Below are 144,179 nucleotides of genomic sequence, written 5' to 3'. Positions count from 1 at the left end.
TGGTCTTCCATCTTTTTGTGTCTTCTTCAATTTCTTTTGTGAGTGTTCTGTAGTTCCTCAAGTACAGATCCTTTACCTCTTTGGTTAGATTTATTCCCAGGTATCTTATGGTTCTTGGTGCTATAGTAAATGGAATCGATTCTCTAATTTCCCTTTCTGTATTTTCATTAGTAGTGTATAAGAAAGCCACTGATTTCTGCCCATTGACTTTGTATCCTGCCACATTTCTGAATTGCTGCATGAGTTCTAGTAGTTTGGGGGTGGAGTCTTTTGGGTTTCCCATATAAAGCATCATGTCATCTGCGAAGAGAGAGAGTTTGACTTCTTCATTGCCAATTTGGATACCTTTTATTTATCTTTGTTGTCTGATTGCTTTTGCTAGGACTTCTAATACCATGTTGAACAAGAGTGGTGAGAGTGGCCATCCTTGTCATGTTCCAACAGGATGGCTGTGAGCTTTTTACCATTGAGGATGATATTTGCTGTGGGTTTTTCATAGATAGATTTGATGAAGTTCAGGAATGTTCTTTCTATCCCTATACTTTGAAGCGTTTTAATCAGAACGGATGCTAGATTTTGTCAAATGCTTTTTCTACATCAATTAAGAGCACCATCTCTTCTCATATTGATTTGTTCTATCACATTGATTGATTTGCGAATGTTGACCCATCCTTGTAACCCAGGGATGAATCCCACCTGGTCATGGTGGATAATCTTTGTAATGTGCTGTTGGATCCTGTTTGCTAGGATATTGTTGAGAATCTTAGCATCCATATTCATCAAGGATATTGGTCTGAAATTCTCCTTTTTGGTGGGGTCTTTGCCTGGTTTGGGGATCAGGGTAATGCTGGCTTCATAGAAAGAGTCTGGAAGTTTTTCTTCTGCTTTAATTTTTTGAAACAGGAAAATAGGTGTTATTTCTTTTTTGAATCTTTGGTAGAATTCCCCAGGAAATCTGTCAGGTCCTGGGCTCTTGTTTTTTGGGAGGTTTTTGATCACTGCTTCAATCTTGCTACTAGGTATCAGTCTATTCAGGTTGTCAATTCCTTCCTGGTTCAATTTTAGAAGTTTATAGTTTTCCAGGAATGCATCCATTTCATCTAGGTTGCTTAACTTATTGGCATATAACTGTTGATAATAACTTCTTTTGATTGTTTCTATTTCCTTGGTGTTAGTTGTGACCTCTCCCCTTTCATTCATAATTTTATTAATTTGGGCCTTCTCATTTCTTTTGGATTAGTGTGGCCAATGGTTTATTGATCTTATTGATTCTTTAAAAAAAAAAACAGCTTCTAGTTTCATTGATGCATTCTACTGTATCTTTATTTTCTATCCCATTGATCTCAGCTCTAATCTTGATTATTTTCCTTATTGTGTGTGGAGTTGGCTTAATTTGTTGTTGATTCTCCAGTTCCTTAAGGTGTAGATACAGCTGGTGTATTCTAGATTTTTCAATTTTTTTCAGGGAGGCTTAGATGGCTATGTATTTCCCCCTCAGGACTGCCTTTGCCATATCGCATAGGTTTTGGGCTGAAGTGTCTTCATTCTCATTGATTTCCATGAATTGTTTAAGTTCTTCTTTAATTTATTGGTTGATCCAAGAATTCTTAAGCAAGGTGGTCTTTAGCTTCCAGGTTCCTTCCAAACCTTTCCTTGTGATTGACCTCCAAAGCATTGTGATCTGAGAATATGCAGGGAATAATCTCAATCTTTTGGTATCAGTTGAGCCTTGATTTGTGACCCAGTATGTGGTCTGTTCTGGAGAAGGTTCCATGTGCACTTGAGAAGAAATGAGTATTCTGTTGTTTTAGGGTGGAATGATCTGTATATATCTATGAGGTCCATGTGGTCCAATGTGTCATGTCATTCAATACTCTTGTTTCTTTATTGATTTTCTGCTTGGAAGATCTGTATATTCCTGAAGTGGCATGTTAAGATCTCCTACTATTAATGTATTCATATCAATATGACTCTTTATCTTGATTAACAGTTTTCTTATGTAATTGGCTGCTCCCATACTGGGGGCATAAATATTTACAATTGTTAAATCTTCTTGGTGGATAGTACCTTTAAGAATTATGTAGTGTGCTTCTGTATCTCTGACTATAATCTTTAGTTTAAAATCTAGTTTATCTGATATGAGAATCGCTGTCAGGAGCCAGTACAGGAGGCCTACTATAAGAGCTGTAAGGGACTGAATATGATTGGCTGTTCATTTAGGTCCACTCACGCGGGAGGTGCATGAGCACTGCATGAACACAGCATGGCCATGTATGGTTATGTTTGGTGATCATGCTCTGATTGGTTAACACTGCCTGCATAAAAACCCATGCGCCCGGGGTTAGAGGAGGAGGAAGAAAAAAGCGATTAATAAAAAAGGTTTGCCGCTACGTGAGTCTCCGAGTCGTTCTTGCTGGCAAGAGCAACAAGTGGTGCCGAAACCCGGGAATCTCATCGTGAGAGACGCATGGAGTCGGCGACGATCAGGTAAAGAGTGCACCTATTTCTGTCTAGTGACAGGGAAAGTTCCTCAAGTCGAGGACGAGCGTAGAAAGCTTTCCAGTATGGGAAACGAGATGGCCACATATAAAATGCTGGGGCCGCTTTCTGATATCCTTAAAGCAATTGGTACTCCTTTAAAAAATAAAACAGCTCGTTTGTTTTTGAGAGAAGTGGGACAAACGGCTCCCTGGTTTTTGGAGGAAGGGATATTAAACATCCCTCAGTGGGAGCATTTAGGAGAAGACCTTAGATGCGATCCGCGCACTACGCCGGGAACCCTGGCCGTTTGGTCTTTAGTGAAAGTTTGTTTGCAATCCCTGCGAGAGGCCATACACTGGGCAGTGCAACTGGGAGGGGAGATCTTAGAACAAGTGAAAGAGGAATCTTGTAAAGGCTCCTTGAAGGACACTAGCTCTGAGAGTGAAAGCTCAAACAGACACTCAGATAGTGAGGGATCTAGCTCGAGCGACGATGAAAGGAGCAGAGGAGGGAAATCGCCCAAAAGCCAAAAGGTGAGCAAGATGCAAAAGGAGCTTGCAAAAAAGGAGAAAGAGCTAAAGAAGGCTATGGCGCAGCTCAAAATGCAGGGGGAAGTTATGGCGCAGCTGAAATTAAAAGCGGAAGAAGGAGCTATGGCGCAGTTACAAACAAAGATGGAAGTGGTAGATAACTTAGATCTTATGCCCACGCGCCCAGCCCCAATAGCGCCACCTTACGAGGGGCCTCCTCCGTATAAACCTTGCTGCACCAAGGCCTGCTATTGTGTGAGCTGCACCGCACAGAATTGGAGAGAAGTATTAGGGCCAGAAAAAGGGTTTTTTCCTGTCATGGAAGATCAACATCAGCAAAGATATCATCAGCCCCTAGACTTTAAACTCGTAAAGCAGCTGAAGGAAGCAGTTATGTCCTATGGGCCTCAGGCTGCTTTTACGGTTTCTTTGGTTGAAACACTAGGTAGCCTTTACCTCACTCCTGAAGACTGGAGTAACTTGGCTAGAGCAGTTTTATCTGGTGGGCAATATTTAGAATGGAAGATTCAGAATCAGGATAATTGCCAGGACACGGCGCGAAGAAATGCAGCAGCAGGTAACCCACAGTGGAACCTAGACATGTTAACAGGTGCAGGACAATATTTTGGGTCACAGGCACAAAGTAATTATCCACCGGGGGTATATCATCAGATAGCAACCGCAGCTTTGAGGGCCTGGAAGACGTTAAGGGGTGCTGGAGATTTGCAAGGACAGTTATCCAAAGTGCTACAAGGGCCGAATGAGCCCTAAGCAGATTTTGTGGACAGGTTGATGCAAACAGCTGGTAGGATGTTTGGGGACGTAGACCAGGCTATGCCCCTAGTTAAACAATTGGCTTTTGAAAATGCCAATAAATGGTGCCGAGAAGCCATTAGACCCTGGAAAGCGAAAGACTTGTCAGCGTATATCAAGGTCTGCAGGGATATCACAGGACCTCTAGTTCAGGGCCAGGTCATGGCTGCTGCTTTTGCACAAGCGTTGCAAGGTACAAATGGGGCTAGGACCAAAGGGTGTTTCTTATGTGGGCAAGAAGGTCATATGAAAAAGGACTGCCCACAGCGCAACAGCCAGGCGCGAGGAGGAAGACAGAGTCACCCAGTCCAATTTGTGAAGGCGGAAGAGGCACATCCAAATAAAGGTTATGGAGGACCGAAACCACAGCTATGCCCCAGATGTAGAAAGGGGAATCACTGGGCTAGCGATTGCCGCTCAGTCACTGATATGGACGGAAATCGTCTGCCACCAAATAATTGGGGGAATTCAAAAAACGGGAAGCAGGGCCTTTCCCCCCGGGCCCGAACCAAATGTACGGGGCGGTCATGACGCTGCCGCAGAAGGCGAGACAGATGTTTTCCCCTACGGACCCAGAAGAGCCACCACAGGCTCAGCAGGACTTGACCTGCGTGCCACCACCCGAATGGTCTTAACCCCCGAAATGGGTGTGCAGGCGGTGCCCTCGGATTTCCATGGGGGCCCACCAGAGGGCACTGTGGGATTACTTCTGGGTAGAAGTTCCACCACTTAGAGGTCTCGTTATCCACCCAGGGGTTATTGACCCAGATTTTTCAGGGGAAGTAAAAATTTTAGTTTCCTCTCCAAGAGGCATCACCATTATCAACCCTGGGGATAGAATTGCTCAACTCCTAATCCTGCCCAGCCACCATGATAGATATAGGTCTACAGGAAGGTTGCGAGATGGAGGGCTTGGATCAACAGGAAATGATTTGATGTGTCTGACTATGGATATGAGCAACAGGCCCATGACAGTCTTAAAAATAAGAGGAAAATCCTTCTGGGGGCTGTAGATACAGGGGCAAACAAAAGTATTATAAATTTAGCTGATTGGCCAAAACAATGGCCCCTTGTCAAGGCCAATCAAACATTAAGAGGACTAGGAGTTGCTCACAGCCCAGATGTCAGCGCAGCATCTTTAGATTGGGAAGATGATGAGGGTCATAAAGGAGTCTTTCAGCCATATGTTTGTTCTCTCCCTGTAACCCTTTGGGGACGAGATGTGTTAGAGCAAATGAATATAGTATTAACTACTGAGAATTATTATAGTGAAAATGCAAGAAACATGATGAAAGCCATGGGATATGTTCCAGGCCGAGGTCTCGGGCCCAAGGGACAAGGGACCCCTAACCCAACACCCATGGGAGGTCAGGGTTTTTCCCAGCGGCCACTGAGGCAATAAAAATAGATTGGAAGGAAAGTACTCCACGGTGGGTGCCTCAGTGGCCGTTAACTACAGAAAAACTGATGGCTGCTAGACAATTAGTTAGAGAGCAAGTTGAGGCAGGGCATTTACGTGAATCAAGATCCCCATGGAACACCCCTATATTTGTGATAAAAAGTCAGGCAAATGGAGATTATTACATGATCTGAGACAGATAAATGATCAGATGCAAATAATGGGGCCTGTTCAGCTAGGCCTCCCCGTTGTTACTGCCCTGCCCAGAGATTGGCCTTCTATTGTTATAGATATTAAAGATTGCTTTTTCTCTATCCCGATCCATTCGGACGACATGAAGAGGTTTGCTTTTACCTTGCCAGCTGTTAATCATTCCGAGCCTGACCAACAGTATGAATGGACAGTGCTCCCTCAGGGTATGGCTAATAGTCCCACTATGTGTCAGCTCTATGTGGGCAAGGCTCTTTTGCCAGTACGGAATAAGTTCCCAGATGTTTGCTGCTACCATTATATGGATGATATTCTAACCTGTCATAGCAATACATCGGTTCTCACCTCAGCATTCACCTTTCTACAGCAACAGTTAGCGATGTGGGGGCTAATTGTTGCTCCTGAGAAAATACAAACAGCAAATTTAAAGGACTATCTGGGCCTACAACTCACTGACTCCACAGTAAAGCCTCAAAAGGTTCAAATTCGCAGAGATCATTTAAAGACCTTAAATGATTTCCAAAAACTCCTAGGGGATATCAATTGGATTCGTCCCTATCTGAAACTGACAAATGCAGAATTAAAACCATTATTTGATATTTTGCCAGGAGACTCCAAATTAGACTCTCCATGGGCGTTCACGCCCGAGGCTATAAAGGCACTACAATTGGTTGAGGAAAGATTGGCTTCGACTACAGCAGATAGGTGCGATCTAGACAAACCAATTTATGCAGTTGTTGTACTATCCCCAGGTTCGCCCACAGGAGTACTATGGCAAGGTGGGCCTCTTCAGTGGGTGTATTTACATAATAGTCTTGCCCGAATCATCACCCCTTATCCCGTTGCTGTGGCAATAACGGCAGGCAAAGTTATCAAGACTGGCATACGAGTTCTCGGGAAGCTACCCAACTCATGCATAGTCCCCTATGACAAGAGCCAGCTATCCACCCTTGTGAACACTATAGATGAATGGTCCATCCTGGTGACATCCTATCCTATACCATTTGACAATCATTATCCATCACATCCATTGATTGAGTTCTGTAAAGATACACATCTTATCTGGCCAAAAATTTGCAAATCAGAGCCCTTGGCCAATGCCATCACTATATTCACTGATGCCAGTAAGAAAGGAACAGGCGCTTATGTGGTTGAGGGAAAAGTCATAACAGCGGTAGTACCAGGTGAATCGGCAAAGCGAACGGAACTATTAATCATTATGCTGGTTCTACAAAGGTCTCACAATCAAAACATCAATATATATTCAGATAGTATGTATGCAGTACTAGCCGTTAGGCAGATAGAGACAGCAATTTTTTCAACAAGCCAATCACCTATCGCCTCCCTACTAAAAATCCTCCAAGAAACGGTGCTGGCAAGGCCAGCCCCCTTTTATATTGGGCATGTAAGGGCTCATTCTGAGCTACCTGGACCAGTAGCATCTGGAAATAGAATAGCTGATAATAATGCAAGGTTTGAATTCTGTGGAGCAATAGAAGAAGCAAAAGATTATCACAGGAAATGGCATGTGAATTCATTAACGCTAAAAACAAGATTCAATATATCAAGAGCAGTGGCCCGTGACATTGTAAAAAGCTGTGGCAACTGTTGTGTTCATCTTCCGACGCCTTCCTTGGGTGTAAACCCTAAAGGCCTTATGCCCAACCATCTTTGGCAAATGGATGTAACTCATGTGCCCTCGTTTGGTCAACAACAATACTTACACCTTACCATCGATACTTGCTCCAGAATCATCATGGCTACCCCTTTAAGGGGTGAAAATGCAAAAAATGTAATGAGCCACTGCCTACGCAGCTTTGCGTGCTGGGGAATACCTAAAAGTCTAAAAACAGATAATGCCCCGGCCTATACCTCAAATACCTTTAAAAATTTTCTAGCATGCTATAATATCCAACACAGCACTGGCATACCATATAATCCCCAAGGTCAAGGAATTGTAGAACGAGCACACCTAACATGGAAAACTACCCTACAAAAAACAAAAAAAGGGGAAATAGGGGAGAGCTACTCAACACCTAATGACCTCACAAAGCTTGTAAATTTTATTTTAAATTTTTTAACGCTAGATCAAGATGGTCTCTCTGCAGCAGAGCGACACTGGGGGCAACAAAAGCAAACGCAAGCAATGGTAAAATGGAAAGATATACTTACGGGCCTATGGGAAGGCCCAGACCCGGTGCTTCGATGGCACCGAGGATCTCTTTGTGTTTTCCCACAGGATGCGCCATCACCCATCTGGGTGCCAGAGAGGCTCACGAGATTGGTGGCCATGGAGCCCATGGATCCTGTGGATGACGTCATCTAGTCTCTCTTGTGAGTCCCAGAATTGTCTGCTATCGGAATGTTAGAACGCCACGGTGGGAGACTCGGCAGTAATAGCCAAGATACCGACATACATCCCTATGCCGGTGCAAGTGAACTCCGATAACTTGCCTGTGTTGCTACGGCATAAGAGAGATTTTGGGATAACAGCGGCCATCATTGCGGCTATTGCAGCATCTGCCGCCGCCGCCACTGCTGCTGCAGTAGCATTGACAATGTCAGTACAGACAGCAGCTGCGCTCAACAACGTCACAGGAATGGTCGCTGAAGCATTGGCTACACAAGAACAAATTAACGGACATTTGCATGCTGGGATCCTTATTGTAAATCAAAGAGTTGATCTAGTACAGGAACAAATAGATATCTTAGAATCTATAATCTCAACAGGATGTATACTTAATATGGCGGGACTTTGTGTTACTCCCGTAGCTTACAATAACTTGTCAGTAGCGGCCAATCTGTCTCGACAATTGGGAAGAATGCTTAATGGTACCTGGAACCGTCAATTTCAAAATTTAACTAGGCAATTACGAGCTCAAATTATATCCATAAATTCTACCAAAGTAACTATTGCACCTGTTAGTGAGTGGAAAAAAATGTTACAGCAACCTGTTTCGTTCCTCAAACAGTGGGCCGGACTTGGTGCCATGGCTGTTCTCTTAATCACAGCTAACGTACTAATGTTACGTTGGGTGTGTGGCCATGTCCGTCGCAATCAACGACAACAACACCTCATGGTTCAAGCCATGATGGCTCTTGAAGCTGGTACCTCCCCCTAGATATGGCTAAGTATGCTAGATCGGTAGTCAAAGATGGGTAAGACTGATCCCACACCATAGCAACCTAAGACAGGGGCTCTTCGACCAGGGAGAGTACCCGATGACGGGTAAGCATGTGTGCTGAGGATTGGCAACCTAAGACAGGCACGATCTCAGCCATTATAAATAAATAAAAAAGGGGGAGATGTCGGGAGCCAGTACAGGAGGCCTACTATAAGAGCTGTAAGGGACTGAATATGATTGGCTGTTCATTTAGGTCCTCTCATGCGGGAGGTGCATGAGCACTGCATGAACACAGCATGGCCATGTATGGTTATGTTTGGTGATCATGCTCTGATTGGTTAACACTGCCTGCATAAAAACCCATGCGCCCGGAGTTAGAAATCGCTACCCGGGTCTTCTTTTGAGGCCCATTGGTATGAACGATGCTTCTCCATCCCTTCACTTTCAGTCTGGGTGTATCTTTAGGTTCAAAATGGGTCTCTTGTACACAACATATGGATGGGTCCTGTTGTTTTATCCAATCTGCAACCCTATGTCATTTTATGGGTGCATTTAGACCATTCACATTGAGAGTGATTATTGAGAGAGACATTTTTATTAATGTTGTGTTACCTTTGAAGTCTTTCTTTCTGTAGATTGTCTCCATCTATTTTTGTTCAATGATATTCTAAGGATTTTTCCTCTTTTATAGAACCCCACTTAATATTTCCTGCAGTGTTGGCTTGGTGGTTACATATTCTTTTAAAGCTTGCCAGTTTTGGAAACTCTTTATCTCTCCATCCATTTTGAATGTCAGTCTTACTGGATAAAGTATTCTTGGCTGCATGTTCTTCTCATTTAGTGTCCTGAATCCATCTTGTTATCCCTTTCTGGCTTACCAAGTTTCTGTGGACAGGTTACTCTGATGGGCTTTCCTCTGTACGTAAGGAAATTCTTTGTTCTAGCTGCTTTCAAGAGGTCCTGTCTACAATTATGATTGATCATTCTCACTAACAGGTGTCTTGAGGTCTTTCTAGATTTTATAATCTTGTGGGGAGACTGTTCTGACTCTAGTACATGAATGCTGGTTCCATTCACGAGATTGGGAAAATTTTCATAGAGAAATTGTTCAACTATATTTTCTAGTCTTCTTTCTTTCTCTTCCCCCCCAGGGATTCCAATAATTATGATGTTGGAATGTTTTATGGCATTGTTTATTTCCCTAATTCTGTTTTCGTGACTTCTAAGCTGTTTGTTCTGGGCTTCCTCCTGATCCTTTCTATCTGTTTGTCCTCCAGATCACTAATTCTATCTTCTGTCTCAGTTACCCTATCTTTGAGAGAATTTAGATTAGATTGGAACTCATTTAGAACATTGTGAACATCATCCCTGGTGGCTTTCAGTTTTGTCCTAATCAATTCCATTTGTCATCCTTGGCTTTCTCCAACCTAACTATTGCCTGGATAATTGTTAGCCTGAATTTCCTTTCTGACATATTGTCTATGTCCATAGCCATTAGCTCTGATGCAGAAGGCCCCGTCTCTGAATTTTTCTTCTGTCAGGCATTCCTCCTCCAAGTCATTTTGGTAAGAGATGGCTGAACGGACGTAGCTGAATGTATCGACAGTGGTGCAGGCAAGGTGCACCCTGGAACTCTTCTGAGCAATCAAGAGTCCCCACCCAAATGAAAGAAAAAAGAATGAAAGAGAGAGAGAGGGAAAAAAGAAAGATAAAATAAAAGAGAAGGCCCATCCCAAAGGGGCTCCAAGGTAAGATTTATGAAGTATACAAACAAAAACAGGCAAACAAAAAGACTGATAAAAGTAGATGACAGGAGAAAAAACATAAGTATATAAAAATAAAACAAAACAAAAAAGAACCTCGTCAGAAAGAACCCCAAATATAAGATTTATATACTACCAGGACAAAAACAAATACACAGAAACACTGGTGGGAGAAAAAGATGGGAGAGTGGTTATAAATTCTCAGTGTGGGTGAGAAAGGTTATTTTGATTCTTCCTGGATGTATCTTGATATCTTTGTTAAAAGATTCAACTTTCCTAAGAGAAATGGGGTTTAAAAACTGGTTTACCTATAGGGGTAGCATTGATTGGGGAAAGGGGATTACCTTGAAGTTTAGCTCTATATGAATATTTAAAAATAAAAATAAAAAAAATAAAATAAAATAAAATAAAATTTTAAAAATTAAAAAATAGGAAAGCAAAAGAAAAACATAGGTGTATTTATCAAAAAGTTCAGGTTAAATAGTTATTATGGAACTTGATGTACTGATGTACTGATGGTAAATAGGTTAAAGAATTATCTATTTAAAAAAATGAACCAGAATAGTGGGAACGAATTAAAAATAGAAGTTGTATCTATGAAGTAGTGGTGGTTGTTCTCTTGTCTTTTTTTTTTTTTTTCCTGGTTGGCTTTCTGGGGGAGGGGCCTGCCTCAAGGTTTTTCAGGCAGTGTTTCCTGAGTTAAGTCTTCCTGCCCCCATCAAGGGTGTGGGCTCTGAGGAAACTGGTTTTTCAGGCTTTTGTTCTCGGGAAGTTTTTTTGTTTGTTCTTTTGTTTTCTCCTGCCTTGGCAGCTTATGATGGTTTTTGGAGGTTTAGAGGAAAGCAAACTGCCCCCAGACCTCCCTCTCAGGCAGACCCCTCCGTCTGTTCTCCTCTGGGCGCTCCAGAGCACATAAATTCCCCTTGGCCACTGGCAGAACATGTTCCCAGTCACGGTCTCTGGGGACACAGGAACCCCTGCTTGTACCCAAAACCATGATAGCCGCCACTGTCTGGGCAGCTCTGGACCCCCAGAGAGGTTCCAAGTCACTATAGCGCACTGAGATTTTCCCACTGGCCCGGGCTCTAGGAGTGCTCAGACTCTCCAGGTCTGAGAGATCGCCAGCTGGACCCTGCCTGCACCTCTCTCAGGGAGGGGTGAGGGGCACCACTCAGACTCTGGTAGCATGGCACACGTGCAGAGAGTGCAAAAGGCTGCGGTTCTGCCAGATGGTGAGGCTCCCTGACCCTCACGGAAGCTGCCACCCAGTTGCTCTCAGGTGGGCTGGCGGCTTTGGGACCAAGACCTGGTTTCTTCGCTGCACTCTCTGACTCAGTGCCAGGAGCAGCTGTCCTGGGTCTGGGGACTTAAGCCCCTGTCCCTAACTGCCCTGATTCCCACAATTTCCTGCCACAATCCTTTGCTCTTTTTGAGTACTTTGAACCAGACTCGAAGTTAATGCTGGTCCCCAGTTGCAGGGCACTCTCCTATTGGGGTATTACTTTCCAATGGGTTGCTTCTGGTGGCTCCCTCCCCCATTTGTTTATCTTCCAATATCAGTCCGCCATTCCCACTCTGCTTTACCTGCCCACTGGCGTCTTCTGCTCTGGTAGAGATCCAGACGAGTATAATTCTAATCTCAGGCTGATTTCATGGGTGATCGGAGTTCTTTGTTAGGTAATCAACTCACTTTAGGGTGCAGGTTGAAACGGCGCCTCCTCCTACTTCACCACCATCTTCATGTAATTTTTTAATGTCTTCTTTGACTTTTTGGTTGAACCATTCTTTGTTTAGTAGCATGTTATTTAACCTACATGTATTTGTAGTCTTTCCAGATTTTTTTTTTTTTTTTTTGTAGTTGGTATCTAGTTTTATAGTGTTGTGGTCAGAAAAGATGCATGATTTGATTTTTTTGTTGTTGTTGTTGACATTGTCAAGAATGTTTTGTGGCCTAATATGTGATTTATTCTGGAGAATTTTCCATGTGCACCTGAAAAGAATGTGTATTCTGTTTTAGGATGGAATGTTCTGAATTTATCTTTCAAATCCATCTGGTCCAAAGTGTCATTCAAAGTCATTGTTTCCTTGCTGATTTTTCTGTTTGGCTGTCCCTTGATATGAGTGCAATGTTGAAGTCCCCGACTAGAATAGTATTAATAAGTATTTTCTCTTTTCCTTTGGATAAGTCTAGCTGAAGTTTTATCAATTTTATTAATTTTTTCAAAGAACAAGCTCCTAGTTTTATTGATCTGATCTTTTGTTGTTTTTATTTCTGTATCATTTATTTGTGCTCTAATCTTAATTAATTTCTTTCTTCTTCTGGCTTTGGGCTTTGTTTATTATTCTTTTTCAACCTCCTTTAGGTGTAAGATCAGGTTGTTTGAGACTCTTCTTCTTCTCCTTCTCTTTCTATTTCTTCTTGTTCTTCTTGTTCTTGTTCTTGTTCTTGTTCTTGTTCTTGTTCTTGTTCTTGTTCTTGTTCTCCTCCTCCTCCTCCTCCTCCTCCTCCTCCTCCTCCTCCTCCTCCTCCTCCTCCTCCTCCTCCTTCTTCTTCTTCTTCTTCTTCTTCTTCTTCTTCTTCTTCTTCTTCTTCTTCTTCTTCTTCTTTTTCTTCTTCTTCTTCAGGTTGGCTTGTATTGCTATAAACTTCTGTGTTAGAATTACTTTTGCTGCATCCTAAGATTCTGGACCATTGTGTTCTCCTTTTCATTTGTTTTCATGTAATGTTTTTTTTTTTTTTAAGTTTTTGGTTGGCCCATTCATTGTTTAATAACATGATTTTTAACCAACATGTATTTGTAGTCTTTCCAGATTTTTTTTCTTGTGGTTGATTTAATGTCGTTATGTTGTGGTCAGAAAAGATGTATGGTATGACTTTGATCTTTTTGAATTTTTTAAGATTTGTCTTGTGGTATAATATGTGATTTATTGTGGAGAACATTCCATGTGTACTTGAAAAGATGTGGATTCTGCTGTTTCTATTTTTTTTTTTATTTGACAGACAGAGATCACAAGTAAACAGAGAGGCAGGTGGGGGTAGGGGTAGGGCAGGCAGCAGACTCCCCACCAATCAGATAGCCCAATGTGGGGCTTGATACCAGGACCCGGAGACCACGATCTGAGCTGAAGGCAGAGGCCTAACCCACCCAGGTGCCCCGATTCTGCTGTTCCTGATGGAATATCCTGAATATATCTGTTAAGTCCACTTGGTCCACTGTGTCATTCAAAGGCATTGTTTACTTATTTTCTGTTTAGATGAATTATCTATCAATGTAAGTGGGATGTTAAAGTCCCCTACTATTATTGTTATTATCAGTTAGTTCCTGTATGTTGATTATTGTTTAATATATCTGGATGCTCCCATGTGGGGTGCATAAATATTTACAATTGTTATATCTTCTTGTTGAATTTTCCCCTTTATTATTCAATAATGCCCTTCTTTGTCTCTCTTTACAGTTTCCGTGTGGTTTGGATATTTTAATAATGCTAATTATTCTGATACTTGAATATAGAATTTCCATTTGTTTGTGTTTTTTTAATTTCTCTCATCAGAGTCTTATAGTTTAATGGGTACAGATTTTTCACCTCCTTAATAAAATTTATTCATAAGCATTTTATTGTGTTTGGTGCTGTTCTAAATGGGAATGTTTTCCTGCTGTTTTAGATATTTCATTGTTAGCATCTTGAAACACATCTGATTTTTTATGATTTTATATACTTAAACTACTGGATTCATTGATTAATTCTCACTGGCAAAATATATCCAGCTCCTTATTTCTGGACTTTTCCCAATTTCTATACTTTACTTCCATAAATAATCCTGGATTCAACTTTCATTTGTAAAAAAAGGAAGTAGATAATAGTCTTAATCAATTGTCTTAGACTAGTCTTCTAGAACTAAAATTACTTTCTCAAAGAATGAGTACCCATTTTACATATCACTCTCTAGAAATGTTGCATTGCATTCTTTACCTAATTATAGAAAGCACTATTTCACTATATCCATGTCAAAATAAACGGTTCCCTTTCAAATATTTTTACTTTTATTAGCAAAAATACAAGAAGATATATTAATTTGTATTTCTTTCATAATTTGAGGAAAACATATTTCAGTATACATTAGCTAGTTGAATTTCTTCTCTCATGATGTTCTGGATGTGTTGACTAATAGGTTACCTTGAAATCTTAGTTGTCCAAGTTTTGGATGTTTTTACTTAATTTTCTATATAAGGAGAAATGAGAGAGACTACACAGGTGATGGCAGGAGACACAAGTTTTAAAACTTACTTATTTAACTAGAAATAAAGGTGAATATTCCTGATGTAAATATTAAGTACTAGATGCATATGGTACGATCATCTTTATGTAGTGTGTTTTTTTTTTTTAAGTCAGCTTTTCAGTGTCTCAGAGTCTTTTTTTTTTTAAGTATTTTATTTATTTATTTGACAGACAGCGATCACAAGCAGGCACAGAGGCAGGAAGAAAGAGAGGAAGGGAAGCCAGCTCCCCACCAAGCAGAGAGCCCAATGCAGGGCTCGATTCCAGGACCCTGGGATCAAGACCTGAGCAGAAAGCAGAAGCTTTAACCCACTGAGCCATCAGGTGTCCCTGGAGTGTTTTTTAAAATAGGAAAGAGTTAAGTGATTTTTGACAAGGAGTCAAAAAAATGAACATTCTGGCATTTTCTAGCTTCAGGTGTTATCAGTCTATGCAAACACAAAGGCAGTTTGGCATAGTTCCTGGTAATATAAGCAATCTAGGAATAAAGTTAAAAGTAAATAAAAAGTTATCTCATACCATTCCCTTAGTACAATGATATGGAATTAAATCCATAAAATATTTAAGGATAATAGAGAAATTAACTTATTTGGATGTTTCTCTGTTCTTTCACTCTTCTAGATTTATTTAATTTAATTATAATTTCACAGGCTATACCTCGTGACAGGTACTATTTTTTTTAAATGATTTCTAAAACACACTGGCTTCTCCATTGTCCTGTCCTTAATATTCATCCATCAGAGTATGTATTTTCATCATTCATTATATTTGTTTGCTGCTTATTAAGTAAATGTATTCTTGGGAGCCTTTTAAATATATAATATATGACCTTCAACTGATATTACATGTACCCCAAAACCAACTTCTTAGTGACAGATTCCTCCCGTGCCACCTGGCCCAAGTGGAAATATGAGAAATGAATGTTAGAGGGGAAAAAGAGAACAGCCTTTATCAAACAGTTAAAAACAAAATTTATTTTTTAAAAATGGCCATGTATCACATGCTAGGTTCTCTCAGGACCTTGGCTGTCTGATGAAGTGAGGGGAACTGGATAATTGAATGAGATTTTCCCCCTCTAACTTATCTAGCCTCTGCTAGCACATATTACATTAAGCTTTTTCTTCATAATGGCTCCATATTATTTATGTGGCTTTAAAAACTATCTTCATACTATAAGCAATCTTCAAACATTCAGTGCAATGCACTTTGGAGAAATCCTTTTATTAAAAGGCATTCTTATTCATTTGTTTGTGACTTGAATTAATTTATTTCCTTTCCTTAGAACTCTCTTTTCCCCATTCGCCCTACACAGCCCAGCTGAGAAGCCACCTCTTCTCTGTAGATATCTATGACCTACTCATATCTAAAGCAGAATAAATTATCCTCTCATTTGTGCTCCCACAGGTTTTTTACCTCTCTCTCTCACAGTATTTATTTCATCCACTATGATTTATATCTTTTTCTCCAACCAGGGTCAATAGAAACATTAAGGAGAAACTGTTCAGTAACATCAAAAGATACCAGGGAATGTTTCACCAAGAAGATAACATCCTGCAAATGCAGAGACCCTGAATTCTTTTATCCTATAGACATTTTTTTGAGTATTTACCAAGTACCCTGGGAATGTGCAGTTGAAAGAAGATATTGCTCCCATCCTTTTAAGGCACTAGGTAGTGCTTTATGTAACACTGGTTATCAACACACATTTGTTTAAAAGCCATATTCAACACAAGAGTAACATGAAAGAAAATGAATAGCAATGCATATCTTATTTCTTCCTTCCTTCCTTCCTTTCTTTTCTTTCTTTCTTTCCTTCCTTGTGCAAACAGGTGGGGTTTTTTTGTTTGTTTGTTTTTTTAAATCACAGGTAGGACCCATGGGCAGAAAGAGCTGCCACATACCTTATTTTCTTGAGTGGTGAGTAGAGTGCTGAATAATTTTAGCTCGCCACCCACCCCTTTTAAAGTAATCTCTACACTCATTGATCCAAAGACCAAGAGTTCCATACTCTACAGACTGAGCCAGCCAGGTGCCCTAGTTGCCCTTATAATGCAACTTGTCTTGGTTAGGTAGATTAGATGATTGTGCAGGCACAATTCTTTCCTGTTCAGTGTTTTCCTTACTCTGGAGTATGTAGATAGCTAAAGAGTAATGGTTTCTGACAGTACTGCTTTGGCAGCATTTTATACTCTGTTTATATCCATTAACTTTTTTTTTTAATATCATGGGAAGACATGTAACAAGTAGTATGATCTAATCAGGAGCCATGTACTGTCTGATGTTAGGAGGGACTGAAAAGCTAAAGATCTAATGAAGACAGATTTAAATCCTCTGTAATTTTTCTACAAATTTTCCTTTTTGGTGGCTTTTGTACTCAATAGGAAAAGGGTAGGGGGGAAACAACTTTCAGTGATTTAATGATCCAACCAACAATCATTTCTTTTATTTTTTATTTTTTATTTTTTTATTTCTTTTCAGCGTAACAGTATTCATTGTTTTTGCACCACACCCAATGTTCCATGCAATCTGTGCCCTCTCCAATACCCACCACCTGGTTCCCCTAACCTCCCACCCCCCGCCCCTTCAAAACCCTCAGATTGTTTTTCAGAGTCCATAGTCTCTCAGGGTTCACCTCCCCTTCCAATTTCCCTCAACTCCCTTCTCCTTTACATCTCTCCTTGTCCTCCATGCTATTTGTTATGCTCCACAAATAAGTGAAACCATACGATAATTGACTCTCTCTGCTTGACTTATTTCACTCAGAATAATCTCTTCCAGTCCCATCCATGTTGCTACAAAAGTTGGGTATTCATCCTTTCTGATGGAGGCATAATACTCCATAGTGTATGTGGACCACACTTTCCTTATCCATTCGTCCGTTGAAGGGCAACTTGGCTCTTTCCACAGTTTGGCGACCGTGGCCATTGCTGCTATAAACATTGGGGTACAGATGGCCCTTCTTTTCACTACATCTGTATCTTTGGGTTAAATACCCAGGAGTGCAATTGCAGGGTCATAGGGAAGCTCCATTTTTAATTTCTTGAGGAATCTCCACACTGTTCTCCAAAGAGGCTGAACCAACTTGCATTCCCAACAACAGTGGAAGAGGGTTCCCCTTTCTCCACATCCCCTCCAACACATGTTGTTTACTGTCTTGCTAATTTTGGCCATTCTAACTGATGTAAGGTGATATCTCAATGTGGTTTTAATTTGAATCTCCCTGATGGCTAGTGATGATGAACATTTTTTCATGTGTCTGATAGCCATTTGAATGTCTTCATTGGAGAAGTGTCTGTCCATATCTTCTGCCCATTTTTTAATATGATTGTCTGTTTTGTGTGTGTTGAGTTTGAGGAGTTTTTTATAGATCCTGCATATCAACCTTTTGTCTGTGCTGTCATTTGCAAATATCTTCTCCCATTCTGTGGGTTGCCTCTTCCAAAAATTATTTCTTGAAGACTGACAATGTGCTCAACACTGTTAAGTAGGGTGACATTTATCAGAGTGAGTCATCAGTAAACATTTACTGAACATAGCTTTTCTCTGTCCCTTTATGAAATATCACAGAATGAATAGACACTAAACTGTGTGACCCTGACAAGTATAAAAGCTCCTTGAGGAAGATCAAGATTAGAGTAAGGATTTGAGTGCTAGAGGAAGTTTGTTTGTTCAAATAACTTTATGAGGCACCTTCTGGATTTCAGGCACCATAGCTGGGGCATAAGGTTAAAATTCTCTAGTCTTCACCCTCAAGGAATTCACAACCTAGGTAAATCATACACATTCAATTACATTGGATGTAATAAATAATAGTGATATAACTATGAATGATGTGCCACAAGAGCCCAGAGGAAAGAGTCTCTGCCTAGAGATTAGATTTCTCAGGACACATGACATTTGACCTGGATCTTGAAGAATGAGTTACAGAAGAGAGAATAAGTATTCCAAAAAGAAAATAATAAAAAGCATACAAAACCCTTTTTATAAGGATGGAGACAACCTTTTTCCTGGTTTTCTTCTGGGCACATTACATTTTAAATGGTCATGGGGCACCTAGGTGTCTCGGTTGGTTAAGCCTCTGCCTTTGGCTCAGGTCATGATCCCAGGGTCATAGGATCGAGTCCCACATCAGGCTCTCTTCTCAGCAGGGAGCCTGCTTCTCTCTCCCTATGTACCTCCTCCAACTTGTACTCTCTCTATCACTTTCTGTCTCTCAAATAGATAAAGTCTTAAAAATAAATAAATAAATAGTCATGATAGTTCACATGTATTCAAAATCAAATGCTTCCCAGCTGCCACAGAGAGGAGCAGAGTCCAGCCTAGATCTGCTGATCTACACACCCATGAGAAATCATAAATGACTACATTTGTTCCACAATTGTTCTAAACTGTAGAATTTGGGGTGGTTTATTATGCAGAAATCATTGACCAACACAGAGATATTATCATCCACTGATGTGTGGGGTTAGTGAAATGACATAAGAAGAGAGGAATGGAGTCAGCTGTCTTTTTTTTTTTTTTTTTTTTTTTTTTTTTTTTAAATCCCAAGAGAGTTGTCATAGGCAAGAAATCAAAAGCTGCATCAGGAAAGGTTTTCCAGAGAAACAGAACCAAATGTGTGTGTGTGTGTGTGTGTGTGTGTGTGTGTGTGTGTTTACATATGTATGTATGTATATATATTTATTTTAAGGAATTTGCTTATGTGACTGGGGAGGGAGGTAGATCCAAAATCTCCAGGGTCGGCCGCAGGTGGAGACAGAGGGTAAAGTTGCATTTAGAGTCCAAAGGCAGTTAGCTGGCAGAATTCCTCCTTGCTAGGAGATTAGTCTGTATTCTCTCAAAACCTTCAACAGATTGGAGTAAGCCCACCCACATTAAAAAGGGTCATCTGCCTTACTCCAAGTCTACCAATTTAAATGTTAATCTCAGATGAAAAAGCACCTTCATAGAAACACCCAGAATAATGTTTAACCAAATTGATGGGCACTATGACCCAGCCAAGCTGACATGGAAATTTTACTATGGCTAGGAGACAAGATGGCGGGGAAGTAGGAGGAGGCGCCCTTTCAACCTGTACCCTAAAGTGAGCTGATTACCTTCCAAAGAACTCCGATCACCCACGAAATCAGCCTGAGATCAGAATTATACACGTCTGGATCTCTACCAGAGCAGAAGACGCCAGTGGGCAGGTAAAGCGGAGTGGGAAAGTCGGACTGATATCTGAAGATAAACAAAAGGGGGAGGGAGCCACCAGAGTTGACCCGTTGGAAAGTAATATCCCAATAGGAGAGTGCCCTGTGCCTGGGGACCAGCATTAACTCGGGAGTCTGGTAGAAAGCACTCAAAAAGAGCAAAGGATAACCGGGGGAAAATTGCAGGAATTGGGGTGTTAGGGTCAGGAGCTTAAGTCCCCAGACTCAGGACAGCCACCCCTGGTGCAGAGCCAGAGAGAGTGCAGCAGAGAAACCAGGTCTAGATCCCTGAACCACCAGCTCGCCTGAGAGTGCCTGGCTCCCACGAGGGGCTGGGAGCCTCACCAGCCAAAAGAAGCACAGCCTTTTTGCAGTCCCCACACGAGTGCCCTGCCTCGCCATCAGAGTCCAGGTTGTGCCCCACGCCCTCCCCTGAGAGAGGTGCACACAGGCGCCAGAGGGGTGCTCTTGGACTGGAAAGACCAGGCACTCCCAGCCCGGGCCAGCGGGAAAATCTCAGTGTGTGATCGCTGCTTGGAACTTCTCTGGCAGTCTGGAGCTGCCCAGACAGCCGCCGCTGCCGTGGTTTTGGGTACAAGCAAAAAATCCCGAGTCCCCGGGGACCGCGACTGGGAACCTGCTCTGCCAGCGGCCAAGGGGGGATTTATTTGGGCTCTGCAGTCAGACTGAGGCTTCTGAGAGGGAGGTCAGGGTGCAGTTTGCTTTCCTCTAAACCTACAAAAACCATCAAAAGCGGTCAAGGCGAAAGAGAAAAACAAAAGTGAACAAATATAAAAACCTCCAGAGAACAAAAGCCTGAATAAACCAGTTTCCTCAGAGCCCATGCCCTTGAGGGGGGCAGGAGGACTTAACTCAGAGAACATCATTGACTGAAAACCCACGTGGCAGGCCCCTCCCCCAGAAAACCAACCAGGAAAGGAAAAAAAAAAAAAAAAAAGACACAAGAGAACAACCACCACTACTTCATAGGACAATTTTTATTATTAATTCGATCCCACTATTCTGGCTCATTTTTCTTATATAGATAATTATTATATAGATAATTTTTAACCTATTTACCATCACAGTGAGATGTCCAATACATCAAATTCCATAATAACCTTCTAATCTGAACTTTTTGATACATACACCTGTGTTTTCCTTTTGCATTTCTGGAAACTCCCAAAATTGAAGCAGGAAGAAATTGACAACCTAAATAGACCAATATCTAGTAACGAGATTGAAGCAGTGATCAAAAATCTCCCAAAAAACAAGAGCCCAAGACCTGATGGATTCCCTGGGGAATTCTACCAAACTTTCAAAGAAGAAATAACACCTATTCTCCTGAAGCTGTTTCAAAAAATTGAAGCATAAGGAAAACTTCCTGACTCTTTCTATGAAGCCAGCATTACCCTGATCCCCAAACCAGGTAAAGACCCTACCAAAAAGGAGAATTTCAGACCAATATCACTGATGAGTATGCATGCTAAGATTCTAAAGACCCTAGCAAACAGAATCCAACAGCACATTAAAAAGATTATCCACCATGACCAGGTGGGATTCATCCCTGGGCTACAAGGATGGTTCAACATTCGCAAATCAATCAATGTGATAGAACAAATTAATAAGAGAAGAGAGAATAACCACATGGTCCTCTCAATTGATGCAGAAAAAGCATTTGACAAAATCCAGCATCCGTTCCTAATTAAAACACTTCAAAGTATAGGGATAGAGGGAACATTCCTGAACTTCATCAAATCTATCTATGAAAGACCCACAGCAAATATCATCCTCAATGGGAAAAAGCTTGCAGCCTTCCCGTTGAGATCAGGAACACGACAAGTATGCCCACTCTCACCACTCTTGTTCAACATAGTATTAGTAGTTCTAGCAACAGCAATCAGACAACAAAGAGAAATAAAAGGTATCCAAATTGGTAATGAAGAAGTCATACTCTCTCTCTTTGCAAACGACATGATTCTTTATATGGAAAACCCAAAAGACTCTACCGCCAAACTACTAGAACTCATACAACAATCAGCAACGTGGCAGGATACAAAGTCAATGTACAGAAATCAGTGGCTTTCTTATACTCTAACAATGAAAACACGGAAAGGGAAATTAGAGAATCGATTCCATTTACTATAGCACCAAGAACCATAAGATACCTGGAATAAACCTAATCAAAGAGGTAAAGGATCTGTACTCGAGGAACTACAGAACACTCATGAAAGAAACTGAAGAAGACACAAAAAGATGGAAGACCATTCCATGCTCTTAGATCAGAAAAATAAACATTGTTAAAATTTCTATACTGCCTAGAGCAATCTATACTTTTAATGCTATTCCGATTAAAATTCCACCGGTATTCTTCAAAGAGCTGGAGTAAATAATTCTAAAATTTGTATGGAATCAGAAGAGACCCCAAATCGCTAAGGAAATGTTGAGAAACAAAAATAACATGGGGGTCATCACGTTACCTGATTTCAAGCTTTACTACAAAGCTGAGATCACCAAGACAGCATGGTACTGGCATAAAAACAGACACATAGACCAGTGGAACAGAGTAGAGAGCCCAGATATGGACCCTCAACTCTATGGTCAAATAATCTTCCACAAAATAGGAAAAAATATACAGTGGAAAAAAGACAGTCTCTTCAATAAGTGGTGCTGGGAAAACTGGGCAGCTATATGTAGAAGAATGAAACTCGACCATTCTCTTACACCATACACAAAGATAAAACGGATAAAAAACCCTCAATGTGAGACAGGAATCCATCAGAATCCTAGAGGAGAACATAGGCATGTATCTCTTCGATATCAGCCACAGAAAATTCTTTCAAGACAGGTCTCCAAAGGCAAAGGAAACAAAAGCAAAGATGAACTTTTAGGACTTCATCAAAATCAAAAGCTTCTGCACAGCAAAGGAAACAGTCAAGAAAACAAAGAGGCAACCCACAAAATAGGAGAAGATATTTGCAAATGACAGTACAGACCAAAGGTGGATATCCAGGATCTATAATGAACTCCTCAAACTCAACACACACAAAACAGACAATCATATCAAAAAATAGGCAAAAGGTATGGACAGACACTTCTCCAATGAAGACATACAAATGGCTATCAGACACATGAAAAAATGTTCATCATCACTAGCCATCAGGGAGATTCAAATTAAAACCACATTGAGATATCACCTTACACCAGTTAGAATGGCCAAAATTAGCAAGACAGGAAACAACATGTGTTGGAGGGGATGTGGAGAAAGGGGAACCCTCTTCCACTTTTGGTGGGAATGCAAGTTGGTGCAGCCTCTTTGGAGAACAGTGTGGAGATTCCTCAAGAAATTAAAAATAGAACTTCCCTATGACCCTGCAATTGCACTCCTGGGTATTTACCCCAAAGATACAGATGTAGTGAAAAGAAGGGCCATCTGTACCCCAATGTTTATAGCAGCAATGGTCACTGTCGCCAAACTGTGGAAAGAACCAAGATGCCCTTCAATGGACAAATGGATAAGGAAGATGTGGTCCATATACACTATGGAGTATTATGCCTCCATCAGAAAGAACAAATACCCAACTTTTGTAGCAACATGGATGGGACTGGAAGAGATTATTCTGAGTGAAATAAGTCAAGCAGAGAGAGTCAATTATCGTATGGTTTCACTTATTTGTAGAGCATAACAAATAGCATGCAGGACATGGGGAAAAAGAGAGGAGAAGGGAGTTGGGGGAAATTGGAAGGGGAGGTGAACCATGAGAGACTATGGACTCTGAAAAACAATCTGAGGGTTTTGAAGGGGAGGGGGCTGGGAGGTCGGGGTACCAGGTGGTGGGTATTATAGAGGGTACAGATTGCATGGAGCACTGGGTGTGGTGCAAAAGTAATGAATTCTGTTATGCTGAAAATAAAAAAGAAATTAAAAAAATTTTTTACTATGGTGCTAGTTGAAAAGGACTATGCAAAATCGGGATCCCTCTAGGAAAGCTTTGAATAAGTTCATCATGTCCTGTGGCCACAGGGCACATATGGCTGAGGGCAATGTACATATACTCAGAAATGTTCCTGAGATTAATGGTTTGCTAGAAAAACTAATGGCTCAAATTTTAGTTTCCTAGGATATGCTTATCAAGTTTTAATTTTAGGGGTGCCTGGTTGGCTTTGGATCGTGGGGTTGAGAGTTTGAGCCTCATGTTAAGTGTAGGGATTACTTAAAATTAAAAACTTTTTTTTAAAAAGTTGATTTCAAGGGCGCCTGGGTGGCTCGTGGGTTAACGCCTCTGCCTTCAGCTCAGGTCATGATCCTGGGGTCCTGGGATCGAGCCCCGCATCAGGTTATCTGCTCAGCAGGGAGCCTGCTTCCCCTCACCCCCTGCCTGCCTCTCTGCCTACTTGTGATCTCTGTCTGTCAAATAAATAAATATATATATATATTTTTAAAAAGTTGGTTTCAACTAGCTAAGAAGTGAGATGTCACCTTGCACTTTTACCCATTTAACTTTCTAATCTCTACTTGATGCCTTTTAGGCATCTCAAAGTTGACATAGCTCAGATTGAATGCTTGATTTTCAGTCCTTTCCAAACTTCTTCCTCCACAGTCTTTTGCATCTAGTAATGGTACCTCTATCCTCCCAATTGATCATACCAGGAAACTGGTAAATTTGCGGGGGCTGCCACAATTTATACCAAATATTCCGCATCTGCAACCCTCCCTATTCAGAAGTTCTTTGAGATGGTGCTGTCAGCCTTGGCCAGATAAGTTATCCAACTCAACAGTCCAGAGAATGGCTCTGCAGATAGCACAGATTTTAAATTGTCCGTTGACCTGCCCATCACCTTGCCAACCTGACCCAGATTCATCTGGTTGGATGCGATGATGCAGTTGCCAGCCGACTGTTTCTGCGGCATGTCCAGGCCCAGGAGCTTACCTATGTCATTCCGCAGGTCGAGGCCACACCTGGTGCCACCACCACATGTAACGTGCACGAGGCTGGGAAATAGTCCTGAGTCCTCCTTTTTTCCACTTACAGTCAGCTGTATCTTTACGAAATTTGTCTGGACTCTGTGCACATCACTGTACCTCCACTGCTATCACAAAATCCAGGCCACTTTCCTACCTCTTCTTTTTTTTTTTTTTTTTTTTTAAAGATTTTATTTATTTATTTGACAGAGAGAAATCACAAGTAGGCAGAGAGGCAGGCAGAGAGAGAGAGAGGAGGAAGCAGGCTCCCCGCTGAGCAGAGAGCCCGATGCGGGACTCGATCCCAGGACCCTGAGATCATGACCTGAGCCGAAGGCAGCGGCTCAACCACTGAGCCACCCAGGCGCCCCCTACCTCTTCTGATTTACCAAAATGGCCTTCTAAGTGAGCAGCCTCTTCCACTCTTCCTGGCATCCAGTTAATTCTCCACAAAACAGCCTGAGGGGGATGCCTGGGTGGCTCATTCAGTTAAGCATCTGCCTTCTGCTCAGGTCTTGGTCCCAGGGTCTTCCATTGTGCTCCTTGCTCAGTGGGGAGCCCGCTTCTCCCTCTGCCTGCCCTCTCTCTCATTCTCTCTGGAAAATAATTAAGTAAAATCGTAAAAGCAAAACTAAACAAACCCAGCTAGGTCCGGTTCCCCCAGGCAGATTATGAGATATGAAGATTTAGGTGCAAGTGATCTTCCCAGGAGAAGCTAGTAAGGAAGAGGGGAAACAGGACTGGGAGGAAAACAGGCAATAGTGCAATTTCAGGTCAAGTCCTGTGGATAATAGCCTGATACCTCAGAGGAACTCTGGAGTATAAATTATACCCCATTTGCTCTCCTATCTATAAGTGGGTACAAAAGAGGTGGTTTTATTCAAGCACTGGGACAGGCCCTGTGGACATAAACTGTGGATCTTAGCACACCTTAAACTGTCATAATTATCCTTCTGGCCACAAACTGTTTATACATTCCTTTTACATGTAAAATACAATAATCTTCCCCCAAGACCCCTAATTATTTCATCCTATTTGAGCGTGAGGCTCAATGTAACATTCAGGATAACTTTCAGTGACCTATTTTATGGCAAACATGTGAAAGAGGACCTCAACTGTCCCCATTTTTTTGATCTGTCTGTACTTTCTAATTTAGTTCTCCCTTTCCAGCTCACCTCTTAACTCAGGCAAAAGATCCTGTGTGCAAAGCATCCGTTGGTGGGTGCTGAAACTACCTCTCAAGTAGTTGAGAGATAGTTTCTATCCCACATTTTCCTTAAATAAATGTTGACATATTTTCAGCACTTTGGAGATAGACTTTGAGAAGTTAGTCCACTGTCTTCCTTGTATTGACCTCACTAAAATAAATTCCTTTCTTGTTTTACTGCCACTTGTCTCTCTGCCTCTGGATTCGGGCAGTGGCCAGCAGCTGAACCTGATTTGTTTACGACCCTCGGAGCCAGGAGCTCTCACACCCCTGCACCCGTTACACATCTACAACTCCTGGACTGAAAAAGCCATCAGAAGGATTTTTATCTGTCTTTATCTCTCAAACCAGTACTTGGTCCATAATAGGTACACTGTACACAGTTATTGAGTGGGTAATCTTTTTTTTTTTTTTTTTTTAAGATTTTAAGTAACCTCTACACACAGTATGCGGCTCAAACTTACAGCCCTAAGAACAATGCAGAGTCACATGCTCCACCAACTGAGCCAACCAGGGTTCCCTTGAATGAGTAATCTCTCTCTCCCTCTCTCTCTCTTTTTTTAACATTTTGTTTATTTATTTGAGAGAGAGCACAAGCAAGGGGTAGGGGCAAAGAGAGGGGGAGAAGCAGACTCTCCACTGAGCAGGGAGCCTGATGCCAGGCTTGATCCCAGGACCCTGGGATCATGACCTGAGCTGAAGACAGACACCATGTTCTACCACCTGAGTCACCCAGGCATCCCTTGAATAGGTAATCTTATTTCTCTCTTTGCAACTGAAAAAACTGACACTCAGAGAGGGTAAGTAAATCTCCAAAGGTTCGAGAGTAATAAGTCAATATTGATTTTACTATAAAGAAAATCAGTATAATCATGTAGAAAGTTGAGAACATAACCTGTTACATTTGTTTATCTTTTTTTCTGTCATATAAATAAAAGCACACACACACAAATTTGTTTAGAAATTATCATGGAAATCCTTGTTATAAATGTGCATGAATCTAACTAGAGACCTCCTCTTAGTTGGCCAAAGTCCAAGATTTCATTTTACAATAATAAATAGCAACAGACAAAAGGTATCCAATATAATAATTCTTTAACTTATCCAAGAAAAATTTAGTGAGGGCCTGCAATACACCAGGCAAGCAGTGTTCTGGACTCTGGAGCTATAATAGCTAACAAAACTGAGTCCCTTATAGCTAATATTTTAGGGGAAGGAGATAGACAATAAGCAAATGAACAAATATGTAGGTTGTCAAATGACAGTAAATGCTAAGGCAAAAATAATGCAGGTAGGGGTGCCTGGGTGACACTGCCTTTGGCATCTGGCTCTGCCTTTGGCTCAGATCGTAATCCCAGGGTCCTGGAATCAAGTCCCATATTGGGCTTCCCTACTCAATGGGAAGTCTGCTTCTCTCTCTTGTCCTACCACCCCGCCCCTCCATGCTCTCTTTCTCTAATAAATAAATAAAATCTTTAAACAATGCAGAGTAAAGAGAAAAGAAAGTGTGGTGGGTAGGGACAGGTCTATTTGACTTAAACTCATTTGGAAAGTGTAGCACATGGTCTCAGTGGGACTTAGAATCTAGGGGCAGAAGGTAAGATTAGGTGTGATGAGGAAACAAGATGACAAAGGGTAAGCAAGGGTACTAGCCACTGGAAGGAATAGATGCAAATGACAGTTTGAAGAGGTCGAGATTTGGTGATTGTCCAAATCTGAGAAGGGTGGAAATAGATAGAGCCAAGGATGATCTTCACACTGAAAGAGTAGGAAACCAAGGAAAATGATGAAATAGGCACATTTGGAGAGGGAGCTGGACATGAGAATTCAAGTTCATAAATGAGCCAGCTAACAGCTTAAGGCAAAAACTCTAAATCCAGGAATTCTGCACAGATGATTTATTAACTTTTTAAAAAAGATTTTATTTATTAAGTCGAAAGAGAGAGCGTGAGCAAGCATGAGCAGGGGAAGGGCAGAGGGAGAGGGAGAAGCCGACTCCTTGCTGAGCAGGGAGCCCAACTAGGGGCTCAATCATGACCTGAGCTGAAGGGAGATGGTTAAGGAACTGAGACAGCTAGGTGCCCCCATTTATTAACCCCTAAAAAATCTCTTTATTTTTAAATTGTGGTAAAATATACATAACACTTGATTTTTCTTCCAGGTGTGTGTATAAGGTACTGATTCAACAAGTCTATATTTTGTGCTAAAACTTCCCATTTTAAGTGTGTAGTTCAGTGGCATTCAGTACGTCCACACTGTCGGGCAACCATCACCACCGCCGATCTATGGCCCTCTTCCGTCACCCCAAACCGAGTTCTGCACTCCTTAGCCGCCAACACTCAATTCCTTCCCTCCACCCCAAGCCCCTCCCTGGCAACCACCATTCTTCTTTGTCTCGGTCACTTTGACTACTTGAGGTACCTCATATAAATGGAATCATCCTCGAGAGGAGGAAAAATTATTTTCTCTCTACCCTTCTGAGCTTTTGGCTGAGACCCCTGTGTTAGAAGACCTATTAACAAGAGGGCACCGTTGTTTATTAACTTGTATACCTCACGTTCACTGGGAAGGTACTTGGGGAAGAATGAGGAAACTCCAGAGGAAGCCCAAGCCACCACTTTAAATACCGTCTTCAGTATAAAGAAAGATGTCGGGGCGGGGGTGTTGGGGGAGGCCAGTTAGGCCTGGTGCGGCGCCGCCGCGGTCCAACAGTCTCGACTCTCAGCGGGCCGGGCCGGGTCGCGGCCACGCGCCGGTGGGGGACGCGGCGGGGACAGCGGTCTCCTCCGCGGTTCAGAGGGGCTCCTCGAAAATGGCTTCGGGGCATGCGCCACCGCGGCCGTTAAAGTGACGCAAAACCGACGCCTAGCAGCAGCCCGGAGCCCGGTGGCACAGGACTGGGCGTCTGCCCGCGAGCGACGCCTCGGGCCACAGGCCAAGACTGCGGCGGGAAAGGCGGCGGCGCCGGGGTGGGCGCTTCAGGTGCGGCTGCGGGCGGGGAGCGTCGCGCTGCGAGGCGGCGCCGGCGGGGCTCAGGGGCGGGGCCTGAAGTTAAATACAGCGGCGGCTGCGGGCCGGCAGGGGGAGTTCGCAGGGCTTTGCTTTCCCGCTGGTGCTTCCCTTGGGAGGTAAGACGTGCGGAGACCAGGCATTCCTGCTCTGGGAGGACTCGAGGACTCTGACATTACGTCACTTGGGGGGGAGCGGGGCGAGATACGACTTAGTAACTCAAAGGTCGGTAATTGACACGTAGCTTACATTTTAGGCTGAGAACCCAAATTGAAATTCAAGTCCATCAGTGAATTGGGTTTGGGAAGCTTCTCAGTGACTTCGGGCATTTTTTTTTTCTCCCCGAAATTTCATTTGTGGATTATGTGTGAGAAAGTGATTGAAGGCAATTTGAAGGTACCTGCTGGTCTCATGGGGTAGAGCATGAGATTCTTGATCGCAGGGTCGTGACTTAAATGCTGGAGCCTGATTAAAAGATGATGAAGCGGATAATAAACTTGAGGGCTTTTAAGAAATAGTCATTAATTCATAGGATTGTTCAGATTGTATCGAATCTAACAGGGAAAAGGGAAGAAGAGTTGTTAACTGCATTTAGCTGCGTTTGTCCTGATGAAAGATGGCTTGGGCTTTCTGAGTTTGTTTTGTCTGAAGCCATACTTATTAAGCAAATTCAGTCAATTAAATGGTAACATGTAAAGAGGGGAGAAAACTTGCTCTGACCCTGGTTGATCTAGGCGCCTCTTGTGCTCAGGCTCCTTTGCAAAACTGCTGTTTTGTATTTACAGCTGAGCCATGGCTGGTTCATAGAGCTTGAAGGATACATTGTTTTCTTGTTTTAACAAAATTGAAAAAAAACAAACAGGTAATGCTGCTCCTAAACCTGTTTGTATGACTCTCAAGAGGTATCCCTGAGATGGATTGTGAGGTAGTTAAAAGTAAAATCCCATCAAATTTAGCTCCTGGCATCTCTTGGGATGTTGGATGAGATCGAACAAGGATATACAAAAGGTAAAATTCCACATTTGGTGTACATGAAGTGAAAAGGGTATCAGTTATTTATTTATTTATTTTAAAGAATTTATTTATTTACTTGACAGACAGAGATCACAAGTAGGCAGAGAGGCAGGCAGAGAGAGGAGAAAGCAGGCTCCCCGCTGAGCAGAGAGCCCAATATGGGGCTGGATCCCAGGATCCTGGGATCACGACCGGAGCCAAAGGCAGAGGCCTCAACCCACTGAGCCGGCCAGGCGCCCCAGTATCAGTTATTTTAAGTAGCAAAATCTACTTTAAAAATACTCTTTAAGTGATAATGTGATTTTGGATCCACCAAAGATCTTGTTCACTGAAGATGGTGATTGAGGAGGTGTGGGGTAAGGCCTAAGAGTCTGCATTTCTAGGAAATCTCCAGGAAAAAAGAATCACTGAGAACAACATTAGGAGTCTGTGCTGTCCAGTAGGTAGCCACATACCACATGTGGTTACTGAACACTTGAAAAATGCCTTAGTAAGACTTAATTGAAAGTCTTTATTCAGGACTACAGCAACAAGAGCATTGCAATAGAGGAGAGATGGTGAAAACTCCCATTTTCAGCTGCCGGGGATTTGTAGCCATCAGCAGATGGCTACAGCATCCGCAGAGGGGCTGAGTGCATGGAAGAGACCACCAGAGTTTTGGGTATTAAGCAGCATTTAACAGGATTCTTGATAGGGTATCTCTGGGGGATCCGATTATTAAGGGGTGGTGGTAAGGAATTTGATCAGACTGTGAGATTAAGGGTGGGGAATTCTCTAAGCTGACTTGGTAGGGTTCTTGCAAGAAACTGGCCTAAGCAGGCCCAAGACAAGATGGTATCTAGGTCAAGGCCTAATGAGAAGACCGTTTACAGGAGCCTTTCTTTAGTTTGGTCAACAAGTCTGTCTCCAGCCGACCTGTATTCCAGGCTTTGGCAGTTCATTAAAGGTCCCTTGTGGCTAGGAGACTTAGAATTGTTAAAAGTGTTAGTTTTCCCTCCAGCTGACTCTAATAAGCCCTCAGAAGCTTAAAGCCATATTATCACTTAATAAAAGATAAGACTGGAGGCTTGGATGAACCATGGAGGAAATGCAGTACCACTGAGTGATTTTTGGACAGGTTGAAAGGCCAATGTATTGTACCAAGTAACTGGGAAATGAGGCTGGTTTTTCCTTAATTTCTGAAGCTGTGCATGATTTAGAACACCTCCCTTCTGCTTCAGGGCAACAGTAGCAACAGTATGGATCATTGTGAAGTTCTCAGCAAGAAAGTGATTGAGTTCAAACCACCAGTGTATGAACAGAGATACTACTTTGTTAAAAACTTGGTGAATCAACATGGACACAAGAAGGTAGGTATTTTCTTTCCAAACACTTAGAAGCCTGTCTTATCAACTTATAGTCAAAATACAAGAAAATTCTACTTAAAGCATTTGGCAGGTCAGCAGAGACTATTTTAAGATGCGTTGCAGTCTACTGCCATACCACCCTGAATGCGCCGGTCTCATCTGAAGATGTATTGCAAGGAAGGAAAGGGATTAGTGCAGTAGGAGAACACTGACCATAAGATCTGCATACATCAGTAGTTGGGGGGGAAAACGTTTTTCTCTAGAGTAAATAGAACTGATTTGTGGGGGAGTGGGACAAAAGGGTGGTATGATTGGATAGTATAATGTATTAACCTAAGTCTATCCTGTAAATACAGTTACTTCTATCTTCAGAGAGGGCAGGGTAAAGTTCAGGGGTCTGTGGGAAGGAGAAGCTTGAGCTAAATTTAGGTTAACAAGAAATTGAGTGCACTATGTAAACAGCAGTTTAAAGCTTCCTAAGGCTGTAGTTTGCTTTTGGATTAGGTTTTTAGAAAAGATTTTAGAGAATGAGAGAGCACAAGCCTGAAGGGAGAGGCAAAGGGAGAAGAAGACTCCTGGCTGACCGGGGAACCCAATGTGGGGTTCTGTCCCAGGACCTTGGGATCATCACCTGAGCTGAAGACAGACTCTTAAACAATGGAGTCCCCAGGCACTCCTAGACTAGGGTTTTTTTTTTTTTTTTCTTTTTTTTAATGCCATGTAACCCTTCTCCTACTGTCCATAAATGTGCCAGCTTCAGAAAGGAAACTGCTTATGGCTAAGAGTGCAATATTGTAGTAAATTGTGAGGTTTACCTAAAATATTAAAGGTAAAAAATGAAACACATCTGAGGAAAAATTGGATTGAATATAGGTTGAATGGGCCTATTGCTAAGGTATAATTATAATTCCATTTTCCAGGAGGGAATTTTTATTTTTTTGGAAGCAGTTTAGTAAATGCTATAATTGGTTTTCTGATAGAATGAATTTTGAGGTAAACTTTAGTCTGTTCCAGAATTAGCACTTTGTGCATCTTAAGATAATATGGTATCTTGGGACGCCTGGGTGGCTCAGTTGGTTGAGCAGCTGCCTTCGGCTCAGGTCATGATCCCAGCGTCCTGGGATTGAGTCCCACATCGGGCTCCTTGCTCGGCAGGGAGTCTGCTTCTCCCTCTGCCTCTGCCTGCCATTCTGTCTGCCTGTGTTCATGCGCTCTCTCTCTGACAAATAAATAAAAAAATCTTAAAAAAAAAAAGATAATATGGTATCTTTCATGTCTTAGTATCCAAAAATACCCACTTAAGGCTGAAGGCAGCTGCCCCCTTAAGGCTGGATTAGAGCCAGTCAGCTACCCTAGAAGCTGATTTGGGATATTTTTGGGATTGGGTGCCCTTAAACTTTATAAGTATTAATTTCCTAAGGTGGAATCAGAAATTTAGGTGATAGTGCTTAGTGATTAATGAAGACTTTAGTGCATAATTAAGAAGTCCATTTAAGAATACATACAAATGTTCATTAAGGGGATTAGGTTAACACTGGACCTAAATCCCTAAAACATTGGTCAAGATTAGGCACTTAAGTTAGAAGCTGCTCAGACGTTCAAAGTTGTGTTTTATAGGGTAACTGCCTACCATGTGGGGTGTTCTGGGTGCCTGGTACTCATCTGAAGTCGTTACAGTCCAAACACTAACACAGCTTATTCCCTGCCCACTCATCTCTTAACATTTCAGGTTAACTTCCTTTTTGTGTACCTTTTTCTACCAAAAAGATCTTGACATAATTATATGGTTAATTCTGATAGCCACTTACTCTCTAAAGTTTTTGGTCCTATTTAACTTCTGGCAATAATGTCTCCAATGCTCTGTTTCATCTGTAGATTGCAGACTTGGGCTTCGGGGACGCCACACTTCTATGGATGCTGAAATACCACCACTGCGTTCAGTATCTTGTTGGAGTAGATATTGCTGCCAAACCCTTTGAATGGGGAGGGTAATACCAAGTTTCTGAAAGTATGGTGCATTAATCTAAAACTAGTGGCACTATGAGGAAGTGTCAGTTTTATACAGCTTATTTTGAAAGATTGGCCCTAGGAGCCTCAAGGTCACCGATTGACTGTGCCATAACATCATGAATGATACAGTAGTTTTTCCTGCCAATGTAGAAAGTAAAGCCTGTCAAGAAATTATAGTAGACAAAGTATTGTAGATTCAATTTTCAAATGGCAAAGTCTTAATGCTGGACACCAAAAGAACTCAATTAGAGGATTGACATTGTCCCAGACCTCTTTCAATTTAAGCCTGAGCAGCTCTCCAGTCTCCTATATATATTGACAGCAGATTTTTTTCAGGACATTTTTTCTTCTAAAGAAAGTTAATCACTGATCCACAGGGAGCTGGAAGACCAAAAGTATTAAATGGCGAGAGCATCAGCACTATTCAGTCTTGTTCTCATTGGCCAGTAATCTATGAGGAAGTTAACCCTGAGACCTCCTTCTGAATACCTCAAGTCTTGGAAAATTCATTTCGGTAGATAATGATCAGAGGATCAGATAATCAGAATTCTACTGCTGGTGAGATTCTGAAAGATTACAGTGTTAATATCCCTTCTGTTTTTACAGGGGTAGGTTGTCTCCAGGAGTGGGGAGTTACATCATTCCTCGGGAACTAGATTTGACTATAACCTTGTACCGTGGTTCTGCTGTACACAAAGACTCCCGTTTGTGTGGATTTGACTTGATAACATGTATTGAATTGTAAGTATTAAACCTATTCTTACTGTATAAGTTTACTACAAATCAGAATTCTCTGGGTGCCTGGGTGGCTCAGTGGGTTAAGTCTCTGCCTTCAGCTCAGGTCATGATCTCAGGGTCCTGAGATCGAGTCCTACCTACATCAGGCTCTCTGCTCGGCAGGGAGCCTGCTTCCCTTCCTCTCTCTCTGCCTGCCTTGCTGCCTACTTGTGATCTCTCTCTCTATCAAATAAATAAATAAAATCTAAAAAAAAAAAAAAAAAAAAGGAAATCAGAATTCTCAGTAAATTTGGTCTCCTAACAAGATTTAAATTGTAATCTTCAAATTTATTTGTAAAGCAGATTACTTGACAGGATTGGCTTTAGTTTCAGATTTACAGATGGAGGAGCTGCAAAAATAGTATCAGGAATACCTTTTATTCAGGTTCACCTATTCAAGTTCTCCTCATTTTTTAAAGGATTTTGAGATCAAGAGTGCAAGAGTGCTAGGAAGAAAGCATGAGTCAGGGGGAGGGGCAGAGGGAAAGGAAGAAGCAGACTGTCCCCTGAGCAGGCTCCCTTACTTAATTTTTAAACACAGTAAAATATTTTTGAGTGGGGACACCTAGGTGGCTCAGTTAAGCGTCTGCTTTCAACCCAGGTCATAATCCCAGGGTTTTGGGATTGAGTCCCGCTTTGGACTTCTTGCTAGGCTTGCTAGGTGGGTAGCCTGCTTCTCCCTCTGCCTTCTTCTCCCTCTGCTTCTCCCCCTGCCTGAAGCTCCCCCTGCTTGTGCTCATGTGCTTTCTCTGACAAATAAAAATCTTTAAAAATACATTTGAGCACAGGTATATTTCTGTGGATTTTAACACATATAGTTTAGTGTAACTTACGAGTCAAGGCACAGAACAGTTCCATTACCCAAACAACTTAGGCTGTCCTTTTGTGGCCACACCTTTTCCTCACCCCTGGCAAGCACTCACCCATTTTGCAGCATAGATTTTAGAAACACTATAGTAATCATACAGTATGTAATTTTCTGAAACTTTTTTTTTTCCAGTGAATGCCTTTTGAGATTTATCTAATCTCTTGGCAGTTTTTTCTTTATTTCTGAGTATTCCTTTTGTGATGTACCACCTTTTCAAGCACTTAAGGGTATTTGGGTTTCCAGTATGGAGATGAGATACCATTCACAGAACAGGTTTTGCATGAACACAAGTTTTCATTTCACCCGGGAGTGGGATTATTGGGTCATATGATTTTCTGAGTTTTGCTGAGTTTTCTGAGTTCAGAGTTTTGCTCTATTTTTTTCCATTGTCTTTACACTTTTATGCATTGACTTTTTTTTTGTCTTCTAATGTGTGAATTTAAAGCAATAAATTTCACTAAGTGCACTGTAGCTCTAACTACACATTTTGATGTGTAGTATTTGCATTGATATTGCAAAGAAGCTAAACTGAAGACTTGAGTTTGAGTCCTTTACCTATGTGTCTTCTCTTACTGGTCTGAATGGTTGTTTCCTTCCCATCACCATCCTGCCGAGTGGTTATGGGGAGATATATGGGCACATTTGCCCTAAAAATCACATCAGTTTGTTGTCTTTGGAAACTTAACATTTTTCAGGCATACACTCAGTGTTAAATTGCCTCTCCTGTTCCTCTTTAAGGCAAAGATAGAAGTGGGTTAGATTAACATACAACATCAGGATAGAAATGGCTCCCTCGTGGCTGCCTGTACTGGGACAGTTGATCTGGTCCTTGGGTGCGGGTGAGAATCTGCTGGGATCTGATGCTGAAACCCACAGCTTTTGTGAGGCATTTATTCTGGTCTCCTAGCACTGCAGGCCTCCTGGGGAGCTAACACTTAATGCTCATACTTCTGGTTACTGACAGTGAGGTCCAGACCCCCGAAAGAGAGGGCGACGTGGTCCAAGGGCAGGGTGAGGATATAGGAATAGTTGGTTTCAAGTCCAATAAATACTGTTACATAAATTCAAATGGGATAAAGGATTTCTAGAGATAGAAATTGCTTTTGCTAAATCAGCTAGGAAAATAATTGCATTGTTTTTCCCATTGACCATTTCAGGATAGAACACTTAGATTCTGAAGATCTGGCCAAGTTTCCTGAGGTCGTGTTTGGGTACTTTTCTCCGGGTATGGTTGTCATCAGCACACCAAACTCTGAATTCAATCCCCTGTTTCCAGCATCAACCTTTAGAGATCCAGATCACAGATTTGAGTGGAACAGAAAGCAGTTTCAGATGTGGTGAGTTCATAAATGTTATGAATTTTGTGTGTGTGGGGAGTTTACCCCACAGGAGTTTAAAATGCTATAAAGTCAGTCTTGATGCAGACATTATGAAAGTTTTATTATCCTAATAAAATTTCCCAAAATTCAGCTTGACATATAAAAAGGACCATGATATTTGGGCAAAATAAATGGAAGTTTTTGATTTCGTAGGTCTCAGGCGGCCACACAAAGTCTGGGGTACCAGGTGACTTCTGATAACGAAGGCATGAGGAGTAGGAGTGTTGGTGTGGAGATAGGGAAACAAAATAGGGAGGGGGTTGTAGGGCAGTGAGGGTGAGCCCCCATGCCCTGCCCAAGTGTTCCCTGCCAGGGTCTTGACAGATGGACAGATGGTCACGTCTCTGGCATGACTGCAAACCCAAATTTGAGTTGGGATTGTAGCCATTTAGTCTCCTTTTTCATGCCTACACCCTGCTCCTTAACTCTCCCTTTCTCCATATTTTTGAGATTACGTGGAAATAGACTTAGGACCCCAAAGTCTCCTCAGAAGTAAGAAAACCCAGTGGCATTATGTGTTGCTGTAATAATTTGCAACTTGGGAAGTATTTTAGCTCATTGTATTTTTCTATCTACTGGTGATTTTTAATCTAACCATACCTTTCAGAAATGCATTTCTTTTAATTTCAGGGCTTTGGATGTAGCAAAGCTCTACAATTACTCTGTAGAGTTTTCTGGTGTGGGGGATCCACCAGCAGGAGCTGAGCATGTTGGATACTGTACCCAAATTGGGGTCTTCCAGAAAAACAGCACAAAGCCAACTGAATTGAGCATTTCAGAGCCAGAGGAACACGTTTATGAAGTTGTGAGTTTTCTTTGGGAGGTAACGGCCAGGGTAAGAAGCACATGGATTAGGATGTGAACTTTGTAAGGGTCCCCACTGTAGAGATAAATGTAAATGTGCTTAGAATCCTTCATGCCCACAACTGCCTTCAGGGTTGGTCTACTTCGCCCTAGAGACGGTCCGGCCTCTTGCCATGTCTCAAAGCACATTACAGGGAAAGAGCAGAAGTCCTGGAAAGTTTTCAAGCTAATATTCCAGCAACCCCATCCCCGGCCCCCCAGTAATCCATTAGGATCAGCAGCACTCCTCCACGGCATGGCCCAGGAACTGAGTAAAACACCTAAACCTCCAACCTTCTCAGGCCCTTTTGGTTTCAGGAGATATGTTGAAGAATAAGCATATTGCCCTCCTAAGAATCTTTTTACCCATTTCCCTCTAATATCAAAAGGAACATTGCATTGGTGTGAGTTGGTGGAAAGCTGGCTTTGGGAGACTTCGATCATTAGAATTTTTTTTTCTATTTTTTTTTTTTTTAATTTATTTGGCAGACAGAGATCACAAGTAGGCAGAGAGGCAGGCAGAGAGAGAGGGGGAGGCAGGCTCCCTGCTGAGCAGAGAGCCTGATGTGGGGCTCGATCCCAGGACTCCAGGATCATGACCCAAGTGGAAGGCAGAGGCTTCAACCCACTGAGCCACCCAGGCAACCCCATCATTAGAATTTTTAAAGCAGCTCAGATGTTAATGTCTGTACCTCTGGTTTGATTCCCATGATATCGTGGCATGCGTGGCTAGTAGGATTCGATACATGTGTATGGTTAATACCCAGCTCATAATGTGGTTAACAAGTTCCTAAGGAAATGAAACCTCTTGGTAATTTTTCCTTCAGGTTTATACCACCTCATACCCGAGTTTACAGCAAAGCAAATACTTCCGGTTTACTCTGAGTATTGAGGCGGTGAAAGCCATCGACTTGATGAAAAGCCGGTTTCTCCGGGGTCCAAGGAGAAAGGAGGGCGACCGGGTGGTACCGCTCGGCAGCTGCACCCCGCAGCACGGGTTAACAGAAGCTCAAAGGGCCGAAATAGAGCAGTCCCCCAAGCCGTACAGTGTGGGAGAGAAGTTCTACGTGCCGCTGGAAAGACTCCTCGCTTACCCGAAGGTGAACCGCTTGGTGGCGGGCAGCACGGAGAAGCTGCGCACGGTGCTCGCGGAGGGGCTGCGGCTGAACGGAGATCAGACCGCGGTGCAGGTGGAGTTGGTTGACTACCGCACACAGCGCCTCTTCGATGAGCATTTAGTCAGCCCTGCGCTGGAGTCCTAAGTGAGGCAGCCTAGTCTGCAATTTTCTCTAACCGTGTGTTTTTTCATAGGCTTTTTGTAGGGCGGTGGGGGGCCCATAATGTGCTTGTTCATGTTTGTTAGACCCATGTTGAATAGGACTTTAAAAAAAATTTTTTTTTAAGCAAATTGGATTATCAAATAAAACCTTTCCCCAGGGAATAAGTAGTTTTAAATTCATAGGATTCTGTATACTTCCTTTGGGCTAAATTCTAACCTGTACTATAATACTTGCCTAAAACATCATATAGGAAGTGTTTGAAGAGCAGCCTCCTCCCTGGTAGTTTACTGCATAGAACCAGGGTGGTCAGAGCAGTGGAGAATTAGAGCTTCACATTGGGGGGAAAACTGGTTTAAATCACAGACCTGAGTATAGAGGTTAGCTGACCAGGCTCTGCCACCAAAAGGACCTATTCATCTGCCTTCCTGTTGTGACTATCTCAGGGAGGACTTTTTGTTACCACTTGAATATTCCAAGTCCTATTCCAAAGAGAGAGCAAAGAAAGGGACCGGCCATGAGCTGGCTTTCTGGTAAGGCTGGTTCTATACCACTCTTTTGCTCCTTGTCCGAGCAGATAGAAGGATCACCTTACCACTCAGGAAAGCTGGGAGCTGTAGTTTCTTGTTCTGGGCTGGTATGTGCTCTCAGTTCATGTCTAATGTTCTCTGGGAAGGAACCCGGAGTATAGGACCTTTGGCCACTTGCCAGTCTGCCACGAGTGGCATATCCTCATTAACCAGGGGCCAGCTGGTTGTGGAGTGTGGGTGCCTAGGAAAGGCCTCCTGAGGCCATAGTTCTCAGCTTGATTCTTTGAAGTGTTGATAAGTAGAAAGTGGATTTGAGGGGGAAGGGCAGGGAAAGAAGGGACTTAAGAATCTGATCACACAACCGCTTGTTAATCAGCTCTTCATAGTCCCTGCACCCCCCACCTTTCTAGACTTATTTTTCCCTCTTGAATACATAGGACCTGAGGACGCACTCTTGGTATACTCCATGCCCCCTTCCCTAACAAAAGGCCCTGTCGGTCTGTCTAGGCCTCTGCATGACTTCTAACACATATGGCTTCCTTTTCATATGTTAGAACCTAGGTTTCAAGCTTAGGCCAGCACTTTGTCCTGTTGTCCTCACCTTCTCATTTTGATGCAGGTATGGAAAGATTCATCAATGTCTAAAACCTGGTGTCAGGTGTTCTTGTAGAGAGCCAACTACTGAGCTCTAGAAATTGAGGTGGAAAAGTGACCAGAGAGAAAGTGGATGTGTGTTCCACTAACATACAGACTAAAGGCAGCTGTTTTGTCCATAGTTTGCAGTTTTAAAAAGCTATGTACACTTACTAACTCTTTAGCAGCATGGAAATGTAGATCATTTTAAAGGGACAAAAGCAATTAGACTTTCTTCTTTCATATTGTTGTAAACCCAGTCAAAGTTGGGTTTATTAGGGGAAGTTTTAACTCACTTGTGTGCATCCTGGGGACAGTAACTGCATAGAGTTACAGCACTGAGACCACCTGGCCCAGAGGAATGTTCCCTATAAGGTTGCCGTGTTAATATTAGAGAAATGTTAGATATGGGCATGTCCTTACCCAGGCAGCCAGTCCTCATAGCAAGGCATGCTGCAGGTCTAGAAAGTGAAGAGCAGTCCTTCAAGGCTGAGACTAAACCATCCAATACCTGATTAAGAAAAGTGGCAACTCTAGGGGCGCCTGGGTGGCTGTTGGTTAAGTGTCTGCCTTCAGCTCAGGTCATGGTTTAGGTTCCTGGGATCCATCTAGTCAGCCATCAGTCTCCTTGCTCAGTGGGGAGCCTGCTTTGCCTGCCTCTCCCCGTGCTTATGCTGACATCTGTCTCTGATGAAATCTTTACAAAGTAGCCTTGCTACTTAAGAGTATCTTTGCTTTATATACAAAAAGTGTAAAGTTCTACCCAGATTTCAGGTATCTCAGTGGAGGGACCTGCTGAAATAGACTAGTTCTCTCCAGCCACTCTTTTTGAGGGGCCCCTGCGTGGCTCAATGGTTAAACGTCTCAGTTAAACGTCTGCCGTTGGCTCAGGTCATGATCCCAGGGTCTTGGAATGGAGTCCTGCATCAGGCTCTTGCTCTCTGCACACCACCCCCGCCCCAGCTTATGTTCTCAGTATCTCAAATTTTAAAATATTTTCAGAGATAATGAAAGTAAAGGGGGGAGAGGAGAGGGAGAAGCAGGCTCCTCACTGAGCAGGGAGTCTGACATGGAGCTTGATCAATCCCAGGACTGTGGGATCATGACTTGAGCTAAAGGCAGCCAATTCACACACTCAGCCACCCAGGGACCCCCGTCACTGTTCAGACTGTTAGCTGCTCTCCCTTTTACTTCACCTCCCAGTGCATTCCCGGCTCAAGTAAAACTATCCCCCCGGGGGCAGTGTTGGATGGCTACCTCCCCTTCATCCTTACTCTATTTTCCAGCAGCTTCCTGTGAAAGGGGACATGAGGGAATTTTAAAATTTTGAATCCTGCTTTGTTATCAATACATTCTTTTCCTCCATGTAGGCTGCCCTTTCTGGGGGAGATGTTTAAAAGTCCTTAAGAAGCTCCCCTTTGCTTTCCTATAGAGGAACTCCTGCCTGTGTATGTGTCCCTTGTTATGTATGTTAGGTAAAACAAATTTTCTGTTAAATAAACAGTGCTAAATACTGGTTTGAGAAGCCTTTGGTTTCAGAGACCGGTGAGCAACAGGAAGCAGAATAAGAAAGAAGTTGAAAGCTCTGGCTAAAACTTATTAAGGGGCTTGAAATCTTCATGAGGAAGGTGGTTTCTACCTTACCTCTAGTCTCCCTCCAGAACCCAAAAGAACAGCCCTGCCAATTAAAAACTGTAAACTCACTTATATAATCTTCAAAAACTGTTGAAGTAATACTGTAAAAATGAAGATAATGCAGAACTACATAGACCTTAAAGTAAGCTTTATAATCTTTATTATGCTTTTTCCTTAGACCTGCCCCCAACACCATCTTCGTGAAACTCCCTGCCCCTCATTCAATACTTTCTTGACGAGAACAGCCCTACCCACCATTCCTCATAGAATTCCAGTGGACTATAATTTATTTTCTGATACTATTTTACATACATGATCGACAATTTTTTTGATGAGCTTCCTTTATCACTAGCAGTATATTTTATAAATTCATTTTCATCGATTGTATTCATTTTAATGATCACTTTTCTTGGAGCACCTGGGTAGCTCCGTTGGTTAAGCATCTGCCTTCAGCTCAGGTCATGATCTCAGGGTGCTGGAATCAAGCCCCGGATTGGGCTCCCTGCTCAGCAGAGAGCCTGCTTCTTCTCCCTCTCCCTCTGCCCCTACCCCTTGTTTATGCACTCTCAAGTAGAATCTTTAAAAAAATTAAAATGTTTAATCAATTGTTTCTTGTTATGCTAAAAAAAAAAAAGTCCAGACTGCTAAGGACAACACAAGTGTCCCTAACTGTCTGTACCCCGTCCCATCGCACTCCTTGGAGACACCAAAAGTTCTTTGGTTCACAATAACTGGAACTACAAGTAGATTCCAGTTTTGTGAGAACCAGTGCATTTTTTAGGTGGTGGATTGTTTCTTTTTCTAGGAAAACCCTTGGAATGGACCACAGACTTTGTAAACAAAGGCCTCAAAACACTTAAGATGTCATTGCTCCAAGGAACTTCACTGCACTGAATGTTAATGAAATAGTTACACAGAGTCTTGTGGGTTCAGCTGCTGACAGGAGGTCGGGGAGGAGCATCATGCAAGCTAGAATCTTGAGCCGTACCTTCAAGGATGCAGAGCGTTCACTATGGCTAACATACTTTCTCCCAGTATAAGATGCCCATCTTTGGGAATATCCCGAAATAGGGAAAAACTACAGGTTTTCCCAAAGTCTAGCAAAACAAGCTAGAGGAGCCAGAGTTCATAAATAGGTACAGTAAACGTTTCACCTCTTTTGCAATTAGTTTTTGAAGACCACAGCATGCAGTGCTTTTTATACAGATCATTTGAAAATCACCCATCAACACTCTGTCCATTTACCTGTCGGGCCCTTTAAGTGCTGGTCACGTGTAGGTGGACTCTCCTTCGCCTGCACTGCTGCCATTCATCTCTACTCCTTTTCATCCTCCTGTGACTCCTGCTGGAATTAGTCAAATTAAGCTCTGAGCATTTTATGGTCTTTCCCTGAAACATCACATTGCTCTCTACTCCTGTACCTTAGCCTTGACCCAGTCAGATTCTTTGTGTTTGCTGAAAAGGCCCTGTTACTCCGCTGCTATCTTTGTCTAACCTCCTCCCTCTGGAAGCCATTTATTACGCTGACCACCCAGTCCTTTCTAGCAGGAATCCACGCAGAAGGGAGCTGACAATCTTATTAATTCCACATTAAAGGAAAAACAGTTTACTTAAGTAGGGTAAAAGTCTGATGCTTCAAAATCTTTTTTTCCAAGTATTTCAAATTACGTAATTACGTAAAATTAGTATTGAAAAGGGGTACCTGGCAGGAACAGTCGTTGGAGCGTTGGACTCTTGCTCTGGGGGTTATAAGCTTGAGCCCCATGGTCGGCAGAGAGTTTACGTAAAAGAATTAGTAATGAAAAAAAAGTATTTTTCCTTTGTCTTCATTCTATAGATTACTGGGAAAGAAGGGTCACTTGGGAGAAAGTCGAACCAAATTACTTGAAGTTAAATACCACAAGGTGGCACACTTTCCCCACTTACCAGGAATTGCACGCCTAGAACTCCCCAGTACAAATAAGTGGCAAAATAACTTGAAGCTTTGTACAATTACACTTGGCAATCTCTAAATGGTTTAAAGATCTAGTGCTGAAGTCAGGTTAAGGGAAATGGTTAAGGAGAAATCAAGTGCATAGGAATGGGGTCTAAGTTCAGGCAGGAAATGCTCTGACATTTCCTTGTCACGTGGGCCATATGGAATAGATGTCATGGACTCAGGGAATGTTCAAATGTAAGCCTTTTCTGTTTGCTTCCTAAGTTCTTGGTACACTTTGTAATGTGGATGGATTAATTAAGTCCACCAAATATTTCTTATCATACAGATGAAAAGAAAGATTTGTCCATACACCAGGTATGTGATATATAGGTACAGGAATGAAGGAGCAAAACGTGGTGAGGGAAGTAGGAGAGAGGGAGGGTGGGAGAGAAAACACTGGGTGTTGAGGAAGGGTAAGTCACAAGGCTGAGCCTGGGAACTCCATGCTTGAGATGTGGGGAAGGGAGCATAACGGTAGATCTGAGGGCCCTACTGGCTTCTGCTGTGATCTGGCACAACAGTATCCCCATCCTACAGGGTCCTTCTGCTTAGTGCACACCATCTTTCATTATCTGCACTGTCCAGGAAAGCTGTGACAATTTGCAGAGAGGTGTGGGCTCAAACCCATACTGAACCATGTTTCTTTATATTGCTATTGTAATTGTAGTTACTAGCGGAAGGAATGTGCCAGCACTGTTGTTCCTCTGTGAGGACCCAGTCAAAGGAAGGAAGAGCCTGGACAGCGGTGGCACTGAGCATCAGTTACATGAGGATCTTACCCTCTAATAGTGGCATATTTGTTGACCATCTTCTCTGTGACTAACACTAGAACGAAGGTATTATGTATGCAGATGCTGCACAAAGGCAAATTCTGGCTCGACAGAGGAGTGCTTACCATGCTATATTCCTAATAGTTCATGGGTGCTTGCGCTTAACCCAGAAGAGTTAGTAGTATCTCCATCCTCAATTAGAAACAGGTTCAGAAGGGAGCCTGAATTCAGACTCAGGTCTGTCTGACTCTAGAACCCATGTTCCCCCCACCACTGGAGGGTGAAACTCAGAGTTCAAAAGAGGGGTCTTTCACTGGAGGATTTAAGACTGTGTTACACCATCCAGTAATGAGGGGAAACTGTGAGGAAGAAGTTACAGGGATCCTTTCACTTCTCTTTTCTTACCTTGGAGAGAATCTGACCGATTTCTGACAGAACCTTAAACTGACCTTTTAAAGTATACACATTATAAAGTTTAATGTCTGCCTTTTTTTTTCACATTATAAAGTTTAAGATGATTTTTATTGAACAGGTATAAGATTCACTTTTACATTATTACAAATACAATAAATTTTTTTGTAAAAAAAATTTCTGGGATTTATAATTGTACAGTAAAACAAATATATAAATATGAAGATCATTTTCCAAGTATTAGAACAATACTAATGGAATCACTTCCATAACAATTTTTTTTCATAAACATTTACATGATTACCCACAAGTTGTATCAACTTCCAAAATAAGATGTATTTCCAAAAAACAATCAAACAAAATATCCTAAGTATTCCTCTGCAAGGGATTTGGTCAATGAATATCAGAGAATTTTGTTATATATATATAACGAACGTAAACATTTGTAAATGCAGACTACATTGTCGTAAATAATAAAAATTTGCCAGCTTGTCATATAAGGAGTAGCTACATACCACTCACATCACTATTTAAAATACACTGTGTATATATTCTCTTAGGAAAGATCACGTATATAAGGTAATAAGGCCTTAATTTCCAGAGCAGTCTTTAAACTTACTTCATCCTTTATATTTTTAGACTTTATATTTTTAAACATCTCAGCTATTAAAGTTATGCATAGTACCTAAGCCAACACAGACACGGGCATTAATAATTTCAATTACAGTACTTGAATATATTCACATGACGTACCATTAAGAGAAATGACTGAGTATAATTTCTGAAGAGTCCCAGTTAGACCTGTTAAAATAAAATGCAACCCCATCATATAAGCCTTTTAAGCATTATTAAAGTCTTAACGTAGCCTGACACTTCAGAGTACTTAAATACTTAATACTGTTAACTTGAGTTTGCAAAGTGGTCTAGTTGACCCGTGGCAATCTCAGTCTAAAATTACTAAACTCACTTCTGGATGTCTTATGCTTTGGTTGGAGGTTAGCTGAAGATTTGTTTTCCTTTTAGTAACAAATGGGCTAAGTGGTGGACCTTGGGATTCTTCGTCAAGACTTTCTCAGGTAAATACTAATCCACTACAGTTGCTGAATATGGAAGCCTTCCACCCCACAAAGGGGAGACAACCATCAAAATGCAAACTGATGGCCCAAGGCTGCTTTGCCCATGCTACCCCTGACATCCTCTGGTCTCAGTTACCAGCTCCAGCCACAGGAAGTGGGCTTCTGACCGGCCTCTGTATTTCCCCCAAACAGAATATTTGAGGCTTCCTTATCTGACCACAAATAAATAGCTTTAATATACCATTAATCCTTCTCTAGGATAGGATTAGACAAAAACAATGTTATAGATTTGCAAATTCTCCAAGACTGGGTGATCTGAAATTTGAAATTAATATTTAAAGACCAATATTAAGATCTAATTTTTCGAATCCAAAATTTTCTCAACTCCAAATGGAACTAAAAGTGCACTTGGTATTTAAAAAGCAATTTTTAAAAATAGCTACATTGTTCAAATATAGCTCCACAGTACATGCTCTAAGAAAAAAATGGAGAAGTAAGGCAGATATTTAAGCAAACTTTAACAAATATTTCCAGAGGGCTGCAAATAAATGTGATTGCAAAGTATGCCCACCAATGCCACACAAAAAATGAATCCACACTTGTGCTGACTTTTCCCTCATCAATGTTTCTATTAAAATTTTATTTCCTACTACATAAATCAAGATGTATCTGGTGGCTGCTAAAATTACAGAGGCGAGATTTTTATGCTTTTCAAGATCTCCACATTTTATTTTTAAAAAATAATTCTATATCGTTTTAAATACTGAGAGCCAGTCTTGTATAAAGGTATCAGGCCGAGGGCAGGCAAGGATAAGATGAGCAATGTCTGAATTACAGGACCTTTTACATATTGAAGACTGTCCTCACTGAACCTCACTTACAGCCAATAGTTTTTATCATTTTTCAAAATGGCAAAAATCATTTGCATAAGTGCCAATAAAAAATATAGCCTAGAAGTAATATTTTTAAAATAGAAAAATATGTTCTTAAAACATGTCATAAATATCTGTAAACACTAGTTTCATATCTCTATTAAAAACTTTGAGTTCCCCCCAATAATATATATGGATGGATCAGCTCATTTGTTAATCACAGAGAACCAGCAAGTCTTTACCACTTAAGCCAACGGTTTCCTTGGTTAGACTAAAATGGTCAGGTCAATTTTCTTCCTGCCAAAATAACAAAAGTATTACTAATGACTCAAGCTCTCTCTCAACATTCAAAAGATTCCAACATGGGGTTTCACCTTTTAAAAAACATCTGTTTGTATTAGAACCGGATTAATGTAGAATACCTAATCCTTGAAATGTTAAAAAACCTAAAACCCTAACAGAACTACTCAAAATTTTCCAAAGCTCTACGTTTGGACATTGAAATAATTTTCTCAATATATTTTCCCTTTACATTGCCAACACAAAAATGGTTCACCTAGGCCAAAGTTATTCTAACGTATCGTGTTTTTTTCTGGACACAGTTTTGAAAGGAAGGACTGGGAATTAGTGGTTCTAGAGAATCTGCATTTTTCTTCAGTGACTGAGTGACTCCAAGAACATTAAAACTTGTTATTTAAGACCAGAAAAACTTCCCATCTGATAAAAAGATGATCTGTCTGCTGAGCTTGTTAAACTGCATCCAGAGCAGATATTCTTACTTTTAAAGCTATATTGAATTATGTCATATCCCACTGTCTCAAAACAACTACTGTTACAGTAAAGAAAAAAAAAGTAGTATCCCACTGCGGGGAGTTTAAAATAGGAAACCACGAGTCCATGTCAGTAATGTCAAGCAGCTGTCCCCGGTTTTATCTGCCACCTCCTTGGAATAATTTTCAGTTTCAGATAGAAGTCTGAACTTAACACAGAAAAGGCTACTGTTTCTGACCATGCTACAATTTTCCTCCTGTCCTGAATTCTGACTCCTGAAACCAGCAGATAGTATTCAGTTAGAACAGCTCTTAAGGTGCCTTATGGGAGCCTAACCTATTAAATATGAAACTTACCTTGAATCTCAACTATAGTTCTGCAGCTCATCTAACATTAACTAGTAACAATACGTGTTGCATAATAATGGCATTACACTCATTCACATATCTCAGACTTAAACACACTTACTCCATTTGTGACGGATACAGTGAGAATTAAGCACTCTACACGTTTAAGTTGTAGTATAACATTTTCCCCCAAGCACGAACACCCAAACTTTATATCAATGACTCAATCAAGAAGAGTTAATAAGCAGTACAATACTGTAGGTAGGATAGAACATGGAAGATTTCCTTAAGAGATTATAACTATTTTGACAGAATTTATAGGATTCAGATGATTCACTTATTACCTCCTGGAACATTAAAATGATATAATTAGAGCCCAAACCTGTTGAACACCTCTACTGCAGGTTTTATACGTCATACAGAACTATACTTGGGTGTATAGCGCTGCTTTCCCCACCTGGCTGTTCTGAAAGGAAAATCAGGCTTTTCATGATCCTGTGCAGTGACCGCAGAAGCCGTGTGCCACTAGCGACACGTGGCCCAGCCTGTGGGTGCTCCAGTTCTGATGTTCTTTTTCGGTGGGTGGGACAGGATGGTAGTGGGCGCTTTCCAAGAAGAAATCGGTGATGGCTTTCATCTTAACAGAGGAACGTGCTTGAATGAGGTGCCTCAACAGCTTGACTGCCCATTTCTCAGAGCCCCAGGGAAGCTCCAGTTCAGGAGTTTGACTGCTAGCGTTTGATCACGACTTGCTCATAAGCTCCAGACCCGACTCTACGACAGGAGGGGAGAAAAAAACCACTTCAAGGTCTTGAGTTATGATGCTTAAAACTGTTCTAGTGAGCCTTGCCCTCATAAAGACAGTGCACTAGGCATTTTCTACTAGATTTTATTTCCACACAGTTTAAAGAGATCAGTTAGAGAGTACTTGAAATAGTAAATGTTTATCATCAGTACATTGGAATGGTCTAGTCACGCTTATTCCTGTGGTAATCTAGTATTGTTCCTAAATCTTTTTTTTTTTTTAAGATTTCATTTATTTATTTGACAGATAGAGATCACAAGTAGGCAGAGAAGCAGGCAGAGAGAGAGGAGGAAGCAGGCTCCCTGCTGAGCAGAGAGCCCGATGCGGGACTCGATCCCAGAACCCTGAGATCATGACCCAAGCCAAAGGCCGAGGCCTAACCCACTGAGCCACACAGGTGCCCCTATTGTTCCTAAATCTTAACCTGTGCCAAGAAATCTCTTAAAAAATGTTTACACACACACACACACACACACACACACACACACCTATATAATATATATATATAAAAATCAGTCTCATCCAAAAGTATATACTGACTGGCAATTTACCCAGGCCTTGCAGTTAACAGGTGAATGTTTCTAGTGTGTGTGGTGTCTTAATGTACTTTTCTAGAAAATGCAAGAATTCTTTTATTTAACATGCTAATGTTTTTATTTCCCCCCCTCCTTTTTTTCTTTTTCTTTTCTTTTTTTTTTTTTTATAAAGATTTCATTTATTTGAGAGAAAGCAAGCACAAGCAGGGGGAGAGGCAGAGGCAGAGGGAGACACAGGCTCCCCACTGAGCAGGGAGCCCAATGTGAGCCTTGATCCCAGGACCCTGACATCATGACCCGAGCTGAAGGCAGACACTTAAGCTAATGAGTCCTCCAGGTGCCCCATGCTGATGTCTTTCTATGTGGTCAGTGACGTAGACTGTACCAGTGTAATACGGATTTAGAGTGAAATGATTTTTTTTAAAAGAATTATTTATTTATTTATTAGAGTGCAGGAGAGCAGGGGGAGGGGCAGAGGGAAAAGGGTGGGGAGAGAAAGAGAGACAAAGAAACAGACTTCCTCTTGAGCTCAGAGGTTTGAGTCCACAACTTTGAGATCATAACCCAAGACAAAATCAAAAGTAGGATGTTCAGCCGACTGAGCCACCCAGGTGCCCCTAAAATGAAGTGATCTGGAAGAGGGGTTTATTTCTTCATTACCTTGGCTTGGCATACTGCTTGTTGTCCCCCTAAATCTATCATTTCCTTCTTCATGGTTCTAGCTACAGGCTGTATAGACATCTCAGCTAGAGGCCACATCTCCTAAACCTCCTTGACAGGTACTGGCATGACACTCAGTTCCTCCCTCCATGGAACATGAGTGGGGATGTGTCAACTTCTGTCTCATAAAGAGAAATTGCTTGCTCTGGACTGGTTTGACAACAGGTAGGGATGATGATGAAGGGCAAAACGGAGGGGCCTTGGGTCCCTGAATCACTTTTTGAGGCCAAGCAGTCTCATCACCTGGCCATTGTATTTCTGGTTATCTTTGCTATAGCAGCTTAGCCTTTGCCCTGATCTTCCAGGTACTGACTGACCTCTATGAATGAAATGTGGAGAATGCTAAAAACTTAAAACTTGCAAGCTTTGTGACTAAAACAAGTATTTAAATGAAATAATGGCCTCATCAACAGAACGTTTTTTATTGCTGATGCACCTAGTATCTTGGCCCTGTGTTATAATGGAATGAACACACATGCTCCTTCTATTCTTTCTTCATCTGGGAGGATAAAGGTTTTTCTACAAGCCCATAAAAGCAGGGTCTTTTTGATGGCAGCTCGGTTTATTTTTAGGTGAGGATCTTTGAGCCCTCCTGAGTAAACAGGAGGGGAGCTGAAGAGGTGCTGTTCCATGGAGGGGATGGTATTATTGCTTAAAGTTATCACCAGTACCCATCTCCTGCGTCATGATGCCAGGAACTATACTACCTGACCATTTCACTCTGAGTATGCCTGAGATCAGTAAGACCAGAAGCAACCACCATGACTGGTCTCTTCCCATATGGAATTTTAAGAGGAAATTCTAAACAATGGGGGAGAAGTACTGGTTACCAGCCCACTGTGGACTGAATTGGACTTTCCAGTTGACTGCTCAGAGGTCTTGTTCTTAAGGATTCATTCTGCAGAAGAAACAGGAACATTCTCAGTGGAACACCAGTGAACACTCATTCACAGCTAAAGAAATTCAGAATTTGAAGGGACCTTGCTGAGTGCTGCCCCTGCACACTGGCTTTCAGTACTGGTTGTACTCTGGAAATGATGGAGTAACAGGAATCAGACTTTCCCCTCCTGATTTAAATAACTAGAAAATTTTTTACAGCACATGTAAAACAATAGTTTCACACACTGGACAACAGGCAGTACAGGACTGTTCCTAAGAGAATGGAACTCAGTGAAGAAAGCCCAAAGCGGCTTCACTTCAGGGTCCTTCCAGCATGCAGTGCAGGGAGAACCCAAACACAAGCAGGTGGTCTTTCTGAGAGCAGGGGTCAGGGGTCAGAGCTCAGGGAGGCTGGGGGCTAGAATCTGTAGGTGAGGATAACAGAAGGAGGGGCAGGTAAAAATAATGTCTGGAGACTTCCAAGCTTGAGGAAAACTGTAAACCACAGATGCATAAGCTCAATGAACCCCAAGCAGAATAAACACAAGAGAAACGCACCAAGGGGCATCATAACCAAACTGCTAAGAACCAGTGATAAAAATCTTTAAAATGGCCAGAGATGAAAGATAAATCACATCGAGGAACAGAACCAACTGAAAGCAGACTTTTCGTCAGCAACTAAATGTCTCAGAGGCAAGCAAGGAGATGCAACCCTGCAATGTCTGTAGGTATCCCTGAGCTGCTCAGGCTGCATCCACAGGCTTCAAGGTAGTACTGGGGACATTCCTCCCCAAGTCTCTATTGTTTATTGCTCTGTTCTCTTCATTCTCAAGGGCTCACTTTCCTAACAAGGTATGCATGGTTCTCATACCTCTTCAGTGACTTGAGTAAATGATTCTAGTTCCATCTTGTGCTGCCAGTTTCTCTCTCAGAACAGACTGAATGCCAGCACATTCATTGCTCTGATACACACCAGCTAGTGATGGACAGCCTACCTATACAAGTATTGTGCTGGGCATCTCCCAGCAACTCTGCAAGAGAGAACTTTAATTGTGCATAATAGTACTTGAGTGTTTACTGCATGCCAGTTTTTTTTTTAGTCATTTACATGTTTTACCTCACTTCATTTAGCCTTATAACTCTTATGAGGTAGGTTCTGTTACTGGCACTATTTTGTAGGTGAGGAGACAGGTGAGGCAGGGAGAAGTGGGGTAACTTACTGAATATGCATGGCTGATCCTCGGTGGAGCTTGGGACTGAACCCAGGAAACCCAACTCCAGACCCTGTGTCATTAACCCCAACGATATGTCTTTTTGGTGGCAAGTAAGAGATGTAATTTGTCAGGATTATAGCCAAGCTGGGTCATGACAGCTAAACCAGGAATGAAACCTATGTCTGACTGCATGGCCCATTCTCTTTTCACCGTAATACACTGTCTCCAACATTCCTCAGTCTTTCTGTGGCATGTGATATTAATTGTCTATTTCAACCCCTAATTATCATCTTAGGCTTTCAGGCACTGGGTGATGATTCTACTAACATTAATTTGGAAAGGGGTGGGACCCAGAATTATGAATGCCTTTATAGCCTAGGTCCTAGATTATCTCTCATAGAAATTGTTTTTCTTTCCTCTGAATAAGAATAACACACACAACTAGCATATACTGAGAGCTGTCCATGTGTTACGCACTGTGTTAAATACTTTACATAAGCTATCTAATTGAATCCTCAGCAAAATCCTGTGAGTTAGGTAATATTTATCACTCCCATTTTTCAGGTGAGGAAAATAAGCCTTGCAGAGGTTAATAACATCAGTAAAGCAGATAGGGGTGGAAGTCTGACTGGGACTCTGAGCAGTCAGAAATGAGAGAAGAGATCTATCTGGGCATTTATTATTTTGGTTCCTTTTGGTTGGAGTTGTATTATTTGCTATTCTTCTACCTAAATTAATAATTGCTAGAGCTTACTGAGTATATTATGTCATTTACTCTTTAAATCAATCTCATGATTATCCCCACTTTTCAACAGGGGTAACTAAAATTCCATTGAAGTTCAAAGATTTACTGAGGCCCCAAAAGTGGTCTGGCTAGGATATGAACCCAAACTCTTTAACTCAAAAACACATGTTTCTCTACAGTACTTATCACTGTCCTCATAAATGTTATTTTTTGACCTGGTCTTTGCTACTAGTGTCTCCTTGCTCCAGTCTCCCTTCCCCACCACCTCTCCCATGACAAATTATGGCTAGTTTTCTAAAACGCCCATCTGAGAGATCACTTTTCTGCAAAGAATGATCAAACTATTTATTATCCTAAAAAAGGATAATAAACTCTTTGTGATGATGACAGAGGCCATTTACAACCTGGCTTTGAGACTGTTGCCAGCCCCATGTTCCACAGCTCCCTTCACATGCCCCCTCCTCCGAAGTACCTGTTCCCTGGCAAGTCCCTGAGTAGGTTACATTAGTCACAAGCCCGCGAGGAATACGGTGAGCTACCATGAATGTGTCTGGACTCAAAGAGACAGGAGTCTGAATCTTGGTTTTATCTATTATTAGTTTTAAGGCTTTGGGAAAATTCCTTTAACTTAACCTCTTTGTTTTCTCTTTTTAAAAACTAATAATAGTACTTTGTGAGTACTAAAAGAAATAATGCAAGAACTGAATGAAACATATATATGTGCCTGGCATAAAACAAATAAATGCTCCATAAGTGACATTGATAATTATTACATATTTACTATTATGTAATTAGATATTGTGATTATTATGCCTATTAGTTCCTTCTATTTGAACCTATTACCAGGAAAATTTGTCTTCCTCATATCCACCTGTTTATCCCCCACTTACTTTTTAATTCTTACTTTTAATTCTCCCCAAGACTCTCTAGAAAGTGTCAACTTTCTAGGAAGTTTTCTCTGTGTGAGTCCGGTCCCATCTCTGTTCTCTCTGTTTCCTCTACTTCTCTCTATTATAGTACTTATTATACTGCTATAAATTTTAGTTTGTCTATCTCACCTGCTAGAAAGAGTCAGATAATAAATATTTTAGGCTTCGAGGGCCATTGTGATCTCTCCATACTACTCAGTTCTGCTACTGGAGCATCAAAGCAGCCATAGATAATACATAATAAGTGTTGCTGTATTCCAATAAAACTATTTCTGCAAAAACAGGGAGTGAACCAACTTGGCTCTCATAGACTGTAATTTGCCAGCCCCATGTGCTCAGAACATAAGCTAGATGAGGGTGAGCTGGGTCTTTCTGCTTTTGCATCCTTACCCATGACTTGGCCTAATAAGTAGTTACTAAATTTTAATGAATAGTAAGTCAGCGAGAGGGAATGAAAACTATAAATTGTGCTTACATCCTCTAAAAACCCCAGTTCAAATGAACTATTCTCTCATAGTCTCCTTCTTACCTAACTGTCACATCTGATTATAGGTATTTACTGTATCCTTCATATCTTTTGGACCCTGCAAGATGCTGGACACGTAGGAGGTACTGAACAAGACAAGTACTGGTGGAACAAATGAGACATTCCTTCAGGTTTTGAGCATTAGAGAATAAAACAACTGTCTCTGACCAAGGGGGCTCCCTAACCCAATGCTGACTTATTCTGGAACTCTCCATACATATTATGTGGAAATATAGAGTACCGGGCTGCACATCAGGGCAGAGATCAGAGTTCCTCAAGTGTTCTGAGCATCGGTGCTCACAACTATTTGCTGCAGGGCTAGGTATCAGAATCGGAAGTCTGGCAGATGCCTTTTCTTCATTTGAATCTGATTAACTCCCAAAATGATGTTTGGTCTTTCACAACTGTTTTTAGAATGTATGTTGACTCTGGTACAGTGGAGAAGAGGGGAGTACAAAAAAGGTTAATACCAAGTGTATGCTGCTGAGTGGCCATGTAACTGCTCACGATAGAGAAGATCACTGACTGGAATGTAATTCTGCTTTGCTCTTTCTAAAATATCAGATTAAGAACTCTCCTTTTTTTAAAATTTTTTCCAAAGGACTGATTTGTCAGAAAGAGCAAGAGAGAGCGAGTGCACAAGTAGAGGGAGCAGCAGTGCACAAGCAGAGGGAGCAGCAGACTCTCCACTGAGTAGGGAGCCTGATATAGGGCTCTATTCCAAGTCTCTGAGATCATGACTTGAGCTGAAGGCAGGCAGATGCTTAACCAACTGAGCTACCCACCCATGCCCTAAGAACTCTTACCTAAACATCCTTTTTTTTTTAAAAAAAAAATATATTTTATTTATTCATTTAACAGAGAGAGAGAGATCACAAGCAGGCAGAGAGAAAGGCAGAGAGAGGTGGAAGCAGGCTTCCCGCCGAGCGGAGAGCCTGATGTGGGGCTTGATCCCAGGACCCTGAGATCATGACCTGAGCTGAAGGCAGAGGCTTAACCCACTGAGGCACCCAGGTGCCCCGAGATTTTATTTATTTATTTGAGAGAGAGCACACAATGCACACAAGCAGTGGGAGAGGCAGAAACAGATTCCCTGCTGAGCAGAGAGCCCAAAACAGGACTTGATCTCAGAACCCTGGGATCATGACCTGAGCTGAAGGAAGACACTTAACAACTGAGCCATTCAGGGGTTCCTAAACATCCCTTTTCATTGCATCGTGCCCCATGTTCTTCTGGTCCTCTACTAATACATTCTAAAAACACATTTAAGAAAATCAACAAACTTATAATTTCAAGTTTGAAGTCTGAAGATGAGGAAAACTCAGAGGTGTAATTCTTCACATGGAAACACTGTATGTGTTTTCTAGCTTCAGTCTCACACAAACTTTGTACCCTTCATCTTCCACTCAAGAACATTTAAAAGAAAAAGGCAGACTACATACCTATTTGGAAGATGATGGCTGCCAAAGGTCGTACTTCCCCCAGGTCCCACAAATAACCTCAGGCCTTCTTCTGCAATTCATATTTAAATATTTGTTATAGGGACACTTATCAGATTATTGTCAAACAATATTCCTCTTGTACTCAATTCATATTTTACATTTCAATTTTATTAAAGAAATAAAAAACTTAGCTACATGCATGTTTTCACATAGGCAATCTAGAAGATATCCTTGGAGTTATTTCTCATCAACTTCCCTAAAGCTGTTTTTCTTTAAAACTGAGTAAAGAAGACATCTCTTCCTCTAAATTTCTACAAGTAAGGTTTAATTATTTCTCTTTACAACCAGTTACACGGTGAAACTAAGTCCATTGTTAACTGCTCTCTATTCACACCAGCATGAACAATTACACTTTTCAAACTGATGGCATGTAAATTTTCAGCCTCAGTGAACATGCTGAGGAAGGAATAAAAGATTCTCTTATTCACTCTCATCTCAAGATCACCACCCAACTCTCCAAATTACAGTGATGTGAAGTACCTGTGTCCAGTTATGTCAAAACAGGTGAGACATCTGTCATAACGTATGTAAATATGGTGGACGTTGAGGCATACACAATAAAACCTTTCTGTAAAATTGGTGTTTTTAAACTAAAGTTCATTCTTTTCCCAATTTAATATCCATTCCTGGAAATACATGAGCTACAATGTTATCTTCGGATTTTCATGGGCAATGAAATTTACTTTACCAACATGCAACAGTGTGATGTAGGGTCCCTTTCCTTTTGGGCACACGGACCACAAAAACCTGGGTTGCAGACATCTATGCACATTTAATGTTATCCACCCACCTTCCGCACTGGAATCTAGGCTGAAGTCTTGACTCTGGAGTATTTTCTCCACAATATCATCTGCATCCACTCTGGTGTCATCAACTCGCTTCAGTTGAGATTCTACAGAATCTTGCTTCACTGGGCATCTAGAAAAATTAAAAAAAAAATTTTCTCCTCCTTCTTCTTATGTTATGAAAATAAAGTTGTTTTTTCTCTCCATTTAAACACAAACTGAAAGCATACCTTGTGAGCAGGTCTGAAGCCGTATCTTCTTTGCCGGCTAGATCAAGGTTTGGTTCGGCTGTTTTTGGCTCAATTTCATCACAGGGCTCTAGAATGCTTTCAATGCCTGTTGACGTGCTTCCCACTGAGGTGTTTCTCCTGTGGCAGAGCTCCGAGAAACTGGATGACCGGGAGTGGCAGGAGCTATACCCTGTCAGAGAAAAGCACTCTGGATAAAATATGAGTATCAAATACACTGCAATCAGGCATTCTTCTCCCATACCCCAACAATTCCAAGTAATCCCTTAGAGCAATAAATGTCTAAGGGAATTCAGCCTCACTGTTAGGCTCTACCTGATACTTTTGACTGTTGGCTTGCATAGCTTGATGTTCTAGAATGTCCACAGGCACCAAGTTCATCTGGAACAGAGGCACTCTTTGCTGAAAGATCTGCAATATGTCATAACACGATGTTACTAAGACTGCCAACAAATCAATGGTCAATTTGTATTCTCATCTGCAGATTTGATAAACTGCCAAGTTCATTGACAAAAAATTAGTTACAAAGTGAAAGAGACCGTTTTAAAAACTGGTACAATGTCAACTCTGTTGCAAGAAATTAAAAAAATGTAAATACCTGAGTTTATTGAAGAAATACAGCTTGTTTTTTTTCCCGTAAGATTTAACAGCATTCTATCTTAAACCATTTTGGCTTTTATGTTCAATATTTATCTAATAAAAATGAGTTGGATGTATTCTTATACTTACAAAATAGTCAAGTTTTTGTGTGCTTTTTGAGGAAATCTTGCTCTCAAAAAATCCATCACAGCAGTAAACTAAAGAGCACTCTGTTATTTTAATGTTAGTGTTGCTAGTGCTAGGCTGTAATTTGGGCAAATGTCTGTGGTTTAAATCAAAACAGCATGGAATGCAGCAGTGAGAATAAAAGTTTTCAGGAATTAATTATAGTATTCAGTTTCAAAGTAAATGTACAAAAAAACAACAAAAAAAACCACCCCAAACCAAAAAACCAACTGTCATTTCTAGCAGTTCCTGATAATATGCACGTTCCAGATGCCAATTATGTATTTACAGAAGGAAGCTCCTCAGAATGCAAAACTGTGGCCATTTTCATTAGCGTGAAATATTTGGAAACTAGAACTGTTTTTCACTTAGAGGCAAAAGGAAACCAACCAAGTAATACAGCAATTACACAGCAGTTCTATAAATGGTACTGGATGCAGCCGGATTAAGAAATGCTGCCCACCAAGGAAGCTCCTGGAGCGACCTGGCCCTTCTGCAAAGGTTTCTCAATTCTGGACAGGCCATAAGATAAGAATCCAAATCAACATCCCTGGGCCTACTCTACAGTGGTCCTAAACACAAAAGTGAACTCTAGCAAGATCGAAACCCGAAGTGTTGGTTCATGAATCAGGAATGATACAGGACTAAACTTTTACAGCGAGGGCTGTCTCAGATTCTAATTCATCCATTTACTGGTTTTCAAAATGTATTCATTCAATAATTATTAAACTCTTACCAAGTCAGGTGCCCAGTAGTATATAAGATATAGGGGATAAAAAAATAAATGCTCAGAGTTTATTTATTCATTTTTAAAAAGATTTTATTTATTTATTTGATAGAGGTGGTGAGAGAGCACAAGCAGGGGGAGCAGCAGAGGGAGAGGGCGAAGCAGGCTCTCTGCTGAGTAGGGACCCTGATGTGGGCCTCAATCCCAGGACCCTGGGATCATGACCTGAGCCGAAGGCAGATGCTTAACCATCTGAGCCACCCACGTGCCCCCATTCATTTATTCTTTATAAAGATTTAAGAAACAATTTTATCCATTTATTTGAAAGAAAGAGAATGTGCAGGAGGTGGGGAGAGAGAAAAGCAGGCAGGGAGCCTGATGCAGGACTTGATCCCAGGACCCTGAAATCATGACCTGAGCCAAAGGCAGACACTTAACTGACTGAGCCACCCAGGCGCCCCAAATGCTCAGAGTTTAGAGGGATAAGTGGTTACGACACAATGTGGCAAGAACTGAGAAAGCATTATTAAGAGCTTCACAGGACAAGTACATCAGGTAGTTGGGGCAAGACCTCATAGAGGAAGCTAACTCAAGATCTTTAATCTCATATAGGAACTCCTTGGCAAGACTTGGGGGGAAAAAGCATGCCTCATGTGCAGAGAACAGACTGTTTGGTACAGTCAGAACACTGGGTAGTTGGGCAGATATGACTGAAGGGAAAAGAGAGATGAACAGATGCCTGGTAGTGAGGGACTTTCTATGCGTTTAAAGAAGGAAATAATTCGATGGCTCTAAACACAGGTGTGATGTGACCAAATCTACATCCCTGCCACAGGATGGACAGGGCGTGGAGGAGTGAAGGCTTTCACAATCACCCAGCTGAGAGTGAGGGGTGGTTAGCAGGGCTTGATTGCCAAGTACATGAGTGTGCACGGGTAAGTGAGACAAAATATGCAGGAGGAAGAGCTGGGAAGACTCGTGCCAGGTGTGGGGAGCCTGAGGTGCCAGAGGACGCCTGGTCACCGCGCAGTGGACTGCTCTTGTGCCCCTGGCCTTATGCTGGAGATACAAAGACAAGACCTGATTTGGAAGAACTTGGAGTCTAGCTGAGGAGAAACGAACAGATGGATTTCAGTAGAACAGGGAACATGGAAAGTGGACCTTCCCAGAAATGTGTACCTGGAGCTTAGTGGGGAGGTCTGGACGCAAAACAGATTTGTAAACTGAAGTGTTCACTTCATATTTACATGATCACATTTACATGAATGACAGCTAAATCCCCGGGTGTAGAGGGTATTGCCCAGGGACGGTGAGAAGAGGAAGGTGGAAGAAGATGAAAAGGCCTCCAAGAAGCTGGAGAAGGAAAGGTCAGGGAGGTGGGAACCAAGGGAAAAGAAGACTTCAAGAAAGAGTAATGGCCAAGTCATGTGAGAGCAGAAACAATGCCCACAGGAATAGACAGTCATGTTACTAGAGTCATCATCAGGACAGGGTGGAAGACAGAAGCCAGGTGGCACATGTATTTAGGAATAAATGTACACAGTATATTCTTTCTAGAAATTTGGCTCTAAAAGGTGTGAAAGAGGGAAGGAAAAGAGCAGAAAGCAGAGGAGGGGAAGCTGCACAAAGAAGAGCAGTAGACAAAGGATGTAGGGCCAGTGAGGGTATTTTTTTTTCTTTTTAAAATAAAGAATTCAGTTTAAATCCTGAAGAGAAGGAGCTAATAGAAAGGTTAAAAGTATGCAAAGGAGGGGCGCCTGGGTGGCTCAGTGGGTTAAAGCCTCTGCCTTTAGCTCGGGTCATGATCCCAGGGTATTGGGATGGAGCCCCACATCGGGCTCTCTGCTCAGCGGGGAGCCTGCTTCCTTCTCTCTCTCTCTCTCTCTCTCTCTCTGTCTACTTGTGATCTCTGTCAAATAAACAAATAAAATCTTTAAAAAAAAAAAGTATGCAAAGGATTCATTGATCCTAAATCAGGAGATCAGAAACCTTCTCTTTGCATATCTACGAAGGTGGTGAAAATGTTAATCTCATCACTACACCTTTCTTTGCATTCTTTCAAATAATAACCTCGCTCAAAAGGAAGAGAAGAAAGGAATCTCTTAAATCCTTTTTTCTTCCACCAGCTTAACATTTTCCCCACCCTGCTTTTCACTCCTGGAGCAGATTCTGAGGACAGCTGGGAGTCTTCCTGGAGAAGCATGGGGAAGGCAGTAGCGCAATTTTTAGCCTGCAGCCCTGGTCAAAACCTCTGGCAGAAGGTTTAACAAGCCCACCAGGTGATTCTGATGTACACTCCTGTTTGGGAACCATTGACAGAGGAAAGCGATCCAGGGAGGAGGAGCAACACCTGACAGGTGGCTAGCAGATTGCTGGGCACGTGGAATGGGCAAACTCCCAGGGTTCCAGGTTGTACCTGCAGGGAGCAGAAGTACATGGCGGGGGGGGTTGGGGGGCTGGGAGTGGGTGTCACTGCAACGTTTAACTCTTAATCTGTCAGTGCCTAAAGTTTTAGACAAATGAAGCATTGGCTTAACCCAAAACTCCATAATTAAAACTCTGCTGATAATTACTGGCCCATTTCAAGCTATCTACCCATAGAATTTTTTTGTGTTTGTTTGTTTGTTTTAAAGATTTTATTTATTTATTTGACAGAGAAATCCCAAGTAGGCAGAGAGGCACGAAGGCGGGGGGGGGGGGTCTCCCCACGGAGCAGAGAGCCCGATGCAGGGATCGATCCCAAGACCTTGAGACCACGACCTGAGCCAAAGGCAGAGGCTTAACCCACTGAGCCACCCAGGTGCCCCTATCCACAGAATTTTAATTCTGGGTGGGACGTGGGATTTAGGGAATCTTTCAGGATGTCAAGTAGCAAAAATGAAAAAACCAATACGCCACACACCCATACCTGCTATTCCAAGATGGATTTTGAGAGTCTCTCCACCTTTTCTGTCTTCTTCCAGAGATTCAGATTCACCAGCAATTGGTATAGACATCGACGTAGAAGGAGGCCTATAAAAAAATATTCCTAAGGATCAGAACTTGATTGATGGGTGAATCAGAAAACTTGCTAGTGGTAATGATTGGCTGTGGAGTCAAAATCAGTCTTAGTAAGGTGCCTGCATAATGCTACCTCGTTGAGTGTGAGCGTAATAAAAATCAACAAATACTGGATGAGCTTCCTCAAAACTGGAAAAAGATTCATGGGGGGATAAAAAGGATTTTTAATCAACAGAGAATGTGAGACCAGAAAGGGCACTGCCTTCACTGAGTCCGGGAAAGAGAGGCGCTCTGTCCACGTGTCCCCAGCACCATCAGTGCATGATGCTTCAGGTGTCAACTCTGAGACAACATGGGGACCTGTGGCGCATCGAGCACCTCTGCATCTGAGGTTGGGATCTTCTTTTCCCAAATCTGCTTTCTTCTTGTATTCCCCTACTCCGAATGCCATCATGGTCCATGAAGTAACCAAAACCAGAATCCTAGATGCTGCCTCTGGGTCCTCCCACTCGCATTTCTCCACAGCCAATCAATTTCCAAATCACACAGACTCTCTCATATTTCTCCTATTTATCATCTCTTGTCAGCCTCCACTAATTACTTCAGTTTGGTCTTCTTTATACATTATGACCACGAGAGTCTCCGCACAGGTCAGCCTCCCTCTATCCATGCTTTGGTCACTGGGGTCCTTCTGAAGTGTGCCTGTGAACATGTCTCCATCCCTCCACCTCTTAGACCCATTCTCCAGCTTTCAAGGGGCTCAGCCTGTAGCCTCTTCCCTTTCTCGCCCTCTCTCATCTCTGCCATTTCCAGTCCAGCCTGACTTCAGGGCCACAATACCTTCAGTATGGCACCCCTTGTTCTGCAGTCTTAAGCACCTTGAAGAGCCCCAAGCCTTTTCTTCATTTACTGCTCAAATACTGGGGCAAATAAGCACTATGTATAAAATTCATTAACCATGGGAAATAAATGATATTAAGGCAAATATAAAATCTTAGCCAGGCCCTGGCAGCTCTCCTAAGTCTCCCTAGACAACTCAGTCAATGTTGAATAAATAATCACTGACTGTTTAATTTGTGTCAGTTTTTATTCTGTTACCCCTTTTTGTTCTGAAAATGGTTTTGTATCCCTTTATCAGAAATTGTGTAATATAGCTCAATTACAGAATGAAAGAGATGAGATTTTAATTTCACAGTAATGTTTACAGCATATGAAAAATAACCTAAAATGACAATGTTACCTACTTAATTCCTGCCCTGTAACAGCACCATAAACTTGTGCAAGCCATTTTCTTTTCCTAGAGCATCTTTACCCATCTCCTCTGCTTCATAATTTCCTATTCATCCCCTAAAAATTAGCTCAGTGTCACCTGACCTCAGTGAAGACTTTCCTGGCTTTTTTTTTTTTTTAAGATTTTATTTATTTATTTGACAGAGAGAGAGAAGAGAAACAGAGAGGAAACACAAGCAGGGGAAGTGGGACAGGGAGAAGAAGGCTCCTTGCTGAACTAAGAGCCCAATGCAGGGCTCACTCCCAGGACCCTGGGATCATGACCTGAGCCTAAATGACTGAGCCACCCAGGCACCCCAACTATCCTGGTTTTTAAGAAAAAGTAGTTAGGGATCGTCTCTCCTCTATGCCTTGAGAGCACCATATGTCCTGTGTCCACCTCCCAAATAAACAGTGAATCCTTCAGAGCAGGGGCTGGTCTTAATTTAGTTTGGTAAATGTTAGTACATGGTAGACAATCAATGCACATGTACTGAATAAACGAGTGACTCTTGGGACCTTGGACAAATTAGCTCCTTGACCTCTGAGCCTCAAGGTCCTCACTTTAAAAATATGGAAAAAGCATCACAGAGTTGTTTCAAGAATTAAACTGGGAGATAATAATAGTCATTAAATCATTTTGACAAATAGTAATTTCCTTCCTTCCAGAATGTGAATGTTCCAGAGCCCCAGCTACTCAAGAGGATTACATCATCCCTAGATCTGCTCCCCCACTAAGTTGTCAGGTGCCAGTGAAGCATAGAATTTCTCTCCCAAAATATCCTTTGTCTTTAATAGCACTAGTGGTTTGCTTTCTTTTCAGCCAGTTTCATACTTTTACTAGAGCTGGTGGATATTTGATAAGTTGCAGAGACTACAAAAGAGAGTTTAGGGCAGACAGTGATGAGCCTGACTTATCAGCTGTCTTATGCATAAATATAGGCTCATGGTATGAAATTTGTCTTTCAGAAAAATAATTTAAGCCATATTGCAGATCCTCTGCTCATAAAATATCAAAGCTAGAATTTAAAGCTAAGAATGTTAAAGATTTGCTGTATTCTTGTTAATTTCTCTACTAGGTTTTTAAAAACTTTTTACCATGAAAAATTTAAAGACAGACAAAAGCAGAGAAAATAGTGGAATGAACCTCCCCTGCAGTTAGTCACTTACATCTAGGTTTTACAGACAAATAGTCATGCCACTCAATTGCTTCATGCCTTAGTTTTCTCACCTCTAAGATGAGAACTTGGATTATATAACACGTTTAAAACTGTGAAGCTCCCTTAGAGACTTCAGGGGTAGTAAGGTATTTTATCTTTTTGACCCACAATAGAAAAATGCTATATACTGGGATTCATCATACATTTGAGTAGAAGGACTTTGTGGCTAAATATTCTGAAAAAAAAAAAAATCACTGGACTAGTCCACTTCCAACATTATTTTCAGCTCTAAAGCACTGTGATTTTATATTTCTAATATATACTAAAATACAACCTAATAAAAATAATTTACTTTTTACATCATTTAAACACTTTCCTATTCAGTCCACACTCAGCATGTACAAGTGCATGGATGTGTTAGAGGTGTCCTTTTTCCACTGACACATGCACAATTTCAGATACTTAGAGAAAAGAGAAAATAAATATTGGGGGTTTCATTTTCCTGAGAAATACTTTTATGTATCTTGGGATTAGGTAAGGTCTGTTTATTCTAATGAGTTACGAACATCTTTTTCTATAAACAGAAACTCTAGATCGTCAGATTTACATTCCTGGAGATAAAACAGAATATAGGATGATCTATTTTTTAGCTCTTTAGTATTTCAATTGCACAAATAGATAAAATGCTAGAGAAAGGGCCAGAAAGGGAATATTTATAAGTTCATGAGAAGGAATGATGAATTCCTTTTCTTTTACTTACTTTTGCTGCTCATTTTCTCATTTCACCCTAAGCTGACTCCACTAGAAAAACACTGTTACCTAAGAAGCCAAATACAGCATAGCAAAAATTGTTTAGTCCTAAGAGAGCAGAATATAAAGAAATAAGCCAGGAAATTAAGGTTTGAGAGAGGACAATACAGGAAGGATAAGTTACAGTAAAGTGCATAGTTTAATCAATAACTGATTTAGACAAAAATATGTATTTTCATCTTTATAAAACACTGTAAATAGGAAACTATACAGACATCACTATTGAAAAAAAATTTTTTTTAATTTAGATTGAGAGAGAGTGTGGTGGGAGGGCCAGAGGGAGAAGAAGAGAGATAATCTCAAGCAGACTCTCCCCTGAATGCAAAGCCTGATAAAGGCTCGATCTCACCTGCCTGAGATCATGACCTGAGATGAAATCAGGAGTCAGACACTCAATTGACTGAGCCACTCACGAGCTCCTGGACGTTACTATTAAAAACATGAAGTTGATACACAGGGAAATAATTCAGGTTTCTTCTTCTAAATATATTTTTCTCAGATATTCAAATAATATATAATTAACTTTTTTTTTGTCTTCTGGACTGCTAATGAGCAATCCTACTGCCTTTTCCCATTCTGTTCACTCTCCTACACTCTGAGGACTTCCACACATCTTTCCTAAAACCCCCACCTCCATCTTTCCCATCCCCACTCCTCAGTGATCATCTTGTTTCCTATTTCACTGAGAAATCAGGAACAATTTGAAAATAAGTTCTATTCGCTTCCACTTTTTATATACCTGCACCTGAAGCCTATCCTCTACCTTCATTCCTCTTGACAGTCCAAGGACACTGTCTAGCAACTGTCCTTTTTCTCTTCTGTACCATATCTCGCCTTCTCTATTGAACCATCCTATCAGTACACAAATATCCTGAACCATCTTCCATCTTAAAACACCCCAAAGACCTGCCCTTGACCCTGAATCCTCACTTTATTTGTAATCCCATTTTCTGTTCCTTTTTTTTTTTTGCAGCAAAATTCCTCATAAGAATTGTTTATATTTTCTCCAATTTCTCTCTTCCCAAACCTTCTTTAACTCACTCCAATAAGGCTATAGGCTCATAGGATTCTACTGAAGTGCTTGTTGAAGGCACCAATGGTCTCTGTACTGCAGATCCAAAGGTCAATTCTCAGTCCTCATCTTCCGTGATCCACATCCATGGTGTGGGACAGAGCTGATTAAACTCTCCATTTTGAAACTCCTCCTTCACTTGGTTTTCAGGCCAGTCCTCTCCTTTGGTTCCTTCCTCCTCTCTCACAGTTATTCCTTTGCTGGTTCTTCCCCGTCTCCCTAATCTCCAAAACACTGGGGTATCCCACCCCTCACTCTGTGTTCTTTTTCTTTATTTATACTCACTCCATCTAAGCCATTTAATCAAATCTCATGGCTTTAACTACTATCTATGTGCTGATGACGTCATGATTTCCAAATGGGTATCTCCAGCCTGGGCTTCCCCACCGACTCTGTAGTGCCATATTCAACTGCCTACTTGAGAGGAGGAGTCAAGATGGCGGAGATGTAGCAGGCTGAGACTACATCACCTAGCCGGAGATCAGCTAGATAGCTTATCTAAAGATTGCAAACACCTACAAATCCATAAGCAGATTGAAGAGAAGAAGAACAGCAATTCTGGAAACAGAAAAACAACCACTTTCTGAAAGGTAGGACTGGTGGAGAAGTGAATCCAAAGCGACGGGAAGATAGACCCCGGGGGGAGGGGCTGACTCCCAGCAAGCGGCGGAGCAACAGAGCACAAAATCGGGACTTTTAAAAGTCTGTTCCGCTGAGGGACATCGCTCCAGAGGCTAAACCGGGGCGAAGCCCACGCGGAGTCTGCGTGGCCTCAGGTCCCGCAGGGTTACAGAAGGATCGGGGGTGTCTGAGTGTCGCAGAGCTTGTGGGTATTGGAACGGGAAACCGGCTACAGAGACAGAGCCGACAGTAAGCTCGCAGCTCGGTGCTACCTTGAACCGGTCGCAGGCTCGGTGAGCTCGGAGCGCGGCCGGAGGTCAGGCAGACGGGAGTAACTGGGCGCTGTTCTCTGAGGGCGCACTGAGGAGTGGGGCCCCGGGTTCTTGGCTCCTCCGGGCCGGAGACCAGGAGGCCGCCATTTGTATTCCCGTCCTCCGGAACTCTATGGAAAGCGCTCAGGGAACAAAAGCTCCTGAAAGCAAACCTGAGCGGATTACTCAGCCCGGCCCCTGGTACGGCGGTGCAATTCCGCGTGGGGCAAAGACACTTGAGAATCACTACACCAGGCCCCTCCCCCAGAAGATCAACAAGAAATCCAGCCAAGACCAAGTTCACCTACCAAGGAGTGCGGTTTCAATACCAAGGAGAGCAGCAGAATTCCAGAGGAGGAGAAAGCCAAGCACGGAACTCATGGCTTTTTCCCTGTGATTTTTTTTTTAGTCTTGCAGTTAATTTTTTTCTTTTTCTTTTTTTTCTTTGTTCTTTTTTCTTGCCTTCAGGTAATTTTTTTTTAAATTTTTACCCTTTTCTTTTTTAATGTTTTTTAACTAGTTTATCTAATATATATATTTTTTCTTTCTTATATTTTTCTTTATTCGTTTTCTTTTTTTAAAATTCTTTTCTTTTCTTTTTTTTTTCTCATTTTTTTTCTTTCTTCCTTTTTGAACCTCTTTTTATCCCCTTTCTCCCCGCTCACGATTTGGGATCTCTTCTGATTTGGTTAAAGCATATTTTCCTGGGGTTGTTGCCACCCTTTTAGTATTTTACTTGCTCCTTCATATAAGCTTATCTGAGCAAAATGACAAGACAGAAAAATTCATCACAAAAAAAAGAACAAGAGGCAGTACTGAAGGCTAGGGACCTAATCAATACAGACATTGGTAATATGTCAGATCTAGAGTTCAGAATGACAATTCTCAAGGTTCTAGCCGGGCTTGAAAAAGGCATGGAAGATATTAGAGAAACCCTCTCGGGAGATATAAAAGCCCTTTCTGGAGAAATAAAAGAACTAAAATCTAACCAAGTTGAAATAAAAAAAGCTATTAATGAAGTGCAATCAAAAATGGAGGCTCTCACTGCTAGGATAAATGAGGCAGAAGAAAGAATTAGTGATCTAGAAGACCAAATGATAGAGAATAAAGAAGCTGAGCAAAAGAGGGACAAACAGATACTGGACCACGAGGGGGGAATTCGAGAGATAAGTGACACCATAAGACGAAACAACATTAGAATAATTGGGATTTCAGAAGAAGAAGAAAGAGAGAGGGGAGCAGAAGGTATACTGGAGAGAATTATTGGGGAGAATTTCCCCAATATGGCAAAGGGAACGAGCATCAAAATTCAGGAGATTCAGAGAACGCCCCTCAAAATCAATAATAGGCCCACACCCCGTCACCTAATAGTAAAATTCACAAGTCTTAATGACAAAGAGAAAATCCTGAAAGCAGCCCGGGAAAAGAAGTCTGTAACATACAATGGTAAAAATATTAGATTGGCAGCTGACTTATCCACAGAGACATGGCAGGCCAGAAAGAGCTGGCATGATGTTTTCAGAGCACTAAACGAGAAAAACATGCAGCCAAGAATACTATATCCAGCTAGGCTATCATTGAAAATAGAAGGAGAGATTAAAAGCTTCCAGGACAAACAAAAACTGAAAGAATTTGCAAACACCAAACCAGCCCTACAGGAAATATTGAAAGGGGTCCTCTAATCAAAGAGAGAGCCTACAAGTGGTAGATCAGTAAGGAACAGAGACCATATACAGTAACAGTCACATTACAGGCAATACAATGGCACTAAATTCATGTCTCTCAATAGTTACCCTGAATGTTAATGGGCTAAATGCCCCAATCAAAAGACACAGGATATCAGAATGGATAGAAAAACAAAACCCATCTATATGTTGCCTCCAGGAAACTCATTTTAAGCCCGAAGACACCTCCAGATTTAAAGTGAGGGGGTGGAAACCAATTTACCATGCTAATGGACATCAGAAGAAAGCAGGAGTGGCAATTCTTACATCAGATCAATTAGATTTTAAGCCAAAGACTATAATAAGAAATGAGGAAGGACACTATATCATACTCAAAGTGTCTGTCCAACAAGAAGATCTAACAATTTTAAATATCTATGCCCCCAACGTGGGAGCAGCCAACTATATAAACCAATTAATAACAAAATCAAAGAAACACATCAACAATAATACAGTAATAGTAGGGAACTTTAACACTCCCCTCACTGAAATGGACAGATCATCCAAGCAACGATCAGCAAGGAAATAAAGGCCTTAAACGACACACTGGACCAGATGGACATCACAGATATATTCAGAACATTTCATCCCAAAGCAACAGAATACACATTCTTCTCTAGTGCACATGGAACATTCTCCAGAATAGATCACATCCTCGGTCCTAAATTAGGACTCAATCGGTATCAAAAGATTGGGATCATTCCCTGCATATTTTCAGACCACAATGCTCTAAAGCTAGAACTCAACCACAAAGGAAGTTTGGAAAGAACCCAAATACATGGAGACTAAACAGCATCCTTCTAAAGAATGAATGGGTCAACTGGGAAATTAAAGAAGAATTGAAAAAAATCATGGAAACAAATGATAATGAAAATACAACGGTTCAAAATCTGTGGGACACAACAAAGGCAGTCCTGAGAGGAAAATATATAGCGGTACAAGCCTTTCTCAAGAAACAAGAAAGGTCTCAGGTACACAACCTAACCCTACACCTAAAGGAGCTGGAGAAAGAACAAGAAAGAAACCCTAAGCCCAGCAGGAGAAGAGAAATCATAAAGATCAGAGCAGAAATCAATGAAATAGAAACCAAAAAAAACCAACAGAACAAATCAACAAAACTAGGAGCTGGTTCTTTGAAAGAATTAATAAAATTGATAAACCCTTGGCCCGACTTATCAAAAAGAAAAGAGAAAGGACCCAAATAAATAAAATCATGAATGAAAGAGGAGAGATCACAACTAACACCAAAGAAATACAAACTATTATAAGAACATACTATGAGCAACTCTACGCCAACAAATTGGACAATTGGAAATGGATGCATTCCTAGAAATATATAAACTACCACAAGTGAACCAGGAAGAAATAGAAAGCCTGAACAGACCCATAACCAGTAAGAAGACTGAAACAGTCATTAAAAATCTCCAAACAAACAAAAGCCCAGGGCCAGACGGCCCCCCAGGGGAATTCTACCAAACATTTAAAGAAGAACTAATTCCTATTCTCCTGAAACTGTTCTAAAAAATAGAAATGGAAGGAAAACTTCCAAACTCATTTTATGAGGCCAACATCACCTTGATCCCAAAACCAGACAAGGATCCCATCAAAAAAGAGAGCTATAGACCAATATCCTTGATGAACACAGATGCAAAAATTCTCACCAAAATCCTAGCCAATCGGATTCAACAGTACATTAAAAGGATTATTCACCACGACCAAGTGGGATTTATTCCAGGGCTGCAAGGTTGGTTCAACATTCGCAAATCAGTCAATGTGATACAACACATCAATAAAAGAAAGAACAAGAACCATATGATACTCTCAATAGATGCTGAAAAAGCATTTGACAAAGTACAGCATCCCTTCCTGATCAAAACTCTTCAAAGTGTAGGGATAGAGGGCACATACCTCAATATCATCAAAGCCATCTATGAAAAACCCACCGCAAATATCATTCTCAATGGAGAAAAACTGAAAGCTTTTCCGCTAAGGTCAGGAACATGGCAGGGATGTCCATTATCACCACTGCTATTCAACATAGTACTAGAGGCCCTAGCCTCAGCAATCAGACAACAAAAGGAAATTAAAGGCATCCAAATCGGCAAAGAAGAAGTCAAATTATCACTCTTCGCAGATGATATGATACTATATGTGGAAAACCCAAAAGACTCCACTTCAACTGCCTACTTGAGGTGCCTGGCTGGATGTTAAATAAGGATCTCCAGCGTAACATGTCCAACACCTAAGCTCCCAACCTCCAACCTTGCCTCTCAGAGGCTCTTTCATTTCAATAAATGAGTTACTCTGGCCCTAAACCTTGGACTACTGGAACAGCCTCCTAACTCATCTACTGATTTCTGACCTTGCTCCCATCATTGTTCCCACAAATTGTCTATTCTCTACCTAGAAGCCATAAGTCAGATAACTTTAGTCCCCTACTCTAAACCCTCCAGTAGTTTTTTATCTCAGGTTATAAGCAGCCAAGGAGACTCTTTATCATCTGACCCCATTTCTTATCCCCCTTCTCCCCATTCTCTGTTCTAGACATACTGGTCTCCCAGCAGTCTGTTGGACATACCAAACACACTTCATGAGGCCTTTGTCCCTGTTTCCTCTACTTTGTCCCTTTTTCCTCTACTTCAAATGCTCTTTCCTCAAATATCTGCATGGTGTGCTCCCCCGCCCCCCTTCAGGTCTCTGCTCAAATACCATCTCTGCCAGGGAAGACTTTCTTTTTTGACTACTCTCTCTATAAAACAGCACACTTTCTCCCCACATGCCCTCCTACCCCGCATTATTTTTCTCCAAAGCACTCTTCCCATCTTTGTATTATACATTTATTTCTTAGCTTACTGTTTTCCTCTTAAGAATATATGCTCCAATATATCAGGGACTTTTTTTTTTCCTCATTGCTGTTGCTCTTGTGTCTAGAATAGGGCCTAGCACATGGTAAGGCATTTAAGAAGTATTTATTGAAGACATGACTCAGTCCATAGAGATCAAATTAAAAAACTTAATTTGTATAGTTTCACCCAAAACTTGAAGATGATGAAAGATCTACAGCCTAAATAAATTTAGAGTGTGAGGAGCTCATTTGATAAAGGGTTAATAGTAATTTCTATGTAGGTCAGGCAGCCTCCTAGGAAAAGAATCGTCCCTTTCTGGGTAAACAATACAATATATGAATGTAAAAATTTAAACAAAAAAAAGTCACTATTATACTTTCAGATAAATAATTCATTTACTGAGAATCAACTTACGTTTTAAAACACGGGTCACCAGACATCAGCTGCATACTGATCAAAACCTGGGTATTAGAAAAAGAAATACGATTACAAAAGTCCCCTTGAGAGAAGAAGCCATGTTCTGCTAACCCACACCTCCCCCACAGAACCTAGGCCAGTATTTCCTACTTAGAGATTATTTGATAAAGCAATTGCAGAATTGAGTTACATCCAGCATTAAATTGCTGCTTGTTTATACAGACCATTTTCCAACATTCGAAACCTGGTAATGGCAAAAATTGGTGCTGGAAAGATGGAAAGGGAGAGCAAGTGCCACAATGTGATGCCCCGCAGGGGTGTCCTGGTCGCCCTGGTCTCCTAGATTCCTATGGTGCTTCAGTGTCTTCAAATGTTTCCCTCCAACCTGCCATGTCGATGCTTCAAGGGGAGCTTGTGGGGGCTTGTGAGAGAAGAATGCTTCTGGCCTTTGCTCTATCTTTAGAACAGAATTTAGGGGCATCTGGGTTAAGTGGGCTCAGTCAGTTAAGTGTCTGCCTTCAGCTCAGTTCATGATCCTGAGATCAAGCCCTGCATCAGGCTCCCTGCTCAGCAGGAAGCCTGCTTCTCCCTCTCCCTCTCCCACTCCCCCTGCTTGTGTTCCCTCTCTCACTGTGTCTCTCCCTGTCAAATAAATTTAAAAATCTTAAAAAAAAAAAAAAAAGAACAGAATTTAAAGTTTTGTTAATGCTTTCTGAAATGTTACTTTTCTCTACTTGCTGATGGTCTCTTAAGACTCAGCCGTAGGATCTTGTTTTGTTCTTGCAGGAAAAATAATGGTAATAGCAGGAATAACAACAATGTTAACAGCAATTGTGATTTGAGAATTGTGTGTCAGGCATAAGCTAAGTGTTGTATACTGCATGATTTCATTTACTGTTCAAAACTCCAATGAGAGACTCATACTTTCCTTTTTTTTATTTTTTATTTTTCATACTTTCCCTCTAAGCTCAGAAGACAAAGTGGTATTTTCACTATCAGGTAGCTAATAAAGGGCAGATGTGAAATCTCAAACTAGGACTGCATAATACTGACAACTCATGGTCTTTATGAAGAAGAGAATATTTATTTATGTGCATATTTTCTACCTAGTGGATGCCATATATCCTAATAGAACCTCATTTCTTTCTTATTTTTTCACCTCTGTACCTCTACTACTGTTCTTTTTCTGAGCACTACACTTATTAAATGTGGGACCTGAGCCAGCTGTGTGGGCATCCTTATAGAACTCCACAGTCTGGTTTCTAACTACGTAAACACAGCACTCTTGAGTATCCTGAATGTCTCCGAAGGGATGGAGATGGCACATGCAGCTTGTAAGACACTGCGTGGGGAAGGAGAACAGAAAGAGTGGGACATGGTTGGAGGAGGTGTTTGTTTTAAATACAGTAGATATGAGAGCTGTTTCTTCATATGTTAATGAGCATAATTCACTGGAGAAAGAGATGGTTAGGAAAAGGGATAGTCCAAGCTGCAAAGCTCTTGATCAGGCAAGCTTTGGACTCTAGCACTTAAGAGGAAGGAGTGACTTTGGACAGGGAGAGGGACATTTCCTTCATTGTCATGGGGGCAGAAGGCATAACAGGGCTGGAAATACAGGAAGAATTGTAAATTCTGCAACAGGAAGATGAAGGAATTTGAATCTAATGACTTGTTTTCTCCATAAAGGATAAAGTAGGACCACTAGCTGAGAATAAGGGTGGTGTGTAGAGATCTGAGAAGAAAGAAGGTACAAAATAGATTATTTGGTAACTGGGAAAGGACACTTACAAAGGAAAGAGAGTTGCTTGATGGCAGGGAGCAAGACTATAGGAACAGTGGCTGGATGGTTGTGTGATCTTCTCCAGTAACATTCAGCAATTAGGATGCAGGCCCAGAGAGGACAGTTGAAGTTGAGTTTAACTGGGTTTGGGGGTTCGCTGGGAGAGAGCAATGAGGGAGATGGGCAAAGGAGTAAGAAGTATTTTTTTATTTGAGAGAGAGAGAGCACAAGCAAGGGGAGCAGCAGAGGGAGAGGGAGAAGTAGGTTCCCCACTGAGCAGGGAGCCTGACATGGGGCTTGATCCCAGGATCCTGGGATCATGACCTGAGCTGAGGGCAGATGGCTTAAGTGACTGAGCCACCCAGGTGCCTCATAAGAAGTGTTTTTAAGCATAAGAGAATCACGGATTCTGGAATCTAAGCTGGATAAAGAGGGAAGTGGAGGGAAGTGGAGGCTGGTAGGCAGTGGGAGAAGAGTAAGGTGAAGGACAGCTAAGTGAGCAGTAGACCAAGAGGACTGGAAATGTAAGGAGACAGAAGTAGCAGAGGGGAATACCAGTGGTGAGGTTTCTAGAGATAGAAAAGTCTAGAGTTTGGCCATGGGGGGAGGAACTGAGAAGAAGAAAAAGAAAAGGATGCTGGAGAAGGGTAGTTGAAGGAACAGAGAGGCCTCTCGTACAAAAAAGATTAGCTTGAGGGAGAGAATGCGTAGAGAAGACAGTCCACAAGGACAGATCACCCACCAGATGGTGAAGCCACCAAAATATGACGACAGAAGGGATGGAAAGAGAATTTGTGAGCCAAGAACTAAGTCATCAATGAGCAGGAGAGAGAAGTTAACTAGGTGGCCAGGAGATGACAGAGCTCAGGCAGGGAGAGAGTGTGAGAGTTAAATGGTGTGATTTATAGAAGAGTAAGTTACGTGGTGCCTGGGTGCTCAGTCAGTTGAGTGTCTGACTCTTGGATTTAGCTCAGGTCTTGATCTCAGGATTGTGAGACTGAGCCCCACATTGGGCTCTCCGCTCAGTGTGGGGTCTGCTTGAGAGTCATTCTCTCTCTCTCTCTCTCTCTCTGCGCCTACCCCAACTTGCGCATGCATGTTCTTACACTCAAAAAAAAAAAAAATAAGTTCTTTATAGGACCAAGTGGGAGAGATAGTGTGAAAGGATCAATGGGGAGCCAGGAGCTGCCCCTAAGGAATGGGGTTAGGATGGGAGAGTCTGAAATTAGTGACTTATTTCAATTTCCAACGAAGACACTAAAATTCAGAGAAGGATTATAAATATTCTTATACAGCAAATATGAAGAAACTGAATTTAGTGGCTTGTTTTGGGATGAGTCTAAGACTGAACAGTGCAGTCTGTTCCTTCTGAGTCTGGTGCTTAGACAGCATGGTACCATGAAAAGACCACTGATTCTACACGGCAGAAGATACGCATCTGGTCTCTGCTCTGCCACCAATGACTTTAGTGAGACACTTAACCTGAGTTAAGTTATTCTTCATCTGGAATCTACCCTATGCATCACTGTTTATGTCGTATAGGTATATGCAACTGCTCTGAAATTTTTTGTGTATTTACTGAAAATGAAGTTTGAAAAGTGTAGGTGTTGGGAATTCTTTGCTCCACTAACTTCTGACCATCCAGTTTTTATTCTGAATAATTTTCCTTTTTTAATGTTAGATAACTTACCATTATGGGGTAACCTAACTAAAATAGAGCAAAAAGTTTGTCCAGTGAGTCTTACTAGGTACAAGGTGCTTTACAAACATTTTCTCAACTGGTTTCATTTAATACCCTCATCAACTCTCTCAAATGTATGTTTCCTCTGTGGCCACTAGAATAGGAGGCTGCTGATGGTACTTAGAAACAAGAGGGCAGATGCCTAAAGTGAGTTTCACCTGTCACTTTACTAGTTATAGGAAAGCCCAGTGACTTCTCTGCACCCACCACAGATGCTTGGGAAGTGACAAACATTTTTAGGGTCTTCCCTCCTCATGCTCCTTACTCTCTATGAGCCCTTACGCTGTAGCAGTTGTATGTACTACTCCCTGAACGTTCACAGCTCCAGAAATACCTTGGATCATGAAGGTGAACATTTGTTACTTTCGTTGCTTTTATGATTTGGGAAGCTTTTCCCTTAGACGGTGAGTACTTCAGTGGTGTGGTCAGCTTATGATCTCATGCTGATCCCATGGTGCCCTTGACTGTATATTCCTATGCTTACTTAAAGGCAGAGATTCTCATTTGTTGACATGTAAATCTCAAAATGTGCTTACTTTAAGAATGGAATTATCCTGTCTTGTATTTTTGGTATCATAGCCTTCCAGTAAACAGCGACGAGTGGTATTTCCTGATCCAGCAAACTCTGCCAGGTTTAGATCTGCAAAGCCCAGCTATGAAAAGAAAGGGAATTATATTAATAGAATATCTACTAGGCTTCTATAATATTCTCCTTAAAATAAACATTCAACCCATGTTCTAGACAAGTTTTCTCAAAATCAGTCATTTGCAGTTTTGGCAGTATCTGCTTTATTATTTGCTTAATGTGTGTCTTTAGATTGCCTTGCTTCTTTTGTAAAAATGTGTTAAGTATTCTAATCTTGTCTTAGGCAATTTGATCTCAAATCACATATTTGATGTGCTAAATATATTTTTTTCTGTACACATTGAAATACGTAGCTGTTGAAGTAGAAATAATGTTTATCAAACAATTAAAATCATTGCAAGTAGCAGTGGTATTCACCCCACACTGTGGGAAATAGTAGCAGACCAATCATGATCATTTGCATATTCATAAAGAAAACTGATCAGACTTTCTTCTCCCTATTCTGCCTTTGGCTCCATGCCCAGTTAACCACTGGTGACTTCAAACAGTTGCAGGTTATTAAATTTGTACTTTCCATGCAAGAAATAGAGTGATTTAAGTTTTCTTCAGTATAAGCCCCTACTCCTTCACCACATTCCACAGCATTTGCTTTGCTGATCAACTTAAGCTAAATCCCTTCTTATGAAACTTTTTCCCCTTCCCCAAAACTGTGCCCTACAACAACCCTCTATGCTGCTCTCCAAACGTTTAGATCAATCCCCTCCCTTGGGGTACCAGGTAGTGGGTATTATAGAGGGCACGGATTGCATGGTGCACTGGGTGTGGTGCAAAAATAATGAATACTGTTATGCTGAAAATAAAAAATAAATTTAAAAAAATCCTCTTCCTTCCTCTCATTACTACTCAGGTTCAATCCCCATTTTCTTTTTCTTTTTTTTTTTTTTTTTTAAAGACTGTATTTATTTATTTGACAGGCAGAGAGGCAGGCAGAGAGAGGAAGGGAAGCAGGCTCTCCGCCAACCAGAGAGCCCGATGTGGGGCTCGATCCTAGGACCCTGGGATCATGACCTGAGCTGAAGGCAGAGGCTTTAACCCACTGAGCCACCCAGGCGCCCCTCAATTCCCATTTTCTACAGCTATCAAAGATCACCCACGGTCTGTCCTCTGATGTTGTTCAACCCCTATTTCTTATTTCCAAGTGGTACAAGAAATAGGTCCCATTTTTTAAAAACTAGGTCTGTTCTATTCTATACAACCATGTGCAGTGCATATGGAGTCTTTTATTGAAAAACAAAAAAATGTTTTGAATTTGCAATTAAGCACATATCCCTGAATACCTAATAAAAATTTTAAGCTGCCTGCTTTAAGATTTTAAGATACATATTGGGCACATGAGAAGGCATTCAAGATGAAGATTTTAACTACAGGCTAGAGCATTGTTTTAGTAACTTTTAACTGGTACAAAAAGAATGAAAAATAAGAACTTACAGACCAGTTTAAAGGCCATGATTCCTAAATGCAATAGTAAGTCAGAACACATCAGGCCACAGGTGACATCTAACTAATTTTCACACAGCTCCTCTCACCTTACTGCCTTTGAGGGGTCTAAGAGATCAGCAGAAAAGCCTGGATGTGTCCAAGGTAAAGCCACATACCAATGAACATGTGAAGATTCATGGGGCTATTTGATTACACATCATCTGAAGGCCGTATTTCATATATTACTCTTTCCCTTGAAATCTCCAGCAACTCCTTTCCACTCAAACTCTGTGCTGATGCCTTGCTTCCTAATTCACCCAGAAGCTAAAGGCAATCAAAAGAGCACTTAACTTCCAGAAGTTCTTATTGCCAACCACATCCCCTCACCTTTCTGCAGCTATACCCATGTGCTGTAGTAACTGACCCAGCTGTGCTCAACCTGGAGCCAACCACTCTCCTCCTGCCTACTCAAGTTCACTGCTGCAGGAATTCATCCCTCTCTTCTGTGCTCTCAAGTTTCCCTTCTCTACTGAACCACTCCGTTAGCACACAAGCATGCTGGAGTTTTTACCATCTTAATGAACAAAAGAAAACCTCATCCCCTATCTCTCTCCAGTCTGTTGGACTATCTTTCTGCTTTCATTAAAAAAAAAAAAAAAAACAAACAAAAACAAAAACAAACAAAAAAAAAAAACAACTCCTGTAGAGAGTTGTCTACATTGACTGTCTCCGGTCCCTTCATCCTTGGCCACCACCTTGTCAGCTTCATTTCCCCACCCTCTTCCTTATTTACTCTCCTGGCCACAATGTCTTTCTTCTTGAAAATGCCAAGACTGCCTCAAGGCCTTTAACACTTACTGTTCTTTTGCCTGACACATCCTTAGATCTTCCTGTAGCTTTCCTCCTCACTCCATTCAGGTCTATGCTCAAATACCACCTAAGGAGCCTTCTTATTGCCCTGACTCCTCCCTCCCTCTCTCCCCTACCCTGTAGTTGTCCACCTTTACCCTTTACCTGTCTTCTTCCTCTCCTTAGTAGCTGTCAGCATATCACATACATACACATTTCATATTTATTTTGTTTACTGTCTGTCCCCTCCAACCTTCCATAAGACTATAAGCTCCACAAAGGCAGGGATTTGGGTCTGTTTTGTGCCGAGAACAGTTTTTCCATATGCTGGCAGTTAATACATAATTGTTGAACAAAAAGCAGACTATTGGCTTAGCACTCACTATTAGAAAGCTGGTATTACTATGTCACCAAGAATAAAAAAAAAAAGAATGTGGTCAGTCACCATTAAGAAAGCATAAAAAATGCATAGCAATGTGATGTTTTAGGCTGTAGGTTACCAATGAAGACTGTGATGTTTCAAGCTGAAGGTCAATATTTACTTACTGAGCACCTTTTATGTGCCAGGCCCTGTTCTGGACACTGCAAAAACAGTGAGAACAGGACAGGCAAGGACTAGTGAGGCACCAAGGAGTCCATATTTCCTTATGATTTTCTCTTTGGCTTCACTGAAATAACGGTCTCCTTAAAATGGCACATATACTTAGATACTAGTTACTTCTGCGGTAGATATTACTTTATTGGCAAATAATTCTGAACATCTACATTTTAGGTAACATTAGGCATTGGGAATATATAAATCATTCCTAGTGTCAAAGAGCTCACAGTTAAATGAGGGAAGATAGAAAAAAACACATTTTTTTTAAGATTTTATTTATTTATTTGACACAGAGATCACAAGTAGTCAGAGAGAGTGGGAGGAAGCAGGCTCCCTGCTGAGTAGAGAGCCCGATGCAGGGCTCAATCCCAGGACCCTGAGATCATGACCTGAGCCGAAGGCAGAGACTTTAACCCACTGAGCCACCCAGGTACCCCAGAAAACACATTCTTATTAAAAAAAAAAAAGTTTAAGTGCTGGAATGGAAGAAGTTACAAGACAGAAAGGAAAAGAAAATTTCTCAGGGGAAAAGATGACTAAACCGAATGCTTAATGCTGTATAAGTTGACAGGACAAGGGAAGGGGGAAGCATATGCATGGCAGAGAAAATATCAAGTCACAAGGCAAAGAGCATAAAATAGCAGAGTACATTCCAGGAGGTTTCTGAGGGCAGTAAGTCTGAAGTGTAAGAATTAAGTGAGTCTGAGTGTGAGCATGTACAGATGATGTCCAAGATGGTCTACATGCTAGCTAAAGACTTTCATCTCATTTTCCTTAACAGACAATAGATAGCTGCTGAAGGACTAAAAGTGGGGGAATGATCATGTCTGAATTTCAGAATGATCCTATGGCAATAATATAGAGGACGGATAGAAGGAGACATCAGAGGCAGAGAATAAAAGGTAAGAGGCCAGTGCAGGTTTTAAGTATGAAATAATGAAGGCATAACCTAAGGCACCTGCCTTGTGAATGGAGAGAAGGGATGGTTTTTAAATAAGAAAGGAGAAATCAGGATTTGTCAACTGCAGCAGACGCTGTTTTTTGCCTCCCCACCATCATCCAATGTTCTTATATTCCTTGTTAGCAGAGCCCTGATTTTATTCAAGTGTCCACCCTTAGCTCATCCATGTGCAAAAGGAAAGTAGCCCAACCTTTAGCTCATTGTCAAACTGATGAGTCTAAACTAGTCATGGCAATTCATTCCTACCACCCATGCCTGGTTTAGGAGTGGCCATATCATCCAGTTGTGGCCAATGAAAGTTATGGGGAAATCTTCTGAGGGCCAACTAGGAAAAATTTTTTCACTCAGAGATTTTCTCACACAGCTGGATTTTGTCATATGTGAATGTGTGGACTAAAACTCAAGCCACCTGGTGATCATGAGAAGAGCTGGGAAAGGATAAAACATGACACAGTGAATGGAAGAATGAAAAGAGAAAAGTAACATGGGTTCTTGATGATGTCCTTTAGTGAGTGGATTAACTACTCCTGGAGCAGCTCTAGGTCACATCTGCAGCTCTGTTTCATATCTACTTGCTCTGTGAGATTAAAAACAAAACAAAACAAAACAAAACCCCTCTAGGTGAGGATGGTGATCTGTTACTTGTAGCAAAGAACATCCTAACTAACACTGCAACCACATAGTTTTAAGGACTTAAGAGTTGATGGTTAAGCTGGTATCCTGGTGCAGATGACTGAATTGACAGAGATACCATCAGAGATGAAAATAAAAGAGGAGTATGTATGTTTCTGGCAGTATTACTAATTCCTTCTATTCATCAAAAAGGTGAGCACACAAATCATTAGTAATTCCATATAGCTAGTAGAAGTATAAAGAATTGTAGTGTACTACATACAGACTGCTAAGAGAACACAGAGGAGAGGTCCTGTTCCACTGAGTGGTGAGGGGAGGCAGGATTAGTAACACTTCCCAGGGGAGACAGTATTAACAGATGCTATTACTTAATGGAAACCAGAGATGATCTTCTAGTAGGGAAGCTGAAATGTAAGAATAACATCTTATAACCAGTTTTTAGGAAGAATGTGCCTATAATTTATTGCTGGATCCAACTGTTCAATCTCCAAGTTGCTTTATTTAAAAACAGCCAAATTGGGGTGCCTGGGTGGCTCAGTCTGTTAAGCGTCTGACTCTCGATTTCATCTCAGGTCATGATCTCTCGGTTGTGGGATGGAGCCCTGCTTGGTGGGGAGTCTGCTCTTTCCCCCACTTGCACTCTCTAAAATAAATAAAAATCTTAATAAATAAATAAATAAATAAACAAATAAAAACAGCCAACCTGAATAGCAATTAGAAGAGCAAACCATTTAATTTTTAAGCTTATAAGTAGCAGTGAGTAATATTACAAGTTCCAAAAGAGTTAAAAAACATCTACTTACCTTTGCATAAGCTTTTCCACCTTTCAATTCCTGTAAAAGATAAAAAACACTATAAGGATATCATATGATTAAAGATTTAAAATTAGGAACAACTGGGTGGCTCAGTTGATTAAGTGTCTGCCTTAGGCTCAGGTCATGATCCCAGGGTCCTAGCGTCAAGTCCCACCCACATCGGGCTCCCTGATCAGTGGGGAGCCTGCTTCTCCTCCTGCTTGCTGCTTCCCCTGTTTGTGCTCTCTCTCTCTCACTGACAAATAAAATGAATAAAATCTTAAAAAAATAAAGATTTAAAATTAAACACAAATAAAATAATCCTGAAGTAGATATTTACATATTTACATGCTTAATAAATATTGACAGTAAATTTCTAATGATCCTAAATTCAACTATTTGGATGGCTACCCTACCCCTATTCCCCAAATTGTCAGAAGTTTAATTGAGAATTTAACTTAAATCTGAAAAATGGAAATGGTAAGAAGACAAGCTAATTTTTAATCTATTCTGAAGAAGAAATTGCCAAAGAATACCCTAGATACACCGTAAGAACCCAAATCATCAAAGAAAGGTTAAATTATTTACTTATTAGTAAGCACGTGAATGAAATTGTGGAAAGATTTTATAAAGAGTTGAAACTCCCACCCCAAAGACAACTACTGTTACCAACTTTTAGGAACAAACCAAAAGATGTCTTTTACTCAAATGTACCATACTACACACACTGTTATTTTTTTTTTTTCTTTTAAAGATTTTGTTTATTTATTTGACAGAGAAAGAGACAGCAAGAGAGGGAACACAAGCAGGGGGAGTGGGAAAGCAGGCTTCTTTCAGAGCAGAGAGCCAGATGTTGGTGTTCTATTTCAGGACTGTGGGATCATGACCTAAGCTGAAGGCAGACGTTTAACTGATTGAACCACCCAGGTACCCCTACACACACTGTTTACATCTTACTTTCTTCTACTTATATATGATATTATCCATGTTAATATAAATATATGTGTGTGTGTGTGTGTGTTGTTAGTATAGTAGACTCCCTCTTAACTAATGTGAACAAGACAGGCAAAAGTAAAAAATAATAAAAAAAATGTATAGGCATCTTGACATTTTATTTTATTTGAAACATGTAACTATACAATAATTTGCCAAATCTCTGGATTTAGGACACTGCACAGTTGAGAGAATTAAGTATAAAACACTTAGAACAAAGACCAGCATACAATATATCCTGTATGTGTGTTTGCCATTACAATTAGGGTCAGAATCTCCTCTCCCTACTCACTTTAAAAAAATTAGTTTTAGGTTACAACACAGCGATTTGACAATTCTAAATATTATGCAATGCTCATCATGGTAAGTATAGTCACCATCTGTCACCATACAATGCAATTACAAAATTAGTAATGGTATTCCCCCATGCTGTACTTTTCATCTCTGTGACTTATTTCATTTCATCTCTGTGACAGCCATTTTATGACTGGAAGTTTGTATCTCGTAATCTCCTTCACCTATTTCAACCATCCCCTCATCCTCCTCCCCTCTGGCAACCACCAGTGTGTTCTCTGTACTTATGATTCTGTTTCTGGTTTTTGTTTGTTTTGTTTTTTAGATTCCACATAGAAGTGAAATCATACAGTATTTGTCTTTCTCTGATATTTCACTTAGCACAACACCCTCTAGGTACATCCATGTTGTTGCAAATGGCAAGAGTTCATTTTTTTGAATACCATTTCCATCTTTAAAGTAGTGAATCTAAGCTCTCTGCTCCTCCCTGTTTTACAGACAGCTACATCTTACAGTGCAGTGCCAGCTACGTCCCTAAGACACAATGGTGAACATAATAAATGGATTTGGCTTTACTGGACACCTGGTCACCAGAGCTGCTTTTAACTCTGGCAAAGCAAATACTGTCACCATCAATGAACCTTCATTCACCTCAACCACATGGTCTACATGTTCCAGTATGATTCTACCCACAGCAAAGTCAATGGTACCATCAAAGATGAGAACAGGAAACTTGTCATCCATGGAAAACCTATCTCCATCTTCCAGGAGTGATACCCTGTCACCATCAAATGGGGTGATGCTAGTGCTGAGTATGTTGTGAGTCCACTGGGGTCTTCACCACCATGGGGAAGGCTGGAGCTCACTTGAAGGGTGGGGCCAAAAGGGTCATCATCTCTGCCCCTCCTGTTGATGCTTCCATGTTTGTAATGGGCATGAACCATGAGAAGTATGGCAACCCCCTCAAGACTGTCAGCAATGCCTTCTGCGCCACCAACTGCTTGGCCCTTCTGGCTAAAGTCATTCTTGACAACTTTGGCATCACGGAGGGACTCATGATTCATGACTCCATGCCATCAGTGCCACCCAGAAGACTGTGATGGACCCTCTGGGAAGCTGCCACATAATGATTGAGAGAGACTGCCCAGAACATCATCCCTGCTTCTACTGGTGCTGCCAAAGCTGTAGGCAAGATCATCCCTGAAGTGAATGAGAAGCTCACTGGCATGGCCTTCTGTGTCTCCACCTACAACACATCAATCATGGATCTGACCTACTGCTTGGAGAAAGCTGCCAAATATGATGACATCAAGAAGGTGGTGAAGTGGTAAAGCAAGCATCAGAGGGCCCCATCAAAGGCATCCTGGACTACAAGGAGTACCAGGTTGTCTCCTCTGACTATAAAAGTGACACCCATTCTTCCACCTTTGATGTTGGCATTGCTCTCCAAGACCACTTTGTCTAGCTTGTTTCTAGTATGACAATGAATTTGGCTATAGCAACCAGGTGGTGGACCTTATCATCCACATGGCCTCCAAGGAGTAAGAGCCCCCTGGACCATCAGTCCCAGCAGAACAAAAAGAGAGAGGCCCTCAGCTGCTGGGAATTCTTGCCCTAACTCATCCCCCAACATATTGAGAATCTCCTGACCTCTGAACAGTTTCCATCCCAGACCCCATGAAGAAGGGGAGGGACTTGGGGAACCCTACCTTGTCATGTACCATCAATGTATATGTACCATGTACCATGTACCCAGCGCCTCCCTCCCCCCAAAAAGTGGTGAATTGAAATAAGATGAGCAGCAATCTATGGTAAACTCAATTACTTACGAATATTTGCTGCCCTTCCCCTTTCCTGTCCCATTGATTTCTGGCGTGGCCATGCCACTAAATCTGCCCCATTATGAATTATTGAATTATTCTTACTATGTTATTGTCATATCCCTTAAGAGCACACTTCACTAAATAAAACAAAACTTTCTCCAGATGATCCTTGTCTCTTCTAGCTAATTCTTTGCTTCCCTCTTCAGCTAAACTGCTCAAAAACTTCTCAATTTGCTGTATCCCAATCTCTATTCAATCTATTTCTAACAGGTTTTTGTCGTCATTTTCCTTTCTGCAATGGTTCTTAAGATTACCAATGTTGTCCATTTTTGTTAAAGCCCAAAGGCTCCATCTCCATCTTACTTAACCCCCCAAGAACATCTGACAAACTTGGCCACTCCACCTCCTTTCTTACATGATATTTTTTTTTCCTAACATTCCATTGTGCCACAATTACTTGGTTTTACTCCCATCTCACTGGCTGCTCCTTCTCACTTTCATTTGCTGGACCTACTTCTGTATTCAACCTCTGTAGAAAGAATGCTAGCTGTACTCCAACCATCCATTCCCCTGCTCTCTGAAGTAATAGAAAACTGTATTTTTACATGGGCATCTGGCACCCCAAAATAATGACAATAATTAAAAAATTTTTTTAATTTAAATTCAATTTAAGTAACATATAGTGTATTATTAGTTTCAGAGATAGAATTCAATGCTTCATCAGTTGCATACAACACCCAGTGCTCAGTACATGGGCATCTGGCACCCCAAAATAATGACAATAATTTAAAAATTTTTTTAATTTAAATTCAATTTAAGTAACATATAGTGTATTATTAGTTTCAAAGATAGAATTCAATGCTTCATCAGTTGCATACAACACCCAGTGCCCTTCTTAATACCCAAGCCCAGTTACCCCATCCCCCCACCTACCTCCCCTTCGGCAACCCTGTTTTTTCCCTATAGAGTCTCTTATGATTTGCCTCCTTGTTTTCATCTTATTTTATTTATCCTTTCCTTCCCCTATGTTCATCTGTTTTGTTTTTTAAATTCCACATACAAGTGACATCATGTGGTATTATGACAACATTTTCTACCTTCCTGTTGTGCTATGGCAGTGTGCTAAGAACTCACCAAAAGGATATAAGAAGTGATACATATGAATTCTTGCTCATCTCCTGCTAACTATAATTTATACTACCTCTGAGTGTTGGAATGATCCAGGATTTGGTTCAGGGCTTGTTATCGTCTATGTCTATACTTTCCCCCATTCAAGTCTGTAGTTACTGTTTTGTTTGTTTTGGGAGAGAGAGAATGAGAGGGAGAGAAAATACCAAACAGGCTCCATTCTCAGTGTGGAGCCTGATGTTGGGCTCTATCTTGCAACCCTGAGATCATGACCTGAGCCGAAACTGAGATGGACACTTAACTGACCAAGCCAACCAGGCATCCCAGATCTGTAGCTTTAAATAAAAACTGTATGCTGGTAACTTTCATGTCTCTGTCTCTAGTCTGACTTCTCCCCTGAGTGCCAAACTGGTACCTTTAAATGACTATTGGACATTCCTACTTGGTATCTCATTGACACTTCCAATGTAACATGGCCAAAATTAGGCCTGCTGATTTCTGCTTATCAGTCCCCCAAATTATTTCACTCTGAGCTCTTGTCATTTCAATAAATAGTACAATTATCTTCTTATATGCTCAGGCAAAGGTCTAAGATTTATCTTCAATTTTTTCCCCTCATTTGCCACATCCAATCCATTAGTGGGGGTCTTCCTCCAGAAATATATCCCAAATTATACAGTCTCTTTGGTTATAACTCCATGGCAATATAAGCATTATTCACCTGAACCATCCCCACCACCTATGTGGTCTATCTACAATGCATCCTCTACACAGCATCAAAACTGATTTTTGAAGATCATATCCCTCCTTAGTAAAATCCTCAAATGGATTCCAACTGTAATTAGAATAAAATCCAAACTCCTTACCATGTCCTATAGGGCCCTATATGATCTAGTGCCTCTATCCTCATCACCAAGAACTTTCCCTCTCCATCTTTTCCATCTTCCAACCCGATTGGTCTACCATCATTTAAACATGACAGATTTGGGGCGCCTGGGTGGCTCAGTCTGTTAAAGCCTTCAGCTCAGGTCATGATCCCAGGGTCCTGGAATCGAGCCCCGCGTTGGGCTCTCTGCTCCCAGGGAGCCTGCTTCTCCCTCTCTCTCTGCCTGCCTGTGATTTCTATCAAGTAAATAAATAAAATCTTAAAAAAAAAAAGGACAGATTTGTTGTTTAACCTAAGTGGGGTTTATAATACTTTTCAATCAGTGGCTTGACATTTTTCATCTTTTTAGAACATTCTCAGCCACAATCTCTTTCCACTCCCTCAAAGGCTCCAATTACATATATGTTAGACCTTTATACTATTTCTCATGCCTTACATTCTTTTTTGTATTTTCTACTCTCTTTCTGTGATTTTGTCTGGGTATTTCTTTTGTCTTATTTTCCAGTTTACCAAACCTCTCTTCAATTTTGGTAAGCCTGCTGTTAAAGCCATCTGTTGAGATTTATTTTTATCTATTTGCTTTATTTATTATTAAAAACAATTTTTTTAAAGTAATCTCTACACCCAACATGGGGCTCAAACTCACAACCCCAAGACTAAGAGTCCCATGCTCTACTAACCAAGCCAGCTATTAATAAATAATAAATTGTCTATTTATTTTAAATTTTAGTTATTTCTTCTTGGTTCTAAAATTCAGTTTTTTTTTATAGTTTCTAGTTCTCCAATAAAATTCCCCATATTGTTCACTCATTATAGTTACTGTAAAAGTTTGTCTCTGATCTTCCTAAAACCTGTATCTTCCATGAGTCTGTTTTCATTATCTAGTTTCCTTTTGATTTTTGGTCATGCCGTCATGTCTTTTGGATGTTTGGTAATTTTTGTGCATGATAATTTAAGCCTCTGAATAATGTTATTTTCCTTCAGAGAAGATACATACTTGCTTCTGGCAAGTTCTGAAAGGGGCAGATCACCTTCATATAAGCAGGGATTAAGCTGATAAGCTAAGTTTCAATCTTTGTAAGGGCTGACCTACATCCACTACACTCCTTCTAGGCTGAAACTCTTAGGGAGTCCCAGTGAAAAGTTTGGGGTATTTACAAAGGCCCTTCCTGCTGATGGGTACTGGACTCCAGTTTTTGTCCCTTTAGTCTTGTAAAATTGCTGGGATCTCAGCTAGCTTCTCCTCAGCCATTGCTTTCAGCTCAGCTTCTTAACCATTGCTTGCAACTTAGCAAATGCTTTGAGGGGGAAAAGCAACACCAAATGTCAGGCTCATCTCTTTATCCTTCCCTTGTCTATGATTCTAATCTTCTTAAGTCCTTTCTGCCTTGGCAGCTTCTGATGCCTTCAAGCAGCGTTTTTAATATTGTGTCTAACTTTTCTGGGCTGTTTTCAGAGGGATGACGGGTGGTCTTTAATAACCTGGTACATTAATTTCAGAAACATAAATCCCCAGGTTTATTATAATCTTGGGGCCTGTTATGGATTGCATTGTGCATTTCTCCTCCCACTCCACCCCCCCCCCCCCGCCAAGATATGTTGAAGTCCTAATCCTCAGTACCTTGGATGTGATCTTATTTGGATATACATAGGTAATCCAGTTAGAATATGGTCTTAATCCAACATGACTGGTGCCCTTATTTTTTTTTTTTTAAAAAGGAGATTTTGAACATAGTCACAGACACACACAGCGGGAAAACGGGGAAAACGATGTGAAGACACAAAAGGAGAAGGCATCCATGTAACTGGAGTGCAGCATCTAGAAGCCAAGGAGTGCCTCAACTACCAGAAGTTAGGAGAAAGGGATGGAACAGTTTCTGGAGCCTTTACAGCATGGCCCTGCTGACACCTTGATTTTCACTTTTGACCTCCAGAACTAGAAGACAATACCTCTGTGCTGTTTTAAGCTACCCAGTTTGGGGTACTTTGATAAAGCAGCTCTAGAAAACTAATACAGGGACTTTTTACTTTCAGGTATGGGATAGTTACTTTCATGTGCCAACTTGCTGGGCCATGAGGTGCCTAGATATATGCTTAAACACTATTTCTGGCTATGTCTGTAAGGGTGTTTCTGGATAAGATTAACATTTTAATCAGTCAAGGAAAGAGGAAAGCAGATTGCTTTCCTCAGTGTGGGTGGGCATCATCCAATCTGCTGAGGGTCTGAACAGAAGAAACAGGCTGAGGAAGGTTAAATTTGCTCTCTTTACCTGACTGTTTGAATTAGGACATCAGTTTTCTCCCACTTTAAGACTAGGACTTACACCATCAGCACTCCTAATTAAATTAACTCAGGCTTTGACTTGGAGTTACACCATTAGTTTCCTGGTTTTCAGCCCTTGGACTGAGACTGGAATTACACCATCAGCCATCTCCAGCTTGCAGATGGCAGATGGTGGGAGTTCTTGGCCTGTGTACACCAATTCCTTATAATAAATCTATATCTATATAGCTACCTCTCCACTCTATTGATTCTGTTTCTCTGGAGAACCTTGACTGTATTAGTTAATACAAGGTCCTACTCCTTTAAGAATGGTCCCTAGATCTTTACATGGGTGCCTCCTCTTCAAGTGTTACCTTTCAGAGAAGTCTCCCCTAATTTTCTAAAATGACTTCCTCTCCCTGAGTTATTCTCTATTATCTCATTGTATTTTACATACAACACTTAATGACCATCTGAAAACAATTTGATTTGGTTACATGCTTACTCTGTCTTTCCTATCACTCTTTTCCCCAGCTTCAACCAGACAACAGAGTCCTTGGGAGCAGAAACTCATTCCAGTTCACCACTGTCCTTTCAGTGCCTAGAATAGTATCTGGCACTTTTAGGAGCTCACATATTTGTTGACAGGTGATGGACTGCTTCCCCATGTCCTAGGCAACAGAGTGCCTTATCAAACTTTTTGATCTTTGTTAAATTTATAGGTAAAAAATGGTGCCTTATTTGTAGTTTTAACATACATGAGTGAGACTGAGTAATTTTTTTTGTAGGTTTGAAAGCTATTTATATTTTCCACTTTGTGAAATATATATTTCATCCTTGCCTATTTTTCTAAAGGGTTATTGATCTTTTCTTCTTATTTGAAGGAGCTCTTTCCCTCCCAAGGAAATTAGTCCTCTGACATGGTTTGCAGATGTTTTCCCTTAATTTATAGCTTTGCTTATAAAACTTTTTATAGTTTTTATAAAACTTTTATAGTTTTTATAAAACTTGCACATAAAACTTTCTGCTATATAAAACTTTTTCTTGCAATGCATAAAATGTTCATATAGATGAGTTTACTAATTTTTCTTTATGGGTTCTTACTTTTATTGTCATGTGGCCTTTTCTATTTTCTCATTGGTTGGAAGATAGCAACACTGGAGTAATTCCCTTGGATCTAAAGATGGGCACCATATGGTGAAGATGGCAGAGCTGCTCTACCACCCCAGGATCCCTTGGCTATTACCCAAGAAAGACATAAACTTCTGTCCTGTTTACATCATTGTATATTTGGGTATCTACTTCAGCAGCTTATTGTATGTGCCCTAACAAATACACCAAACCATCACAATCTGAGGAACTGGTTTGTTTCACCTACCTTAAATTACAAAATAATTAGCTGTTTGTTTTTTGTAATAGACTGAGGGTCTTTAATTAGCAGTTACACTTTAAACTGGTCATATGCTTTCTTTTTATTAAAATTCAAAAGACTGGTCATCTTTCAAAAATTATGAGAACTCCAATTAGTAAAGTTTTCAATATGAGTTGCAGCAGCAATTAACGCAGAAAGAGAAGGTAGGATGCTTTATTTCTATCTCAGTTAATCCTCATAACTTTTAGAGAAAGCAATTATTATACTCTTAGGTTAAATGAAGAAACTGATTTTGAGGAAGTCAGAGAACTGCCTAAGGACTCCAAGTTAATAAGCAGCATATCTGGACTCAAACCTAGGTCATTATGATGACATACATACTTTCACTGCATTATCCTTCCTTTAGGGAATCCTTGATGCAATTATTATTATTTTTTTAAAAGATTTTAAACATTTATTTATTTGTCAGAGAGGGAGAGAGAGCACAAGCAGGGGCAGTGGCAGTTAGAGGGAGAAGTAGGCTCCCCACTGAGCAAGGAGCCCCATATGAGACTCGATTCCAGGACCATGACCTGAGCTGAAGGCCGACACTTAACTGACTGAGCCACCCAGGGGTCCCCTTGATGCAGTTATTGCTGCTCCAATTTAGACTGCTTTACAGATCTATTTTCATTAAAGTCTTGAAACCTATAAAATGTATATACGTATTTACATCTTAACTGAGTAGATTAAGCAATATAACAAAATATAGCTACACACAACACAGTGCTATCAATTCACTCAAAAAGTAGAGAAAGTAAATTAAAAATACAACTTTTTATCTGATAAAGAAGGACGTAAGACTGGAAAGGAAAAGAACAAGGCAAGGGACTCCTGCTTTTCATTCTAAGTTCTTCCCTTTATTTTTGAACATGTATATGTATTATATTGGTAATTTAAAAAATGTATATAAAATGTAGTGACACCTGGGTGGTTTAGTCAGTTAAGTGTCTGCCTTTGCCTCAGGTCATGGTCCTGGGGTCCTGGGATTGAGCCCCACATCATTGGGCTCCCTGCTCAGTGGGGAGTCTTCTTCTCCCTCTCCCTCTGCCTCCTGCCTTCGCTGCTTGTGTTATCTCTCTTAAATAAATAAATAAAATCTTCTAAGGTTAGAAAGGTTACATTTTAAAGCCAATAGTTTCATTCACCTGTAGTGGTTACAAATGGATTCCCTCTTTTTCACCCCCAGAAAAGTAGGATCACATATTTCTATATATATTAAGTTGATCCACCTGAGATTACCATCTTTGTAGGTTACTAGGAACATGCCTCAACCTAAAGTGGAAAGGAAATGATATAAAAAACAAAACAGGGCCTTGGAATTAGAAAGATTTTTGTTTGAGTCCCATTTTGCCATTTCCTAGCTATGTGAACTTGGGCAAATGATGACCTTTCTGAACTTGAGTTTTCCCGAAATTACAAAAATAACACCTATTTTCATGGTTGTTTTTAGACATAATATACGTAAAGTTCCTCAAATAATGCCTAACAATGAGAAATTTAATGAATGGCAGGATAAAGATAGATAGAAACCCCCCAAATAATACAAACAGATCAATACTTCACTGTGTATTCATAGTGAGATAAGTTTCTTGAGTAATACTTTATGACTTCAGGTTTTCTTAAATCCTATTTGTCACAGTAATTTATATTATTGCTGCAAGTGTGAAGTGGAATTACATGTAACAGTTTTAATGATGAAATAGAGCTAAATAAAGTGAGTCAGTGACTATGGAACTAATTATGGTTTCTGAAAGGGGAGACGTAATTGGCTATTTTTATACCTTCCTCACAGATACTCTGTAGATACAAGGATCCAGGATGCCAGTCGCGGCACTTGCACTCATTTTGCACATAAACGAGAACTTCTTCCTCCAGTGAACACAGTTTGCTTGTACCACTTCCCTGAATGGGGAGAGGGGACAGAAACAATTAATTACTATTCAAGACGGGTTAAAAAAAAGCACACACACTCTTTCACTCAGGTCTACAATGCAAAAGTGACAGACTAAAAGCTAGTATTTGGAAACATGAAGAAAACAAACTTCTAACAATATGATATGAAAATCTCTAGAAGGTTTTCATTATCCACAGAAGCTTAAATTTTTTAAAAAAGTGAAATTACTTATCAATTTACATCAATATAAATTGAAGCTTCACTACTCATTCATTTAGCACATAATACATATGTATTTCTGGTGTGCTGACTATGTGCTAGGTGTGTGAGATACGAAGATGAGAACAATAGTGTTCCTAACCTTATAGGACTTGTAGTTTACAGTTAGTATCAGAGACAGAAATGTAAACAAATACTTATTCTGAAATGAACTACTGCTATAGTTTTAATCCTGTTCCAGGCATAACAGCTACAGCAGCTACCACTTGCTGTCTGCTTACCCCATGGTATTTAATCTCATAGCAACCCTAGGAGGTAGCTGGCATCCACTTTCTAGATAAGAAAGATGAAGCCCAAGGAGAAAAGATAACTCAAGGTCATTTAGGCAGTAAGTCCCAGCACTAGCATTAAACCAGGACCGTTTAACTCAAAAGCTTACTTGTCCACAAAGAAAAGTTTGTATTTTCCCCACAAACTCTGCTCTTTCAAGTTTCTAGGCTTTTGTACCTGTTTTGTGTAAGTGTAGAGGGCTTGGCCGTCAAACGGAAGGACAATGATTCCTCCAACACAGTTAGAAAAGAAAGGCAAAGGGTGAAAATAGAGAAAAAAACTGGAGAAACCAAAAGGTAAAGGCAAGAGATCCCAGGTTGAATAATTTTTTTATTTTCTTAGGAAAGGAAAAGGTGACATTATTTCTATTGAATGACAGGAGACGATGAGTGAGTTGAAAATTTAGATAAAGGCTGAGGACAGTTAGGAATAACTGATGTGGTGAATGTGATAGGCAACTGGTAGCTGCCTCAGTGAATAAAATGAATTTGTACTGGGACCAATCAGTCCGGTTTTATGGATTTGTCTATCAACATACAGAAATCCAAGAATAGGAATTACAAAGTGAAAAGTCATTTAAAAACCATAATCAAGTATGTTTTTATATGTGGTATGCACATGCATGTTTACTTATACACATATAAATAGACACAAAGAGGAGAGGAGGGCATGTATTTTATTCTAGGTTTCAATGTGGTAACTTCAGACATTTTTTTTTCATTAGAAACCTTTAGTGATTGGGCCATCTAGGTGGCGCAGTTAATTAAGCGTCTGACTCTTGGTTTCAACTTGGGTCATGATCTCAAGGTCATGAGATGGAGCCCTGAATTGGGCTCCATGCTTGGCAGGGAGTCTGCTTCTCTCCCTTTCCCTCTTTGCACCCCCCCCCCAACTTGTGTACATTCTCTGTCTCTCTCTAAAATAAATAAAAATCTTTAAAACAAACAGGAAAGGCATATTTACAGAAATACTGATCTAGTTTGGCTAGAGAGTAGAGGAAGGCAACATTAAGTCTGGTGGGCTTGGGAAGAGATCAAAAACTTAGCACAGCATCATAAATGAGAGCAGGTAACTGAAATTATAGCTTGGAACAGAGATGAAGAAGATGTTTTCATAAAAAATGTGACATTAAGGGGTGCCTGGGTGGCTCGGTGGGTTAAGGCCTCTGCCTTCGGCTCAGATCATGATCCCAGGGTCCTGGGATCGAGCCCCGCGTTGGGCTCTCTAATCAGCAGGGAGCCTGCTTCCCGTCCTCTCTCTCTGCCTGCCTCTCTGTCTACTTATAATTGCTGTCTGTCAAATAAATAAATAAAATCTTAAAAAAAAAAAGTGACATTAAATCTTAAAGGAATAAAAATACACTTCCATAACCCTCTGTTCCCATAATGAAAGCATATCAAAGTATAAATATCTCCAGTAAAGGTAAATATTTAAACAAATATAGAATAATGTAATATTGTAATAATGGTGTGTAAATTGCTATTAGGCAGTAAAAAGGTCCTTCTTAAACTCTTCCAAAAGATAGAAGAAAGTACTTTGAAATTTATTTTATGAGGCCAGCATAACTCTGATACCAAAGCCAAAAATACCACAAGAAAAGAAAATTAAAGGCTAATATCCCTGATGAACACAGATGAAAAACTTTTAATAAAATACTGGTAAACTGAATTTCATAACACATTACAAGAATCATCCTATGCAAATCAGTGTGATAAACCACAGTAAAAGAAAGATGAAAACCACATGATCAGGGGTGTGGGAGGTTGGGGGGAGAGGTGGGTATTGGAGAGGGCACGGATTGCATGGAGCACTGGGTATGGTGCAAAAGCAAGGAGTACTGTTATGCTGAAAAATTTTTTTTTAAAAAGGTATAAAACAATAAATTTTAATTTTATTATAAATATTTATTTATTAAATATAATTATTGTTTATAGTAATATACACATTTATATTTATAAATATAAAAACAATAAATATTTAAATATTTAATTATTTTATTAAAGACAATACATTTATTTATTTATTTATTTAAGAGAAAGAATGCAAGAGAGTGAGAGTGCACACATGACTAGGGGGAGGGGCAGAGGGAGAGAGGGCAAATCCCAAGCAGGCTCCCCACTGAGTCAGAGCCCAACAAGGGGCTTAATCCCAGGACCCTAAGATCATGACCTGAGCTGAAATCAAGAGCTGGATGCCCAACTGACTGAGCCAACCAGGTGCCCCATCAAGTTGTACACCTTAAGCATATATAATTAATTTGTTAATTAGACTTCAATAAAGCTAAAAAATAAAATGTTATGGATGAAATATTTTGTGCACATTTTTATATATAATGTACATATTTTTCATGACCTGTATAGCCCCACCCAACGAAGCCACAAATAAGCTCAGATCTACTTGCTAGGAATTAAGACACTATCCAGACACATGAATACTGTCTTCCAAGGAGTAGACTGACATATATGCTAAGACTTGGGAGCAGGTTCTTATGTGAAAGTAAGAAAGTAATGAGCCAAGAGATCAGGTTGGGGTGAACTAAGGCAATGAAAAGTGTACATGATCATTAATTAACTCATGATATCACACAACAAAGAATCCTTACTGAAGGACAAACTCAGAAATGGTGAAGGCAAAAATAACAGCCAAGCAAAACACTCTGGACAATACACTGCCAACCACAGTAAACAGTAGATAAATAGTTGTTGACTGAATAAATAAATATCATGCATCAGTCACAAATAAACAGTCCCAACTACTGACTCCTGCCTATGTTATTTCACAATGATTCCTAAATCAACCCCTTTTCTGTGTCTAGCACTGCTACCCTCATTCAGTCCTTCAATTCAGTCCTCTTCCTTGAAATATGGCAACAGCCTCCTAAATGGTCCTCACTCAAATCAACCTTTTTCATTGCTACCAGAGAGCTCCTTCGAAGAAACAAATTTCACGTCATTCCTCTGTTTAAAATCCTTCTTCACTGAAGGGGGTTTCTGAGTGGCTCAGTCAGTTAAGTGTCTGACTCTTGGTTTCAGTTCAGGTCCTGATCTCAGGATTGTGGGACTGAGCCCTGCGTCCAACTCTGTGTTCAGTGCATAGTCTGCCTGAGAGCCTCTCTCCCTCTGGCTCTCCCCCTCACTCACTCTCTACAGTAAGTAAAAAAATTTAAAAAAAAAAATAATAAAATCATTCACCACTTCCCCATATCTTGGAAGATTCGCTCCAACCTACTTAACATTGCTATGATTAGGTTAGTCTCTTGACCCTGTCTGTCTCATACTGCTTCTCATTCCCCATGTACTTCACACTATTTCTCATATTTATGCCCATTTGTATGTTCACGAGGTTTTCTTTCCTCTGTATGCCATCTACTCTCCCTTTCAACTTTCTACCTTCACCCATTTAATTCTTACTTAAGAATTAAATGACCTGCTGTAAGAATCATTCCCCAACTCAGGTTCAGTTGAAAGCCTCGTGTCATGTCTGCCTTGGTTCCCGTGAATGCCTCAATGTCTGCCATTCTGTATCCTTGGGTACTGCCACCCAGGGGAGGGGTTGCCAAGAACTGGCCAAATTGGCTTCCTCCCTCATTCCATTCAGGCCTCATCTCCCAGGATGCAGTCCTACTTTCCTATTTTCTCTGCCTTGTCTCTGGCAGATGCTTCTATGATTACATATACTTCAAATGAACCAATATTTGAAACAACTTTTAAAGAATTACAAGCTTAAAAATAGCTGTCCTTTCTTAAAAGGAATTCAAGTAGAAAAAGATGATAATTTAGGGAATCTTTTTGATTTTATGTCATGAGAGTAATAGCCCTGGAATATTAAACAATTTCTCTAAAAAAGAAAAAGTTTTGCATGCCCAAGGCAATTACTCAGATTTTTTTGTGATAATATTTAATGTGTACACATGCACGCAAATATACATGCACATACACACAGCTGCCAGAAAGCTGTCCAAACTACAAAAACAAACAAAAAAAGTGGCAAAGCTAGTTCGTGACAGTTTGTTATACTGATGGGTTACCATGGAAACAAACTCAGACTACTTGGCAACTGAGACAAAAGTCACATTTAGTAATGTTTTCCGTTATATGAGTCATTAATTTCCTATGAGTTTTATATGGTTGCTTAACCACTTTCAAGAAACAAAGCAAAAGAATAGGATTTGTGTTGATACTGTGGAAAGTCAAGTATTTCTAAGATAAACGATAAAGTTGCTGATTGTAAAATACATAAGCAAAGGACTTAAAAGAAGATAAATGTTGCTATGACCAATGTTTATCCTCCAAGATTAAAAAAAAGTCTAAAAAGTCTTTAAAAATTAATATAAAGTGAAAATTATGGATCCATTTTTTTATAACTTAGTTACTACAACAGCAAACTGCATTTTTAATATTCTAAGAATAACTTGCATATGTATACTCTACACATATATTTAAAATTATGCCATGCCTTGGTAATTTCAAGTATTTTAAACTTTTTAGAAACAGGGATTCAAAACTGCTGTAAGGAATGCAAGCTGTTTTGCCAGACAATATTATTGCATGAAGGTTAGGGCTTATATCCAGAGCCAGTCTGCTTGGGTTCAAATCCTGCCTCTGCTACTTGTCAGCTGTCATACTGGGCACATTCCCTAACCTCTCTGCACTTCTGTCCCCTCCTCCACGAAATGGGTGGTAATAGCACCTACACCTCAAGGCAGTTTTTGGAAACTAAGTAAATTATTACACACAGTGTTTGGAACAGTGTCTGGCTTACAGTGGATCTCAATAATAAATGTTAGAAGTTGCTATTATTAAGAATATAAGTAGTTCTAAGTCTACCTACATTTGTCCACCAGAAAGAAATAATGATTAAATTTATAAGTAGGGAATTTTCTTCAACAATCAAAAGAGGTTTCCATTTTCTAAGTGATATAGATTCATAAGAAAATGAACCTTTGGGAACTGAAGCAAAAATAATATACATTTTAAGACTCCAATGATAAAATAGATCTGTAAAACTGTGACTTTTAGTTACAACACTAAGCATTCACGAATCTCTTGCACTCTAGAGGAATTTTTGACTTGTGTAACTGGGTGGACAGTACTAACATTCAGCGGAAAAAACTGAACACAGGGGATTTTCATTCATTCATTCATTCATTCTGCTGGTAGTGTTTGTGAAGGAAATGATCCAGAGTTTGGACATTTTGAGGTTGAGGAGCCTGAGAGTCCCTCATCAGAAATGTCCAGTAGGTAGACAGATATATAGACCTAGAATTCAAAAAGAGCACACAGCTGAAAGTACAAATGTTAAGTCCTTGGCATGTTAATGGTTATTGAGATCATGGGTATGGATAAGGCCATTCAGGGAGAGTGGGTAGAGTAGGAAGGTAAGAGGGCAGAGTTTAGAACTCTAGGGAACACTGATATGTAAGGTATAGGAGGAGAAAGGGGCAGGCAAAGGAGACCAAAGGGTAAAGGGAGAAGCAAAGGAGATCCTGCTGTCACTGAAACCAAGGAAAGGATTTTTAAGAAGGCGTTGCCCAAGAATATCAATTGTTTCAAAGAGGGCAGGTAAGTTAATGATGAAAAATCAGCAAAAATGAAGTCACAGAAAACATGGAGAATACCAGCAAGTGTAGTTTCAATGCAAAGGTGAGGGTGGAAGGCAGATCACTATAGGAGGTAGAGATAGTAGTAGTATAGTGGAGAAAACGAGGTGGCAGTCAGATAGGGACATGGGGTAGAAAGAAGATTTCAACTAACATGCAGGAGACTTAAGCATGTTTTAGCACTGATAGGAAACAACCACTAAAAAGAAAAAGTCAAAGATTTGAGGGGGTATCAATAATGGCACCAGGGCAGACCCATCTCTGAGAATGTCAAAAGGGATGTGAACTGAACAACAGTTGGGGCTCAATAGAAGAAGGGGATCCTCTTTCATCATGAGGAAGGGAAGAGAAAACATGCTCTAATGCAGGCAAGTTTGTCCACAGATCACTATTCATTGCCCAGAATTTTTCCTTTTCCTTTTTTTCTTTTTTTTAAGATTTTATTTGAGAGAGAGCAGGAACTAGGTGGGCAGGAGGAGCAGAAGGTGAGGGAAAGAGAGACTCTCAAGCAGATCCCTGCTGAGCATGGAGCCTGATGTGGGGTTTGATCCCATAACCCTGAGATGATGACCCGAGTCAAAACCAGCAGTCAGATGCTCAACTGACTGAGCCATCCAGGCTCCCCAACCTAGAACTGTCCTGGGTTCATTTAGAGACATTTCATTTAGAGACACACACTACTACTTGGCATACAGTAGGTCTCCAAATAAATGTTTGAATACCTAAATGTTCATAATCTGAATATATTTAAAAAAAAATTGGTAGTCACATGCAAGAAAGATTGTGATTCAGTGATTTAGCAGATGTCCTAACAGGAAAAGCCATATTTTTAAAAGTATACAAAATTATGCCAATATTTATAGTATGATAACTGAGTAGTTATTTTTATGAGTAAAATATGAATTTATGTTTGCCAAAAGGGACATGTATTTAAGTTCCCATATATATATAGTCATAAATTATTTTTTCTATATACTTTTTGGTCACATTTATAAGCATTTAATAGAAACCATTAGAATAATATAAAAAAGGAAGACTAGCACCCAGTTCAACTGTCAGTTAACACAGTTTTTCTGTTTATAACTTCTCAGCTTAACAGCCAGTGAAAGAAAAGCAGGATGATATACAGAAAGAGCAAAGGATAGAAAATCAAGATGTTTTCTATTATGAACTAGATAAGTGAGTTGTAACTAGTCATTTAACCTAACAGTTCAACATCTTCATTTAGAAACAAGTGTTAAAGTAGATGCTAAAATTTCATGATCCTCATGTATCAAAGTAAGTATTTTTGACAAGAATATATTTTTTTTAATTTTATTTATTTATTTGACACAGAGAGAGAGAAATCACAAGGAGGCAGAGAGGCAGGCAGAGAAAGGAGGGGAAGCAGGCTCCCTGATGAGAAGAGAGCCCAATGTGGCCCTCAATCCCAGGACCCTGAGATCATGACCTGAGCCGAAGGCAGAGGCTTAACCCACTGAGCCATCCAGGCGCCCCTAACAAGAATATTTTATCACCCAAGAAAATTAATTTATTTTGCTGTAAATATACACATTCTATATAGCATTACTTTCCTACTTTCTCGAGAGGACAGTAGAGATGAAGGAAACATTAAAAAAAAATGAAGTAACAGAGAAAAACCCATTCCTAATCTTAGGAAAGATCTTATACTACAAATTTAAGAATACACAAGATAGTTTCAGAAAATTTAACAAAAATTACACAGAACTTAAAAAAAAAAAAAAAAAAAAGGAGCCGCCTCAGCAGCAGCTGGCCAACAGTACCCCCAAAGTCTGTCTGGAGCAAGGTGCTGCAGAGCGATGCAGCCTGGGAGGACAAGGACGAATTTTTAGATACAATCCGCTGGTTCCAACAGATCATCCCTGTAGTCCGAGGTGTCATTTGGGGAGTGTTAACCATTGTGAGGTTTCCTGGGAATAGCAGGATTCTGCTGATCAGTGCAGGAGTCCTGGACCTCTAATGCAGCAACCACCTACAGATAGGAGAGGAAGAATATGGTGGCACATGGGAGCTCACAAAAGAAGGGTTTATGACATCTGTTGCCTTGGTCATGGTCATTTGGATCATTTTTTTACACTGCTATCCACGATGAATGATGGTATACAGAACCCACCTGCTCTGTTTGGTCCAAAGGAGCCTCACAGTTACACAAATGGGATTGTAGTGGGACCCTGGCCATGTGGAACCGGGAAGACCCATGTTTCCTGGACCAAGAATCAGTGTGTTGGGCATCAGTGTTTTCTGCAAGGGTTGTGATCTGAAACTTTTTAAGGGAAGTGTTTCTGAATGGTCTACTGCCAACCATTTCTTCTTGGATATCATCATGAAACACGTGTTTGCTGATGGGAGCTGTTGTTTAATTTGATGCACCTCTGGATCCAAATGAAGCATTAAACTGTCCTCCTCACTTCTCCACCAGGTGTACAGTTTTTTAAACTATCAGTGGCATTTCAAGTCCTCTGCAAACAGTGTGGTTGTGTGTGTGTCGGCCACAGCACAGTAGAAGCAGCGTATAATAACAGTTCCACTGTAGAATGTTTTTGGGTACTTGAATAAGTCAAAATTTTAATTGAGGAAAAAAAGAAAACTACACAAAGCTTCCCTATTTCAATAAGGTGAAATCTTTCATGAACACATGTACTTAAAATCAAGTTATATACATAGGAATGAAAATATGTTCTCTACAACTCTTAAAGGGAAAAGGGATTAACTTCACAGAACTAATAAGCAGATGTGAACTGTGGATTCTATGCCTAGTCCAAACTACCCATTGTGTTTGAAGGAAAAAAGAATATTTCTGTCAGACACGCAAGGACTAAAAAAACCCAAACAACAACAAAACAAAGCAAAGCAAAAAGTTACTACACAGGTATCCTTTCTAAATAAGACAAGAACGTTGTGCAAGAATAAGAAACATGGATCAAAAGACCTTAAGAATCAAAAAAGGGGCAAGAAACCAAGTTACTGAGTTACCTATTCTTTCAAAAATACTTTGCTTTTGAAGAAAAGAACTTTTTGTTCTCTCTGCATAGTCTAAAAACGTGTAAAAATAACAGCTGTAAACATCTTGGATCTTCCATCACATATTCAATTAGCCACTTTCCACATCAAGAAATGGCATGGTTCCATTTTGTCTGTAGATTAAATGGCCAATTCTTCAACTGCAACCTCAGCCCTCACGGCCTGCCCTTAACCTCCCAAATTTGATTCCCTGCAATTTATTTTCACCGACTCTTTACTAAACTGAATTACCCACTATTTCCTACCTGGGCTATATGTCCCTGCACTGCACACCTGCCTTCGGGATATTTTCTCCTTTGCGGTGCCTCCCAAATGTGCTCTGTTCTTTTCTTACCATCCAACCCGATCTACACAGTCTACTGGGGAGGGAAAAAAGTTTAGGCTCAGAAGACTTGGGCTCAAGTCTAGTTTCTTTTCTTTTCTTTTCTTTTTTTTTTTTTTAAAGTAGGCTTCAGTGGAGCACAGTGTGGGGCTTGAACTCATAATCCTGAGATCCAGACCTGAGTTGAGATCAAGAGCTGAAACTTAACCGACTGAGCCACCCACGTACCCCAAAATCAAATGATATCTAATTTATATATATATATATGTATGTTATATAGATAAGTCATATATAAAATATAATTACTTACATTATTCATATATAAATCATATATCTATAGTACTATGATTTTACATATATATAGCACTGTGTAAAGAACAAAATGTTGTGAATCCAGACTTCACTCAAAAGCTTTTTCTATGATACAATTCCTGAGTCCCTAGGTAAAATTATTCTCTTGTTTTGATAAATTCCTGAGACATTTTATATGTGTCAGGAGCTGCCTTACAAATAAAAGATATTGAGAGCAAGAAAGATGGGACTTCAGTGAAGTTTTGCTGTGTGTTACGGAAGTACTCCCCCTTGGGTATTTTCACAAGCATAATTATTGAAAGGAAACTCTAGAGTATTAGAGGAGGTTTATTTGCTACAGTAATATTAAGTAGTGAATTCAAAAGAACATGCACGCCCATTAGGACTGATCTGGAGATACAGATAAGGAGGAGAAGAATGTAGAATGCTTATATTCTTGAAATCTGGAGTGAAATGAGCTAGTGACACAGCTGGAATGCAACAAAACAGCAGGAAAACTGTGCTGTGAAGGCTCTACTCTGGCTGTCTTGGTAATTCTTAAAAATAATGTTAATAATATAATAGTGAGGAAAAACTAATGCAAAACAAGTGAATTAAAATAAGTCATGGCAACACAGTCTGGTGAATGCTACTTTGAAGGGAGGTCTGGGGACGAGATGGAAGAGAAATATCTGGATGGCAGCAAAAGGATGCGGTCCAGGGTAGAACAGAGAAGGACAATACTGAGCCTGTGGCTGGGAGATTTCTTGAGTGGCAGAAACCCGGGGTATCTCCTGCTGACGGTTACCACAGTCAGTGTAAGCTCCGTGATTATGCATCATACTGTGTTGCTTGACAGGTCTGATACCATTCCTCACACGGAAGGAAACCCCAGGGGGACCAGAGAAGGTGAGTTAGAAAAACTGCAATGAATATTTAAATAGCTTCTCAGCTTTTTTTTTTTTTTTTTTGATGCTGGTTTTATATGGGTGACCTTAGCAAAAATAACTCTCAAATTCATTTTGGTTTACTTGGCACTCATACATTGTTTCTCAAATGAGGAGCTGGCAAGAGCTAATACAGCAGGTATTACTGAATTCCTAGTTGTTTCATGAAGGCTTACACTGTATTAGTATAATGAGAGCGCTTATAGGGCTCAGTTGTCTATAATTACAAATGCTTAGCATTGGTAACTTAATGACTGAGTTGATTTTTTCATGAATAGAAATCCATTAATAGAAATTGTAAAGGACATTTACGGTTGCTTATAAAAAGTAATTCACTAATTTAGCCTGTGAGCAAAATTTTAGATCCAATTATTTTCTTTTGCAGGGACTATGAACAATCTTTTCTATGTTCCTGGGACTGTTATTTCTAAAATTGTCTCTGCCTTGGACGCAGAGAAAATAGTGATGTTTCTAGGACACTCCACAGTCATTTGAGCTTTCTGAAAGTCATTCCTTACCCATATGAAATGACCAAAATGCAGAGACCTTCATCCAGGCTGATACATCTCTGTGTAACAAGGGGTGTTTCTGTTTGTAAAACAAAACACAAAACAAAAACAAGACCTTCTGGGACCCTCACCTGGCCTCAAAAGATAACAAGACAAGATAAAATGTTAACAATCTTTTAAAAAAAAAAGTTAACAATTCTATGTTTAGACACCAGCACTAGAGAATTCCCAGAAACTGCTATTGAAATGTAGCTGCAGTCTTTAAACAAGGAAATATATAGAATTTTAACTAGAAAGAAAATGTCACTAAATGAGTTTATTCCAATGCTATGCTAATGATGACTCACTAAAATGAAATGAAGCAAACATGTAAGGTCCAAAATCAATACTATGGTTACTTCCTCATTTCATTAAGATAAAGTAAGACTTGGGTGTAAGCTAGTTTCTAAGCCACAATGTTTGGGAATAGCATTTGATTAGGGTAAGCCTGAGAATTTCTTCTGAAACTAGTAAACAGGTTTCAGGAAAGGAAAAAATAATTTTTTTTTTTTTATATAACAGAAAGGTGTTCAATCATGGATTTGTTCTAAATATTTCTATCCCTATTTTCTCTTACACTGTTTCTTTGCCCCAACCTAGAATGTTTGGGTATCCATTCTAAAAATAAATACATAAAACTACTGTTCTTTCCTGTTTCCCCCTTTTAACTAATTCACTTTTCTCCTCTTCATTAACAAAGTTCCCAAAAGCACAGTTACACTCAATACTTCTGCTGCTTCACCACTTGCTCACTCCCTGACTTCCTAAATCTTGGATTCTGCTCCTATGACTCTAACAAAACTACACTCTGAAATTCACCACTGGACAGCCACATGTGAAAGGATGAAATTAGACCACTATCTTACAGCATACGCAAAAATTAACTCAAGCTGGATTAAAAACTTGAACATAAGACCTGAAATCATAAAACTCTCAGAAGAAAACACAGGTAGTAAGCTCCTTGACATAGTTCTTGATAGTGATTTTTCAGGCTTGACTCAAAAAGAAAAGGTGACAAAAACAAACAAACAGCACTACTTCAAACTGAGAAGCTTCTGCAGAGCAAAGGAAACCATCAACAAAATGAAGAGGCAGTCTATTGAATTGAATAGGAGAAAATATTTACAAATCATATGTTTAATAAGGGGTTAAGATCCAAAATTAGAACTCCTACAACTCAATAATAAAAAAAAATCTGATTAAAGAATTGGCAGAGGAAATGAGTAGACATTTTCCCAAAGAAGACATAAAGATGACCAACAGGTATAAGGAAAGATATTCAACATCATTAATCATCAAGCCAATGGAAATCAAAACCACAATAAGATGCCACTTTACACCTGTCAGAAAGGGAAGAATCACAAAGACAAGAAATAAATACTGGTAAAGAAGTAGAAAAAAGAAAATGCATGTACACTACTGGTGGGAATGTAAATTGGTGCAGCCACGGTGGAAAACAGTACGGCGGTTCCTCAGCAAATTAAAAATAAAACTACCATAAGATCCATTTATAGAAAACAAAAACAAAAACAAAGATTATTAACAATAATAAACAAGCTTTACTTACAATAGCCAAGATATGAAAATAGCCTCAGTGTCCTGATGTATGAATGGATAAGTGGATCAAATGGGTAACTTACCAGTTATAAGTCACAAGGATATAATGTACAGCATGGTGACTATACCAGTAATACTGTATTGCATATTTGAAAATTTCTGAGAGTAGATCTTAAACGTTTTCATCACAAGAAAAAATTTTTGTAACTACATATGGTGGCAGATGACTTGTTGTAATGGTGGTGATTTTGAAATGTATACAAGTCTAAAGTCATCACATTGTACATCTGAAACTAACATAATGTTCAATGTTAGTTATGCCTCAATAAAAAAAAAGTTCACCAGACTTGCTAATTGTCAAATAAAGAGAGTAGTTCTCACACCACTTTCTCTCTCTCATACTATGGCAGAGCTGAACACTCTCCTCTAAAGATTTTTCTTCAGGTAGCTTCTGTGATAACCACATTCTTCTTGAAAATTTTAGACTCATTTTCCTTAATACATTTTTGCTACAAAGTTCTATCCTCCAGCCTTTATGTTTCATTCTTCATGTCATCTCTGGTTTTTATTATTTGTCCATATGGATTATTTAAAAATCTAATTATGTAATCCTGACAATCTTGCTCAGTTTCAGACATATACTTTCAGCTGCCTACCACACATCATCACAGAGCTTGCTTGTACCTCACATTCAAATGTTTGTGGGAAAGAGCTCAGAATGGGCAAGAGAAGGGATGGATTGGAAGTAATAAGAATATCCAAAACAGGGGTGCCTGGGTGGCTCAGTGGGTTAAGCCTCTGCCCTCGGCTCAGGTCATAATCCCAGGGTCCTGGGATTGAGCCCCGACATCAGGCTCTCTGCTCGGCGGGTAGCCTGCTTCCTCCTCTCTCTCTCTCTCTGCCTGCCTCTCTGCCTACTTGTGATCTCTGTCTCTCAAAATAAATAAAGAAATAAATAAAAGAATATCCAAAACAGAAGAATTATTATTTATAGTAAATAAAAGAATATCCAAAACAGAAGAATTATTATTTATAGTTCATTCATGAAAGAATACTACATTTGCCACTATTAAAATAACGTGCTAAAGTGTTTAATAATGTGGAAGATGCTTATAATAGTAAAAAAAAGGCAGAATAAATATTGTGTATGTAATTTTTCTTCATCTGTGTAAAAAACAAATGGGGAGAAACTGGAAAGGTACATTTCATAAAAATTTAACAGTAATTATCTCTGATGGGTAATATTTTTGTCTTTGTAATTTTATATACTTTCCTATAAATTCTCTATACTTACCTTGAACTAATTTTAAGATCAGAAAAAAAGGGTATGGTGGGTTCAAGGTCATACCGCATACAGAATAAATTCGGTCTTTGCAGAATAGCATCCATCTGATCCCAGATGCTGTCTTGCCCTTCATTATAGCCCCCAAACATGTTGTTCTGCTTCACTACCTAGACATGTTCTCCACACTGTCCACTTTTACGGTTCAGTGCTCCTGCTTAAATCTGTTTCTCCCCTACCCCAAAGCATGACATTTTGACCCCAAAGATCTTTGCTCCCTAAACTGTAATACAGAGCTGGTGGGCAATGCTCAAAATTTCCTCTTGGTTTAGCTAAGAAAGAAAAATTCTAAAGTTTTTTTTATCCAATCTATAACAAATATTATTCATATCAATAATAAGCATAAAAGTGGCTCAAGGGCCACCTGGGTGGCCCAGTTCGTTAAGTGCTGACCTTTGGTTTTGGCTCAGGTCATGGTCTCATGGATCTGGAAATCAAGGCTCCGAGCGGGGGGGTGGGGACGGGGCGGGGTTTGCCTGAAGATTCTCTCCTTTTGCCCTTCCCCTCACTCTTGGGTATGCATTTATGCTCTCTCTCTCTCAAATAAATAAATCTTTTTATAAAAAGTAGCTAAAATAACTCACTAGCTAAAATGATTAAAATTGCTTTTGTCTATATAAATTGCCACAAAATTAATTCTGAACACAGTTTTATTTGAGAGAGAGAGAGAACTTGCACATGAGCTGAAGGAGAAGGAGAGGAAGATGGAAAGAATCCCAAGCAGACTACACTTAGCATGGAGCCCAGTTCAGGGCTCCATCTCACAACCCTGAGATCTGAGATCATAACCTGAGCTGGAAGAGTTCTATGCTGAAGGACTTAAAGCACCGAGCTGCCCCTCTCAACATAGTACAAATATGTAAAATCTGATTCTGAAAAGTGGACTTTATAAAAAAAAATAGCCACTATACATACTCTAACAGACTAATAAAATTTAAGATATTATAATTTTTATACTTGTTTTTAACTCATGTTTATTGCAAAATATACAAATAAGAGAATAATCACCAAGAAAAATAATTTTATGAAAAACTGAAGTGAAAAGTAATAGAAATAGTTCAACTGCCTGCAACAGTACCTGGCACATAGTAGACACACGAATATTTGTTAAATGAAAGAATGAACTGTATAGAAAACTTTCCAAGGACTTAGATTGGTTTAATAGAGTTTTGTCAGAAAATGCTTTCTTATTAATCATCATCATCATTATTATTATTATTATTATTATTATTATTATTTTAGAGAGAGGGATAGAGCTCAAGCATAAGCAGTGGAGGAGAGGGAGAGAATCTAAAGCAGACTCCATGCTCAGCACAGAGCCCAACATGGGGCTCAATCTCACAATCCATGAGATTATGACTTGAGCTGAAATCAAGAGCCAGATGCTTAACTGACTGAGCCACCCAGGTGCCCCATTATTATTTATTTATTTTTATTTTTATTATTTAAGTAGGCTCCACTCGCAACATGGGACCAGAACTCATGACCCCGAATCAAGAGCTGCATGCTCTATGGACTGAGCTGGCTAGGTACACCATAAAATGCTTTCTTTTTTTTTTTAATTTTATTTATTTATTAGTCAGAGAGAGAGCGAGCGAGAGCGAGCACAGGCAGACAGAGTGGAAGGCAGAGTCAGAGGGAGAAGCAGGCTCTCCGCGGAGCAAGGAGCCCGATGTGGGACTCGATCCCAGGACGCTGGGATCATGACCTGAGCCGAAGGTAGCTGCTTAACCAACTGAGCCACCCAGGCGTCCCACCATAAAATGCTTTTTAAAAACAACTTTATTGAGACATAATTCCCACACTATAAGCTTCATCCATTTAAAATGTAAAATTCAATGGTTTTTAGTGTATTCAGATTGTGAAACCACCACAATTTGTTTTAGAACCTTTTCATCCCCTCAAAAGAAACTTCATCAGCAGTCACTCCCTCTTTCCCCCCAAGCCCCTAAGGCCTGGGTGACTACTAATTTACTTTTTGTCTCTATAGATTGAATTTAAATGAAATGTCCAGAATAGGAAATCATATAATATATAGCTTTTTGTGATGGTTTCTTTCACTGACCATGATGTTTTCAAGGTTCATCCATGTTGTAGCATGTATCAGTACATCATTTTTTATTGCTGAAAAATATTCTATTGTATGGATGTCCCACATTTACCCATTTGATCAGCTGACAGACATTGAAGTTGTTTTGACTTTTGACTATTATGATTAATGTTGCTATGTAGGGTCATGTATAAGTTTGTGTTGATTTTTTTTCTTTTTTTTTCTTTAAGATTTTATTTTTAAGTAATCTTCACACCCAGCGTGGGGCTTGAACTTAGAACCCCAAGATCAAGATTCCCATGTTCCACTGACCAAACCAGCCAGGCGCCCCTATGTTGACTTTTTTTCATTTTCAATTAGGTCTATTAAAAGGAACTGCCAGGTTATATGGAACTCTGTTTTCACACGTGAGGTATCGCCAGTCTGTTTTACAAAAAGGATACACTAGAAACTGCTTTCCTGATGAAGATTCAGTATTAATGTACTGCTCTTTAAGACAGTTGTTTCTATTTTTTTAAAGATTTTATTAATTTATTTATTTGTCAGAGAGAAAGCCAGGCAGAGTGGCAGGCAGAAGCAGAGGAAGAAGCAGGCTCACTGCTGAGCCAGAAGTCCCATGTGGGGCTCAATCCCAGGACACTGGAATCATTACCTGAGCCGAAGGCAGATGCTTAACCAACTGAACCACCGAGGCATCCCTAAGATGGTTTTTAATAATAAACACAAGTCAAAAAGTCTGACACTCTCCTATCCCATTTTACCCCTACTGGAAAAGTCATACTAATCTTTCTTTTTTTTTTCTTTTTTTTCTTTCCTACTTTTTTTTAAATTTTTAATATTTTATAAACATATATTTTTATCCCCAGGGGTACAGGTCTGTGAATCGCCAGGTTTACACACTTCACAGCACTCACCAAAGCACATAACCTCTCCAATGTCCATAACCCCACCCCCCTTCTCCCAACCCCCCTCCCCCCAGCAACCCTCAGTTTGTGTTGCGAGATTAAGAGTCACTTATGGTTTGTCTCCCTCCCAATCCCATCTTGTTTCATTGATTCTTCTCCTACCCACTTAAGCCTCCATGTTGCATCACCACTTCCTCATATCAGGGAGATCATATGATAATTGTCTTTCTCTGCTTGACTTATTTCGCTAAGCATGATACGCTCTAGTTCCATCCATGTTGTTGCAAATGGCAAGATTTCATTTCTTTTGATGGCTGCATAGTATTCCATTGTGTATATATACCACATCTTCTTCATCCATTCATCTGTTGATGGACATCTAGGTTCTTTCCATAGTTTGGCTATTGTGGACATTGCTGCTATAAACATTCGGGTGCACGTGCCCCTTTGGATCACTACATTTGTATCTTTAGGGTAAATACCCAATAGTGCAATTGCTGGGTCATAGGGCAGTTCTATTTTCAACATTTTGAGGAACCTCCATGCTGTTTTCCAGAGTGGCTGCACCAGCTTGCATTCCCACCAACAGTGTAGGAGGGTTCCCCTTTCTCCGCATCCTCGCCAGCATCTGTTATTTCCTGACTTGTTGATTTTAGCCATTCTGACTGGTGTGAGGTGATATCTCATTGTGGTTTTGATTTGTATTTCCCTGATGCCGAGTGATATGGAGCACTTTTTCATGTGTCTGTTCGCCATCTGGATGTCTTCTTTGCAGAAATGTCTGTTCATGTCCTCTGCCCATTTCTTGGTTGGATTATTTGTTCTTTGGGTGTTGAGTTTGCTAAGTTCTTTACAGATTTTGGACACTAGTCCTTTATCTGATATGTCGTTTGCAAATATCTTCTCCCATTCTGTCAGTTGTCTTTTGATTTTGTTAACTGTTTCCTTTGCTGTGCAGAAGCTTTTGATCTTGATGAAATCCCAATAGTTCATTTTTGCCCTTGCTTCCCTTGCCTTTGGCGATGTTCCTAGGAAGATGCTGCTGCGGCTGAGGTCGAAGAGGTTGCTGCCTGTGTTCTCCTCAAGGATTTTGATGGATTCCTTTCTCACATTAAGGTCCTTCATCCACTTTGAGTCTATTTTTGTGTGTGGTGTAAGGAAATGAATGGTCCAATTTCATTTTTCTGCATGTTTTCCCAACACCATTTATTGAAGAGGCTGTCTTTTTTGCATTGGACATTCTTTCCTGCTTTGTCGAAGATTAGTTGACCATAGAGTTGAGGGTCTGGGCTCTCTATTCTGTTCCATTGATCTATGTGTCTGTTTTTGTGCCAGTACCATGCTGTCTTGATGATGACAGCTTTTTAATAGAGCTTGAAGTCCGGAATTGTGATGCCACCAACTTTGGCTTTCTTTTTCAATATCCCTTTGGCTATTCGAGGTCTTTTCTGGTTCCATATAAATTTTAGAATTATTTGTTCCATTCGTACTAATCTTTCAAAACTTAGATCACATGCTCTCTTTCTTCTTTGAACTGCCATACAATTTTTTTTTTTTAAAGAATTTATTTATTTATTTGCCAGAGACAGAGGGAGAGAGAGCGAGCGAGCACAGGCAGACAGAGGCAGGCAGAGGCAGAGGGAGAAGCAGGCTCCCTGCCGAGCAAGGAGCCCGATGCGGGACTCGATCCCAGGACGCTGGGATCATGACCTGAGCCGAAGGCAGCTGCTCAACCAACTGAGCCACCCAGGCGTCCCAAGAACTGCCATACAATTTGATTTGTGCATTTACTGTAGACTTTGTCACTCTGCTCTGTACTGCATTTAACAATATATGTGTCAGTATCTCTCACTAAACTACAGACTTTCTGATGATTAAAAACTGTATTTTATACCTATTTTTACAGTAACAATTATATGTTAATATATATTATTTTATTATAATATATTCATCAATGGTTATGAAGGATATATGCTTTGAGATAATGAAAAGGGCTCATGCAAAAGATGAAAGTAAATGTCTTATACAGAACTTTCATAGAACAAATTTACTGTGGTGCCTGGGTGGCTCAGTCCACTAAGCGTCTGCCTTCAGCTCAGGTCATGATCCCAGGGTCCTGGGATCGAGCCCCACATCAGGCTTCTTGCTCGGTGAGAAGACTGCTTCTCCCTCTCTCCTTCCTCTTCCTCCTATTCCTGCTTGCATGCATGCTCTCCCTCTCTCTCATGCTGTCTGTGTCTCTCTCTCAAAAGAATAAATTTTTTAAAATCTTTATAAAAAAGAACAAATTTATTAAGGTAATATACTTAATAAAGGATAAATTTGACATGATATTATCAATAAATGCTATTTGTCATGAACAAATAAGATATATCTCAAGACTTATAGTACAAGCAAAAATCGCTTTAAAAAGCACAAATACAAGTGAGAAAAAGAGGGAATTGACTAAAATTGTTAGGTAAAAATTAATTACAACATAAACCTATATGTCTTAAATTTAAGAAATCACATAGTTGCAGAATAACTGAATGGATCCATCAATGCTATTGCAGAAAATTCGTGGCAAAAATGTTCCTGTACCATTAAGTTTAAAAAGAAGAAAACATTCTTCTTAATACTAATCAACTTTAAATATACTAATATGTAAGTAATTGGCTTGATCAAATAAAAATGGGGGGACTGAAATACTTTTTCATCTAAAAATTGTGGTAAAGGGCATGTGGATGGTTCAGTCAGTTAAGCATCCAACTCTTGGTTTTGGTTCAGGTCATGATCTCAGGGTTGTGTGGAGTCTGCTTGAGATTCTCTCTCTCCTTCTCCCTCTGCCCCTCCCCCAAGTGTGCCTTCTCTCTCTCTCTAAAAAAAAAAAAAAGAGGGGCACCTGGGTGGCTCAGTGGGCTAAAGCCTCTGCTTCTCAGGTCATGATCTCAAGGTCCTGGGATCAAGCCCCGCATCCGGCTCTCTGCTCAGAAGGGAGCCTGTTTCCCCCTCCTTCTCTCGCTGCCTGCTTGTGATCTCTGTCTGTCCAAGAAACACATCTTAAAAAAAAAAAAAAAAACTAAAAACAAATCTTGTGGTAAATACACATAACATAAAATTTACTATCTTAACCATTTTTACGTGTGCAGTTCAGTAGTCTTAAACACATTCATGCTGTATCAAATCTCTAAGACCTCTTTTCCTCTTGTAAAAGTGAAACTCTATACACATTAAATAATTCCCCATTCCTTCTTCCCCCAAGGTCCTAGCAACCATCATTCTACTTTCTGTCTCTATGAATATGACTACCCTAAGTAACTCTCAATAATGGAATTTTATACATACACATATATATAAATTAATATACACAAATTTATAAATCATATAAATATACAATATATAAAAATAAATATATATAAATGTATACACACATATACACATGTATATATACACATACATATACAATAAATGGTAGGTGAACAGATTATTTGTAGTACACTCAGACTACCAAATTATTATTTGGTGATAAAAAGAAATGAGCTATCGAGCTATGAAGACATGGAAGAACCTTAAACGCCTATTACTGAGTGAAAGAAGCCAATCTGAATAAGGTTACTTGCTGTATGATTCCAATTATATGAAACTCTAGAAAAGGCTCATGAATGGAGTCTAGGTTTAGGGAAAAGGAGAAATGAATAAATGACAAAGAAGATTTTGAGGGCACTGAAACTATTCTGTACACTGCAAAGGTGAATACACGTCAGAACACATTTGTCAAAGCCCATGGGCTATAGAACACCAAAAGTGAACCTGAATGAAAACCATGGACTCTGGGTGATAATGATGTGTCAATGTAGGTCCATCAAACAAACATACCTTCTGCTGGGAGATTTGGACAATGGGGGAGATGTGCATGTGGGTACATGGGAACTCTCTATACTTCCCCCTCAATTTTGCTGGGAACATAATACTGCTCAAAAAATAAAGTCAGTTAAGAAGAAGAAGAAATATGAAAGAAGAAGAAGGAAGAAGAAGAGAAGAAAAGAAGGTAAAAACAGAAGTGACCTCAGAGGAATCAGAAGTGGGAGGTTAAGGTGGAGACGAAAATTCATGGAAACAAAAGTAGTCAAGCTTCGGGGTGCCTGGGTGGCTCAGTGGGTTATGCCGCTGCCTTCGGCTCGGGTCATGATCTCAGGGTCCTGGGATCGAGTTCCGCATCAGGCTCTCTGCTCAGCGGGGAGCCTGCTTCCCTCTCTCTCTCTGCCTGCCTCTCCGTCTACTTGTGATTTCTGTCAAATAAATAAAATCTTAAAAAAAAAAAAAAAGTAGTCAAGTTTCAAGAAATTGGTACTTGCCAGGTGACTTTAAATAGAGCACAAACATGAGAATGAGAAAATACTGACCAGATATGGCAATTAGGGTGGCTGATGAGGTCAGCAAGGTCGGTTTCCACTGATTGGCGGGGTAGATATCAGAGTATAGGGTTGAGGCAGGAAGAAGGAATGCTCAAGAAGCAGCAAATGCGGATTATTTTTTCATGAAGTTTGGGTCAGAACTGTACAGAAAGAGAGACAGAGGGAAGTTAGGTGGAGGTGGGGTCAGCGATACAGAGGAGTGGGTTGGCACTAAACAGAAGGAAGAACAGTTATCCTCTGAAACAGGGTGACAAGATTAGGGAAGGTAAAGATCAAATCTGTAGGTAGGGGCTGTGAAACAGAGACACAGATGATCAAGGAGAAGGCTTTTGAGGAAGTGGAAGGCAAGACACACATGACCTTGTTCATGCATGCCTAGAAGTAGTAGAGACAGCTGGAACAACTGTCTCGTATAACCTGGGCCTTAGAGCACTAAATTATTTCATGTCCATATTAGAAATCTTCAGGCTATTCAGTTCTATGCATACCTCTCATCCCTGTAATACACAGGAGAAGACTTAAGATGCAGGTCCTTGCCTAGCCCTTCTGAATCCCCAGCAGGCTCTTCCCTATTATTCTATTCTTCCTTGCTGTTGCTGTTCTCCTTCCCAACTCATCTGACGTGTCACCTGAAACCTTGATCCCAGAAAGTTAAGTACACTCTTACAGTCTCAACCTCTTCATGTAACAACACTCCACTCACTGCTTAACTGAAATCAACTATCTCATGAGAACACTGTGCTGAAGTCTTTGAGAGTAGGTGATGTTTATTTTCCACCCCCATCTTCCACAGAAGGCAGCATTAGCATATTCCTAACCCCGCAATGTTATTTGTAAGCTGTAACTCTTCTACTTCCAAACCTGAGGCATGTAACATCAGGCCATAATGTAAGACTAATTTCTTCCTCTCCTAGTTAATGTCCCAATGAAATACTGCTTTTTTGATCTCTTTTGGCCCCAACACTTGCAGTCATTACTGGCTATTTTAACACCATGCAAATGACCTAACACCCTACACTCAGAGTTCTTTGCCCTATGCCTGTCTTCACACCCACCACTTTAGTAACACTGCACCTTGCCAACCCTCCTGACTCAAAACTGAAGGACGGATCCTCAAAGCTTCAATATCCTGCTCTCTGAGCACATCTCTGACTCCAGCAACTCCGTCACATCCTCATTCCTTTCACACGTACTTTTCTTTACAACCACTGAGACCTGTATCATCTAACCATTTTGTTTTCCTGATTTATCTTCCTGGCCTGGCTTCTTTCCTTATGAAGTATGGACCCCATGAGCAACTGCTTAAAATTCCTTTCTCACCAACACTCTAATTCCCTTGCCTCCTTGGCCTTTTCACATACCTACAAACCTGGATCAAACCTTCTGTTCACTTTTTTCCTATCTCAATCCTATGAGCACTGCTGGAGAAGAATGCATGAACATACACACTGCCATCACTAAAATTCATGGTTTCTTTAGAGAGGGAGAGAGAGCAATCATGGGGGATGGGGCAGAGGGAGAGATAGAGCATCCCAAGCAGGCTCCATGATCAGTGTGGAGCCCAACATGAGGCTTGATCTCATGACCCTGAGATCATGACCTGAGCCGAAGTCAAGAGTTGGGATACTTAACTGCCTGAGCTGCCCAGGTGCCTCTAAAATTCACGTTTTAAGTTCTAGTTAGGCCTTTTGGATTTGTCTTTGGTCAGCTTTCTCTCCCATCACTTACAGAAGCTTTTCTGATCTTTTATCATGATCCCCATGTTCCTTATTCTCCCCCTTTTTGGTTGCTACTGAGAAAGTTAAGGTTGTCAGATAAGAATTCTCTTAAATTCCAGCCTTAAGCCAACCTACTAATTTTGTACAAGTCACTCCTCTGCTTTTGGCTCCGTAGACCCTAGAGTATTAAAGTCCAGACTCCTTGTAGAGACCATTCTCTCTCTCTCTTTTAATGTGTCCGCATAATACACGATTATAGTAGTGCCCCCCCATCAGGGGGATATATTCCAAGACTCCCAGTGGATGCCTAAAACTCGATAGCACAGAATCCTATTTGTACTATGTTTTTTCCTATGCATATTTATGATAAGGTTTAATTTATAAAGTAGGCACAGTAAGAAACTGGCAAAGATAACTAACAAGGAAACAGATGTGGTCTCTCTCCTAAAATACCATACTGTACTCTCCCTTTTTGTGATGATGTGAGATGACGAAATGTCTGTGCTGAGTTAGTCAAATGACACAGGCATTGTGCCACAGCCTGAGGCTAATGCTCACCTTCTGACTACATGTTAGAAGGAGGATCTTCCTTACTGCACTTGATCTCTGGTAATCAAAACTGTAGAAAGCAGAACCAGAAAATAAGGGTAGAAAATACTGTTAATACTATGCCTCACTCTGAAAGTTTGTGTCTTGTCTCTTCATATTTAGGAGAGACCTACATTAGTGCCTGCTAACGGAAAGAAATCTGAAGAGGATTTTTGCTTTCACATAAAAAGCTGTTACCATTAAATAAAGTGGATCTTTACTAAACGTGAAGTGGCAGAATGTGAACTTTTGGAAAGGGGGATGGTACTCTCTACCTTATGCCGTTGCCTTAGGAAAGATTTCATAGGAATGCTCTATGCCTGGATAGCGGGGCAAACCTGGATTCACAGTGCTCCTGGCACATACCATGCCGCTGTGCCTTGCCACTGTGTGTATGTACTATTTCTTCTATCATTTCATTTCCTTCTCCAGCTAGACTTTTTTCAAAGCCTTGCTAAGGAATTTTCTTCCATGACACTTCCCCTGCCTAGCCCCCACCCCAAAAAACAATTAAATACTTCTTTCTACCTTTTCTTGTATTTATTTTTACTACCATAAGTTTACACTGCATGGAAATTTTTTATGAAGGCAATTAAAAGAATAAATTTGGGTAAAATGACTGGGGGGTAAAAACAAGAACTATAAAATTGAGTGAAAGGTAAAATCAGAGTGAGACAATGAGGAAGGATTTCATTCATTCAACAGATAACAGACATTTATTATGGACACACTATGTGTAGTACACATGGCAGGAAAGCAGTGGGTGGATTGTAGGTTGAGACAAGTTTGGGCATAAAGCCAACAAATGGTAGGAATTTGAATAAAAGACAAGAATGGTGCGAAGAGGTGAGAAAAGGAGAGAGTACAAAGGAGACAGAAACATACCAACATTTGGCTACTATAAGCTAACCAGTCTGGGCTAAAATGGGTGATTTAGGAAGAGCGATATTAGGAAATACAACGGAAAGCCTAATCATAGAACCCTGGAGTCAGAAAGGGTCATGAGAATCATCTAGGTCATCAATCCCTCTAATGAAGGACAACGTCCCTTACAAATGAACAGGGTACCAAGATAGCATATTCACTACTGTACTCTTCTAAATATTAGAGATTACTTTTCTAATATTATATCGGATAGAGACATGCTTTCTTTAACATGTCCCCACTGATCTAAGGTTCCGTCCTTTGATGTACCCAGCATAAACCTATTCTTCTTTTATGGAACAGTTTTCCAAATATCTTTAATTTAACTGATTGGTGACCTTGAACAAATTATGTTGTTTTCTATGGATCAACTTTCTCATTTCTAAAACAGTGGCGTGACATGGGTGCCAGCTTGGCTCAATAGTTAAGCATTCCGCTTGTCTTGTTCCTGATCATAGAGAGAAAGCCTTCAGCTTTCCACCATTGAGTAGGAGTCACAAACTTCTTTATACCCTGACCAGAAACGAGGTCATCTATTCACATAATACACTATTGTAATTATGGTAGCTAAGATTTTTGTATACTTTTCCCATGTGCCAGAAACTTTTCTAAGCTTTTATATCCTTCAAAATACCCATACTAGGAAGGTACTATTACTACATTATTGCTGTTATTACTTTCATTTTGTATCTGAGGAAACAAATACAAAGAGGCACTGAAAGTTATATAGTTAGTAAAAAGCATCGGGCTCTCTGCTCCTTGGAAAGCCTGCTTCCCCCTCTCCATCTGCCTGCCTCTCTGACTACTTGTGATTTCTCTCTCTGTGCATCAAATAAATAAATAAAATCTTAAAAAAAAAAAAAGATTCTCTCTTTCCGAGAGCCTAAAAGTAGTAGATCAGAAAGGAACAGAGACAATATACAGTTAACATTCACTTTACAGGCAATACAATGGCACTAAATTCATATCTCTCAATAGTTACCCTGAATGTGAATGGGCTAAATGCCCCAATCAAAAGACACAGGGTATCAGAATGGATAGAAAAACAAAACCCATCTATATGTTGCCTACAAGAAACTCATTTTAGACCCTAAGACACCTCCAGATTTAAAGTGAGGGGGTGGAAAACAATTTACCATGCTAATGGACATCAGAAGAGGGAAGGGGTGGCAATCCTTATATCAGATCAATTAGATTTTAAGCCAAAGACTATAATAAGAGATGAGGAAGGACACTATATCATACTCAAAGGGTCTGTCCAACAAGAAGATCTAACAATTTTAAATATCTATGCCCCCAACGTGGGAGCAGCCAACTATATAAACCAATTAATGACAAAATCAAAGAAACACATCAACAATAATACAATAATAGTAGGGGACTTTAACACTCCCCTCACTGAAATGGACAGATCATCCAAGCAAAAGATCAGCAAGGAAATAAAGGCCTTAAACGACACACTGGACCAGATGGACATCACAGATATATTCAGAACATTTCATCCCAAAGCAACAGAATACACATTCTTGTCTAGTGCACATGAAACATTCTCCAGAATAGACCACATCCTCGGTCCTAAATCAGGACTCAACCGATATCAAAAGACTGGCATCATTCCCTGCATATTTTCAGACCACAATGCTCTGAAGCTAGAACTCAACCACAAGAGGAAGTTTGGAAAGAACCCAAATACATGGAGACTAAACAGCATCCTTCTAAAGAATGAATGGGTCAACCGGGAAATTAAAGAAGAATTGAAAAAGTTCATGGAAACAAATGATAATGAAAACACAACAGTTCAAAATCTGTGGGACACAACAAAGGCAGTCCTGAGAGGAAAATATATAGCAGTACAAGCCTTTCTCAAGAAATAAGAAAGGTCTCAAGTACACGACCTAACCCTAAACCTAAAGGAGCTGGAGAAAGAACAAGAAAGAAACCTTAAACACTGCAGGAGAAGAGAAAGCATGAAGATCAGAGCAGAAATCAATGAAATAGAAACCAAAAAAACAATAGAACAAATCAATGAAACTAGGAGCTGGTTCTTTGAAAGAGGTATTATGATTGATAAACCCCTGGCCAGACTTGTCAAAAAGAAAAGAGAAAGGACCCAAATAAATAAAATCATGAATGAAAGAGAAGAGATCACAACTAACAAAGAAATACAGACAATTATAAGAACATACTATGAGCAACTCTATGCCAACAATTTGACAATCTGGAAGAAATGGATGCATTCCTAGAGACATATAAACTACCACATCTGAACCAGGAAGAAATAGAAAACCTGAACAGACCCATAACCAGTAAGAAGATTGAAAAAGTCATCAAAAATCTCCAAACAAACAAAAGCCCAGGGCCAGATGGCTTCCCGGGGGAATTCTACCAAAAATTTAAAGAAGAACTAATTCCTATTCTCCTGAAACTGTTCCAAAAAATAGAAATGTAAGGAAAACTTCCAAACTCCTTTTATGAGACCAGCATCACCTTGACCCAAAACCAGACAAGGATCCCATCAAAAAAGAGAACTACAGACCAATATCCTTGATGAACACAGATGCGAAAATTCTCAACAAAATCCTAGCCAATAGGATTCAACAGTACATTAAAAGGATTATTCACCACAACCAAGTGGGATTTATTCCAGGGCTGCAAGCTTGGTTCAACATCTGCAAATCAATCAATGGGATACACACATTAATAAAAGAAAGAACAAGAACCATATGATACTCTCAATAGATGCTGAAAAGGCATTTGACAAAGTACAGCATCCCTTTCTGATCAAAACTCTTCAAAGTGCAGGAATAGGGCACATACCTCAATACTATCAAAGCCATCTATGAAAAACCCACCACAAATATCATTCTCAATGGAGAAAAACTGAAAGTTTTTCTGCTAAGGTCAGGAACATGGCAGGGATGTCCATTATCACCACTGTTATTCAACATAGTACTAGAAGTCCTAGCCTCAGCAATCAGACAACAAAAAGAAATTAAAGGCATCAAACTATCACTCTTCGCAGATGATATGATACTCTATGTGGAAAACCCAAAAGGATCCACTCCAAAACTGCTAGAATTTGTACAGGAATTCAGTAAAGTTTCAGGATATAAAATCAATGCACTGAAATCAGTTGCATTTCTCTACACCAACAACAAGACAGAAGAAAGAGAAATTAAGGAGTCAATCCCATTTCAATTGCACCCAAAACCACAAGATACCTAGGAATAAACCTAACCTAAGAGGCTAAGAATCTATACTCAGAAAACTATAAAGTACTCATGAAAGAAATTGAGGAAGACACAAAGAAATGGAAAAATGCTCCATGCTCCTGGATTGGAAGAATAAATATTGTGAAAATGTCTATGCTACCTAAAGCAATCTACACATTTAATGCAATTCCTATCAAAGTACCATCCATTTTCTTCAAAGAAATGGACCAAATCCTAAAATTTATATGCAACCAGAAAAGACCTCGAAGAGCCAAAAAAATATTGAAGAAGAAAGCCAAAATTGGTGGCATCACAATTTGAGACTTCAAGCTCTATTACAAAGCTGTCATCATCAAGACAATATGGTACTGGCACAATAACAGACACATAGATCAATGGAACAGAATAGAGAGCCCAGAAACAGACCCTCAACTCTATGGTCAACTAATCTTTGACAAAGCAGGAAAGAATGTCCAATGGAAAAAAGACAGCCTCTTCAATAAATGGTGTTGGAAAAATTGGACAGACACATGCAGAAAAATGAAATTGGACCATTTCCTTACGCCACACACAAAAATAGACTCAAAATGGATGAAGGACCTCAATGTGAGAAAGGAATCCATCAAAATCCTTGAGGAGAACACAGGCAGTAACCTCTTCGACCTCAGCCACAGCAACATCTTCCTAGGAACATCGCCAAAGGCAAAGGAAGCAAGGGCAAAAATGAACTATTGGGATTTCATCAAGATCAAAAGCTTTTGCACAGCAAAAGAAACAGCTAACAAAACCAAAAGACAACTGACAGAATGGGAGAAGATATTTGCAAACAACATAGCAGATAAAGTGCTAGTGTCCAAAATCTATAAAGAACTTAGCAAACTCAACACCCAAAGAACAAATAATCCAATCAAGAAATGGGCAGAAGACATAAACAGACATTTCTGCAAAGAAGACATCCAGATAGCCAACAGACACATGAAAAAGTGCTCCATATCACTCGGCATCAGGGAAATACAAATCAAAACCACAATGAGATATCACCTCACACCAGTAAGAATGGCTAAAATTAACAAGTCAGGAAATGACAGATGCTGGCGAGGATGCGGAGAAAGAGGAACCCTCCTACACTGTTGGTAGGAATGCAAGCTGGTGCAACCACTCTGGAAAACAGCATGGAGATTCCTCAAAATGTTGAAAATAGAACTGACCTATGACCCTGCAATTGCACTACTGGGTATTTACCCTAAAGATACAAACATAGTGATCCGAAGGGGCACATGCACTCGAATGTTTATAGCAGCAATGTCTACAACAGCCAAACTATGGAAGAACATAGATGTCCATCAACAGATGAATATATAGAGAAGAGGTGTTATATAAACACAATTGAATACTATGCAGCCATCAAAAGAAATGAAATCTTCCATTTGCGACAATGTGGATAGGACTAGAGGGTATCATGTTTAGTGAAATAAGTCAATTGGAGAAAGACAACTATCATATGATCTCACTGATATGAGGAAGTGGAGATGCAACATGGGGGGTTAAGGGGGTAGAAGAATAAATGAAACAACATGGGATTGGGAGGGAGACAAATCATAAGTGACTCAATCTCACAAAACAAACTGAGTGTTGCTGGGGGGAGGGGAGTTGGGAGAAGGGTGGTGGGGTTATGGACAATGGGGAGGGTATGTGCTAAGGTGAGTGCTGTGAAGTGTGTAAACCTGGCGATTCACAGACCTGTAGCCCTGGGGATAAAAATATATGTTTATAAAAAATAAAAATAAATTAATTAATTAATTTAAAAAAAGATTCTCTCTTTCCCCTTCCTCTGCCCCTCCTCAACATCCCTCTAAAAAAAAAAAAATTAAAGGGGAGAAGTTACAACTTATATCACCAAAACAGAAAGGATCATAATAGGATACTATGAACAATTATATGCCAACAAATTGTAAAGACAGAAGAAATGGATAAACTTCTGGAAATTTACAATCTTCCAAGCCTAAATCATGAGGAAATAGAAACTGAACAGACTGATTACTAGTAAGGAAACTGAATCAATAATCAAAACCTCCCAATAAACAAGAGTCCAGGACCAGATGGCTTCACTGGTAAATTCCACTAAAAATTCAAAGATTAATACCTGTCTTTCTCAAACTCTTCAAGAACAAAACAAAACAAAACAAAACTGGAAAGGGAAAGCTTCTAAACTAATTTTATGAGGCCAGCATTACCCTGATATCAAACTGAGACTATGACATCATTAAAAAAAAAGAGAGAGAATGAGAAAGAGAGAATTACAGGCCAATAGCCCTGGTGAACACAGGCGCAAAAATGCTCACAAAATATTAGCAAACCGAGTTCAACAATATATTAAAAAGATCATATACTAAGATCATATGGGGTTTATTTCAGGGATTCAAGGATGTTTCAACATCTGCAAATCAATCAACATAATATACCACATCAACAAAATGAAAGATAGGAAACATGTAATGAGCTCAATAGAAGCAGAAAAAGCATTTGATAAAATTCCGCATCTACTTAAGATAAAAACTCTCAACAAACTGACTATAAAGGGAATGTACCTCAACATAATAAAAGGCCATAAATGACAAAAGCATAGCTAATAACATACTCAACAGTGAAAAATCTAATTTTTTTAGGGTAGGAGGGGCAGCAGGAGAGGTAGAGAGAGAATCTCAAGCAGGCTCCATGCCTAATGCAGAGCCAGATGTGTTGCTCAATCTCATGACCCTGAGATCATGAACTGGGCTGAAATCATGAGTCCAACAATCTACTTAGCTACACAGGTACCCATCACCAGTGAAAATCTAAAAGCTTTTCATCTAAGGAACAAGACAAGGATGCCCACTATCCTCATTTTTATTCAACACAGCCTTGACAGCATTGGAAGGCCTCACCACAGTAATTAGGCAAAAAAAAGAAAGAAAGAAATAAAAGACAAACGATTTGAAAATGAAGGGAAACTGTCACTATTTAAAGACAACATGATACTATAAATAGAAAACCTAAAGACTACCAAAAAACTGTTAGAACTAGTAAATGAATTCAGTAAAACTGCAGGATGCAAAATTAATTTAAAAAAGAAATGCAACAGATTTTTATATAAGGTTTTTTGTTTTGTTTTAAGAGAGAATGAGTGAAAGAGAGACTGAACACAAGCAGGGGGAGCAGAGAGGGAGAGGGAGAAGCAGACTCCCCACTGAGCAGGGAGCCCCATGTGGGGCTCCATCCCAGGACCACGGGATCACGACCTAAGCCAAAGGCAGACGCTTAATTGAGCCACATAGATGGCCCCAAATCGGTTTTATTTCTATACGCCAATAATTAAGTAGCAGAAAGAGAAATCAGGAAAAAAATCGCATTTATAATTGTATAAAAAGAATAAAATGCCTAGGATAAATGTAACCAAGAAGGTGAGAGACCTATACACTGAAAAATATAAGACACTGATAAAAGGAATTGAAGATGACATTAAAAAAATGGAAAGAATTCTGGGCTCATGGACTGGAAGAATTAATATTGTTTAAATGTCTCTACTATCGAAAGCAATCTACTATTCAGTGCAATCCATATTAAACTTCCAAAGACCTCTGTCACAGAACTGAAACAAATAATTCTAAAATTTGTATGGAATCACAGAAGACCGCAAATAGCCAAAACAATAATATTGAAAAAGAACAAAGCCAAAAGTATCATATCACCTGATTTCAAACTATCCAAAAAGCTATGGTAATCAAAACACTATGACATGGACACAAAAACACATTCATACCTCAGTGAAAAAGAATAGAGAGCCCAGAAATAAACCCTTGTATGTATGCTCAATTAATATAGGACAAAGGAGGCAAGAAAATGGGATAAGGACATATGAAGTGGGAAAAGGACACTCTTCAACGAATGGTGTTCAGAAAACTGGATGTGCAAAATAATAAAACAAAATGTGCATGAACTAAAATCTTGAAAACATGAAGACATATTCTGGCCAAAGAGAAGAAATCTCTTCAGCTTGTTTACAAAGTAAAAGATCTAATACACAGATGTGCTCATTAGCTTCCTGGACACTCCCTGAATTCACATGGTTTTTTGCCACAAGCTCATGTGAAACTTTGGAAAGTATTTAGCTATGAGTACAAAAAAAGATGAACAAAATAAGGCAAACTTGGGAATCCTAAAAATACAAGAAACTTTTCTTCCTTATTCTGTTACTAAAGCAGACAGAAATGAAACCTGTTATGTCAGTCTTAACACACCTCAAGAGATTTAAATGCTTTTACAAAGGAAGCATGCACTTAAAAGACTTAAATAGTGTAATTTTCTATCTTTTTGAAAGTTTCAAAAATTATTAGGCAATAATTTGGTTTCAGTTGATTAGATTACTATAATCATATAATGTATTATCTGAATGTTTTATTAACTATGGCATGCAAAACCTGACAATTTTGATAACATTTATGACAAACACTTTCTAGTCTTTGTATTTTTTCTAACCTGTTCACTAAACACACTTTTCCAGCAGAAACTTCTAAAATTCTAAAAATTAATTTTCACTGCTAATCTTTAAAAAGGCAAAAACGGTTAAGGAAATTCTAGATGAAAAGTTCAGTAAGCAGGCTTACTTACAATAGACCAGAATCTAAGAAACCCACAATAACTATGTCTCCAACTGCTAATTAGGCTCACTGTCACCTCAATGTACTATGTCCAACACACAACCTACCTCCCTCTATCCTCTCCACAATTTATTATCAACAAATAAGCCTCACGGATACTGTGATACACCTCAACAAGACAGAAAAAAAAACAAAGACTCTTCTTGACTTCCTTACTCTGGCATGGCGTCAAGGCATTTGTCATAGCATTATTATTTTATCAGACACTTAGATGAAAAACCTCCAAACTCAGGTTCGTATTAGCCCCTGCCTGGGTTATTTTAACAGACTCCTTATTTGTCTCCCCACCTAGTCTATCCACTCTTGAATCTGACAAAAATCAATCAGCTACTTTAATCATAAGACAACTTTGTGCAAGACTCTCAAAAGGACTTTTATCCTATGAGCAGTGGAAAGCAAACTATAATGGTATTCAAAGTCCTTATCTTCTCCTTCTGTTCAATGTGAACTCTCTCTGCAATCAGGCTGCTCTATCACCAGCTCCTACTGATGACCCGTTCAAGCTGACCTCTCACCCTCACTTCCCTGTTAATGCAAATTCATCCTCCCAGCCTGCTCAGCTGAAAAGCTACTGTGGTTTTCCATAACCATTACAGCTGCAAATAAATTCTTTACCTGTAGAATTTCAACACCACTCACAAACTGACCCATTGATTAGGCACTAAATCATATTATCTCCTACTGTCAAGTAATTATATATCTATGATCTGATTTCATTAAGTAGAGCTAATTCCCTTATGGGGCCTTTATATTTGTTATGCTTCTCAGAATCCCTGCCACACAGCTTGAAACCTGGTAAATGTTCATTTAACATGTGCTGAACAATGAATGATCTGCCTCTTTAGTTTCTGTATAAAGTCAAATATACCTATAATTTACAATGTACCTCTAAGCCTTTTTTCTAAAAAATGAATTATTATTTTACATACATTCATGTATCAGTGATCCCCAAGACCATCCCCGGTTGAGGGGTCCATTAGGAAGACTCATAAGACTTGGCATATAGTCGTATTCGTGTCTAAGATTTTTTTTTTTTAATAATCTCTACATGGGGCTCAAACTCACAACCCCGAGATCAAGAGTTGCATGCTCCACCAACTTAGCCAGCCAGGAGCCTCATGGCTAAGATTTATTATAGTGAAATGATACAAAGCAGAATCAGTAAAGCCTACTAAAAGGTCCATGGACCAAAGTCATGGGAATCCAAGTAGAAGCTTCTAAGAGTCCTCTCCTAATAGAGTCACCCAGAACTCAGTTTCTCCAGCATCGAATTACAGGAACACATATTGTCTACCAAAGGAAGCTTATTTGGGGGCTGGTCGTACAGACACTCTCCCCCGGCAGAGACCAAAATTCACATTGTTTGTAGTCTAAGCACAGGGAGACACTCAAAAAAGTTTTACATCAGTGTAGGGAACTGGTTCTCAGATGCCAGCAAACACACTGTAAGCAGGTCTTTCTAAGAAAAGTAGTCTTGGGCCTGCTATGTTAACCCTTTTCTATGTAGTTAATTTCATATTTTTAAGGGAGAAATGTTATAGTGTTAACCATTTGACTTATAAGAGGCATATAAAGTGTTTTTTGGGGGGTGGGTTGGCAATAAGTTTTTTTATCGTAAAGATTTAAGATTTAATTAATTTATTTATTTTAGAGAGGGAAGAGCAAAGTGCGAGGACAAGAAGAATCTACAGTGAGCATGGAGACAGATCGGGGCTTGATCTCAGGACACTGAGATCATGACTTGAGCAGAAATCAAGAATGGGACAAAACCGACTGAGCCCCCTGGGTGCCCCCCCCCCTTTTTTTTTAATTAAAATCTAGCATTTAATCAGAGATGCAATGCCTAGACTGGCATCCAAGGATTAAGTTATGCAATTTAAAAATAATTCACATCCTTAGGTGTTTCAATTTTTTTTTTCTTGTAAAAATGAGATCTTTTTCAAACCAACACTCTTATAGTTGTCAGAATAAAGGAATTAAGTATCAATATCTTAAAGGAAGCAAACCCTCTTGGACAAGCTCTTTGTCTTCTCTTCAAATGTTGATTAGATGTAGGCACCTGGATGACTCAGTCGGTTAAGTGTCTGCTTTCAACTCAGGTCATGGTCCCAGGGTCATCGCATCAAGTCCCACACTGGGCTCCTTGCTTTGCGCTGAGCCTGCCTCTCCCTCTGCCTGACACTCAACCTGCTTGTGTGTACTCTCGTGAACTCTCTCTCTCTCTCTCTGACAAATAGATCTTTTTTAAAAATGTTGACTGGGTGCTAGTGCACTGTGAGAGCTGTTTTCAGTACATCATCTTCCTAAAATTCCTCAAAGCAACCCTATATGCCAGTGATGGTTTTTATTTTATAGATGGAAATTTAGAGGCTGAGCAACCCACCCAAGTTTATCACGGAGTTGGGATTCAGGTTCAGATTGGCCTCATTCTAAATCCTTGCTCTTAGCTTTATTTACACCAATTACCTCTAACTAACAAGGCACAGATTCATTATTATGAGTCATTTCCTTCCAAACTGTAGGGATTTTTGTTTGTTTGGCTATATAGAGCATTATTCTTAACCTTACTGATTTTTATTAAGACCACATTTTTGTTGGAAGAGAAAGGGGTAAATTGAACCCAGAAAACTCTGTTTTTTCCAACTCCTGCAAATTAGAAATCAAATTACACCCTTTGCTTATTAAAACTATTAGGAATCTCCCTATTCAGCACAACACATAATTTTCTCCTTCATCTGGCATCAATCTGTTTGAAATCAGGCAGACCTGTATCAAGATTCTGACATTTTACTTACCAGATCTGCAGGCCTTGGTTAAATTGAGCCTTCTGAGTCTCAGTTTATTCATCCACGAAATGGGAATCCCTACCTTACAGGTTAGCTATCAGCATGAAATAAGATAATATACTTAAAGGACCCAACCTACACGTATTTGCTTAATAAATGGCTGTGTGCAATACTGGAATAACTTGATTTGTGAGTAGCAAGCCAAATCAATAATCTGAGGGAGAAAGAGGTAAGAGAGAGAGTACCCTGACCACCAGGTGTCACCACTGACCCAAAAGAGCTGGTCTAACAGCCCAAAGTGGCCAGGTGGGACCCGGAAAGAAAAGGGTAAGACCCAGGGTAAGACAGTCATTTGCACCCACAGGACATTCAAGAATTGGTTTTGGCTTTTCCACACTTGAGGAGCTGGTACAATATTTGCTGTACCATTTTAAGTTACACTGGTCTCTCTCACCGCTGTGTTATGATTGTAGTGCAATTAATTAGCTGGATAACCACAAAAGATTTGGCAGCACAGTTTAATCTTAAAAAGTATCCTCGGGTAACTGTTTTTTTAATTCTGAGAGTCGATAACGCTTTATATATCCTTTGCTTTGGCCAACTAGCCATTTACATTTTCTGGCATCTATAGGCTTCAGCGTTGCCACCGCAGACAATTTTCTGACCCCAATTTCACAACCCATTGACCTTCTGGGTTTACACTAATAGGGATGACAGGTAAAAAGAAAGAATATTTCTAGGATAAAAATAAAGTCTATGAGTCGTAAATTTAGGCAAAATAAGCATTAACTGTCCATCTCTTCCCTTGATCTCAGGAACTTTAAAATTCATTTTTTAAAAAATTCCATAAATCTCCTATTTTCTTAAGGGTAAATCTGTCAACCTGCCAAACAGACCTTAAGTGACTCAAGGAACACTATCACCCTTGGCTTCATTCTGTAACCTGCCAATGACTCTCCCGGAGAGTGCCCAGGGCCTCATTTCAAAATGAGGGCAGGTCTGGGCTCTCCTTCTGGTTCTAAGTCCTTCACACTGAGAGCCACTAGTGGCAACCTCAAGACTGGTAATTCAGTGAGTGTTAGCGTGTAACTGGAGACGCAGCGCTCCTATGAGGCACAAAGTGGTGTCTCCTCCGCCAGGGAACACTTGACTCAAGTCAAGCCTGATCGGGCCTACCGTGGTTGCATCCTGGGCTTCTGAGTCCCCGAGTAAGCACCAAGAGAAAAGGAGTTAGGCTAAGCACATGTTTCTGTCCAGGGCCAGGGCTCTTGAAACTCAAGCAGTTTGGGTTCTTTTTGGTTTTGTTTTAACAACAATTCGAGTTCCATTTTACATTTCGCAAATATGAAGATGTCTTAAGAGAAACCAGAAGTATCCTCTCCCTTCTGGCCGTGGCTCCCATTCCTAGAGCACTGAGGAGGGAAGGGCAGATACCAGGAACCATCTGGAATCAGGAGACCAGGAGCCAAGCCCAGCCGAGATGGACCCATTTGCGAAGCACTTTGTGCAGATCAATGAACTCCTGATTTCAGACCGGTCTCTAGAGAAAGAGAAGCTCTAGAGAAAGAGAAGAGAGCAAATGGGCCAAGGAACAAGCTGCCCATCGAAGAAACCCCTGCGGGGCGGGCGCAGCGGCTCGCGGGGCGCGGAGGGCGCGTTACCTGGGGGACTCTGCGGTGAAGCTGCCGCCGTCCAGCAGCCGCATCTTGCAGAAGAGGACCCCATTGACGAAGGGCACCGAGGAGAGCTCTTCCAGCTCGAAGTCCACCTTAAACTTAAACTTCTTCTTCTTCATCATCATGAGCGCCAGACGCCGGCGAGCGGGATGCGGGGGCGGCCCCAAGGGGCGCGCGGGCCGGCGCCGCCGCCTCAGCTCACCGGAGCCCCGAGCCCGCGCAGCCCCATGGCCGGGGCCGCGAGCTGCGCGCGGGGGCGCGGCCGGAGGGCGCCGCGGGCCGGCCGGAGCCGGGGCAGGGGCCGCCGCCGCCGCCTCTCGCGGCAGCCCTGGCCGGAGCGCGGCGGCGCGGACCCTGCCCGCCCGCGGGGAGCGGTCGTGCTGCAGCTCGCCTGGGCTGTGGGTGCCCTTTCGGTGTGCAGCTGGTCGCCGCCGCCGCCCGTCTGAGAGCTGGGAAAGGCGAAGACTGGAAGACCGCCGCCGCCGCCTCAGAGCCACGGGGCCCAAGGCGCCCCCAGTGGCGGCGCCCAGCAGCGCACCGCGGGGCGGAAGCGAGAGGGCGGGCGAGGAAATTCGGGGCGGGCGGGCGCTTCGCCGGGAAACTGACCCACGACGGCAGTTAGAGCGTCACGCCTCTCTGGGGTTAAAAAAAGACAAACCGAACCAAAAAGGAGCTTCCTTCTACAGCTTCCTCTCGGCCTGGTTTCAGTTTTTGCTCCGCCTCCTGTTTCCCCTCCCCCTCGAGATTTTGGTTTTTTTCCTCTTGGGTTTGAGAGTCATGGGTTAATAGGGCTAATCAGAATCTCCACGACGTTGTTTTCGTCAAATTGAAATCTTAAACTAAAATATGGTTTAGATACTCTAAATTCACAAGGCTTCTAATATAAAATGAGGACGAGGTAGGAAAAAGGAAAGGGATTAAAATGTGTTGAGGGTCTTCCAGGTGGTCAGGCACTGCACTGCTTTAGGCATTTTCTCTTATTTATATTTTAATTCCTGTCCCCCGGGATAAAAGAGTACAGGAGAGGTAAAAAACGATACCTTACCTTTTAAAATAGGGCTGTCCATAACGGAGAACTGAAAAACCTGAAAATAAAGTCTCTCTAAGATGCAGAGCATTACCTTCCTTCCATAGGCTTGCGTATGTTGTTACAATATATGTTGCCCACTTGGTTACATAAAGTTAGTTTTTTCAGACTGAGTTATTGCCCTTTTAACTCAAGATTGCCACTAATCTCTGAAAGCCTGTAACTGCAGAGATTCTCCTTCCCAGTTCACTCAATTATTAATCCCTTCATTCATATAAAATACTTTTTAATCCCCTAGAATGTCAGTCACTGGCTACACCAGTGATCAAAAAAAAAAAAAACAAAGACAAAAACCTGCCTTCAGGGGCGCCTGGGTGGCTCAGCGGGTTAAAGCCTCTGCCTTCGGCTCAGGTCATGATCTCAGGGTCTTGGGATCGAGCCCCACATCGGGCTCTCTGCTCCGCAGGGAGCCTGCTTTCTCCTCTCTCTCTGCCTGCCTCTCTGCCTACTTGTGATCTCTGTCAAATAAATAAATAAAATATTAAAAAAAAAAAAAACCTGCCTTCAAATCAATGAAACAAGATGGGATTGGGAGGGAGACAAACCATAAGTGACTCTTAATCTTACAAAACAAACTGAGGGTTGCTGGGGGGAGGAGGGTTGGGAGAAGGGGGGGTGGGGTTATGGACATTGGGGAGGGTATGTGCTTTGGTGAGTGCTGTGAAGTGTGTAAACCTGGCGATTCACAGACCTGTACCCCTGGGGATAAAAATACATGTTTATTAAAAAAAAATTTTTTTAAATAAATAAATTTAATAAAAAAAAAACCTGCCTTCAAGAATTTTACCATCTAGTGAGAGACATATGTAAATCATTCATTAAAAACTAAATCTCACATCAAGTTGTGTTTGTTCAGAATAAGTAAGCAATTTGTCTAGAACTTAGAAGAGGAAGCAATTAGGCAAAATTAACCTGTGTTCTGAATTTCAAAGAATGTGTAGGATTTGCCTGGGATGTTCTAGGTGCAAGAAAAAGAAGACCCAGAGGCAGGTTTAAGAGTTGGGCCTGGGGATTTGGTGGTGGATAAAACTGGCTGCCCAGGAGGACAGGAGACAAAAGAGAGAATAACCCCATAACCCCATAACCCCACCCCCCCTTCTCCCAGGAAACTTTGGGGTTTGTAACTTGGACATAGAGATGCATGTTAATTCCATTGGCTGACTTTTGGAAGCAGAAGGAGGGCAGGTTGGAAATGGAAGCATTATTTGAACTGCCTATGAGATATCCAGGGAGAGAAGGGCAGCCTTAGCTCAGGTGAAAGGTTGAGATTGAAAACATGAGGAAATTAGAGTATTTCCTGAAGGCTGAAGCCCCCAAAGGTGAATAAAATATTCTGAAGAATATTTAATGGGTAGATGGAAGAAGAGAAGTCTGAGGGGCCTGAGAACAATCAGAGACGGAAGAGATCAAGAAAGAGAGATGGAAAAAATAAGAAGAAGAAAGAAGAAAGAAGGAAGGGAGGTGGGGAGGAGGAAGAGCGATTACCTGAAAACCAAGAGTTTTAATTATTTAACATTCATAGTCATTAAGACCTACTCTGTGCCAGGTACTATACTACTATGCTTGGGGCTAGAGATAGAAATGAAGAAGACATATGGGGAGTTATAAATGAATGGAGGATAGCATAGATATGCAAACAAATCAATGAGAGAGAGAGACAGATCCATGATCCCCAGACAACAGAAGGAGTTTCCAGAAGTGCTGCAGAGCATTCCTAGAGGATTTGGACTGAAAAGAATCTATTAGGGGCGCCTGGGTGGCTCAGTGGGTTAAAGCCCCTGCCTTCGGCTCAGGTCATGATCCCAGAGTCCTAGGATCGAGCCCCGCATCTAGCCCCGCATCTAGCCCCCATGGAGCCCCACATCGAGCCCCGCATCAGGCTCTCTGCTCAGCAGGGAGCCTGCTTCCTCCTCTTTCTCTCTGCCTGCCTCTCTGCCTACTTGTGATCTCTGTCTGTCAAATAAATAAATAAAATCTTAAAAAAAATCTATTAAATTGAAGAGCAAGGAGGTCCTTGGTACTATTGGCAAGAGAAGTCCCTATAAAAAATGGTGGCAAAGTAAGATTAAAATGGTCTGGGAAATAAATGGAAGGTAGTCATGAAGAGTGGGTCACTAAAAACTATCTTTTATGATTTTTGTCAGTGAATGAAAAGAGACAGGGCCGTGGCTAACGGAGGAGGGTTCAAGCTTTTTCAATAACATTTAGGTACTATCTAAGATTTATTGAGAACCTGTTTTTTTTTTTTTTAAGATTTTATTTATTTATTTGACAGAGAGATTACAAGTAGGCAGAGAGGCAGGCAGAGAGAGAGAGGAGGAAGCAGGCTTCCTGCTGAGCAGAGAGCCCGATGCGGGACTCGATCCCAGGACCCTGAGAACCTGTTATGTACCAAGCACCTTAATAGGTCCTAGAGATCTGAGCTGCAGTCCCTGTTCAATATCTTCACAGTCTAATGGAGGACACAAATATGCAGGCAGTGGCAGTGCAATATAACACTGAGTACTATCTGTATATGATGGTGAATAGAGGCTGCCTTGGGAGCACATAATAGCCTCTAACTAGGATAAGTAGGTTTATGGAAAATAAAAAATGTTATGGACATTTGCACTGATGTCTGAATAATGAAAGTTGGGGGTAGGGAGCAGTTTCCAGGAAGAAAGTACTTCATGTGCAAAGACTCAAAGAAGAGAGACCACAGTTGCAGGAGGAACTGAAAGTTGTTCAGTCTGGCTGCAACTTACAGTGGGGTGTTGTGACAGGGATGTATTAGTCAACCATTGAAGTTTTAACCCAGAGGAATGTGAAGGGGTCTGATTTGCATTTTATAAAGAGCTCCAGCTGGAGGAAGGGAGTCTAGTACTCTCTTTTTGATCCATGGTTTGATTATGAAATAACTTGTATGAATTAAATCCCAAGCGAAAACCAGACATCATACTCAAAGTGTTTAAATGAGGAAAGTTAAATGAAAGGACTCTACTGAGGACTGGGTGAGGACCACACAGTCTGTTGGGAGCTGAAAGGAGGGAGGATAAATATCCTGACCTCTCTCACTTTCTGCCTGCTGATCTCCTGCTGGTACCTCCCATGTTCCGAAGCCAGAGGGCAAAGGGACCTGGGAGATGCAGCCCATAGAGGATGACCTCACCCAGTACCTGGCATTAGTGGGTATTCAATAAATGCTGCTTGAAGTGTTCTGAATTTATGGATCAATCCTAAGTGTATTACCTCTGAGGTAAAACAATAAAGATGGTAGACATGAGCTAAGACTACTTGTGTCAGAGATTTGGTAGTTTTGTAGTCTCTTCTGCTATGAGAAGCAAGTATTAAAGGTCTTCAACTAAAAGGAGTAGGCAAAAGAAAAAGTAACCATACCAAACAATTAGAGAATAATTATGTAAGTTAAAGTTAGGTTAAGCTACAAATAAAACTCAATAGACAGTGTCTTAAATATGTCAGAAGCTCATTTCTCTCTTAATCAAAATCAGGAGGTAAACAGTCCAAAGCTAGTAGGAGAGCTCCATGGTTCTCAGCGATCTCAGCTCTGTTTTTCCATCATCCTTAACATATGCTTTTCACCCTGCGGTCTAAGATGGCTGCTTGACTTCAGCACAATTTCTCATTTCCAGCCAGCAAGAAGCTGGAAGGAAGAGAGGTATATTCCCTCCCTTCAAAAACACTCCTGAAAGATGCAAACTCTACTTTTACTTAAATTCTATTGGCCCATGGAATGTGAGAAGAAATAATGGCACCAATTCCAGGCCTGGCTCACAGAAACCTCCTACCCATGATCCTTTTCCTCTTCTGGTCTCTGCTGGTTGGAATTCAGTGTCAAGGGGAACTTTTGAAGTTACTTGTTGAAGATGACAGAGCCTTTAGAAGCCTGGGTCCCTAAGAGACTGTGGGCAAGAAACAAATTTTACTGTGACTTTTTGAAGTATGTTTGCCTTAATAGCTAGCATTGCCTTAATACAGAAATTGTTACAGAATAGGGTATTGTCATGTAAATCCAAAATTAGGCAAGCAATAGACAGCAAGAAAACTATTATTAGGAGCTGGAAAATGGAAACCCATGGCAAGACATTTGGTAAAAAATTTTCGTGCAGTATTTGAGAAGGCAAATAAGGTGACTACAAAGCCCATAGCTCTAGAAGAGGTTGGAAAGTGAAACGTTAGTAGGTTAAATTTACTGGCTACATTTAGCAAGATACTAGAAAAATGAGATGAGCTCATGCAATAATAAGCAGATATGCAAGCATAAATGAAAAGGAATACAGAATGTACAAAAACTTGGAGCCTCAAGGGATTGGGAAAACTGCTCTATACTTCAAAGAATAGGAAAGGATTGAAAGAGCTTTTGAGCAACAAACCCCCATTAAAATTCAGCCATGCGGCAAAGGTTAGATTGAGGGTGTAGACTTCACATTTAAGTCGCTAGCCCTCTGAGAGAGGGAGAAGCATAGCAAGAAATAAATTAAGATTGAGAATTGTCTCTAGGAAAGAACTTTAGTGTTACAGGCCTAGGGAACTGATCGGATGCAAATAGATCAGAAAGCTTTCAGATCTTGAGGAACCGTATGGCTAAAGAAACAATTTGCCTGTATTAAAAGCTGTACTATTTACAACAAATTCATGTTTCCCCACACCTACTTCACATATGGGATTAGAGGAAAAGCTTTCAGAGGGTAGAGCCAGTGACCACAGAGAACAGTATTGCAGAATGTAGAAGCAAGGTTTAGCTTGGGACCCTCCCCCACTGCCAGTTCAGGGCCCTCAGGATGCCTCCAGACAGAATTGCATCTTTGCAGTGGGCCAATGTTTCTCTTTCTCTTCCTTACCCCCTGCAAGTATTTGCTGCAATACATTAGTTCCATAATTATATATTAGGTGTGGTGGGAAGATCTCTTATGAGGTTATAGGTCACAGTGAGTTTCTCACCCTTGGCACTACCGACACATTGAACCAGACAATTTTTGTTGTGGGAGGCCGTCCTGTGCATTGTACAATGTTTAGCAGCATCCCTGGCCTCTACCCCCTAGGTGCCTTCTCCTTCCCAGTTGTGACAATAAAAAATGTCTCTAGACCTTGCCTAATATTCCCTAGGGGACAAAGTCACCCCTGTTTGAGAATCACCAGATCACATGATAATACAGAGTTGTATCCAGATCTGATGGAGAAGCATGTATAGTTACCTGGAGATCCTGTACTTTCAACTTGATGAAGTCACTGAGTCAGATATTAGGTTATTTCCCTTGCAGAGAGAGTGAGCATACCATTTCAGAAGAAGGAGAAAATGTGTGTGTGTGTGTGTGTGTGTGTGTGTGTGTGTGTGTGTGTGTGTGTATCAGACTCATTACTCTGAGATCTAGAGTCTCATGCACTTCTGGGGTGTCTGGATGGCTTGGTCAGTTAAGCATCCGACTCTAGATTTTGGCTCAGGTCCTGACCTGAGGCTCAGTGTAGAGTCTTCTTGCTCTTCACCCTCTGCTCCTCCCACCTCTCTCTCTCTCAATTAAATTAAAAAAAAAAAAAAAAAGACTCTCATGCCCTTCTGACTGAGCCAGCCAGGCGCCCCAGGTGAAATAGATATTTGATGACCAAATGGATGGACTATGTTGTAGAGTGCTAGGTCATCACCAAACATGTTTTCTCTTCTTCCTGGGTATGCAGATTATATTTTCCAGTCTCTTTGGCATAATTGAGTTCCAGCCAACTGAATGTGTGCAACTTCCAGGCCTGGTCCATAAAAACCTCATGCATGTAATTCTTTCATTCTTTCCTCATTGAATGTCTGGATGTTGATGTCAATTTGGCCTTACAAGCCGGGTGCTAAAGACAAGAAAGCCTTTACCAGCTTGGGTCTTTCTGTCAGCAGCTTATAAAAGAGCACCGCATTCATTCTCCCAAACCCCTGACCAGAATATTGGTCTGCGTGGTGACTGAGAAATTAGCATTAACTTTGTGGGCATGATTTTTTAAAAATTACTTTTAAAGATTATGGTAAAATAAATATAGAACTTAACCATTTAACCATTGATAAGTGTCACAAAGTGTACAAAGTATATTCACATTGTTGTGCAACCATCACCATCATCCATCTATAGGACTTTTTTATCATCCCAACTAACACTTTTTATGTATTAAATCATAACTCTTGATTTCCCCTACCCCCAGCCCCTGGACACCACCATTCTATTTTCCGTCTCTGTGAATATGACTACTCTCGGAACTTTATATGAATGGAATCATGTAATACCTGTCATTCTGTGAGTGGCTTATTGCTTAAGCATTTAATTTTTAAAGCCACTGAAATTTGGGATGTACTTATTGTGCTAGCAAGAATTACATAACTCTGTGGCTAGAACAGAGTAGATCCTCAAATAAATGTTTGCTGAATAAATGAACATTCAACTATTGTCACTAACTTGAAACATATGTTTAGGTCATTATGTTATATTTAATTGATAAATTCATGTTGGTTTATAGGATTTCTTTTTTTTTTTTAAGATTTTATTTATTAATTTGACAGAGAGAAATCACAAGTAGATGGAGAGGCAGCCAGAGAGAGAGAGAGAGAGAGAGGGAAGCAGGCTCCCTGCTGAGCAGAGAGCCTGATGCGGGACTCGATCCCAGGACCCTGAGATCATGACCTGAGCTGAAGGCAGCGGCTTAACCCACTGAGCCACCCAGGCGCCCCGGTTTATAGGATTTCTAATTTTATGTTTAACATAGATTTAGGAAACATTGTAATTATAATAATTTAAATTAACTTTGGGAGTCCATAACATTTTTTTCCTTATACATTGTTCATTTGAGGGAAATACTGTTATATTGCATTGTTAAGAAAAAATACATATTTTAAAAATGTTAAATCAAATTCTTGCCTTAATTTTCTATTGCCCAAAACCAAACTGAGGTTATTAAGGAATGATTATAAGAGAATGATATAAGAGTTTGAATACCATTCCTAGTCAAGCAAAAGCTTTATAATTTCATATCAAAGTAAGTATGGTAGTAAAATCACACCCTCTTCTTCGGTCCTGCAGTTAAATAGGGACATCACTGATACCTAAGTACTGATATGTAGTTGTCTTAAATACTGGTTTCCCTAATGAAAGAAAGGTTTTCAAAGAAAGAAGTAGTTAGATTACTTTCTGAGGTGCCTCTATTAACTCTAAAACTTGATTTCTTTCATCACGTTCTTTCTACCTTTTTTCAAATTTCTATAGAAAGATGGAAGATGGCCTTTGTGGCTCTTAAAAACACACACTAAATTGTACACTTTTCTATCTGAAACCACAACATTTAGTCAACTTCTTTCCAGTTGGGACATAACTACAGTGGACTAAGATGGGTTCTTTCGCTGAGCAAGTGTCATGGCCTAAATGCCCTAGACGGATAGCTTTTGGGGGATGCCTTAAACCCTGATTTGGTCCTTTCTTCCCTTGTTTCCTTCAAAATCTAATATTAAGGTAGCTATGGCAATGATTACTTCTTCATCTCTTTATAATTATCCATATCAGGCAGAACTAGATTTCTCTTTCCAGACAACAGTAAATAATAATTTCAAAAGTAAATATAGTATGGAAGTTGTAGAAAATAAGACTCTATCTCTAAGAGCATTTCAGAAATTACTGATGCTCTCAAAACAAAAACAAAAACAAAAAACAACAACAAACAAACCTGAGAAAATCTTTTAAGAATTCACACCAAACCAAACTTGAATCCTAAATCTGAGCATAATTTGTTGATTTTGATCCAAATTTTTTTCAATTTAGTAAACCAAAGAGAAATGCTTTAAAGAAACCAAACTAAAAAAGCAACCATCATATCAAAACCTATTCTATGCATTTTCTAAGTAAATTGGCAGAAGGCCAGGATACAATAACATTTTGTTTAGCTAGTCATCTAGAAAACATTTTCTATTTAAAAGTTTTTATTTATTTATTTGAGAGAGAGAGAGAGAGAGACAACGCAAGTGGGTGAGGGTCAGAGGGAGAAGCAGACTTACCACTGAGCAGGGAGCCTGATGCGGGACTCCATCTCAGGACTCCAGGATCATGACCTGAGCCAAAGGCAGATGCTTAAGGACTGAGCCACCCAGGTGCCCCTGGAAAACATTTTTAAAATTAGCATTATTTTGTACTTTTACAGCAGAGGTACAGAGATTCTAAGCACTTTTTATCTGTTATATTTTTCCTGTTTATAAAAACAAGTAAATTGATAAATTGCCATAGAAAAATAAAATATATTCTATGACAACCATCAGACAAAGACCATCATGCCTTCCATAATATCACCAGCTCTAAGTTAGGGCTAACATTCAATTTGGGCTCTGAAATGAATCAGTTACGATATAACAATGATGGAAATTGATTTAGAAGTTCCAGGTTTTACACAGACCTGTACCTTTGGGGCTAATACATTATATGTTTATAAAAAAGATTTGTTTTCAATAAAAAAAAAGAAGTTCCAGGTTTTAATTCCAGTTCTGCTTTTGCTGATTTGATTCTGAATGGTGACACCTTCCCTGAGCTCCTTTTGTTCTGCAAAATGAGGGAAATAGTCTAGACCAGCACTGTCCAATTGAACTTTCTACATGGAAATAGTCTCTGCTCTGTTCAGTATGGTAGTCACTAGCCATACGTGGCTATCGAATACTTCATATGTGGCTTGTATGATTAAATAATTGAATTTTAAATTGCATTTCATTCTAATTAATTTAAATAGCCACATATGGTAATGGCTACCATACTGGACAGCAGAATTCTAGTCTTACTCTCACTCACAAAACATTTGAGTACCTACAACATGCCAAGCATCAGGCTACATGAGAGTCATCACAATGTCTTTGCATTCAAAGAGTTAACATAGAGAAAATCTAAATAAATACTTGCTAATACATGTGCTTCAATAAACATAGGCAAAAAGCACAGAAGAGAAAGTAATTACCAGAAGGTAAATCAACTCTAAGATCCATTCTAGTTCTAAAATTATGTGAATTAAACTCAACAAATATTTACTGAGCACCTATTTTCTGTCCTGCTCATTCTTGGCTTGATTTCTAACTACAGCATTATCATTCAGAGATAGTAGCTAATGAATACTATCAGCACTCTTATTTTGTAGATTCATTCATTCACTATTTAGGAGTGTTTCTTTTGTACAAGCACTCTGCTAGATATGTATGAAAAAAATGAATTTGACAACATATCAACAGTGATCTCAAATCACCTCTCAGGTCATATTTTTAGTTGATAGTGTTTCAGATGTTACTTCAACTACTTGGAGATAAACCAGCAACATTCATTAGTATTCTTAATAAAAAAGGTGAAAATGAAAGATATAGGCATGTTTGTCCATTAAAAACTACTCATAAGTTTTGCAATAGAATATGTCAGAATAAATACTATGAGGAGATATTCCTTTGAAGATATTATTTTATGGGGAACAGACACATGAAAAAATCCTCAACATCATTCATCATCAGGGAAATACAAATCAAAATCACAATGAGGTACCACCTTATACCCATCAGAATGGCTAAAATTAACAACACAGGAAACAATAGATGTTGGTGAAGATGTGGAGAAAGGAGAACCCTCTTATACTATTGGTGGGAATGCAAACTGGTACAACCACTCCAGAAAACATTATGTGGGCTCATCAAAAAATTAAAAATAGAGCTTCCCCATGACCCAGGAATTGCCCTACTGCGTATTTATCCAAAAGATACAAAAATACTGATTTGAAGGGTTCATGTACCTGATGTTCATAGAAGCACTATGAACAATAGCTAAACTATGGAAAGAGCCCAAATGTCCATTGACTGATGAATGGATAAAGATGGGGTATATATAGTAGAATATTACTTATCCAACAAAAAGAATGAAGTTTTGCCATTTGTAACTAAGTGAATGGAGCTAGAATATGTTATGCCAAGTGAAATAAATCAGAGAAAGACAAATACTATATGATTTCACTCATATGTGGAATTAAAGAAACAAAACAAATGAATATAGGGGAAGTAAAGGAAAAATAAAATGAGGGAAAAACAGAGAGGGAGGCGAACCATAAAAAACTTTTGACTACAGAGAATAAACAGTGTTGCTGGAGGGGGAAGTGGGTGGGAGATGGGTTAAATGGGTAATGGCTATTAAGGAGGGCACTTGGTGGCCTGTAACATATAACCCTGGGTGGGTGTTATATGTAAGTAAAGAATCATTAAATTCTACTCCCAAAACTAATTCTATACTATAATATGTTAACTAACTTGAATTTAAATAAAATCTGGAAGAAAAAGAAAGATTATTTTGTATTGTTATCTAAATATAAATATTCATTCCTTTTCGATGTTCTTTTCTCTTTTTATTGCTATCTAGCTACAGTATTAACTCCAATATTTTTCTATCCATTAGATTGTCTTCTTTATATAAAACTTTTACTTGCTTTAAATGTCTTTATTGGATTTGTACCCATTTATTTATTTAACTAGTATGCAATTATTCAATAGAGGGGGACAAAAGCCAGTAATTGTTCAATCTTCTTTTTCTTTTAACATTTATTTATTTATTTTAGAGAGAGAAAGAGAGAGAGAGAGTGGGGGGGAGGGGCAGAGGGAGAGAGAGAATCTTAAGCAGACACACGCCCCCATCCCCACCCCACTGTGTGCAAACCCCAGGCAAGGCACTACCAGACAACACTGAGATCACAACCAGAGCCAAAATCAAGAGTCAGATGCCTGACTGACTGAGCCATTCCGGTGCCCCCAAGTGCTGAATCTTCTAAAGGAGTTGCGGGTAGGGAAAATAAAACAGAAGAAACCTGAGAAAGAGGTATTTACATAACTACCAGAGTACTTCAGGGGAGGAAGCAATTAGTTCCAGATGAGACATTAAGAGAATGTTTTGTGGAGGATGTGGCATTGAGCTAGACCTTGAGCCTTTAAGGAAGCGTAGGTTCTATCAATGCAGAGAAGGAAGGAAAGGCCCCTTCTGTCTTGAGTCAAGGCAGACAGGCAGAAAAGTATGAGGTTAGGGAGAAGAGTCAGAGTGGAAAAAGGGAAAAAAGAGCTGTGAAAAGTAGAGGAAAACCAGGCTGGAATCGTAGATTGTGGCCAGAACCTGGTTTTAAATGCTAGACTGGGTAGTCTAGACTTTATTTTGTAGATTGTGGAGTGTTTGAGCAACAGAATGAAAAATCAGAGACGTTCGTTAAGAACATTGCCGTGACAGGAGTATTTAAGATTATACATTGGGTTAGGGAGAGGCTAATAGAGGGGCCAGTCAGAAAGCTAGTTACTATAGCAGGGAGACCATAGGCTCTAAATTGGGATATTAGCAGGGACATTAGAGAGAGAGAACTCAGGAGAGGTTATTGTAAAACTAGAATCAGTAGATTCCAGAAACCTATTGCATATGATGATGGAATAAAGGGAGCAAATAAAAAAAAAATGACTCCAATATTTTAAGTCTCTATGACGAGAGGATGGTGGTACTTCAAGCTAATTTAGGTAATGCAGGAGGAGAAACAGATTAAGATTGATACAGCAAATATGTTCTTGTGAGGAAGAAATATATTTATATGATATTCTGGAAATATATATATTCAATTGAAGATTGAACTGAAGCCAGTGATGAAAATGGGAATTGCACTAGGAGACATCTTGAATTTTGCTCTGTGATAATAATGAGTGTCCAGGTTATTTATATTCAATGTTGTCTCCTTCATTATTTAAGTATATTTATGTTCTCAGACTGATAAATTGGACAAATGCCTCTTGTAACCTTAACCTGACCTTCTTGGTTAGCCAAGTGTCTGAGGTATATAGATTTTTTTTACTGCATTCAAAATCTTTAACAAAGGAGATACTTAAAATAGCACAAAAGATCTTTATCTTTAACAACAACAAGGAAAATGCCCATCCATGGATGGGCTTGATTTAAGCTTTTAGCTTACATATTCTTTAAGTTCTTAAACTCAGGGGCTTTCTAGATTAAATCTGTTGTGGTTAATATAGTTCAAATAAATAGCCCAGAGACAAGTACTGTCATTATTATGACTAATGCAATCAAATATAATTTCCCAGTTGGAGATAATAATTTTTATATATAATTTTTCTAAGAAAGAATATTCAGGTTTCAGTAGAATTGGTTAAGAAAAAAAAGTGTTGTTGTTTTTTTTAGGGTTTAATCATTGTTTTACTAGAGTACTTACTAACTAGGTGGTTAGGGATGATCTGTTAAAGTGAGTCCATTTATAACACAAAATGTTCTAAGCATGACCTTCCTCCATATCTGTGATTTTTAATTTTCAATGTAAAAAGAATTATAGTAGGACTATGCAGAAGGCCTACTATTTATTCTGATACCTTTAATGCCATATTTAACATCACATGTCTTAAATTCTCCTTCGAATCTTAAGAGCTATCTTTATAAAAAGCTATTTTTGTTATTGTTGTTTGAGGGAGAGGAAGGCCAAGACTGAAGGTACTCTGAGACACCCGGTATCATTTCCTCTGTTTGGCATGCTTCAGAATCCTAGCTAAGAAAAGATGGGAGGTTGCTTTGTGGGAATAAGAACACTGCTACATGCTTGGCAAATCAGTTTGGCCAAAGAAGATTGTAGCATAATCTCATCCTGATGGTTTTACCATCAGCAAAAGAATGCAAAATAGTAATGTGATGATAAAAAAAATAAGTGCAGACTTGATTTCTGAACATGTATTTTAGTTAATCACACATGTTTATTTGTGGAAATCTTTGTGGGGGCCTTGTACTAAAGTGATAAGCTGGGGTTAGAGCAAGAGGGATGTTGCTGCCTCCCAGATAGTTATTAGTAAAATGGGGATATTGTGGTTATGTGGTACAGAAGAGGCAAGGGCACGAAGAAAGGGATCCTATCTGTCCTTGTTGATTAGAGTCACATTTTGTATTGAAGAATACAGATGTGCTTTGACTTAACACTGTAGATGTGTTCCTGAAAAGTTGTGCATAAGTTGATTCTTTTGTTGTTAGTGAAATCCGGATTCTATGCTATATTTTCAGAATTCCTTTACTTTAAGCTCTGATTGATCTTTAATTGGCAGAGGTTTCTCAGACTATAATTCTAAATTTATCCACTATTTCTTACCTCTCCTGTAGCCAAGCCCTACTTTGTTAATCCTAACACATGTTTACTGGTTATGATTTTTAAATTCCTTTATTAGTGAAAAGTGTTTCTTCTACCATATCAATTTAAACTGTGCAAATCTGTATTTCTGTTATTCCATATATTTGCTGGTATTACTATCCTATAATAACAGTAATGATATCAGCACACATTGAGCATTTACTATGTAGTAGGCATTGTTCTAGTCTAAGCACCTTCATGTACTCATTTGTTCAAATCTCACCATTCCAAGGTATATATTATTCTTTTGTTCTACAGATGGAGATATGCAACTCTCAAGTTTATACAGTCGGTAAGTGGTAGAGTCCCCTTATACCAGGGTTTCCTAAATGAGGTCCACAGCTGTAATTGAGTCAAACTTGGAAGGCTTTATGAAAGTGGTCTGCCTATATTCCATTTTCTGCCTATATGCCATTAGCTAGAACTTAGTCACGGGGTGGCTCCTAACTGCAAGGGAGGCTGGGAAATGTAGTCCAGTTGTATACCTAGGAGGAAAATGGGAATGCTTTGGTAAATAGTTAAGCAGTCTCTAGCAATACGACCAAACTAGTAAACATGCAATTATATAATTTGTGAAAAATGTTATAAAATAAAACAAGATGTATGAGTGAGATTAATGGAGTCAAGGTGGGGAGCAATTTCAGGAAAGTCCTTTGTAATAATCAGATAAGATTTAAACTGAGAGCTGCAAAATGAGAAGACAAAGAATGGTAGAAGAAAGAACATGCAGCACACCATAGAACATATTAAAGAGTTAGCATTTAATCTTAATAGCAATGGAAATACATGATATTTTAGTGTTTCTAACAGGATGTTAAACCAGGACTCTTGCTGACTAACTGATTCTGCTGACCTTCAAGGATCTCTACATTGCAAAGTGAAGTGTGGAGTCTGATCATTCATGGCAGAATTACAGAGAAAGGGCTAAAAACCAGTTCTGTGGGTCTTACTCCCCTGCCTGTCTTAGGGGGATAAAACTTAAGGGACTGAGAAGTTAGTTGAGATTTAGAAGCTACCCACAGAAAAATTTTTCAGTGCATTGTGAGTCTTCCCAACACTCATAGGAAATCAGTGGGACAAGTGTTTCACTTCACCTCAGTCTTACTGAGGAAGGCTTTAAGTGGACAAGAGGAGAGTTTGACTTGTAGCCCATGATTCCGTGGAACACAGAAATACTTGGAAAACAGTTTAATGGCATCAGAATAAAGAACTGCGTTTGGAAAGTAACTATAATCTCTTCATTGGCATCTTAAAGGTATGAAATCCTTGGTGGGAATATGTGTTGGGTTACTTAAAACGGGATCATGTCCAAGAGACCTTCTGCCTAAACCAGACTACCTTAACCAAAAGAGGCTACAGTTGACCCATCAGAGGCAGAAGGTGAGGCTGAGACTGGGCTTTCTGCATAAGTGTCCAGTTCAGGTATAGGTTTTGCCTACTTCAAGGAAGCTATAGTCAGGGGAATTCACAGCAGGATATCCAAGATGCTCATAAAACCAACCCCTGAGAGCAGGAGTCAACTTTAAACACCGGCCACAGCC

The 144,179-nt window shown here is 40.2% G+C and overlaps 2 protein-coding genes, 1 long non-coding RNA gene and 1 pseudogene across 10 annotated transcripts; 2 read left to right on the top strand and 2 right to left on the bottom strand.

The window, feature by feature from the left end:
- Window positions 1–24,478: 24,478 nt before the first annotated feature.
- On the bottom strand, window positions 24,479–28,578 carry LOC309843084. Its single transcript, XR_014299936.1, has 3 exons — window positions 28,514–28,578; window positions 25,130–25,350; window positions 24,479–24,911 (listed from the first exon to the last, which is right to left on the bottom strand). It is a non-coding gene; the product is annotated as an uncharacterized lncRNA (long non-coding RNA).
- Window positions 28,579–28,825: 247 nt separating this feature from the next.
- Window positions 28,826–41,114, top strand: HENMT1 (HEN methyltransferase 1). Of its 6 annotated transcripts, none has more exons than XM_082688277.1 (7): window positions 28,826–29,089; window positions 31,205–31,333; window positions 33,206–33,318; window positions 33,947–34,081; window positions 36,143–36,322; window positions 36,995–37,187; window positions 38,035–41,114. In XM_082688277.1, the coding sequence occupies exons 2-7, from the start codon at window positions 31,223–31,225 to the stop codon at window positions 38,467–38,469; spliced, it is 1,167 nt and encodes a 388-aa protein (XP_082544403.1). In that variant the 5' UTR covers window positions 28,826–29,089; window positions 31,205–31,222; the 3' UTR covers window positions 38,470–41,114. The 6 variants fall into 6 exon arrangements, with proteins under 6 accessions (XP_082544403.1, XP_082544398.1, XP_082544400.1 ...); XM_082688272.1 differs by having other exon boundaries at window positions 28,853–28,943; XM_082688274.1 differs by having other exon boundaries at window positions 28,860–28,943; window positions 31,213–31,333.
- Window positions 41,115–44,480: 3,366 nt separating this feature from the next.
- On the bottom strand, window positions 44,481–128,654 carry EEIG2 (EEIG family member 2). Of its 2 annotated transcripts, XM_082688279.1 has the most exons (11): window positions 128,367–128,654; window positions 91,122–91,242; window positions 80,549–80,578; window positions 75,176–75,292; window positions 71,116–71,162; window positions 60,797–60,900; window positions 56,712–56,807; window positions 56,379–56,568; window positions 56,154–56,281; window positions 55,304–55,373; window positions 44,481–48,281 (listed from the first exon to the last, which is right to left on the bottom strand). In XM_082688279.1, the coding sequence occupies exons 1-11, from the start codon at window positions 128,504–128,506 to the stop codon at window positions 48,239–48,241; spliced, it is 1,086 nt and encodes a 361-aa protein (XP_082544405.1). In that variant the 5' UTR covers window positions 128,507–128,654; the 3' UTR covers window positions 44,481–48,238. The 2 variants fall into 2 exon arrangements, with proteins under 2 accessions (XP_082544405.1, XP_082544406.1); XM_082688280.1 differs by lacking the exon at window positions 75,176–75,292.
- LOC309841780 (glyceraldehyde-3-phosphate dehydrogenase pseudogene) lies at window positions 82,347–83,371 on the top strand (annotated as a pseudogene). The gene has a single exon. The product of its transcript is annotated as a glyceraldehyde-3-phosphate dehydrogenase pseudogene (transcript).
- Window positions 128,655–144,179: the final 15,525 nt, after the last annotated feature.

This window comes from Mustela nivalis (assembly GCF_964662115.1).
Source record: "Mustela nivalis genome assembly, chromosome: 10".
Lineage (NCBI taxonomy): Eukaryota > Metazoa > Chordata > Mammalia > Carnivora > Mustelidae > Mustela > Mustela nivalis.
The sequence above is the reverse complement of the archived record's forward strand: the minus strand, read 5'-3'. Positions and strand labels throughout refer to the sequence as shown.

Excerpts from the sequence above, each read along its gene's own strand:
- HENMT1 (XM_082688277.1), top strand. The coding sequence starts at position 31,223 with ATGGATCATTGTGAAGTTCTCAGCAAGAAAGTGATTGAGTTCAAACCA. Across the intron at positions 33,319-33,946 it reads AAACCCTTTGAATGGGGAGG|GGGTAGGTTGTCTCCAGGAG; the intron begins GTAATACCAAGT and ends CTGTTTTTACAG. Across the intron at positions 36,323-36,994 it reads AGAAAGCAGTTTCAGATGTG|GGCTTTGGATGTAGCAAAGC; the intron begins GTGAGTTCATAA and ends TTTTAATTTCAG.
- EEIG2 (XM_082688279.1), bottom strand. The coding sequence starts at position 128,506 with ATGATGATGAAGAAGAAGAAGTTTAAGTTTAAGGTGGACTTCGAGCTG. Across the intron at positions 75,293-80,548 it reads GTGGAAAAGCTTATGCAAAG|CTGGGCTTTGCAGATCTAAA; the intron begins GTAAGTAGATGT and ends TTCTTTTCATAG. Across the intron at positions 56,569-56,711 it reads CCAACAGTCAAAAGTATCAG|GGTATAGCTCCTGCCACTCC; the intron begins GTAGAGCCTAAC and ends TTTCTCTGACAG.